Genomic DNA, 141,634 nt, shown 5'->3' on the forward strand with positions numbered 1-141,634 from the left:
TATAGAAAAATCTTATCTTCCTTTCAGGCTGGCCAGCCATAATGTCAGCACCCAGATGCCTCTGACAGAGTTATCGCCCATCAGCTGCGGCAAAAACCGCTCAGTGCTTGGGTGACACCTACGAAAAGCCAATAACCCCAACAGGAAAATTTTGTCCCGCTGTCCATTTTGAAGATAAAGGGACACGGAGCCGCCCCCGGCCGCTCTTTGAGGCTTTATCAGGACGGCAGAACATCACTTCGCAGCGGGTTTGGGTTTCACATCCCCGTGCCCTCGGGCAGACGCGGACTGAAGAACCCGCGGGGACAGCGAGCCCAGACCCCGGCGGGGTCAGGTCCCAAAGCGTCCCTGGATGTGACACTCAGCCCTGCCGCTGTTGAAAAGAAGAAAGCTCGAAGCTTTCATGTGGTTCTATATATACGCGGGTCTATCTATAGGCGCTGGTGTGCGCTGATGCCCGCGGAGCCGCTCTCCCCGCCTGCCCTCTGGGCGCTTATCGCCGGCCCCGAGGGACACACGCGGCTTTATCTCCGGGCCAGGCTCAGAGCAGCCGAGTGGCATTTTCCTTTCATGCCGCCCCCGACACCCAGAGAGGGGCAGAGCCTGCCCGGCACAGCCCCGGCCCCGCACGATAAGCGGGATGCGGGAGCCGGCTCTGATGTGGCAGCAGGGGACAAAGGCCGGCAGCGACAGCACCTGATCGGCCTCACGTTGAGAGGGTAAAAAATGAAAGGAAACCCGAGTGGAAACGGTGTGAGGCACGGCAAGGTGTCACGGGTCACTGTCCCCCAGGGTCACTGCCAGCCCCGTGGGGCAGGAACAACCAGGGCAGAGCCCCGGGGCGGTGTCGGGACGACCTTCACCAGATTTGCTTCTCAACTGGAGTCACAGAATACTCAGGGTTGGAAGGGACCCACAAGGATCATCAAGTCCAACTCTTGAGTAAACGGCCCGGTCATCAGCAGCGGGCTCTGACCAGCTGAGCCAGACAACTCCAGCACAATTATTTTTAGTGGCTTCGCAAGGCTGCAGGAGCCTCAGGAGTCGCTCAGCGTTTCAGTGCCCAAGGCAACGCTTGGAGGGGCTAACCCGAGTGGAGATCTCTGTGAGCACGTGAAGGGTCAGCGCCTAAACCCAATAAAGCTAATAAAGATCCCAATCCCTTCCTCAGACTGCAGCTCTCTATGTGGGAGAAGATCAAAACTTGAAGGCACAGGTACAGTGAGCCACCACCTCTCAAGCCATCACCCAAAATACCTGGCACAGTCTTCACCACAGGATCCTGTGAGAAAACCAAACCTCAATTCAGCAGAACTGTCATTCCCTCTCTGGTACAGAGTTCATATTACTTTATATAAGATAGCAGATAAAAATAAAGTGGTGTTTATTCAACAGCCTCAGCAAGCCCACAATCAGCTTTTTGATAGCAGCAGGATGATTTAAGTGCCTGGATGTGACATTTGATTATGGTACAAAGCACCTACAGCCTGTTTGGGGAACAATTCTCGCCTTTGTGGGGAAGGAAACGCAACAAACACTCAGTGACAGAAAGGGCTTTGCAGCAATCTGCAATCACCAAGACACCACACCTGGGGAAAAAAAACCTGCTTCAGATTCTCTTCTGCAAGAATCACGCCATTACAAACAGGGTGGTAAAGCCGACATTAAAGCTGGTTTCCATCGTCCCTTTTTCCAAAGCAGAGCCCCACGTATTTGCAGACAAGTATGCACATGTCCCCTGGATATTCTCAGCCCCCAAAGATTCCAGCCTGACTTGCCTGGCTTGCTCTGGGCCACTTGGCATGTGATAGCAGCCACGCACATTTGGCAGAGACATTTTTAGAAACCTCCAAGCTATGAATTCACCTTTCCATTTTGGTAAAGTCAGTTATGTGGAAAGCATTTCAAAAGCACGACTTCAAATACAAACTTCATTTCCCCTTGATTCTTGGAGGGAATAATTAGTATGACCCCCTTTATTTGTTTTGCCAGAGTTATCCTGCAATATTTCTGTATTTAATAACGCCACAATATAAAGTAATTATGAGTCAAAACAAGTCAGTCTCTCTCAGCACATTAACAGTGTATGTTCAATTGCCAATTCTCCTCAAGTCCACGTTTATTTCAGTCACTAAAAGGTGACTTTCCAAGGAAGCACAGACATGACTGAAAGCTCTGGAAGTGACCCTCATGCTGCAGATTTCAAGGTGTAATGAACACCTGGCAGGCACCTGCTCCTGCCCACAGGCTTCCCACCACAGCCACGTGGGAAAGGAGACCAGGATCAGATTCACAGCCACAGCCCCCCACCCCTGTGCTGGCAACACAACCAAACATCCAGCAGCACTGCCTGCCTCCTGACACTCCAAGGAGCAACTTCCAGGCATTTTCCCCCTTCTTCCACAGGTGCTCAGACAAAGCAAATCGCTCTCAGTGGGTTGGACTCCACAGCAGGACCTTACATTCATCACAAACCTCAAAGTTTTAAACCCTTAAATGTGCTGAGGCATCAGAGCTGCCCTAAGTGGCTCCAGCTGCACAGACAAACACCCACGGTCCCGGCAGTGGCTGCAGCCCCCTTTGCCTGCAGGACACAGTTAATGAGCCACCACTCAGCTAATGAGCTGGAGTTCATTAACCCACAGCTACTTGATTGCTGCCAGCTGTGTGTCTCAGCCCCACAACTCCACAGCAAGACTTCAGCTCCTCTTTAACCTCCTAATGGCGCCTTACTCCTTATTTTAGAGAAGCGCTGTCCTTCAAAGGAAAAATATTTCTAATGCAACAGTTTTGGGTCAATAAATCACACACCCCACTTGCAGGGAGGGCACCTGGTGCCCTTTGGGGAGTAACAGGACCACCCCTGTTTGCTTTCACTCGTGCATGAGCCCTCCAGCACAGCCCTGAACGCTCCTCCTGAGACCTGTTTCTTCCTTCCTTCTCAAACGCTTTGTACTCCTGCAGTCCCTGGTCTCAGAAGGGCTCCAACCCTTGGCCTCCAAGTCCTGGCCAAGACCAAAATCACAGAGGCTGTTCCCTTCTCACCATCCCTGATAGCTCTGCTACCCTGGGCAAGGCAGACACCTAAGAAAACACTACTTTTCAAAAAAGCCCCAGCACAATACCATTTTTTACCCTTCACAGCACAACCTTAGGCACACAGCAGCAAGGCCCCAAGACACAAAATCCTGAGCGAAAACATAAAACACAGAAAAACTGCTCAGGCACAATTCTCCACATTCCCTGGATCAGACAACAAAAAGCCACGCACAATCACTCCCTCTTCCCAAAGCGCTGCTCCTCATCACATATCCAAAAAAAAACCAACAAACTGAGTCCTACCTTCACTGGAGGAGCAGAGCCTGTGGCCAGGAGCAAGGCAGACACCAGAGTGAGCCTGGAGGGAGGGCATTTGAGCACCACCCAGGCAGCCCCAGCTGGGCACTGTCAGGGCTGATTGGGGCAATCCCACCGTGCCAGCAGGGACCAGGGCATCACCACCAGCTGTGCTCTGCTCCAGGGTGGCTGCTGAGACACCTCTTGAGGTGCTGCACCAAACCACCCTTCTCACCCCACAGAGAAACAACATTCATCTCACTGTCTCCACTGATTATTTCCTATGGCCCCTCAGGAGCCTGGATGATTCCTGGCTGCCTATGAAAATAAATTATTCAAGTACCAAGTGCTGCCGAGCAATCTGTTGCATCCTGGAATTTCTCTTCTTCCCCTCTCCCAAAAAATCCAGTAGTCCTTGCTATTTTTTTCCCTAATTCCTTTGTCTCTAATTGTCTCTCTGTAAATTGACAGTTTATTTACAAAGATTAGGTTTTTGAAGATGAGTAATTTCTCTTATTCAAACCCTGCACGCGCACATTGTCAGTTTATTTAGTTCTTGGTGCAATTCTGTATCTCAGGAAAGGCTGTGAGGAAGAACTGCCCTGAAAGACAAGGAATGAACAATATGGAAAACCAAATCCACTCTGTCCAATGTGCCTGTTCCAGGGTCACAAAACAGGAGTAAACCCCTCCAACTCCCAAATGCATACCTTGGCAGTAATTTTGCAAAGATACAGCATGAAGTGAAATTATATATAAAGAAAAGGAGGGAAAAGGCTTTTGATTTTAACAGACTGCCAATCTAATTCTCTTATTTATTGTGTGAATTCATCGTAACAAACGGGGTTCCCATTTTTGCTTTGCTCAGAGCCCTCCCAAGGCCAAAGGGACAGAGCCAGGCTGTGTTATACTCCCAAAAAAACATTGCATAAGCAACCACTGCTGCAAAAGAAAAAGCAGAATTTTTACACTGAAAGGCTCTTTCAAGCCATCAGATTTTGTTTTTAAACAAAACTCTGTTGACATGAGTATACAATAAATATTTTATTAATGGAATGTGTGAGTTTTTCTCTTCCATCCTTCCTCTTACTCTCAGCACCTTACACACAGATGGCAGAGCAGCTTCCAGTCCAAGCCAAGGACAAAACTTACTTCAAGGCAAAAATCAGTGAGAGGTTGAAAGTTCAGACTGGCACCTTGTAGTTCCCTGTCCCTCAAGTGTTTGATTCCCTAAACCTGCAAGCAAATTGGCATTTCTTTTTCCACAGCATGATCCATCAATCTCTACTGAGGCAGCTCACAAGCTCCATGGGGACAGCACAAATTCTTGCCTCCTCTGATGCTCCTCCAGCTATTGCAACATCCCTTTTATTATTTCATTTAAAAGCCCCACCGTTATCAACCATCTCTTTCTGATTATTTCTTTTAATAGTTCGGTGATTGCTGGAGTTTTACAAAAATGGGAAGAGTCTCTTTTTGAGGATGTAGAGCACTGTGGCCAGGAAGAGGGCAAGGGCCAGGAAGATGAGCAGTTTGTCTGTCAGCTCCCGGCGGTTGTACTTGGTGATCAGCTTCCTCCCCAGCTGGATGGTCCCAGACATGGACTTGAATTCCTCATTTGCTTCCAGGATGGTTCGGGAAGAATTGGCTGAAATTAAAGAGGAACAGAAAAAAAAAAAAGTCAATAAGCAGGTTGTGCTTCAAAAATACACAGCAAAGTGCGTGAGAGTGAGATTTGGTAACGGTGCCTGAGGGATCTTTCTGGGTCAGGCTGACTTGTGGGTGACAGACACAGAGTTCTCACAGCTCAGGGGTGCTGAAGTGCTGAGGAAAAGTGCAAAGTGAAATAAGAGCACTGAAAAGCTTAGAGATCCTACTAAAGCTCTGGAATTTTGAATTTTTGGGTTAGCAGGTCAAATCTAATTCAGGTTTTTCAGTCAGTGTTGCTGGAAGCAGAGTGAAATAGGAACGGTGCTAGAGAGAGAAATCACCAGCAGTAGGACAGGAAAATATTTGAATAGATTAATTGCACCACTGGAAGTGTTCCCCCAAGCCCCAGCAGTAAATCAGTCTGATTCAAGTGGGCTTGCAGAATCATTCAGCTACAACAGTTTTAATAGTAATTTTTGACACATGGCAATTTTTTGCCTAATAAAAATGAGAAGGGTCAACTAGAAGCATGTGAGAAAACAAACACATGCCCCAAACTTCTCAGCCTTGCTCCTTTCAAATTGCTAAATGAAAGCAAAAGCCATGGAATCCCCCTTTTTCCTGCTTTACAGAAAGCACAGCCTGTAGGACAGTGCATCACCCCACACTGCCCTGCTTGCTCACAGAAAGGTCAGGTCCAGCATTGTCTGGTTCACAAAAACAGAGTAGAAATAGGTCTGCAATGTTTTTGCAAAACACTTTGTCCCATCCCATCCCATTTCAAGAGGCTTTTTGATCCAAGTGAAAACAGACAACTTGTTTCCCAGAGTTAATGACAAAGCAGAACTTCCCTGCTCCACGGCCTCAAACACTCACTGCATCCCAGGAAATGCTCAGGGAAACAGGAATTCCCACTACTAACTCAGAATTTGCAGCTGGGATTTGTAAACGACCTTTGGTAGTTCTCCCCTTGATGGATTCCAAGTGCTGTTCATTCAGAAACAGGGTGAAGAAGTGCCTGCCAAACTGTCCTTTTAATGGAGAAGGAACATGCTACTCCTTCAGCAACAAACTGTGCCCAGCTGCCAACCTCAGATGGGGCAGAAGGCAAGGAGGGCAAACTTGTGTTATTTATCCTTGTCTTTAAAGTTCCCTCCTGCCCAAAAGCACAACTAGGAAGAGGCCCAGGCAGCAACTTCTAAATGCTCCATGAATCACCAGTTCTGACAGGTCACTTGATTTATTGTTTAAGGAGTCAAAGCCAAGGAACTGGGTGAAATCTTGGTTTCACAGTCCCTGATGCACTGCTGACAGAGCAAGTGACCTCGGGTTCAAGGCACTTGATCTCAGTGTCTCGGCCATGCCAGCTGGAGCCTGGCTGGAAGCAGCCTTCCAGACACTCCTTCCCCTGTGCAGGGACTTGTGTCCATGCTTTCGTTCCCTCTGTCATTCCCAAACCCATGCCAGGACAGTGGCACAGAGTAACACCAAACACACTCTGGGCACTGCGTGAGCTCACGTTGCTTTGACAAGAAACTAAACCTCATCCTGACCCCCTCTTCCTTCTCATGATCATGAAACAGAAACTCCATCAAACAGAAACCCCACACAAAGTACACTGCTATTTCCTGTTTATGTCCAGCTGGCCAGTCCTTTAATCATCATTGCAGCACATTCTCCGACTCTGCTCCTCTCCCCAGGCTGACAGAGCTGAACAAAAGTGCTTCCATCTCCCCATCCATGCCCAAATTCCAGCTGTACCTAAGGTCTGCACGGTCTCCTCGCTCTGCTGCACCTGCTGGGACATCATCCTGCTGATGCCCATCAGACTCTCTGTGATGTTACTTGCACTCTCTGCCAAACTTTCCTTTGTGGTCTTCCTGGAAAGAGAAAAAAATAGCAGGAAGGGGTTAAATTATTCTTTTGGATACTCTGGGAAAATGCTGCTGATAGGGAGATTAGAATAATACTTGGCACTAAACATCTCTGCAGTGTACAGAAGACACAACTGGTTTTTACTGCACGAGAAATTCGGATTATTTTCACTAAACAATAAAAAATAATCACTAAATACGGAAGTCCTGAGCCCAAGCAACAGTCCGGAATCTCACAGGGGCCTGCATTTCACCACTTGTACACCCAGGATTGTGTAAGTCCATGAGCTGCTGTGGGAGTACCAACACAAACCCATTTTATCATCTTGAGTATCCCAGCTGTTGCTTTCAATACACAGCCTGCACACACTCACATCCACTTCTGTATGTGCAAACAGCTTGGATAATGATGCAGTTCTTGTTCAGAAGCTATCTGGAATTAATGTAAAGGACAATATGTAAAGTTATGAAGGTTAATTTATCCCCTTTTCTGCTTAGACATGCCAATGCCAAGAAAACCTTAGATCATCACAATCCTTAACAGCCCAAATCTCCACAAAAGGAAAATGCACTCATAAAAGAAAAGCTACACTCGATATAATCACATAACTTAAAAATATTATGTCACTTCCATTAAAAATGAGTGAATATAGGAGACACTGCTTAAATCCCATGGTGCAGTGGGACAGTCCAATACCTTTGTCTTAAGACATCTCTTCCCTGCAGCAGCTGATCTTTCTCAGAGTTGTCAATAGCAATTTTGCAGGCCAGATTTGCCTTTCTCCAAGCTGCCTGGTTGCTGAAATCACAAGAGCAGAGTGCCATAATGTGATGGAAACACCTTGCAAGCACAATTTTCACAAAGCAACCACCACTGTAACTGGGCACCCCAATAACATGCAAGGAACCTCAGAATCCAAGAAATATTTGGGCTGGAAAATATTTCCAAGATCATCAAGTTCAAGTTGTGCCCCATCCCCACCTTGTCCCCAGCTCAGAGCACTCAGTGTCATCTCCAGGGATGGGGATCCAAAGCTCCCTGGGCAGTTCCAATCCCTGAGCACCCTTTCCATGCAGAAATTCCTGCTGCTGTCCACCCTGAGCTCCCCTGGCCCAGCCTGAGGCCGTTCCCTCTGCTCCTGTCCCTGTTCCCTGGAGCAGATCCCAAATCCCCCCGGCTGTCCCCTCCTGTCAGGGAGTTGTGCAGAGCCACAAGGTCCCCCCTGATTCCCCTTTTCTCCAGGCTGAGCCCCTTCCCAGCTCCCTCAGCCCCTCACTTTGTCTGTATTTCTACACACAACAACAACAACATTCTCCCCCAACATTCCTGCTCCTCAGTGTAGCATTTATGAAGTAAGGGAAGAAGAAAACTGTGCCAGCTGTCAAACAACACACTCCTAAGCCACCTCCTTTGAGCTCAAGTGCTCAAAGGGTACAGACTGGAGTTAGGAAGTCAGGGCAGGAGAAGGGAGCTGTACCCTTTCTGCCCCTGACCTCTTGGTCTGAGGCAAAACTCGTGTCAGCGTCAGTACTTCCAAACCAGACTCAGAGACGCTGCACCAAAATCAGCCCATCTCTGCTTACAGAGAATTTGTGAACAGCACCGGCTGCCAGACCCACCTGAGCATTTGCTTCTTGTGGTTCTCCACCTCCCGCAGCAAGGCTTGTTTTTCCGACTCCTTGTCCTGCTCCTTGGCCATCTGCTCCAGCTCCTTCGGCGGAGAGCACAAACACCAGAACCTCAGCGACCACCCGCGACCCGCACAGCCCAGCCCCGGCCGGGCAGCGGGTTCGGAGCACGTTTATCTGATAAACCCCCGGTCCAGGGCTGCGACTCACCAAACCACAGCCGGCACCTCCAAACCCAAGGCCAGGATATCGCAAAACGCGCTCAGAACACCCCAAACCCCGGCAGGAACCCAAAGCTCTGGGCCGGCTCCCCGCAAAGCACAGCCGGGACCCTAAACCACAGCCGGTGGGGCCGGAGAACAGCTCGGTGCCCTCAGCAGCCCCCTCACCTGGATGCGGCCGCGGAGCTGTCGGAACTTCTCCTTCACGGCGCCATTGAGCTCCGTGAGGGCGCTGAGCGGCCCGGGGCAGTCCCGGATGTCCTGGAACACAACGGCGCGATCAGCTCGGGCCCGGCTCTCCCCGCGGCCGTGCCGGGGTGTCTCGGGGTTGGTGGCGATACCTGCACGGCCGCTTTGATCTCCAGGTCGAACTTGACGATCTCCTGGTGGCAAACCCGCAGCGGCACGGCCGCGGCCGCCGCCATCTTGGCCGGGCAGGGCCGGGCCGGGCCGGGCCGGGGCGCGCGCGGGCGCCCCCTGCGGGCGGCGGGCGGGGACCTGGTTCTGGTTCCGGCTTTGGTTCTGGTTCTGGTTCCGGCTTTGGGTCCGGTTCTGGCTTCGGTTCTGGTTCTGGCTTTGGGTCCGGTTCTGGCTTCGGTTCTGGTTCTGGCTCTGGGTCCGGTTCTGGCTTCGGTTCTGGTTCTGGCTCTGGCTTTGGTTCTGGTTCTGGCTCTGAGGGGAAGGTGAGGGATCCACAGGCACTGCCGTGAACGAATGACAGAATTCCGCGATCGCCGAGGTTAAAAAGCACCTCCGGAACCCATCGAGGCTGAGCTGTGCCCAATCCCCACCTTGTCCCCACCCAGAGCTCTCAGTGTCACCCCCAGGAATTCCTTGGGCACTCCAGGGATGGGGATCCAAAGCTCCCTGGGCAGTTCCAATCCCTGAGCACCCTTTCCATGCAGAAATTCCTGCTGCTGTCCACCCTGAGCTCCCCTGCCCAGCCTGAGGCCGTTCCCTCTTGCCATGGATGCCCCTGGCTGTCCCCTCCTGTCAGGGAGCTGTGCAGAGCCCCAAGGTTTCCCTGGAGAAGCTCCAGGTTTACATCCAAAACCTCCTTGGGTTTCTGGACAGGCCAGGCTGACACTGGCCATGAGCAGGCTGGGGGAACATGAGGTCGCTTTTGTGCCCCCAAAATGAGAAGCAGGGCAATGACCATTTGCTTTTCCCACAAATTCCGCCCCCCGTGCTGTGTCCTTCCCCTGCTGCCCTGGGACCCTTCGGACAAAGGAGCTGCAGACATTTCCATAGGTTCTCCAGGCACTAATCCAGGTTCTCCAGATGGTCCCACAGCAACCCAGCAGTGCTGCCAGGCAGCTCTGGGCATGAGGAGTAAAAAATCAGGTATTTCCTTACCTTGCTGTCATCTCTTCCAAAGGAAAGTTCCTGGAAATACCAGACCAGGGAATTAGTTCAAGGCAGCAGATGCCATTCATTATCATTCCACACACACAGTGATTCGAGACAATATTTCCTCCACAATTTTTATTTTAAATTACAAAGGATGTTGCATACATTGATGAATTTGTATCTGAATAGAAGTGCTAGGGATCAAGGGTGACAAGAGTAAACAAAGTCAATAGTTTAATTGTGCCTCTTTTCAAAAAAATAAAACTGCACAACTATTAACCAACATTTAACATTGCAACTCTTAACAGATCATGCTTTGAACAAGGTAAATTTATTTTCTAACAGAGACAAGACTTTCAGTAAGTTTTTCTGAGCTCCAGTTGGAAGTTGATTACAGAATATCAAGGACAGCATTACAATCATGACCCCAAGCAAAGGTGGAACAGGATGCCATGTTTTGTTTAAAATGCCTTTTTTTTTTTTTTTTTTTTTTTTTGCATCTGTATGTGCCATCAGCCTTAAGAATTCACCCAACCACAAATACTGAGCAGGAAGTTTTCCTTGGATATATAAGATTCTGGGATGATAGATGATTCCAACCAGAATGTATGAATACCCATAATTATAGGAGAGATTAAAATTAAGTTTTCTGACTAGGCTCTGTTTCCTAATCAGAAGATTTTGATAGGGTGGGATGTGCTTTTCCCAATACCAAATCCAATCCAAAAGTTTTCCTTCCAGGAGTTAGTTAAGTCACCCAAATTTGACTTTAAAAGATACCCAACTACAAAATATTTTTTTCAACTCCAAAAAAAACTCTGAACGATGACATTATCTAAAAAGTTTGGAATTTTTTTATGGGGGAAACAAAATATTGCAAGCGTGGCTTAAAAGAGCTCTGGTTCCACTTTTAGCTCCAGAGCTCGTTAGAAAGACAATAAATGCAGAGTCAGTATTTGCTCCTGTGGAAGTTCATGGATGTCTAAGAGGCTGAGGATTATATTCAGAGTGCAAAGACACCTTCTAGAAGCACTGGAGGGAAAACATGGCATATTGTGAAATGCAAGTTGTAGAAAGACAGAGATTTTTGTTTGCTGCAAAGAAGATACAGCCTGAAAGTGCCATCTTTGATTAATGACATTGAAAAATCCCAATTTACATTGGGAGATATTCAAGAGTGGTGTTTTCTCAACAGACTAATGCCCTTAATACAGTTACAAGAAGGATCAGTCACTGAGGCAGCAACTGTTTGAAATGTACTTCACACGATCCCTGGGGTAAACAAAATAAACCTCAGCTGTGTGCAAGGCTGTGTCAACAAGCCAAGACCACAACTAGCAGCACACTCCACTAGGTGATTCCAACTGAAGCCTCCAAAAGAAATTCAAATCATGATTAGATGCACTCTTGAAACTCAGGTCTCAAGGCCAAATACAGATCCTGACATTCACGGTCCAGAACTGGGTTGTGCCTCAGCAGAATTTCAGGAAGACAAGCAAGCACATTTGAGGAACAGAACTGCATTTGCTTTTTCTGCTGGAGGCAGATTGGATACAACCCTTGGAAATTCTCCTGATAAAACCTTTTAGAGCTTTTTTTTTAAAAAAAAATAGCTATGTTTAAATGATTTATGGAAAAGCACATCCAGTCATTATAGTTGTGAATAAGCTGTTTCATTAATGAAGGCAAATATTAGTTAAATATCGGGGAGGGTGTCTTTTAAAAATAAATTTTAAACTGACACCTCTATATTTCTAAAGTGTCTGTTTGCTTTTAGCTTAGTTAAAAGACCCTTCATCCATTTTAGGTTGCTTTTTTTTGTTTGTTTTCTTTAAAAAAAAAAACAAACAAAAAAACAAACAGCTTTTCCCTGGCCCTTTTAGTATGGGAAAAAAATCATTCTGTAAATTAGGAACTGAACACAGCTGAGCCTGACTCTCACATCAGCTTTACAGCAATGCAACTTTATTAAATCACAATGATTTCAACTGGTATGGTAAGAAAATCCAGCCCATCCACACGTAAACATAGCTTTAGTAATAAGTCTCTCTCATCCCAAAAAACAAGAAGTACTCACCAAGTATCAGTAAATGTGTTCAATAAACCATAAAAGGAAGCGTTAGCAAAAGGGGTTTGGGGTTTAAAAACACCCTTCAGGAGCACCCCCACGTTTTGCAAGGCCATTCAAAAACTGGTCTTCCATAAAATACAAAAGGACTACTGAGAGAAACTGAAATCAGCCCTATCCACGCTCGCTCCAGCACGCTTTCATCAGCTCTGATTCCATCTCAGGAGCTTTGACGAGTTCAGAGGGAATGAAAAACATTTAGTTCTAGATGTACAAGTAAGGCACAATATAAAGCCACATCATCATCTGTCATGAAGGGAGGGGGAAGGACGAGGGTCATACATGGTACAGCAGAACAAGCAGCCCATCGATTCCAAGTGTGGCACCTACGTTCAGACTGACGAGATCTCGACAAGAGCAGTTATGACAGCATGCTTTTAATATGGAAACAAATCCTAGAGAATCCAGTGTATCAGAAAAAGGAAGAGCTTCTGGTTGTATTAAATCAAAAAAAAAATAGATCATTGTTTTTGGATATAGGATTAAAAGTGAATATTCACAATGCCTACACTCAAAAACAAACAAAAAAAACCCAGGACTTCGTTAAGATCCACATACTATGTATGAACACTGAAAATCTTTAGAAAATGGTCTTCTCTAAAGATCACCCCAAAACGCATGCCACAATTGCCAAAGAACAGAACATGTACATTTGTTGGTTTTTATACCCTTATAAGATTTTTGTTTGTGATAAGTATACACTAAATGTATATATTTTAATGACACTAGAGGAAGCAGATTGTTACTGGCATTAAAGTACAACCATTTCTAGACGGTTTAAATGCCACAGAGTCCCCTGGTTAAAATGTAAAGCTGCACAGCTTGCCTATGTCACCTTTATGATAAAGTTAAACCAGCAAAAGGTCTTATCTTTACTCTACATTTTACTGCCAGGTTTTATTTATCTCAAGTATCGCTGCAGCATTCTGACCAGCCCAGAGTTAGCAGCAAGTGGCAGGAATCATATAAAACGCAATTTCTTTTTTTTTCCTTTTTCCTCTTTTTTTTTTTTTTAAACAAAGTGCTTTTCTAAGATATACATACATATAAATAGTTACAAAATAAAGTGTCAACATTAAAAAGCTCAACTATTTCAAAGCTTTAACTTAAAATAATACATAGGAAACACTGAAATGCGAGGGTATGGAACTCACTAAAGATTTAAAGTCTACTTTGAAATGCGAGACCAAAATCATAGTCTGGTTTTCAGACAAAAATAAAAAGCTATAAAGTTGTGTGTTGCCCGGGATTCCCAGGCAGAAAATTAAAAAAAAAAAAAAAGGGGGGGGAGGGGTTTGCTTTTAAATACCTTGTCAGTTGAATTTGTCACAGAAGTTTTTACCTGATTTCAAACTGCTCTCTCTCAACGTTCAGAGATGCTGCCTCGCCTGCAGGGTTTGGATGGAGCACAGGGACAAGCTCTGTGTGCCAGCCCTGCTCAGGCACAGCTCGCACCTCACAGGACACATTCTCTGTCGGGGTTTTTGGGGTCCAGGGCAGCTCCACAAGAACAAGAGGAATACACCAGACCCACCGTGGAAAGCAGCAGTCAATTCTCACCTCACCCGAACAACAACAACAACACAAAGCCTCAAAGGAAAACACCCACATTCCACTCTGATTTTGCAAGCCTTAAGTGGATTTACAAAGTTTTGCCTAAATTGCCCTGGGTATTTGTTCAGTCTCCTGCAGGAAAGACTTTCTGTACAGCTCAGTAGTGGTATTTTGGCCTCCTCCTCCCTTTTGAGTCTTCCAAAATATTTAGGTACAAAGGAAGCTGTGAGCGTGGCAGGGCCACCACCTTCACGGGCCACTCTTCCTGCACTGTTACCAATTCAGCGTTTTTTTCCTCTTATAGTACAAGCTTGGATATAAAAATAATCTACTTATAAACAAAAAGGAATCACAGTACAAACAAACTTAGACAAACTGGAAACGAAGTGGAGAAATTCCCCAAAGGGAGTGGGGAAAAAAAAGCCTTCATGGACTTTTGCATTTTTTTTTTTTTTCAGCAGCTACATTTGAAAATATTTGGTATTTCTATTTTCAGTAAACAGTGTTTTGTCATCTTTAAATAGGGAGAGAAAGAACAGGGAGGAAAAGGAGGGGGGGGTCCATGAAACCAGAGAATGATCTTGCCTTGAGATAAAGGACTTTCTCATCAAAGGCTAAAGCTTTTAATCTGTACGTTAACACTGACTACAAAGCCAACTCTTATTAGCAGAAGAGCAAATAAGAACTTTGTGTTAATATTCTTCAATCATAGAAACTACTGAATTAACAAGAATAAGTCACATATAAGTCTGAAGAAGCTAGTTTCGAAATACCTGTACAAAAATATAAAAGTCTATAAATTTTTTTTTTGTTTTGTTTGAAGCCTGTGTTGATCCTTGGAAACATCACATGCATAATAATACATCAACTGGAAAAGTGGCAACTAAGGAATTAGATATTTGTAGCTCTTTTTTTTTTTTTTCCTCTTTACATATATACACGTTACAATAAAAATAATTTTATTTTGGTTGTTTGGTGGAAGTATACTACAACAAGCTAAATATTTTTCTTTTTAAATTCTCAAAGTCGAAAACTATTTTACCAATAGCTTACTAAAATCCAAATATATTAAAATCTCCTACAGTAAGTGCAGAGAAAAAAGATTTAAAGACTCCAAGACGGCCACCAACTTATCTACCATGGAAGCGAACTACAAGAACAGCAAAATAATATTGTTATGTATGAATGCTCCTTCTGTAGATAATTGGACCCAAACAAAAAAATTCACAGTTCAGTAAGATCCCTAACCCTGACCTTTTAATTTTTTTTCTTTTTTTTTTTTCTTTTGTTTTTACATTCAGTACAGTATCATATAAGCTGTGCAAAACTTTACTTAGACTGGCAGTTTGCCATATCAGTTGCATTTGTCTTTGGTACAAAAATAAACAATCGCATTAATGTGCAAGTATTTGTTTTCTTCCGGCCAAAGTACCGAAATTGAGTTTTCTAGAGCCATCTTTTATACAATACATAGACTCTGTGGCATATATCTACATTTTCAACATATTCCTATATACATTCAAAAATTTTTAAGAGCTGGAACAAATACATTAAAACCTAAAATCTCACCATCTATACAGCTCGCTTTTGCCCCTCAGGGTTTTCTTGATACAAAACTTTACCAGCTTATACTGATAGCTCTCCCCACAAAATACAAGGCACAAAGAATATACTTTTTTTTTTCTCTTGCTTGCACAGACATTTAAATACTCTATTAAGCTCAGAAAATTAAAGTTTTATATGGCACACTAGCTCTAATGCTGCGTGTGCTATGTACAAGTTAATGGTTGCAAAGAAAGCTTACTGGATTTTTTTAAGAACAAGAAAAGAAAATCCAATTATTTTAAAATAAAAAAGAACAAAAAATTCCCTACATTGACGGCTTCACCAAAAAAATGCTTCCTCTTACTTCACTTGGACCATAAACCTGTCACAACGTCTGGCAAATGCTAAAAATTTTCACTAGCAAACCCATGCTTTTGCTTCTAAAACACAAGTGATATATTCTGGTCCTAGATCATTTGAAAGAGAACTCTCATTTCTGCCCTTGAGCTTAAAGCAGCTTTAAAACAATCTGGTTTATGGTCCAAAAAATGCTCTGCAGCATTTTCTACCACGCCGTGATTTGTTTTCCTACACTGTTACTTGAAACCAATGGAACCTACAGGTGAGTGTTTACAGAATGCTAAGCTGACATGCAGACCAGAATTGCCATTTACAACGAGGAACTGGACAGCACGGGTGGAACCTGGGCCAGGAGCAGCTCCAGTCCCATCCTAAACCTTGGCCGTGGGTATCCGCAGCCCCACGAGGCCGCCCGTGGGGTCTCCCTCTGCTGTCTTCTCCAGCACCTGGTTCACAAACTCTGATGTCTGTCCAGCCACTGGGAGTCCTGAAAGGGAGGGAAGAGAAGCTGCTCTCAGGTCACTGCTCACTACACATTCCTACAGGGGATGCTTTGGTTGGGACAACTGGAATCAGGAAAGGGTTCGTTCTTGATTTCAGAAATGGTTTGTGAGTGAATGCTGTGAGACCAGAGAGATGGAGCAGCTCTGCTGGGAGAACTGGGATTGTTCAGCCTGGAGAGGAGAAGCTTTGGGGTGACCTCATTGTGCCCTTCCAGTCTGAATAAGACAACAAGATGGAGAGAGAATTTTTACAAGACCTGGAGTGACAGGACAAGGGGGGATGGCTTCCCACTACTAGAGGGAAGGGTTAGATGGGATTTTTGAAAGGAATTGTTCCCTGTGAGGGTGGGCAGGCCCTGGCAAAGGATGCCCAGAGCAGCTGTGGCTGCCCCTGGATCCCTGGAAGTGTCCATGACCAGGTTGGATGGGGCTGGAGCAGCCTGGGACAGTGGAAGGTGTCTCTGGTGGAATGAGAGAGCTTTGGGATTCCTTCCAAATTCAGGGCATTTATGATTCTCTATCTTCATAACCAGTTAAATACACAAAGTTCAGTGCTTACCAAGAGTGTCTTTAATAAGTATGTTCAACTTTTGTTCCATGTTGAGTCCTCTGTCATCTTTAGGTACCTGCACCCGATTAACTATTTCTTGTTTAATGGAGTTGATGACAAAGAGCAAATTATCTGCAAAGAGAAAAAAAAAAAGGGACTAGCTTTACATCACATTCCCCTGGAAGGGATTCACAATTATCCACACAAAGCTATCTGTGCCAAAGGTGTCACATCACACTTAAGTAATAGTTTACACCAAATATGACCAATATTTTCAATAGTATTTACAGCACATGCATACATTTACATAAGTTACATCTGCAAAATAGCTCAACATTGCAGGTAACCCAATTCCCATTCACTTTATTCAATGGGCTGGGTTTGTACCAACAGAATTGCTGGGTTTGTACCAACTCTTTGTGAGCCAGGTTACATCATGGTGCAAAACACAGACTTGCCCAAACAAAAGAAAAAATACCATGTCAAGAGTTGTATTTACCATATTCTGTGTTGAGACCCCAGAGTTTTACTTTATTGGCTTCATACTGGGCTTTCTTTTTTAGTCTACAAGCCCTATGGCAAGAAGAAGGGAAGAATTAGAACATACCAGAAATTCCAGAGCAGTAAGAGCCACATGAACTCATCCACAAACCCTTCCCAGAGCTGTGATGCACAAACTCATCCATCCTCACTCACCTTCACTGAAAACACTCTGCTACCTGCATTCGCTCTCATTTGACACTTGTGGAATTTATCCCTGTCCCAGTTGGTTGCCCCACAGCTAAGGAAGCCAATTCCAGTGGAAACACAGCCTCATCTAGGGGACAGACAAACCACAGCTCCCAAGGTGCCAGCTGCTCTGCTTTTTGATAAACTGGTAATTCCCATTTGATAAACTGCAACTCTCACTGCAGGAGCTGCCATGTGAAGCAGGATTTCTTCAGGCAAAAATTATTTAGATGTTTATCATTCACTTGCAGCAATCCAAATTTTCTCATCCCTGCAGCTTTACCCAACACATACCTGGAAGCCAACTTGTTCTTTTCTTTTCTTGACCTGGGTCTGGCAGTTAAGGGAAGTTCACTGACAGGTGTCAGGTCACTGATCACCTTATTCAGCTTCCTCAGCTCGTTACCAATCTGGAGGAGTTTTCTGGGGTTGGGAGTCAGGTCTTCTACATCAGTCCTCCGTGACTTCTTTGCTGCGTATTTTCCTGTTTTAAATGTGCAGAAAAATGGGTAGGGAAGTGACCAATACATACACAAACCTCTGAGAATACACTCTAAAATAGGCATTTTTTGGGTGCAGTAGAAGTTCCTTTGTTCATTGCAGGAGAATGGGCCGGAATCAGGTGATGCCCATGGCCTCTCACAATAGAAAGAGCATTTCCACACAAAGAGCTCTGTACAATTCATATTCTATCCAGATCAGATAAGAGCAAGTACTGCTGGCCAGCCCACTGGATGTGACAGAGAGCATACACACAACTCTGCTGAAAAATGTACGAAACAAGTTCAAACCCTGGTGTTTTGCTCCAGCTGTAAACTTGTTAACTCATATTCAGCCAAAATAGCATCCTGCACACTCCAGTGGATTAAATTCCTAAATAATCTTATTGCTAAAGTTCTGTACTAAGAAAGAGTGCTGAGGCCTGGAGCTGAAACAATGTTCAGTGATGCTGAGATGAAATGCTCCACATAAAGGCAGTTATCCCCTTTTATTATTTGTATCTGAAGCTCTTTAAGGCCTGATTTTGCACTTAAAGGCCAAGTGTCTGGTGGGATGGAGTTCTCAAGGCATGTTTGGTTATTGTTTGTGTAATAGCAAATATAAAATAATGGAATCCCAGAATGGTTTGGGTTGGAAGGGACCTTAAACTCATCTTTTTCTCCCCCTTGGCATGGGCAAGGACATCTTCCAGGATGCTCAGAGCTCCATCATGAGGAAAAGCAGTGATAAGGACTTTAGATACTGAAATTTCACTACAGGATAAAGAAGCTTTTAAAAACTAAGGAGATTTAAAGAAAAAAAACAAACGCTTTCTTCTCTGAATAAACCTACAGGTAACAGCAGCAACACCAACAACAAAACCTTTTGATTTAAGAGAAGGCCAACTGCCATGTTAAAAGCAGTAATTTTCAACTCTAAGGGAATATTAATCTTACAACCAGGGAAGTTGATTTAATTTGCTCCTTCAAAGCCAAAGTCAAATGGAGGAGCCTAAAAGAGGTTCTGTGACAAGAAAACAAAAATATCCCTTAGAGTGGTTTGTTTTGGGTGATGTTTGTGGTACAGTAATTGCTCACTGGGAATAAATCACAGTTATTAGAGCAACTGGTTGAAGTTTCTAAGAGGGCATCTTAAGGAAATAGTTTCTTCCCAGAGGAGTAACTGCTTCACTGTGCTGCATTCACAGGGGGAAAACAAGGAGGGAGGAGCAGAGAGAGACAGCTGTGCCTTAGTGCTTGTCCTAAGTTGATACCACAGTTCCCTGAACTTGGCACCCCAGAGCCCTGCCAGCCTCCTGCTAACACAGGCAGCACTGACAGGAGCAGCCAGGAGCAGCAAACCTCAGTCAAGCCACCCATCCAATATTTACAGTATCACACTGAGAAAGCTTTGAACTCTCGGGGTTTCCACTGAGAGCCCCTGCAAGTCACAATTCTCAATTCATCCACACTCCTGTGCAAGAAACCACACTGAAAGTCCCTACTGTGTGTTCACTGTGCCTCCCTGGGCACTGTAGAGTAACTGAGTAACAGACTTAGAGTGCTTGAATTTTCATGGCCAAAACACAACTTCTCAGCACTTGCAAGGAGGGGACTTTGACTGCTGAAGGTGTCACAAGGAGAAGACAGTCACTGGTGAGCAGGATGAGGATTTCTTACCATGGTGGAGCCCATTCTTCTGGTACATGTTGCTGGGCAGGGTGTCCCGGTTCCACTCAGATGGCCTCAGCATCCTCTCCTGCTGGGACGGCGTCAGCTGCTCGCTGTACTCCCAAAAATATCTTCTCTTGCCTCTTTTCCGAGAGGATATGGCAGTCATTTCTTTTAAATCCTCCACAGAATCGTTCTCATACCCTAAAAAGGATGCAGGGTGATGTTTAGGATGTTTATAGGCTGGTGACAGAATTGTTGTAGCCCTTCAGCAGCGGACTGAGGATTCAAGTTAAGAACAAAACCACAGACAGATCTGTTTCGCATTATCTAACAGACTTGGTTTCCAGCATCACTGCTCCTGGGTACTGGCCTCAAATTCAGGATAGACACTGAGCCACTGATGGGGCTTCATTAGTTGAAAAAACCCAAATTATTTATGCATTTAAAGCCAATTTTTGTTCTTTAACCCCCCCTAAGCTGTAGTGCCCCACAATCCCAGCAGTGCCAAGTACAGACAGATATTGGACCACGTTCTCCCATCCTGACAATTTTCTCCATTAATTGGCAGGAACACAATCCTAACTCACCTCCACATTTGACAAAAGCATGGAAAGAGAAGCAGGCAATAAAGATGGACTAGCGAAAGACAATAAAGAAAAAAATTATTCAATTATAGGACATTCTGAGTTGGAAGAGACCCACAGGATCGAGTCCAACTCCTGCTGCTCCTTGAGTCCAAAGACCTGCAGGAAAAAATCCAAGCACTGATTCCTCTTGGCTAGAGAAAGAGGCTCTGTTATCAGGACAGTGACCAAAGGAGACAATCTAGGATGAAGGCATCTGGACCCACTGCTCAACCTCTTCTTCCTCTTCAGTGGGATAAAAAGAAACAATCCTCAGTAAAGCTGTACAATATTTTAGAGGTGAATTATAATGCACTTGATACCATGAACTGCTCATGAAGGACCTCAAAATTGTGACGCCATTATCCACATCACAGACATATTTTACCATAACTATGTAAACACAAACCACAGGTTTTCAAACCCCAGATATACTTCAGAAAATAAAGATAAGCTACACTAAAGTTAAATAAACAATCTCAAACCACTGCATGGCCTTTTGTGCTAAAATGCTAAATAACAGTCTATATTACTTATAAAAGGAGCATTTCTAAACATCACATATTCTGATGGAGCTAAAGGAAAAGCCACCATGCATGGAGTGCAGGCTTAGCAAGCCTTGACCCCATATGCTTCAGCTCTGCTTCATCTTCCACCAGCAAAAAGAACACTTTCTTCTTTTTAAAACAGTCCACTCAATTAGTCTGTTTGCACTTGAAAAACCAGTTGAAAGAGGAAAAACAAACTTTCTTGCTTTGGTCTGACTCTAACATTATAACCCAAAGCATGAACAGAAGTCAGGTATGCAGAAGGATGAAATCCATCCTGAAGTTCTGCTTCTCATCACTTCATCAACTCATTTGCTTGGATTCTCTGGTTTATTGGAAAGGCAGGATTTTAAAGGCACACCAAACAATGAAACATGCTTCATAAAACATTTGTGTTGTAAAGCCAAAATTATTGACACTTCACATTAAATACAGTTTCAATTACCATAAATATTTGTAACTGTATCTCCGTTTTACTCAAATGCTGTTTGATAAGTATCAAAATACATTCAAAAAGTCCACTGACTTTCCACCTAAAAAAAATAGCTATGTAACTCATTATACAGAAATATATAAATTGAGCCCATGACAACACAGAATTAATCCAACCAATGAAAACAAATCTCTGTAAGAGCTGAAGTGTACAAATGTACAACAAGGTTAAAATCAGGACTTCCTGTTTGCTTGTTCAAACTGTAATTAAGTTAGCAACTTCAATTACATTGACTTAATACATCCTGCCTTGCAAGCCCAACACTGACCTGCTACCATTATAAAGTTACATAAAAGAATCCAGTGCAGTGCCCTAACCTAACACACAAACTTGTTTAGCTGCTGTGCACTGTATTTATTCCTCCTCTTGGCAAAGATCACACAGCAGGGCAGGCTTCTAAGGAATCTGAAAGGGTTCTTGTATTGAACTCTGAAGCCTTTCACAAACCTCTCCTAAAAGTCATTCTTCACATCCCTCCCTGTGGCTTCAGGTTTAAATTCACCAGGGCTAAACGAAGCAGAACAGAGAACAGCGTGCACGTGACTTCTGCATCTCACCAGGTGAAACCCAAAAATAGTCCCATGAAACAAACCCGGAGAACTCCTCCTCTTCACCTCCTCACCACTTCACCACAGAGGCTTCTGGCAAATCATTTCCAGAGGTTTTCCCCCAGCTGATGGTCCAGGTGCTCAGACTGATCTAATGCAGCTTCTTAAAACAATCTCTGTCTCTCTAGGAGCACTTTTTCACTCATTTCTTCTCCAGTGCTACTGACAACTGAATAAATTGCTGCATTTCTGGAATCTCCTGACTACTTGATGGCAGGAAGAGTCATTCAGAAGTCTTTCTACTAAATGAGATAGGAAAAATACACTCAGTAATAACAAAACCACCATGTTTAAATGCTAGAGAAGGCCTGGGCTGGTAATTCCCATAATAAACTACTTTTTTTTGCAATTGAAAAATTGCTAAATCTGTGTCATGGTGATAATAAAAACACCATTGTCCGTACTCACCTGAGAGCCAGTCACATTTTTAGCTATTTCTCCTTCACTATATCTAAGTATTTCCTCAGATAACACTTGAAGAAAGCATTTCATTCACTCTAAAAGCATATGATAAGAATAACCAAAAGCAAATCATGTATAAAGAAACATTAGAGGTCCAGCAATAACTCAAAGATTTTTGTCCTTTCAGTAAATTACATCCTCACTCAAAATACCAACTGATTTTGCTTTCAGAGCTGTGGAAGATTAAACCTTCCTGTGCTGTTCCTATTTTTAGATACTTTACCTATAGTATTTGCCTTCAAAGGTAAAAAAGCAACACTGAGTACAAGACCGACACAATTAGAACACCTGCAGATGTTATTTTCTAAAACAGACAAAATATACGATAAAATTTTTAATATCGCCGCATTTGAAGTGAGTGGTTGTAGGCTTCATTCATGGAAGGTTTTAGCAAGCTTGGATAAGCCCAGATCCTCAGCTACTGCTGCAGAATGTGGATTGTTGGTCAGTAAAATAGTTAATTAAGTTAATTAATTCCACCCACAGCATTTAACACAACCTCTCTTTTTCATGAATCCCAGGATCCCAATACAACACAACCCCCATGGGCTGCAGAGCTGGAACAGAAAGCAGAGGGAGTTCACTCCAGAAGGGAGGAAGAGGCTTCAAAATGTTAATAAAAATGTGTTGTGTGCATGTGAAAGAAAGCATAAAGGGCAGAATGCTTAATGAGTTTAATGCCAACGCAGGAAATCTAATTAGAAAATAATTTCATCTGAGAGTTCATTATGACAAACACTGACAAGCTTTAGGGAAGCTGCTGTTCTCAACAAGGAAAAATTACAGCTGCATTATCCCCCTCTAAGTTGCATACTGCCAAATCTCTGAATACTTTAATTCTTATACTCTTCTATAGGGCATTTTTAAGATGTGAGTATTGTAATACTTTCTGAAATGAAGTTAATACTTGGTTACAATCTGCATCCTGTGCAGATTTTATTTTTCTACAAGGTTACTGTTCTGTTACCTTCTAGGTGAAGGTTAGTTTTTGTTCCTGCTGTTAGAACCCCACTTCTACAGGCAGAAGAGAGGAATTCAGTATCCTCTGAAGTCCCACTAAGTGTTACTGCTGAAAACCATCAATAAATTATTCTATTAATTTCAGTCATACTTTGGATTCTGTAGAAAAATTCCACCTGAAAGTAGGGCTTAAGTGATTATGAAATTATTTCACTCTGGATGTGATTTCATCCTGACAGATCCAACTCTGTATAAGTTCACAGCTACAAGAAATGCTAGAAAACTCTGCACATCCTACCAGAGAGCTACAAGAAAAAAAAAAAAGAAGGTCACACTTGTAGGCAGCTGCTTTGACCTCAGGCTACAGCTGGGCTTCCTGTATTCTCTATTATTATTTTTGTTGCACGACCACAGTTTTTCATGAAACAGGGCAACAGAGTCTGCATACTTTGAATAAACTGCATTTTACAGAGCACTTAGAAAATGTGGGAGGAGAGCTCACAACTTAAGATCAGTGCTGCTCATCTGTAACTACCAGGAGTTGAAATGCTTTCCTTCCCACCCAGAGGAGAAATCCATGAACTCCACGTTACCAAACCCCACCATGCTGGTACCTGGTTCTGAGAAGGTATCGCTGATGTCATCGTCCTTGTCGTCCTCGTAATCTTCTTCCTCATCGTCGTTTTCAGACAGCTCGTGCTCACTGCCAAATCCTTCATCGTGGTCCTCATCTTCAATGTCATCCTCATCCTCCTCTTCTTCCTCGGGCTCTGCTTTGGCTGACTGTTCACCCAAAGTGTCTGTTACAAAAAGAGAATAATTGTGCTCTTCTTTCTTCTGCGAGGAGTCCGACACGGACGTGCTGGCGGAAAGGCTGCTCTCCCCCACAGCCAGCCCTGGGCTCTCCTGAGGAGGGCTGAGCAGCAGCTCTTGAGTCTCTTTAAAAGGCAAACCAGGAGTCGTACTGTGACCATGGGGGGACTCGAGTCCTTTTCTCTCTTGTCTCTTTGCCACAGCCCCACAGTAGCACGTGTTTTCCTTGGCCGCGTCGGCGTGCGCCTGGCTCAGCACAGGCCTGCTCTGCGGCAAGGGGTTGATCTTTACTTTTGCCTTTTTAACATAGTCTTTACATTCAACGTGAACGTTCACCTTTTCACTGCTGCACACGTTGGTCTTGGCCACGATCTGAGTGCTGGAAGCAGGCTGGCTGCCAGCCTTGCTGGCCTTCGGGGCACAGTCCGACAGCGCGGCCTCGGCCTGCACGTTCTTGGAGGAGCAGACCGGCGCCGCGGCTCTGCTCGCCATCTTTTTGCCAGGTAACAAAGGGTTTAAAGGGTTTTGTTTTACACTAAAGAGCAAATCGGGGTAATAGAGTGAATCTGAGACAGGCTGGGAGTCCTCGCTGTTCAGCTGAGCCAGTGTGGGTGTTTTGCTTATCACTTCTTCATCCTGGTACGGGCTTGAAAAGTCATCAAGGCCCAGGTAATCCACCTCTTTTGTCCCCCAGATGTCACAGCTGGTTAATTTAGTGTACTTAGTTAGGTCTTCACAGTAGGTATCCCACTGCTCCCACTTGGAGGTGAAAGCAGCTTCCTTGTCCAGGATGTCCGTAAAAGACTCCAGGTTCTCAAGGTCTTTGCAGTCCTCCATGAAAAGCAAGTTATCCCTGGAGCTTTGCTGATAGTCCATTTCTCTGTCCTGTGCACCGTAAGATAAGTTAAAAGTTAATAAAAAAAGTATCCATCATCTTTTTCCTTTACTTAATCTGGTAAGGAAAACTCAATCCCAGTGAAGTATGAAAGAGTGGTGACATAGGAAGAGACCTCAACTTTCAACTAAAAGCTTCTTTTGAAGCCAGAATGAAGTTCAGCTCCTGAACTGCTCTTCCTATAAAACTGTATTTTCTTGCTATTGCAAATCCATCTGCTCATCAAGAATTAAACCAGTACCAATATCCATGTATTTAAAACATGAAAGCCAACACAGGCATCTGTACAATCTAGGTCAATCTTTGCTGTGTGTTTAACAGAACATGTCTGAATTTACCAGTTCCTGGAAACCTCATTCTAACACGACCAATGAATGACCACTAGTGAACTTCTTCCTTTGATGCAGGGAGAAAATAAAAAAGGGAATGCTCATATAAGTAGCTTGTGAGTTAACTTTTATTTTCCTTCCCCTACATTCACAGTTTGGGTGAAGGAGAACATAGCAGGGGAAACTGTTCCCTGTGAGGGTGGTGATGCCCTGGCACAGAAGTGTCCAAGGCCAGGCTGGACAGGGCTAGGAGCATCCTGGGCTAGTGGAAGGTGGATTTGAGCCTGTCCCAGTGGCCAGTGTGAAAAAGTGCCTGCTGAGGAAGCATCACATTTGCTGGACAAGCAGTCCAGCTCTTCCCTAATCAGCAGCTAGCAATAATGAATAATTTTCCATTATTCTTGAACCAACAACCCTTTATTCCTACAGGAGCTGGTGTGTCAGTCAAGGAGATGAAATTCTGGGCACACACAGGTGACCTACCAGTTCATACATGAAGTCTGGATCTGAGCTGCTCGCCAGGACATCCGTGCTCATCAGAGTCTGCTCTGAAAACAGGTGGCTCCGAAAGGCATCCCCAAAAGGAGGGTCCATTCCACTCACACTGGGCTACAACATGGATAGACATTTCAAACATGATGTAAAAAAAAGCACATCTTCACCTTCAACAAACAGAAAGGATTATTTCCTCCTAGTCTCCAAAGGCTTTTACTACCACAGATAAGCACATAATTCCCCAGAGCCAGAGAATACTTCAAGAGCAGCTGACATCAAGCAGGAGCAAAGGACACATTTTTATCCACCACAGAGCTGCAAGAGCATTCACTGCACCTTCATTCTTCCCTGTTGGTTTGAAAGTCTTATGTTTGCCAAGTTTTGGGATATGCTGGCATTTGTAGAGGATGAGGGCCAGTCCTGGCAAGATCTGGGAGTCCCTCTAAAACAAATAATTTTGTACTACAGCAGTGTTGATTGTGTTTAGAGCCATCAGAACTCATAAAACTTCCATATGAAATTGTAAGGAAAGCAGAATTTATGACAACTAAATCAAGACTGTTACCCCTCTCTCAAGAACGAAGTGAAATTTGGCCAAAAAAAAGCATTAAGCAGGATGGCTGGGCATGCAGGGAATGGGAAGCAAGGCCTTCTGCTACATTTAATTCCAGGCCTCAATTTCTCTTCTAGACACTCTCACCCTGAGGGCTGGGAAGGGAGAAACACTGTGCTGCTGAAAGTCATTCAGTGTGCCGAGTGTGAATCACTGCAGCAATAAAAGGCTGCTCTGCTCTCCAGGCACCCTCCCTCACCAAGAGACAACGTGGCTGAAGCTTGAGCAAACACAGGAGCAGGAGCAGCACCACAGCTTCCACCACAGACACTATGCAGGGACCTACAAAATATACATCCTTTAATTTCTTACACATCTTCCCTCCCAGTGCTGGACAAATTTGTTCTTAAACAGAGGCAAAATTATTTACAGAAGTGAATAAAATCCTAGCAGACTTACCTGAGGCATTTCCAAGCCCAGATTCCCCAAATCCAATTCCAAACTTCTTGTTTTATTCACTTGTAGATTCCTTTCCAGCTTTACTTCAGTCTCAGGGAGTTTACACTACCCATGCAATGATTTTTTTCCTTAGGATAACTTCAGTTCACCCTGATGGAGCTTTTCTATTTGTTGACTTCTGTGCAGAATAAACACAGCAAACCCCCAAGGAGGTGAGTAATCCTTCACCAACAAGGTGAATGCTTAAAAAACAACCAAAGACAAGAATTTCCCCTGAAAATCAAAATCCTCATGCTGGAATGTATAGAAATTTTCTTCCCCTGCTATCTTTCACTGGATGAAAAGCCACAGATGCTACAGAACAGAGCTGCTGCAAAACCATTTTTGGCCAAGCTATATTTTGTTGCCTTTTTTCCCTCTCTGTTGAGACCAGCAGCTCTACAGACGCACCTGAAGAAAAAACCCTGCCAAATTTGGAACAATAATCAGCACACTGCTGGGTATTCAACAGACACACAACCTTTATGACTAATGTAACAGAGCAAATAAACTCTAAAAATGTCTCAGGCAAAAGTCTCAAAATACAAATTTCAGAAGAGGCAGAAATGCTGTTTCAGTGGTATCTCCTCCTTTTCTTCAGGGATGAATCCATCCAGCATCAGATAAGATTACATCAATCACTCACACAGCAACATCTAGTGGTAGAGGATCACAGAAACCATCCAGCAGCAGAGCAGGAGAGACAGATCTCCCCAAGAGAACAAATTAAAAACTGCCAAACACACAGCTGTCTAATAAAATATCTTGTCTATTAATTCAAGTAAGGCATATGTTGAAATTGGACCAATTTATCTACAGGTAATTTTACCAGTTTAATAGCTTCTATAGATCTGCTCTACTTCAGATGTTTGTCTAATGACTCTTCTGAGCTTAATCCAGCATTTTGAACAGTGTAAGGAAAACCCTCACTCAGCATTGCTCCTAAATCAGGCTTTGGTGCAATCTGCTCAGGCTGTGTTTATTCTCCTCTTTTGAAAAACAAATAGTAAACTCTGAGTGTTCTCCCACAGCTCAGAACCCACCCCCAGCAGCACATGACAGCATCCCCGTGACTATTCCCACTTTCAGATGGTATCTCAGCTAGTTTGTCCTCTTTAGCATATGGACCATCAGACTGTGGTAAAAACAGACACTATGCAAAGAAGTCTTTACTTATCAAAGCAGCCTGCTTTGCAAAGAGCAGCTGGAATATAAAGAACAACAGTTACAGGTCCAGTTACACAGGAGCTCTCAGTTGAACCCTCGCTACCCTTGCCACAGTGGCCATTCCTCACAGGGCCCTGTGATGAACGAGCCAGTTCCTTGTGAGAAAAGCTCCTTTCTGCTCCAAAACCTCCAGGGAACCCTTTACTTATTTAAAGTGAAGTTTGTGCCTCAGCAAGCCCCATCTCCCTTCAGCCAGCAAAGGGCACAGCACAGCAGGACTGGTCCTTCCCAGGTAGGGACGTGGCACCAATGACTGAGTCATTGTCAGCCTCACCTGGGCTAGCAGAAAGGGCCTGTTCTTTAAAACAAACACAGGATGTTCTCAGACACAAAGAGAGAGGCAAGGTCATGATCCTAAATACCCAAACACTTTCTTTCCACAGGCTGGTTGATGCCTTTTTCACCAGATTAATACTTTGACATCATCATCAGACTGCATTCACAAGGAGACTGCCAGAGTTCTCCAGGATACAAAGGGGGAAGAAAGGAAACATTTGCTGCTTCTTCACTGGTTATTCTTTGTTGTGGTTTTTTGTTAGAGCATGGGCCTCAAGCTGCTCCACACACAGCCAGCAAAGGGGGGGTGAAGCTTCATCTCTACTGACACTGATTTCAGTAACAACCACCCAACACTTCCAGGTGCCAGCTTTTGGATCACTTCCAAATCCTCAAAACAAACATTAAAGGCTCAAAATACTTCAACCATCTCCAAGACTGGAGTGATAAACTTCTTGCACTGTTTAAGGATGCCAGTGCATGTCCTCTCAGCTCAAAGTAGTGTATCAGCTAACCCAATTATTCCCGTAATTCTCTTTATATTTAATTCTTGGCATTTTATAATCTTCATATTTAAATGTGACTTGAATCCCAGTAGGATCTAGTCAACTATTCCACAACACAGGATTTTTCTTAGTAGCTCTGTGGAGGGGGAAAACACAGTGAGACCATGAAAAGAAAGACACTGCCGCAGGGAGCTGCACAATCCAGATATCCTTCATGCTCCCGACAAAGCAGCCCTACTTCCAACTGCTTTCCAAATTTCTCAGAAAGATCAAGGTCATCATTAAAAGCCTCCTGCTGTTTGTACTTAACTACCAGTGTTTCTCCATGAACTGGAGAATAAAGATGTATGGCACAAGTCAATGACACATACGGAAGCACAGGTGTAAAATCAGAACTTGCTGTGAAAGAAAGTGATTTGTAGACTGCAGTTAAAGTGCCATTTTTACAGAGTTCATCATTACTGGCACTTTCAGCCCAAGACTGAGTTAGAAAAGAATAGTCCAGCTGTTGTGTTATCCATAATGAATGCAGCTCTGAATGAACTAAAAGAGCTGTGGCAGAGCTCAAGTACAGCAGCACTAAGAATTACTGAAGATAAATATAGCAGGAATTTCTGCTTCAGGACAATTTCCATTAATGCCTTCCATCAGCCCTTCCCAAATGCCCAGAGCAGGTGGAACACAGAGCCCGAAGCAGCGGGCAGGGTGCCGGCTCCTCGGGCAACAGCCTGCAGGGAAATCAGATTAAGGTGATTAAGGAGCCAGGCCCGGAGCTGGTTCTGTGTCTGCAGGTCTGGAGTCACATCAGTGCCCAGCTCCGTTCCTGAGAGAAGGCTCCTTCCTTCTCTGGGACCTGAAGAAGGGCAGGACACCTGAGGGGAGCCTACAACACACTTGGAGAGGGACTCTCTACAAGGGATGGAGTGACAGGACGAGGGAGCGGCTTCAAACTGACACAGAGGAGGGTTAGGTGGGATATTGGGAAGGAATTCCTCCTTCTGAGAGTGGTGATGCCCTGGCACAGGTTGCTCAGAAAAGCTGTGGCTGCCCCTGGATCCCTGAAAGTGCTCCAGGCCAGGTTGGATGGGGCTTGGAGCATCCTGGCATAGTGGAAGGTGTCACTGCCCATGGTAGGGAGTTAAAATGAAATAATCTTTAAGGTCCTGTCTAGCCTGAACCATTCAATGATTCTGTGATCTCAGGAACTGCAATGCCCTTCTAACATTTCAGAATCTGGGCTACTGAGGGAGGCATGGGCATGTACATTGCTTAAAATCCCATCAGTCATCAACAAGGAACCAAAGCCTGTTCTGTAGAGTTAACACCTAATTAATCTAACAACAAATCCTAAATAAAAATTATCCCTTTTATTTAGTATTTACTTTCTGAAGAGGAACAGTGTTTCCAAGATACCCAGGAAGACTGAATTTCACATATGGGAGCAGCAGGTGCATTACCTGGGATTATTGGTCTAACCCAGCCCACAACAGGAGCTAAACTCCAAATATGCAGCATTTAGGAGACACAGTGCAGCTCCTGTGCACATGCTGCCTCTTGGGCCACTAAAAGACCCTCCTACCACAACACAGCACCTCCAAAGAAGCCCCTAGAAGAGAAAACCCAACAATCAGCTTGTAGCTTAGCACCTCTGAAAGTCTTCCTCTGTCACCTGTGTGAATCATTTGTACCATGGCTCTAAGGAAAGTTGCTATTTCTGGCCCCGTTCAGCTGTGTGTTTTGTACCACTGGAAAGGCACACGGAGCGTGGCTGTGCTGTTTTGTTGGCTGCACAGTGCTTATTATCCCAGCAGCTAAATGCCTGCTGTAAGTGCATTACAGGAACAATCACACTTTCATGATGGTGACTGCATCACACAGCACAGCTTGTCAAAGTCACAATTTTGATGCATGTATTAAAAAATAGCTCCCAAGAGCCTGCCAGTACTAAACCTAAAAGCTCAGGCTAAAACATTCATGGCTAACTCTGAATTTCAGAGAAAGCACAAAAACTACGCCACGTGCTTGGAAAGAACCATTATGTACCACGCACCGTTTGCTGTATCTGGACATTTTATGAAATACTGGAGTTAGAGATGCAAGAAGTTCTCCTTCACATCTCTTAAGAACGTATTTTCCTTCCACAGTTTGTGCCAACTTGTTTTCTGTTACAGAACACCCTCTGCTCAGGGCAGTCCTCAAGCTGAGAACGTGCAGACTGCCTGGGGTGGAGTCCATCCCTGGACTGTCCAGGGAATGTCTGGACACGGCACTCCAGGTTCTTCTGGTTGAGAAGGTGGCAATCACTCACAGGTTGGACTCAATGGCTTTGGAGGACTTTTCCAACATCAATGAACATGTACGTTTCTTACTTTTGTTTCTGAAAAATGGGTATTTTTTCTGTCTACACGATTCTTCAGATAATCCAGACTTTAAAAAATTCTTTTACTTTTCTCCCCCACCACAAAGGCACTAAGTTTATTAGCCCTATTATTATTTTATAGCAGTGAGCAAAGACACACTTTTTAAATGTCTTCCTGTATTTCCACCCACTGCAGTCTCATTCTTGGACTCACAAAAGCAGCCAAGTCCCTCTATCTTGTTGGTGAAGGATTTCTATTAAAATGCCAGCATAAGCATCAGAGGCATTATGCTCTTCGATTTTTCTGTCCTGAAGAGAAAACAACACCTGCTTAAAACCCCCAGACCTCGAGTCTGATGGAGCATTGCCACTTAAAAGAACTAAAGACACAAAACTGTTTCACTTCTTCTAAGCCTCTTCCCTTCAGGAGAAGGAAACTCTTACTTCACCGTCTCTGTTCCTGTTCCTCTACTGACCATCCCTTCCCCCTCCAGCGTTATTTTTCCAATCCTACTTGCCCACAGCAGACAGACTTCAAGACCTGGAAGTGATACCTCTATAAAGAGAAGCTCTGGTCTGCAATCACACACACACCACCTCTGGCAACAGAGCCCAGGAGGCTCCAGAAGAACACAGAACTCATGGACCCCCCCATGCCAATGCAAATTCCCAGCTCTGGGGGTGCTGCAGCTGTGCCAGCAAACAAGCAGATCCCAGAAACTGATGGAATCACAGAGTCAGAGAATGGTTTGGGCTGGAAGGAAGCTGAAAGATCATCTGGTTCCACTCCCTTGCCATAGACAGGGACACCTTCCACTGTCCCAGGTGGCTCCAAGCCCCATCCAAACTGGCCTTAGACACTGCCAGGGATCCAGGGACCTCCCCACCCTCACGGGGAACAATTCCTTCCCAAAATCCCACCCAACCCTGCTCTGTCAGCTGAAGCCATTCCCAGTACCCTGTCACTCCATTCCTTGTAGAGTCTCACTCCATCTTTCCTGCAGCTCCTTCAGGCACTGAGGCCACAACTGTGTCACCCCACAGCTTCTCCTCTCCAGGCTGAGCAATCCCAGCAGAGCTGCTCCATCCTCTCCTCATCCTGGTGCCTCCTCTGAGCTCTCTCCAGCAGCTCCAGGTCCTTGCTGTGCTGGACCCAGGGCTGGGGCAGCTCTGCAGGTGGGCTCTCACCTGAGCAGGGCACAGGGGCACAATCCCAACCCCTTTCCTGCTGCCCACTGGGGATCAGCCCAGGGCATGGGGGGCTCCTGGGGGCCAAGGCAGGTCCAGCTGTTGGCCACCAGCACCCTCAGATTCTTCTCCCAGGGCTGCTCCATCTGTGCATCCCCAGCCTGTGTTTACATCCCAAGCTGCATTGATATTGATCATCGTGCAAGAGGCAAAAGCAAAAAAAAGTGATTACTTTTTAATCTAACAAACATTGTCCATCAAGATATTTTGTAACAACTATGCCCAGATTGATATATTCCTACTAGAAGCACTTTTCTGTACGTTCTGGAACGACTGAGATTTTATTCTTATTTTAGTGCTAAGAGTGGGATGTGCAGCATGTTAAACTTATTAGAACTATATTAACAGACTTTAATTAATTTTAAAAAATGGTTACATTTAATATATTCATAGCATAAACCTTTATTAAAATAACACTGCAGAGTTAGGAGAGTTGTTTGCACATGAAAATTGGGAGTAAAACTAACATGTTTTTGTTTTTTTTTTAAGCTGTAGATTTCCCCTGAAGAAGAACAGGGTAAAAGCAAAGGCAAAAAACAAAAGCAAAACTAAACAACAATTGAGCTTCCAATCTCCAACAATATTCTACATGGATATTCTACAGGATGGCTGTTCCTACATTTTTTTCTGGCAGAGTCTTTCAGACTAAGAGAAAAATTAATTCTGTAGTTTCCAGGAAAAAACAAAAATGCAACACAAGTCTTATGATGAAAGGAATGGTACAGTCTGGTCTGTTCTTCATACTGTGAAATTACAATTGTTATACTCTTGTTAGAAATGGGGCATCTGTACCAAATACTTCAAAGCCAGCAGCAAATCTGAAAAATGCATCAGTCAAAATTGTCCAAAAAGTAAAAGTGGCTTAAGAGTTTAAAACCAGAAGGATTATAAAAATCAGGGAAATTATTATAGCAAGGTCTAAACCTTAAATTTCCAATTTTCACAAAAGTTTTGGTTTAACTGTCATGCCAATGCCAACTCTCAAGCACTTCTTATGCAGTGCCAAATCTCCTTATCAAGGTATGATGTTAAAATATTCAATTAAACTTCCCAAATCACAGAGCATGGACATGCAGGCCATGGAATCTAAACCTGTGTGTTCCCTTATTTATCCCACTCTATTTAGTGGGACAAAAACTTCTGTCTGTTCCAAATTAATTCCTGCTAATGCTGACTTCTATCTCTGTCCTTCACAAGGCTGTTTGCCTCCCTCATTATTTAAAAACCACCTGAGGATGCTCAGGGGGGAACTGTTGCCTCTGCTGCAGATTGCTCTTATCAGGGAATACTCCCATCAAACACAGAAAAAATCCTTGTTGGCTTTGGTGATCAAATGGCTATGGACATGTTTGAGGTCTCTGAGCTGCTGTTATTTATGCATTTCAAAAGGAATCTCGCTGAGATTACTTTAGCAGGAAAGGTTTCTTGCAGAACTATCACATCCAGAGAAGCTGAAGTTTCCCCTGGATCCCTGGAAGTATTGAAATCCAGGCTGGATGGGGCTTGGAGCACCCTGGGATAGTGGATGATGTCCCTGCCCATGGCAAGGGGTTGAAATTAAATAAACTTTTAGCTCCCTTCCAACATAAACCATTCTGGGATTCTACGATTTATTTTCCATAGAAACTCTGACTTCTTATTTAAGCAGCCAACAACAAAAATCGACCACGTTTCTAAAGCACCTATGTATGCCCCTCTGCAATTTTTACTAGGAAAACATATTCAACAATAATTATAATTAACCTTCCCCACAAGGATGCTTGAAAGCGACCTTAGAGACCTTTAAAAGACAATCTTTATAACGTTTACAAGCGTTTAAAAGGCAATACGAGAATCTGATTCTGTTCTGCCTGTTAGGTGGAGCATGATTTCGACAAGTTACCCTTCGAGTGGCAGCAACAGAAAGATCACGATCACTTTGAGTGAGAATCGCGCATTTCAGGCGGCAGCGCTGAGCGCTCCAAGCCTGTTGCACGGGCTGCACAAACACCGTGTGCCTTACAGCCAGCGTGACAGCAGAATTGTCTCGGATAGCGGAATTAATTGTCTCGGATAGCGGATCCCACCCAGAGATGCCCTGAGAAATGCCGTGGGCTGAGGGGCTGGCAGGGACCAGGGGAAGGCACGGCAGCGACACCGCGGGGGGAAAATAACGCCCAGGGTGGGGACCCTGGGGACAAAAGGTAAATAATAAAGATTGGGTTTGAGTCCTCGGTGACACGACGGGCTTTCATCAAGGTGTTCCCGGTCAGGAACCTGAGTGAGCTTAGGGAAAACACAGAGAAGTGTTCCACACCCGTGTGGGGACACGCTGAGATCCGCGGGCGGCTCTTGAGGCGGCCCCGGGGAACTCGCCCATGTTTTATAACCCAAATGTGCGGGGACGGACCAGGAGCAGTACACGGGAACGCTCCCCATCCTCCCCTCAGAGCGGGGAAACGGGACCCCCCGTGCGCGGGCACCGCCCCGGGCCGCTCCCGACGCCTAGGTGGGACAGCCCCCCCCCGAGACAGAGAGCTGCGGAGGGACGGGGACCGAGGGTGGCCCCCGCGGCCACGGCCTCGCGCGGTGCCCGCGTCCCCCGCGATGTCCCTCGGCCCGGCCCTGACCCACTAACACACCTCCGGCCAACATGGCCGCCCCGCCGCCCGGCGCAGCCTACCCCGGCCGCCGCCGCCCCGCCCTCCGCGCCCGCTTACTGGCTGGCCTCTCCGCCGCGCGCGCTCCCATTGGCCGCCGCGCCCGCCGCTCACCCGCCCAGCGGCCCTTTCAAGCTAGGGTGAGGCGACATGTAAACAAACCCCCTCCGGCCGCGGCCCCGCGACCCCCGCGCCGCGCCCGCCGCTCCGGGCACTCCTCCGACCGCCCCCGGCCCCGCCGCGCCGGACGCAACGCACAGGGACCCGTGTCCCGCGGTGGGGAGCGGCTCCCGCCCGGCGACCCCCGCCGGGACTGCGGACAGCCGGAGCGCACCCGCGCTGCCCGAGAGAAGCCCCTTCCCGGGGCCCCGGTTCGCAGCGAACAGCCTTCCCCCCTGCTCTGTCATTACATAAACGCCGCGCCGGAGCGGGGACGGTTCCGTCCCGCCCTGCCCCGCACTCGCAGAGCGGGGATCCCTCTCCGCCACCTCTGCTCCGCAGCCTTCGGAGCGGAGCCGCCCGTCGGCACCGAGACCCTGCACGCCCACGGGTCTCTCCCGGCCGTCCCGGGCACTCAAACAGGTCTCGATCGGAGGAGGTGACTACGAGCCCAAAAGGCAGAGGAGTACAGGACCTGCCGAACCCTTCTCCCCCTTTCCGGGCAGCCCCTTCGCCCGCACGCCCAGAGCGGCCGGGCTCCCCCGGCAGGACGGCGCTTTCCTCTCCCCGGCGCTCGCTGCGAGACTCGCTTTCCTTGTAAAGGCACGGGCCGCTCCTGCCGGGCGGAGGCTGGCGGGGACAACGCCGACAACTCTCCGCCCAGCCCACTCTCCGTCCCTTCAGCCCCTTTTCCTCGCCCCCACGTCGGCCCAGAGCCCCGCTCCGGGAGCGGACACCCCCTGCGCACCACTGCTCTCCGGCGGCCCCGGCAGCCACACCCCCCCGGCGGGCGAGCGGAGGGGCGGCTGGCACCATCCCCGTCCCGCTGTCCTCGGCAGCCGAGCAGACACCTCCGTCCCTCTCATCCCTCCCTCCCTCCCTTCCTGCAGCCCCCTAGCCCGGCGACACCGCCTCCTCCCGCCGAACCACCCGGGGCCCCCGACCCCCGGCCCTCCCGGTGCCCCCCGGAGCCCCGCGGCCCCTCCCGAGCCCCTCACTCACGGCGTTCAGCGGGGGCCGCAGCCCCGCGCGGCCCGGCCCGGCCCCTCCATGCGGCCCCGGGTTTGTTTGTTTATGTCCCTTCCTGACGGGTTCCCGGAAATCGCGTGACTCGACCCTCACGTGGCCCGAGGGGGCGGGCGCGCGCGGGGGGCGGGGGGAAAGGGGTTGCGCCAGCCAATGGCGGGGGGCCGGCTCTGTCACGTGACGGCGGAGCGGCGCGCGGGGGGTATTTAAGGCGGGGAGGCGGGTGCCCGCGGGCAGAGCTGAGGCTGCTCCGGGCTCGCGGCCGACGCCCCGATCCTGCTGCTCTGCGATCTCCTCCGTGCACTTACCCCCCTTCGCCCCTCCATCTCCGACCTGCAGCTCTGTATTTTTCCTGCCGCACAACCGCCTTTCACAGTGACAGGTAGCTGGCCTGGACTTCTTTAGACACAACTGGAGAAATCACTACTAATAGATGTAATAAAAAATAGATCCACCCCTTCTTATCTTGCTATTTGTAAAGAATGGCTTCTGTTCTTTAAAGAAATTTTTTCATTTCACCCTATTTATTCTATTTTTGCCCCAGAGAGTCCATGACATTTAATTCCGGGAACAAGGGAGCACCCACCCACCTCTGATAACTCAGCCCTTCACAGGAGTAAAATGCTTCTGTGATTTCCACTACAGGAAAAGTAAACTTCTATAAAGTCTCCAGAACAATTTCTTGTGATGGACAGAGATGCAGCTATTTGCATTTCCTAAACAATATGAACAAAAGCAGTTACAAGCATTTTAAATGATCCTGACCTGAACTCTTGCTCTACGCATTGCCCGAGTCTATGACTTAAAAAGTCTTCACTGCACAAACTATGGAGTCAGTTTCCCCAACCCTCTTCATTTTTTACCCGGATATCTTTCAACACAGGCACAGGTTTTCCATTTCAAACACAAACTTCTTTTATACTTGAACATTCTGCCTTCTCCTCTGCTGTCAGAAAAGAGGGATGCATGATAAAAATTCTGATACCTGCATTGTATGTTAAAAAAAAAACAGTGGCTGAATCACTCTGTTCTCATTTCCTACAGTCATGCAAAAAAATAAAGAAATTACCCCAAGCACTGTTAATTCTTGGTACACACAGAGCAGACCATTCTCCAACCACCATGCAACATCCAGCAGAACAGACACAAAACTATTCTTCCAGCTTTTTCAGTCATGCTACCACCTGGCACCTGCTTCAGAGGAAATATTAACCACTCTGGAAAAGGAGAATGTCTTTCTGGGAAGCACCTAGGTGAAAATTGCTCTATGGCTTCTTTGTCCTGGCTTGGAATAGCCCTTTTCATTAAATTCAGCACCAGTGAGACACCCCATGGGAATTCTGTTTTACTTCTCTCTTCTAGAGCAAGTGATAGCTTAGAACCTGAAATAAAAAGCTTGTTAAAGACAGGGCTAACACAATAAACAGCACTGAGAGTCACTGAGTGTTTTCTTTTGGGATATTTTACTTTAGGCTAAATATCACAAACAGATCAACATATTTTAAAATCTCAAATCTGCCACTGATACCTTGAAGTATTTCTCTCCCTCTCCTCATACAATGTCAACGTATTTTACTCTCCACACACTTCAAAAATCAAACAACAACCTTAAGGTTTAATATGATCACTTGGTTTCAATTTTCCTAGGAATTATTTGGTACAGACTGTGTAACGTGATGCTGTACAACATATTGCATGGTAAAACACAGCTCTTAGAAGGTAACGTGACAAAAAAAGATCCACTATTCCAGCCTCAACAGTTGCTATGCTTATTTGTAATAATGGGCACATTCTTCCTTCTTTTGCAATGCACACTGTCCAGTTTTGGATCACTGCAAGCTACATGTCAGAAACTTGGAATTTCCTGTGTAGCAATGAGTGCTGTCCCACCGAACATGTTAATGGTGCTACCCAAGAGGGAAAAGCAAATAAAATATTAACCATTCCATTATGTCCTTGTGCATAACAGTAAAGGGAGTAACTGTGATTTATCTGGCCACGAGGTAAGGAAGCATTCAGGAAGCAGAATTTATATCCTTTGAAGCTGTTGCTCAGCCAACAGCTGACCAGATCCATCCCCAGTCCCACGGACTCAGCTGATGCTGAGGAACCTCAGGAACCTCTTGCCTACGTTGCCATGTGCTTTCCCAGGTCTGCAATTCCACATGCAAGGGTGAGGTCAGTACAAAACAACTGCAATGTTTGCTGTTCAATTCAAGCCATTTGCTCCTATCAATACCCAGGGATTAAATCAGCCTCCTGTCAAAATCACTCTGAAGGTTTCATCCAAATTAACCACGTTGCCTTTGCTACTCTGAGTACTCCTCACACAATGAGAAGTTCCTGGAAAAAAGGCTCTCAAGCCACGCTTTCACTTAGTCCTGCACCTTTCAGCAATCTTAGATTGCAAATTTAATCCTATTATAGATCTACCCCAGAGGTCTCCATACAGGCAACAATCCCCCATTTATTCCTACTATTTAACTTCATTATAATTTATCCACATCATCTAAATATCCTCAGCTCTACTCCAAGTATCCAATTAAAACCACAGAAAAGTAACAGTTAAACATGGCACAAGAACATTTTGTATCAAGCAGAGGATTAGGTTTATTTCCAGGCATGAGAAATTTAAGGCCAGTTTCTCAAGAATACAATTCATTAGAAAAAAAACAACAAAAAAAATTGCCATCAGCACGTGGTACCACTGTTTCTCCTCTCCTCACACAGTTTATTGCACACATTTTTGTCCAGTGCAAGCAGAACAGGGGTGAACAGCACAGTGACAGACAAGCTAAGACCTGCAAATAAAAAGTGTTATTACAGATAAAATGTGATTCCATGACCCGTAAAAATAGAAATTTTCATCACATCTGGAGTTAACAGTCAAAAATTGACAGCACCAAAGAGGAGTATAAATTGCATTAGGCAGTCTGCTAAATGGAACAGTAGGAAAAACCACAGAATTTTGAAGAGGCCACTTGAAGAACATTAGAAAAGTTAAGGCATTACTGCAGGCTTCATATCCAGCCAGCTATGGAAAAGGCACCTTTGGGTCAGTGGAGTTTTTCATCTCTTCTTCACCTGCAAAGCAAGAGGCAACTTCATTATTCCCTTCCATGGAGACAATTTGTTAATTGAAGGCTTGGCTGTTAACCACAGCAATTTCCATTCCACAGATGCACTTAGCAGTGGTCAAGAACTGGAGATCATTCATCTGTGTGGATGTTTGCTTGGCAGTTTCGTTTCTGAAGTTACTGCAAGCAGTTTTAGTTACATTATAAGCCGGTAGAACAACTGCTTGCCTCGAATGTTTTCACTGCTGCAACAGCACCCAGTGAGCTGGATGACAGCCCTTCTCCACTTGCACAAAGAGAGCTCCTGCTCTGAGAACACAGACTGTGAATTCACCAAGCTGAGGAGAAAAAGGCAGTGTTGGATCACAGCTTGGAAAAGTCCACGGTGGATTTACCACGGCTACAGAGCTCTGTGTGCTCTTACACACTGCCATCCAAGCCATTAACCTGGTGATGTATCAGATGAATTGCTATAAAATCACTCCTTGGATGGGAGGGAGACTGCCTGAAAACACAGAGCAAACCTTGTGGAATTTGGCACAGATCAATCAAGCCAGCATGTGCAGAGTTGCTCAGCGGAACATGAGGAGCTCACTGGAGCATTTTCAGGCTGCTCAGTTGGTAAAGTAAAACAGGTTTGCTTTAATCATCCTTATTTTTCAGGATCTTTCCACTTTGGGAGTTAGCACTTCATTCCCTTTGCATTTTCCATACTAATCCACCCAAACCTCAACTGAAAGGAACAGGAGGCAGAAAGGAGTATAGTACATGTCCCCTGAATGCTGGAAAAGCTCATCTCAAAATCCAGAAATAACTGGTTGCTACACTGAAGGGAATCCAAGCAGTGTCAGAGAGATAGCCCAGCTCTTATCAGATGGAATCTCACTCACAGCTCCTGACCAGGCACAAACTCCACAGGAGCAAGGACAGGACATGGAGCACCTCAGCCCTGCAATAGCACTCAAACTAAAGTGTGTGACCTGTGACAGCACTTTTCAAGCAACAAAGAAAAATATTTGAGGATTATTATATGCTTCTACTTTTCTAAACTCATCTTCTTCAGAAACAACCTTAATTTTATTCCAAAATCAAGCCAATAAAATCAGATGAAAGGTTGAAACAAATTCCTTCATGTAACACAACAGCACTGCGCTATGCAGGGCTGAAATGCTCCATTAATACATTTTAAAATGGCAGCTCCTCAGAAACTCTACAGTCATCTCCAAACACAAAAGTTCCCTCTCTTCCTTGGTACAAGTTTAATTCCACTTCTCTGGAAAATCCTTCACTGAAATGGAGGGAAAGGCCTGATTCTGTTAGCAGGAGTCCAGACGTTGTGTCTCACCTCCTGCCTGTCCTTGCTGGTTTCCACTGTGAAGCCAAATTTTTATGTCCAGATAAGTCCAATTTCAGATCCCAGGCAACTGAATCATCCTGTGGGATTCAGGGATCTTTGTGCCCATTACCAAAACACACTGTTCTCTGTTTTAGCTAACTAATTATATGTTAGCACCCAAGCAGTGAAAATGCTCCTAGGAAATTCTGCTTGACTGACTTAGCTAATTACAGGCCTTGAATTGAAGCAGGGCCAAGTCTACCTTTAGCTTCTGCTTGGTACTTAAAAGGAGCTGCAGACACACACAGGCCCAGTCTGACAACATCTCAGTTCACAGGAAACCTTCTCTGAAACTGGGGAGCAAATGTCCAGGACACTTCACAGAAAGCATTTAACAGAGCTATAGCATCAACTGTCACTGCCTGCTGCACTGAACTGAGACTGTACTGGACAAGGACAAAAAAAAAAAGTGTTTAATTATTCAGTTACCAGCTTAAAAACTCTAATCACGGCTGCTTGTTTCCACATTTCCTTCATTTGAATCTTCAATTCCAAATGCTGCCCTCCTGAAGAAGCCCAACAGCATTAAGGTACTTTTAGTACAACACTTCATTTTTGCTGGCCCTGTCAAAAATCCAAGGGGCTGCAAGAATCACATTCCAGCAGCAGTGCCCAGATAGCAACCACCAGCTCACCTGGGATTAAAGCTGCACACAGGCTGTCATTAAAAACAAAATAAACCTTCAAGCTGTGAGCTCAGGAGATAAAGAACATTCTAATGGCAGCTCCCAGTCCAACTTCCCAGATGAATGAGGGCAACGCTGTGTTGCCTTGGAAATCAGGACAGGTCTTAGATGAAATGGTAGCAGGCTTGAGGAGAGGTTTAACAATTGGTAAAGATTAGGAAATCCACTTATGTTAGCTATTAAAAATCACCCCAGTCCAATTATATATTTTTTTAGAAGTAATGTTTTGTTCTCCTTACAAACCCCTGAACACAGCACCACACAACAGAACAGGAAGAAAAATAACTGTCAATAATTCAGATCAAGCTTTTCACGTATCCAATCAAGACTAACACCCAAAATGTTTCATTGCAGCCTACAGAAACACAGATTTCTCCCACAAAGAGCTACAGCAGTTAGAGCACACTGCTCACATTATTATTCAGTGTCTCCTGAAGCTTTAACACCCCAAATATATCAATAAATCTGATCGTACTCACCTGTCAATGAACTGCAGCACAGCACAGACATCCTTAAGGCCAGTGATATCTAAGATACCAGATTGTTTCATTGCTTAACTGCGGCCCAAAGAGAGGGTTGAGTTGAGCCAGAATTGCAATCAGCCAACTGCAAGACAACCCCCCAACCCAACAGAGACACATCAGCCAAATGACAGCTTGTGACAATGGAAAAGTTGTCCAAACGTGAGAGCTATCAGAGAAGAAAAGGGTATTTCAGGAAGGTCTAGGTTCAAATAAAAATTCTACTCAAGTTCATACACAAGGACCAGCCACCAGCAATGAAGTTGGGCCCCAAATCAATCTGCAACTGAAACAGATTGTCCTGTTCACCTGAAAGCAACACAAAACCACCTGACAGCATTGCCCTCACACCTCTCTTTTGACAGGAAAATGTTTTGGGACACATGAAACTCAAGTATTTGGGGGCTCAGAAGATGGAAACATAAAAGAGGCAGACCTTTTTTCAGTGCCTTTGAGGCATCCCTTAAACAACAACCTCTGAGAAACATCCTCTCTCTCATTTGCTTCTCAGTGCATGACAACCTGCCCTTGCAGACATGGCCTATTTTTCAAAGACTGAACAAAAGTGAATTTAAACCTGGCACAGAGGTCAAGAAACAGGGACTTGAAGCAAAAGGGTACAAAACACAAAAAAAAAGACCAAAAAACAACCCCAATATGACACAAACCCCAGATCATCAGCACAGCAGCCTTGTCACTGGAGAAGAGCATGAACTAACACTGCAGAAGCCATGGCCAGAACTGAGAACAAGAGGAATGTAGTTTGTGGAAAATATCCAGGAAAGCTAAACGGAAATAAATATTCCACTGTTAAAAGATATATTTGCTTTGTAAATGTTACAAGACTCAGAAAAAGCAATGGATGCTTCCATGGATTTAAATCTATGTTAAATACTAACTATATAAACACATTTAGTGAACACACTGGCTCATCTGTCTGCTATTTCTAGAATGCTTTGTAAGGAGGAGAAAAAGCAGAGCAGCTTTGTAATGGGAGCTGCCACAAATGTATCAGAGTGCTTAGGCAGTCATGGAAAATTCCACACAAACCTTGATGCTCTGACCAGCAAACCAAGTGCAGGTCGGCTGCGAAACGCCTGCAACAGCCACGGGTAAAAGATGTGGGTCAGACTTAAAGAAAACACATCAATCCTCTTCAGATTTACCAATATTTCTTTGCCGTGCCCCTTTCAGTTTTGCACGGGGTAGAATTCCAGCTAAAACAAGGAGCTGAGCCTGCAGCAGTCCATCAGTCAGACAAGCCTTGGAACACGTAGCAGGCTCTACAAAGGAATTAAAACATCAGCAAGACACCACTGAGAGCAGCCAAAAACCTTTAGGGTGACACGTTTCTACTTTGCTGTCCAAAGCAGTGACAACAATGTATTTTGAGATCATGGTGTTAAATCTACTTAAGAGAAAAACAAATTAGCTCTTCAAATTATCACGGAATTTCTTTGTGAGGGTTAATTTTTCAGATCCAACAGACAGATCCAAAGAGCACTGTGCCATCTGCCTCCAGCATCCTGAAGTAACACAAGTGGGAGGAGGGTAGAACACTAAAAGCCTGTTAAAGCACATTATTCCTTTTGTCACGGCAGAGCAGGAAGGAACTCCATGCAGGAATCTCTCACCTCTCAGCATGGCTGTGAATTAAACGAGCCGGGAGCACTTTCAGAACCTCAACCTATGTAACCAGGCTTTGGGAAAAGCCTGGTGGAGGTTTCAAAAGGCATTTGTTGGGCCCGTGCTGGATAGCCGAGCTCTGAGCCAGGGTGGCATTAGGGCAGCAGCACATTCCTCCTCCCTGCTCTTCCAGGGCTGAGGAATTGAAAGCAGCCATGAGGCTGCAACTGCCTCGCATTCAAGGTAAGTCATGGAAAAGCTTTTCCCGTGTTTTGCTTAAGTGATGCTGCTTTATACAATAATCCAGCGTGACAACACACAACAAAATGCAGCATTCAGAGGAAAACAAACCTCTGGATCCAAGATGCAATGATCCAGAGCTGCTAAAAGCAGGTATGGCATTCGAGCCACCCACAGGTCCTTAAATTCTACCAGATCCTACTTAGAACAGTTAATTATTCAGCTCAGACAAGGAAATTAAAGTCCCTTCTGCTGTACCAGAGAGATTTTTTAAAAGGTCTTCCCACCACAACTGCCATCTGTCTGTGCTCGTGTTACAAATTAAGGTCCTGCTATCTCTGTTTAAATGTCAATTTGGGCATCCATATTTTAATCCTGTTAGAATCAGTAGCAAATAATACAATTTTCCAAGCACCCTGTCCTCCATCAGGACATGATGACACTGTTCAGGAACTGCTTTGTGCACAGCAAAATAGATTTAGACCCTGGCAGTACCTCATGATATGGTATAACCTCTAATTTCTGCAGCAGTAACTCCTTAGGCTTCGCCTTAGATTTTATGAGGTTCCTGGGAATGGTTTATTCTTCAAAAGGCTGCTGGGTACAGGATCTGTACACAAATTAGATGCAAATATCTTCCACAAAACAACCAAATGAATCCCATGTAATCAATATGGTTATTCAAAATTACCACTGTTAAATCTAAATACAGAAGAAATGGCTTTAAGTTGAAATGTGACTGACTTTGAACTCAGTTCAGTGAAAATCAATTTGTCAGTCAGGCTGTGTTTAATGAAGACAGGAAATTGTTTGGTTGGTTTTTTTTTCTATTTTCAACTGGAAAGGAAACTCCAAGAGTATAAAAGCAGGTCTAGCAGAGAGTAAGCAGCTGTACATAGGAGCACAGAACAGCACCAGCCACCTGCTAAGGACACACAAATATTTGGGACAGCAGAAATTATTTTAATCCTAACATATCCAGTGAAGAACCCTCAGAAACAATTCTTTGAGCTTCCTTCAAAACTGGTGTGAAACAGTAATCTCTTCTTTAATCACCCAAAGTTAAGGTCTTAAATGTTTTCAATGCTTCCTCCCCCAGAAGGAAAAGATACCAAAAAAAATAAACTTCCATACGTTTGAATAAAACAGAGGGAAAAAGGTTGGACAAGATCCTTTCAGGCCCTTTCCAACCAGGGCTGTTCTACAATTTTATACAGAATAAATGAGCAAATAAAAAAATAAAGACTGCGTGATGAGGCAAGTTCTTGGAAGATGAGGACAAAAATCTGCTTTTTGTTGCACTCTGGCAACAAAAATGCAATTTATGTGGTTGGGTACAACTACTGAGGGTTGAAAACATCCTAAGATTTTGCTGCTTTTTTTTTTCCCAAAGTATAATTGAAGAAAGCCAAAGGAAATTCAGAAAACAAGTTAGAGCCCATTAGAGCAAACAAAATTACCAAAGAACCCCTGGACATGCAAGAACAAATTATAAAACATGTTAATGACAGTAGGCTTTATAATAGGTCTGTTTAGATAAAATAATCAATTAAACCTGTAAGTCAAATACCACTGTACATTTGAAGAGCTCACAGAACTTAGCTAAAAGTTAAGAAATTCTACAACAAACACATTTCACATCACAATCCAGGGGATGCTGCAGATGACAAAAGGTCTCTGCTTCAAGGAAAACTCTCCTTCAAATAATAAAGACACCAAACCCTTTGCCTCAAGGGTTTTAGAAGAGTGGGATATTATTTCTGTAGGGAAAAAAAAAAGAGAACTTTAAATTTAAACAAAACCAAAACAAAGCTCAACCCTCTTCTTAATTAAAAACTACCCAACTCACTGTAACATAAATGCAGCAACCCAGTAAAAATCACCAAAAAAGTTGTCCTTTCTTAGCCAAACATTTGGGACCTGTTATGAGACTGGGCTGCTACAAACTTCATGTGCAGGGCAAGGAGACCTTCACAGCACTGAGATGCTCAAATTTCAATCCCAAATTCAAGCTGCCTGCATGAATTCTCCAATTTCTATATCCACTCAGCAAAACTTAAATGTAAAAACTTCTGTGGATACAAAACAGACCCAAGTTTGCTGGACTTTTACAGTTAAGGAAGAATGAATTCTTATGAGTTCACATATCAAATACTCTGACTAGAAATAAACTTTCTATGGTATAAACTGCTATTAACCCTTAATATCACACTATTAACCTAAACCAAAGCTGTGTAAGTTGTACCACAGTCGAACCCAACAGGCCTCTCCTACAACATGCATTTCCCTAAATATTCATATTAAATTCCTTTGAATAGCATAAATAATGCCTAAATAGTTTCAGAAAGTTCAACTACTACTCGGGTTTGAATGGAACTCCAAGTAATAATTTTTATAACAAGTTAACCCTTAAGATCAAACCAGACTTTTACCATTTTACTCTCTATAACAATTTTTTTCAAAGTTATTTCTGCACAAGAGTTGCTTTTTTACAAGATCAGTCTCTACAGTTTTTTAAAAAGAGAGAGAAAAACACAAGCAAGCTTTGTCTTGCAGCTTCCAGCTACAGCTGGCTTAAATCTTGATTAAAAAAACATTATATGAAAAGCTCTCAACAAGTCACTTTGTTATTGCTACCAAATCTCCTACAGAAAGGAGGCAGCCTCAAAATACACTGTGCATTTAAACAGAAATGCTCTTAATATATCAAAGTCTCACTAAAAAAACCACCATACAGCAGCTTTCCCACCCACTACTCAACCAGATTTTAAGAATATACTCAAGGAATCTAAAAGCAAAACTGTTCAGTGGGTTTGAATTACTATTACCTCAGAATTAAATACAGAGTGGAAAGGAAAAAGGGAAAAAAAAAAAAAAACCCTAAGAATCAGGAAAATCCTAGAATTGACCATACTCATACTTTGAGCAAATGAGGCAGTGAACTGGTGAGGAGGAATAGCAAATCCATGCAGAGGACAGCTCACAGTTATGTGTCACAGGACAATAAGAGGAATTCAAGTTCCTTTTAATTCACTATTTTCCAATTGGAAAATCTCTTCAGCACACTGAAGGTCTTCAGGACTCAGAATTCCAAGAGCTGTCAAACAATGGGTCTAAATCTCTATGACACATTCAAAAAACCTGTTCCGAGGCTATAAAAAAGGAACTTGTGATGATAACAGGACTGGGCCTTGCTTAAGAGGCAGGACATTATTTGTACTTACAACAGGTAGCAGCAAACAGCACAGGTCACCAGCATAGTGTTGATAACCCTGCCAAGAAGAAGGAAAAATGTGATCAGGTGTGGTGTTGTGACTGACCACAAGATCCACAGGGAAAAACCCCACAGCAAACAAGGACAAGTTTAACTTTGATCATATGAAAGATGACTCAACGTGAATGCTCTGGATTCTTCCAGCTGAGTAAACTGCAGAGAGCCAGATCTGCAGGACTGACACAGCTCTGCCCAACAGTTTACAGCTGGATTTAACAAAATCACTGTGAACAGCAGCAAAATCTGATGCAGTGTCCTTCACATTAGTGAACCACTGAGGATGGATGTACACCATAAACGCTTTCTCCATTTGTGGAATTCTAGTCAAAGAAAATTGTAGTGTCAAATTGTCACTTTTAATTTCATATCATCAATGAGGGGTTTACAAATCAAATACAAAATAAAACCTCAAAGCTGTAGAATAAAATTCTCCTTTCTTGGTGAAATGCAACTGTGTCAGAAACCACTGGAAAGCTGAAAAGAAGGAAGAACCAAGCTCTTGAAATTGATATTTCCATCTCTGTACTTCCTCCCCCAGCTGAGTAACAAAACCTCATGGTAGGTCAGTAACTTCTGTTGGTGAGGCACAGAATTCCACACTTTGATGCCTGGAAGCCATTTTTCCAAGGTATTTCTGAGGACAGGCACGTTTCCAGGTATAAAACACACATCAGGTTTGAAAGTGAGGCAGGAAATATCAGAGACTGAAGAATATTAAGGACTTAGATAAAGAACTGAGAGACAAGACAGTTGGTACCTGTAGAGTAGAGGGAGTGTCAGAGAGAGGAAGAGAGATTAAGAAGCCATTATCTCCTAGAGAAAAGAGAAAGACAAAAACTAGTCTGCTTTTTAATCTGAGCAGCCACAAGCACTGCAGGCAAAGCCCCAGCTTGGAAGCCCTGTTGTCCTCAGCTACAAGGGCACCAGCACACGTTTAACCCAGAACTGCAACCCACTACTGCAGCCCTTCCAGTCTCACCCAGCGTGAAACCAGAGGACGGTGGAGTAAGTTAGGAAAGGTCAAGTAAGGAAAGAAAGAGGAAGTTGTTGCTCAAACACCGCCTGATAATGAACCACCTTGACACAGAACGTTCTGTCTGCAGAGGTTTCACAGAATGGTTTAGGCTGGAAAAGGCCTTAAACCTCATCTCGTTCCACCTCTTGCCCTGGGCAGGGACACCTTCCACCGTCCCAGGCTGCTCCAAGCCGCGTCCAACCCGGCCTTGGACACTGCCAGGCATCCAGGGGCAGCCACAGCTGCTGTGGGCGCCCTGTGCCAGGGCCTCAGGGGAAACCCAAACCCGTGAGGGGCCCCAGGGGCGGCTGCTCCGCTACACCTCAGCCGAGCCCAGGCCCGTCCGCGCCGCGCCGGGAGCCCGCGGGGCTGCGGCGGCCCCGGGCCCGGGCAACACCGGGGCGCCTCAGAGCGCCGGGGCCGCCTCCGCCGGGGCCTCCCCCCACACCCGCGGGGGACGGAAGGCAAAGTGCTCGGTACCCGCCGCTACCCCAGTCACTCACCCGCGGTTCGGCCCTTTGGGTACGAGCCAGGGCAGGACGCCGCCGACCACCCCCCAGAACACGCTCATGACGATGATGGGCACCGCCAGGCCGCCGTACGCCATGGCCGCGCTCTGAGGGGCGCGGGGGCGGTGCCTCCCTCTACGCCGCGGCCGGCGCCAGCCAATCAGAGAGCGCTACGTCACTGAGCCGGCGGGAGCGCGCGGGGCGAGAGCGCGCGGTGCCATGGGATCGGGACTGGAACGGGATCGGGACCGGAACGGGAGCGGGGCCGGAACGGGAGCGGGGCCGCCCTGGGATCGCTGGCCCTGTCCAGCTCTCATCCTCATCCCCATCCCAAAAAGGCTGCCTGCCGGGTAAGAGGACATGGAGCTCCCCGGGGAAGTGAGGATTCGGGACACGATCCCACGGAGCAGTTCCGCACCTGGAAAAGTCCCGGTAATGAACAAACCTCATGGAATTCCTCAAACACCCACCTAAGGTGAAGAAATTTCATAGTAAGCAGCCCGAGCTGGAGGGACAAAACCTCTGAGCCTTCATGAGAGAAACACATTCCCAGTCCATCTAACACAGCTTCACTGTCAGGCCCATGAATGGCTTCTAAAATGCAATTTTCCTTGATTGCCAGTATCCTCTTTTTCAGATTCCACTGTTCTTCAGGCAGATTGATTTCTTTCTCTTCGTACCAGCAATCAGAGGGCCATTCACTGAGACAGTAAAGTCATTTAACTGCTGCAGCAGCTCTCAGTTATGGAGGTATGAAGTGCCAGGAAAGATCTCTGACAGAAAAATTCATCCAAAACAGCACCACCACCAACACTGAGACTGCTTCACCCCATCCCTTCCCAAACCAGTCAGCTCTGCCTCGTGAGTACCACTCTATCCCCAAGCTCTGCCATAAGACCTGAATTAATTATATATTCAGTGCACAGAATTAACATGTTAATATGAAAAAAATGGAGGTATCTAATGAAGAGACAAAAAAACAATGACTATTAAATGTTTCAGGGTTGCACTGCTCTTTCAGGTTAGTTGAAACATTACAGGGAAAAAAACCTGTTTTTCTTAACAGCACAAATCAGTACAATTTTATGTATTTTTTACAAAGCCAAAATATAAAGGATATGTAAATGCTGAGCAGGACACGTCAAGATTTTTGAAAGAAGACACACAACAGGTTGAATTTTAGCAGTTTTTTAATGGTGTCAATCAGGAAAACATCTATTCTTGCATCTTCTCGATCGTCTCCTCCTTGTACTTGCCCTTCTCCTTGCCAACCTGGCGGGACTTGGCTTTACGCTCCAAGATTTTCTTGCGGTCCTTGTCCAGCTTTAGCCTGGTGATCACCACCTGGAGAGAGCACAAGGAATTCAGGGTCCCTGTGCAGAGGAAAAGGGCAGCAAGCAATACCAAATCCACCTGAGACACGGCACAGAGCTGATGACACCACCAGAAAAGCAGCACTCAAAGCTGGCTGTGGACACTTCCAGGTTTGAAACACCACAGCTTCTCCAGGCACCCTTTGCCTCACCACCCTCCCAAGGAAGAATTTATCCAACAATTCCTGTTCCTGCCTCCTTAAACTGGCAGAGAAATTGCTGTGTTGGTATTACTGAAAGCATGACTTGGAAAACAGAAGTAACAATCAAATCCTAGAAATCCCATATAAGCACACTTTCTCCTTAATTCCTTGTGCATTTAGGTCTCTCTTAATTGTAATTCCTACCTCTTTGCCCAGGAGAAGTACAAACTGTTCACACAGCCAACTGAAAGTCTGTAACAAACATTGCTCTGCTCTCTTTGCATTAATAACCAGAATCTTTATGCAAAGCTTTATTGAGGTCCAGTTCCCAATTAATGAAAATTTTCACAGAGTGAAGAACCAGCAGAAAATTCTGTTTCTCTCACTGCTGTTCAGCAGACAGATACGTGCACTGGCTCCACCACAGTGTCACGTTGTCTGTCAGATGTTGTAGCTGCAAACAAGTCGTGATGTTTTGGAATAATTCTGCCCTCTCTCTGCTGAATACACCAAGCATTTACACCACAAAACCTGTTACAACTGGATTTTTTTCCACCAACACTTCCATCTTTGTGCCCACATGGCAAGGCTGAAGCAAACCGGATTCATCTGCTTCAAGCCAGGTTTTGGCAGTTCTTGTGTTTAGTTTGAAATACTTCCTGTTATGATCTAAATGGGCTTTGCCTTGTTTTCACCAGCTCTAAACACCTCAGGCTAAACCCGGATTCAGAAGTATTCATGCCACAATTGCCAGCAAGAACAATCACAATTCTGAGCATTTATTTAAGCCTCTCCAACATCCATCCTCTTCACCCAGTGCAAGTGCCACATAGCAAAGATGAAGGATTGCTTTAAGTGATCCATTTTGTGCTTTGAAAACATCAATCACTTCAAAGAAGTATTTCAACAAGATTCCAAAACCTCTAGCTGCTTTCTACTCCTAGAAACAGTGAAGAGTTCTTGGTTTCAACTCACATCTCTGCTCATAACACCCTAACGTTTCCTTGTGGTAGCATCTCCATTCCTTATGCACAGAATGGTTTGGGTTAGAGGGAACCTAAAGATCATCTTGTTCTGGGCAAGGAAAGCTTTAACTTTCCCAAGTGGCTCCAAGCCCTGTCCAACCTTGCCTTGGGCGTGTCCAGGGATCCAGGGGCAGCCACAGCTTCCAGGGCATCCCTACTCTCCCAGGGAACAAGTTCTTCCCAATATCCAATCTAACCCTGCTCTCTGTCAGCTGAAGCCATTCCCAATATCCTGTCACTCCATTCCTTGTAGAGTCTCACTCCATCTTTCCTGCAGCTCCTTCAGGCACTGAGGCCACAACTGTGTCACCCCAAAGCTTCTCCTCTCCAGGCTGAGCAATCCCAGCTCTCCCAGCAGAGCTGCTCCATCCTCTGCTCATCCTGGTGCCTCCTCTGGGCTCTCTCCAGCAGCTCCAGATCCTTGCTGTGCTGGACCCAGGGCTGGGGCAGCTCTGCAGGTGGGCTCTCACCTGAGCAGGGCACAGGGGCACAATCCCAACCCCTTTCCTGCTGCCCACTGGGGATCAGCCCAGGGCATGGGGGGCTCCTGGGGGCCAAGGCAGGTCCAGCTCTTGGCCACCAGCACCCTCAGATTCTTCTCCCAGGGCTGCTCTTGCCCTGACCCAGGTGCATTCCCACCACCTGGTAACAAATTCTACCCAATCCCAGAGTGCCCATGTGCCCTCCAGCTCTGCTGGCAGGTGCCAGCCCCCAGGTTCCCCAGTACCTTGCTGGGGTGGATGCCCACGTGCACGGTGGTGCCATTGGCCTTCTCCCGCTGCACACGCTCGATGTAGATCACGTATTTCTTCCTGTACACCTGCACCACCTTCCCAATCTGCTGCCCCTTGTAGTGTCCTCGGACCACCTGCACAGAACCAACACACTGAGCTGCACTCCCAAACCACCCCTGGAACAGCCACCCCGTCTTACAAACCATGAGTGAATTCCCCAGGATGAAACCCCAGCTCTGCTCCTTGCACGCACAAACCGCAAAGCCATGAGTGACCAGACAATTCTGCATTACTAACATGGAACATACAATGGATCAGGATTGTGTTTCTCTCCCATTTTCCCTGCAGTAAACCCTAATGAGGGAGCTCTGAAGCTTTGCAGCCAGGTTTCAATTTTTAATAGTTTTTACCCCAATTTTTCACTTATCATTGTGTTTTATATAAAATGCCATTTAGGTTGGACTAATTTCTAGTCTAATCTTTCAAATACCACAGGTTGCAAACAGTCTATAAAAAGAAATTATTATTTACTTTGTCCTTTACTGTTGGAAGTTCTTAGCACAATGATCAACGTACATAGCTGAAGTGCAGCAGAACTGCCAGCACTCTTGTGTTCCTGGTGTCATCCCTGTCACCCAAGTGAATTTTAGAAACACTTGACAGCCCATGTCATGACTTGATTAACTTGTATTATTTCTGCCATGCTGAGGGCAAAGCTCCAGCACCAACATGAGTTAGTCTCGTCCTTCCCGTTTGCACAGGCTGCACATGACCACAGCACCCCAGAATCAGCTACCTTGGAAAACACTTCCAAGATCTTCAAACCCAAATTATGACCCATCCCCACCTTGTCCCCAGCCCAGAGCACTGAGTGCCACATCCAGTCATTCCTTAGACACCTCCAGCGATGGACACTCCAAACCTCTCAGGGTAGTTCCAATGCCTTTCCATGGAGAAATTCCTCCTGAGAAGTGCACAGAGAGAGGCTGAGGTGTGCCAGAGCAGGGCAGTACCTGGACCTCGTCGTCCTTGCGGATGGGCATGGAGCGCACGTTGTACTTCTGCCGCAGCTCCTTGGACAGGGGCGAGGACATGATTTTCCTGCGGATGTGGGAGGGGGCATTGAAGTGCCGTTTGCGGTTCTTGCTTCGGTCCGAGGTCACAAAGGGGTTGAACTTCATTTTGGCTGCACAAAAAAACAACAGTTGGAGGAGAGGTGCTCACAGCACACACACTACACTTCATCACCCGTGCTCACAGAGTCTCCCACGGCATAAAAAAGCCATTTCAACTGTTTTTAATCCCTCCACTGATCAACAGACGCTGATATCCCAGGCTCCAAGTAAGGCTGAAGCCTCTTCCCTGACTGGCAGTGACTGACACAGGTGCACATCAGACCATTCTTTCAATTTAAAGCGCCCCGTTCTCAGCACTCAGGACACCTGGATCCTGCCCTGCAATCACGCCACCGCTCTTATTTATATCAATTTATAAAAATGTGTATTTTGGGCTCGCAGAGAGAAGTCGCACTGCTCCAGCACTTCCAATAAGGCTCCTCACCAAAACCTACATGTAACACAACTGCAAATCCACGATACTTCTGGTCTCTCCCAAATTATAGCAACTGTGCTACAGGACTGTCTGTCATGGCATCATGAACCGGGACAGCAAAGAATAAATTAAACCAAGGATGAATTAAATTAAAGGCTGGTTTTGCTCAAGTGCACACACCGGCACCTCCCACGCGGGCTGGGCTGCGTTAACTCAATAACGCTTTAGGAAAGCACAGACTGACGGAGGCCGAGCTGCCCCCGCGGCCCGAGCTCTCCCCGTCCCGCAGCTCCGGGAGGGCCCCCGACCACCCGAGCCCACTCCCGCTCCCTGCCGCTGCCCCGCGGAGGCCCTGCCGGCCGGAGATGGCCCCGGATGGCCCCGATGGCCCCGGATGGCGACTGCCCGAGCCTCACCCGCTGCCGCCGCCGCGCCGCCCGCCCGGAAGAGGAGGAACGAGCGCTTCCGCTTCCGCTTCCGCCTGCGCCGCCACTTCCGCCAGAGCCGCGCCCCCTGGCGGCCGGAGGGCACAGCTGCAGCGGGGACAGAGCCGGGATAGAGCGGGGATAGACCCGGGACAGAGCGGGGACAGAGCCAGGATAGAGCGGGGATAGAGCCGGGACAGAGCGGGGACAGAGCCGGGATAGAGCGGGGATAGAGCCGGGACAGAGCGGGGACAGAGCCAGGATAGAGCGGGGATAGAGCCGGGACAGAGCGGGGACAGAGCCGGGATAGAGCGGGGATAGAGCCGGGACAGAGCGGGGATAGAGCCGGGACAGAGCGGGGACAGAGCCGGGATAGAACGGGGATAGACCCGGGATAGAGCGGGGATAGACCCGGGATAGAGCGGGGATAGAGCGGGGACAGACCCGGGGACAAAGCGGGGATACACCCGGGACAGAGCGGGGACATACCTGGGAGACACCTTGTATAGACCTGGGCCACACCTGGGCCACACCTGGTTATCATCCCTGGCGCCCACCTGAGCATCACACGCTGGTACCAACCTGGTACCGAGCTGGCACCATCTCCTGGTACCCATTTGGGCATCACCCCCAACAGACCCGCTCCCCACCTGGGCACTGTCCCCAGCACCCACCTGGGCACCCTCCTTTCGGTCAGTCCTCCCCTGCTACTCACCAGCAGCTACTTCACGAATGAGGGTGAGAACTGGTCCCTCAGCCCCAAGGGACACCAGTGACACCAGTTCCAACAGTCCCATGTTCCTCAGCCCAAAGGGACACCCACCAGTGACACCACTCCCATGTCCCTGCTCCTGTGTCTCTGTCACCTGCATCCCTGTCCCCATAAACCAGATCACCTGCACAAACCACTTCCCTTTCAGGTAGATGTGGCCCTAGTACATATTTTCAGGACACAGATTAATTTATTTTCAATGAAAATTGGTAGAAAATAACCAATTAATTGGCTGAGACACAGTTTGGTTAGGTTTGGATTGGTTTTTTTATAAAGATAGGCTGGAAAAGTTTGGGACTGAGTTGCAGCAGGCTGGGATTTGGACAGACACCTTCCCCAGAGCCTTTATTTGTCATTTAAAGAGTAAGGGACTTTCAGTACCACCCCATCACTTGTGGAAAAGTGAGTTCCAATCATTGGAACAGGCAGGATCTCTTCCTGCACAAAGATCTTGTTCAGCCCACACCAACATAAAGGGAATTTTTTCTTAAGATGGTGCAGATATCTTGAGCCCAAACTCACTGTGGTGTAACCCCTTACTTCTCAAACTTTAATAATTGCATCAGACATTTATTTCTAAACAGTTACCTGGCAAGGCTAAGTGGACATTAAAGGAGGAGGGGGATAAAAATTGGGTTATTTCATACACCAAGGAGCACAATGAAAGCCAAACCCAGCAAATCCCAAGCACAGTCCACTCACCTTTCCTTAAAAAAAAGGGAGGGTGGGACACTTGGTGCTGTACAAAACCGAGCACTGAATGTCCAGACATGACTCAGGGCTGATTACAAAAGAGCCTCGTGCTAACTTTCACCACAGTGACCTGGCTCCCAGTGATTTCACTGTGTGATAACGCTCAGCTCACTGAAATAATAATAATTAAAAACCAAAGGAATTTAGATTGATTTTGCAACAGGAGCGCAACAAGAAGCCAATCGAAACACGTAAGAGTTTTATTTTTAATTATGGAACTAAAAAGGCTAATAGTTTATTAACATAAAGTTGCAAATTAAAAAGACAAATGCCAGAACTCCTTAACAGTCTCCACTGTAGAAATATAAAAGACTTGTGCTTTAAACATTGCTGTACCAGACACAGCAGGGCTGCTCCTCCTCCCTGCCCCTCTCTCCCACGTTCTGAGGACAAACCCCTCACTGACATCCCTAAACTGCAAATTCAAACAAGTCTTGTAAAGCAGAGACTCATCACAGCCATTCCCAGCCCCGACAGCCCGCGTGTCACACAGAGAAAGAACATGAAATGAGAAATATTCAGCAACTGGTGGCAGACAGGGCCACCTACATTGCAGATCTCATTTTTACAGCGCACATAAATGCAAGTGTTTGAGAGATCAGATCAAATATTCACAGATGCATCTCTCCTGGATGTTTGTACCCCATTTCCATTTCATTTTCTTTTAAAAATGTTCTTCAGCAGTCCAGATACTGCCTAGAATACACCTAATAACTTTCCCTACAGCTAGAAGTTTTGAACTCCACCATTGCAAAGCATTCTATGCCTCAAGTTCTCAATGCAGGGGTGGAGTCTGGAGTTACAGGGAATAATTTAAATTGGGAGTTTCAGATATTTCCTCGGGGATGTCTTTCTTGGAAACCCAAATACTTCTATCAAAACACTGACTTGAAATGGCAAAGTCAGAACTGGGGGATTCCTTCTGACCTGACTCAAAATTCTTTTGTTTGCAAGGACATTTAAAAGCACAATTTAGCTCGTTTTGCCTGCAGAAAATTAAGATTAAAAGTGAAATCTCATGGGTGCAGAGGCAGTAACTGCCTTGCTTTCACATGTGGGGAGATGAAGAGCAGATTCTTCTGCAAACACACGAAGCAATTCCATGGTGTGACCCGAGCCAGCCATGCCTGAAGGTCAAAAGGGCAAGCTCACCACAACTTCCAACAGCCACAGAAGGTGGCCTTGGCTTGGCAGCACCCAAAGGCTTAGACCTGGTTTAGAGAACCAAGGTACAGATTGTTCCTCCTGCCAGAACTTGAGTACAATTTGGTTTCCACATCTTAAAAAAAAAAACAAAAACAAAAACAAGCAAAAAAAAAAAAAACCAAAACAAACAAAAAAAAACCAAAAAAAACCCAAAAACAAACAAACAAAAAACAAAACACAAAAAACCCCCAAAACTAAACTAAAAGAAAAATCCAGTGATTTATTACCTTATTACATGGGATATTTTGGCAGAGACAGCAGGCACACTGCAGTGTGATATCTCCCAAAAAAAACCCCAAACAAACCAATTTCACTGGTCTGGACTGCACAGGAGGCAGTTTAATGCAGACAGGGAATGGGCAGAAGGATGGGAATAACACACCAAGAATCTGCAACCACCTCTGTTTGTGTCAAAAACATTGTTCTAGAAGAGACATTCCAGAAAATGAACTGTACTGCAAAGATCTCTCCTTGCTCAGCTCAGAAGGATGCACTAAATAAATCTCAGCATAAGGAAGATGCTAAAATATAAAAAAATCTCATGGTTGTAATCCACTGTTCTCAAACTGTCAGCAAATACTCACCAAATCCAAAAGGAAAAATTAGGACATTTTAGCTGTGAGTTTCAGCTGGTCACAGTGGATTAGAGGAAATCCTTCAGCCAGCAGGAGAAGCAATTGCCATGGAAATTCCCACATCCAGAGGGTTCCACTCGCAGGACACGGACACACACCCCAGATGAACACAAGCATCTGATTTTCAAGTTCATTTTTGTAAAAATGCTGTCCCAAGTCACTACAGGGAAGAGCATGGCAGGGGGACAGCAGTTGGCTGCTGCTTTTTGGTGGGTGGATAAAACTAGCTACACTTACCCTGCTTCCAAAAAAATGGGACAACTTCAACAGACAATCAGGAATTCTTTTGAAATGCATCTGACTCTAACAATAACACTGAATATTCAACAATTCGTATCATCACAGCATAAAGTTTGGATATTTTGCCTCCAGGAAAAGGCAATGAGTATCATCCAAGAGAAACCCTGCAACCATATTAGAATTTACAGCACTGATTTTGAGATTTTTATGTTTGCTTTTTTTTTTTTTTTAATCTATCCTGAAAGACTTAAAATTTGTGTATCCTCAGCTCAGGCATTCACAAGGCATGTGGAGACTGTTGCTACTCAAGGAACATTGATGAGGCTCTGGAAAATGCACTGGGGGCATTTGGTCTCATTTTTGAGACCTCATGCCCACCACGACATGCAAGACACCCCTGGCAGGAGTTTTCCCCTCACACCTCCGTTTTTTGGAGGCTCCAGAAAGCAAGGCTTGAAGGAAGGGACAGGGAAGCTCAGGTACCATTGTAAGGGATCAAACAAAACTCCCAGCAAGGGTCAGCCTGTGGGAATGCTGCCCTGTGTACCTGTGGGAGAGCAGTGTCAGTCCAGGGCTCAAAAAAGATGCCTTGACTGAGTTTTGAAGGAAAAGGGAGGCACCTTAAATCCTGAAAAGTCAGAATTCCTGTGTTTGACAGGTGTATTGAATATACACACACAAAGCAAGAGAGGAAGCTGTGCTCATCCACCCAAAAGGCTGCACCGTTTTTCTGAGCACAGAGAATATAAAACCTCTTTTCAAAAAAACAACAACAACAATAAAGCAGAAGTGCAGAATTCAAACTTTTGGGTGGTCTGTGTTTAGAAACAGAAGAAATAAAAGCTAATGCTGTAAAGACAACTATTCCCTTTCAAAGCAAAGGCCACATAAAACTGTGTTGCTCAGTTTGGTTTTTACTTCATGCCACCTGTAAACACAAGACTGGATATTCAGTTAGTGGGAAGAAATTAAACCACTTTTACATCCAGAGTAAAAGAAATGCCCTCCACTGCTGGGATCACAGACTACCCAGGTAAAGGTAGCTGGGGAAGGCTTCCTCTTCTCCTTTTTTCACTTCTTTAGAAAGGTTGTATCTGAACAACTGAGCTTTCAATAGAAGCACAAAACATTTCTTGACATGTTATTTCTGCCCTCTGTCTCTTAGGTTTGCTGTGGGGACTAACACTTCCCATTCCTCACCAACAGATACATCACCTTTTTTGGCACCATGGGTGGAATTTCTTCCTCATGTGTAGTTTTTGCCCTATACAAAAGTCGATTGTCTGATCATGCAAATCCTACAGAACTCCAAAAAGTGCCACAAGACAGTTCAGCTCTTTGCCATCTACTCCCTAGCTTGTACACTGCCATAGGAACCTCCCAGAGCACAGACTGCCAGCCTTACTTAGATCTCATATGGCATTTCAACCTCTCTTTCTGGGGGGAGGGAATCGAAATCCACACCCTGATTCTACTGATTTTTCCCTCTCAGAGCTCTGAAATGCATGGAGATTTCTTTGATTTGCTGAAGATGTCTTCACTGAACAGCCTGATTAGAGAAAAACATACTGATTCAATCAAATAGAAAATAAAGACAAAAACAGGTAGTGGTAGATTTCTCAATCTTTGCTCCTGTCCTTGGAGTCAAGGGTAGTTTCACTGCTACTGCATTTTGCCCAGCTGGATCTTCTTCCAGGCCTCTGATGCTGTGAAAATGCAGGAGTCCAGGATCCCAGCTACAGTAAATGTTCCTCCAATGATGGCACATATCTGGAATTACACAGAGAGGAAACACGTTTGTCACCAGTGAGGGAAACTTTTACACAGCTTAAACTGGAGGAGGGATCCTGCTGCTGGGGGATTTTCTGGAAGCACAGTAAGAATTGGGTAAAAGCACTGGGGATGGAATTACATGATGATCATTCACAAAAACCATTCCCTACAGTGGAATAAATTAGTGCTGAACTCCTCACAGCCTGAGCCCATCACAAATCCCAGCTCCCACAGCTTCCACTGCTCCTTTCTGGGCTAAACTCCACCTAACTCAGCTTTCTGAGTTAGTTTCTGTTTTTTTGCTCACATCTTCCTACTACTGTTTTCTGTTATAAACACCACAGTCTAGTAGTCTTTTCCCCATTTCACAAGATAATCACCTACAAACGGGCAAAAGACACTGAAAGAGCACGTGAAGGGCAGTGACTAACAGAGAAACCCAGCTCCCAGTGACACCACAGCTCTGCCTAACACTTTCCATGACAAGGGCTGCTGACAGCAGCCAACTTAACTCTTTGTGGGACAGAGTTTTCCACACAAGATGTGGACCTTGGGTCAAATTAAAACACATAATTACTTCTAAGAACAGGGTTAGGGAAAAAAAATTAATCTCCTGATTAGCCTACTTCACTTCTCAAGTGCTACAAAAACACAGGAATATTCTGTGTACTCTGTCAAACCAGAGTCCTTGTGGAAACAGAATCACAGAATTGTTTAGGCTGTAGAAGACCAACAATACAAAGCATTTCCCTGCTACAATGACACACTGCGTTGGGATTACTCTCTCCTTCAGCTCCTAGCTTGTAACAAATCCCCTTTTTCCCAGGCAGGCCCTTGTCAGGAGATAAGCTCCATATCTTGTTCCCCTTCTCACAACCTGGTGTTGTTATTCTCAGAGCCACCTCATCCTACACAGCGTAAAAACCCAAATTAAAAGAGCATCACAGTTACGAAGTAAAAAATGTGGGAGTTAGGAAATTAGAACTGTGTAATGAGATCATGGCTGGTAACATTTTTAGGGGACATTGTGGTGTATCACATTGCCTGCTGGCACCCTGGGACTTTCTACTCCTCCTGTGGTGTTTGATTTCTGCCTCCCCACCAGGTGATTTGCATGACGCCAGTCTTGAGCACAACCCAAATGTTTTTTGTATCAAAAACAGTGTGGCAGCAGGAGCAGGGCACTGAGTGTCCCCTGTGCTGGCACTGCTGAGGTCACACTGGGAGTGCTGTGTCCAGTTCTGGGACCCTCAATTCAGGAAGGACATGGAGGGGCTGGAGTGTGTCCAGAGAAGGGAACGGAGCTGGGAAGGGGCTGGAGCCCCAGGAGGGGCTGAGGGAGCTGGGAAGGGGCTCAGCCTGGAGAAAAGGGGGATCAGGGGGGACCTTGTGGCTCTGCACAACTCCCTGACAGGAGGGGACAGCCGGGGGGATTTGGGATCTGCTCCAGGGAACAGGGACAGGAGCAGAGGGAACGGCCTCAGGCTGGGCAGGGGAGCTCAGGGTGGACAGCAGCAGGAATTTCTGCATGGAAAGGGTGCTCAGGGATTGGAACTGCCCAGGGAGCTTTGGATCCCCATCCCTGGAGTGCCCAAGGAATTCCTGGGGGTGACACTGAGAGCTCTGGGTTGGGGACAAGGTGGGGATGGGGCACAGCTGGGACTCCGTGGCCCTGTAGGTCTTTTCCAACCTAAATAATTCTATGATAAACGTTATAAACCTGCAACCCAGCTAGCCCAGAAGGAAACTGGTGCCACACTCACACACCCTGCCACGTCTCTTCTCCCACACAGCACCCCATGGGCAAATTCAGAGACAAAAAAATAATGTAAGAGCAGCAGCAGCAGTGCTGAGGGGAAGGAACAAACAGCTCATGAATGGTGGGCGAAGGCAGTGAGAACCACAGCTCCTTTCCCTGGGTATTTATAACCAAGAGATGAACAATTAGTGAGCTCAGTGAAACAGGGAACTGCAGGAAACGTGGCTTTTGCAGGACACTCAGCATTCCAGCAGATCAAGGCTGCTAAAATCAGAGCACCAGCCTGAGACAAAGTCAGGATTTTTAGGGGACAAAAAGCTCTAGCTCCTGCCTCTGTGGTCCCCTCCCTGCTGTCCTTCAGGGCATGACACAGGGTAAGCTCCCAGGGGAAATGCCCACCATGGAGCTGGGTTATTTCAGCTCAGAGCAGCTCAGCTGACAGGAGATGTCACACCACAAACACAAACCTCATCCAACAGCCAGATCCTGCATCACACAGCAGGAAAATCTGACTTCAGCAGCACAAGGGGCTGGGGAATAGAAAAAAAAATATAAATTCATCTGCAGAGCTCTGTAGTGCTGAGTGGGGATGAGTCACACACACCTGGCACTGGCTTGGGGCCTCCTGCACACACAGCTTTGAGTCCTGGTGACAAAAAAATGAGCTTGGAGTCCCTTGTGACCAGTGCTGGGCTCTAGGTCAGCACAGGAGCTGCACCACGGTGTTCCTTTATCATCTAATACGTATGGGGAGCAGGCATCAGACACTTCTTTAGATTTAATTATAAATTATTGGGAATTATCTGTGTTTAGCTCCATGAGGTCTGTTTGATTCAGGCTCAGCTGTGAAAGGATGAATGCAAAGAGACACAGAAGTGGGATAATCCCAGTGAGAGTCCTCTGGGCATGAGGAATGCATCTGGAACAGAAGGTGGTCACAGGAGACTCATGCCTAAAGGAAAACACAAGTGGATACACAGGAGGAGGCAAGGTTGCAAGCAAGGGTGACAAAAAGGTGTTAGATATATGACTGTGCTCCTCTGGGATATCTTAAAGTCTGAAAATTACATTTGAAGTCAGAGGGGACCAGTAGGACTCTCAGGCAATTCCTAAGGTAAGCTGCAGAATCCCACCAAGAGATTTTCAGCACATCTTGCAGAACAGCATCTTGCTTTAAAAATGCTACAGAACTGAATCTGTGACATCTGCCAGTACCAGCTCCTATGGCTGAAATCACTCCGCCTGCAACCACTCTGCTCCAGTTCCCACCCTCCATTATTTCCAGTTTAATGTTTTTTTCACACCTAAAGGGCAGATGAGTCCTCTCATACCAGGACAAAATACTTATTTGGATTTTGAATGCTTCAGCAGAACTTTGGCTGCTTTTCCGCCTGCTCTCCCCTCCCAGCCCCTACACTGATCTCATGATAAAACCTTCTTTCAGCTTGGCCACTTACAAGAACTCACGAATTTTCAGCAGTGAAACTTTTCCCCTTGCTCCATAACCTCAACCAGGAGGTCCTGAATGGCTTCTCTTTATCAGGGATGAGTTGATTTTAAGCAGTGCAGTTTGACAGCCAAAACCCCCTGTGTTTAACACTCTGCCAAGTGTCTGTGGCTAACTCCAGGATCCCTGGCAAACTCAAGGAACAGTGGCAGTGGCACCACTGACCCACAAGTAATACAAAATCCTTTTTAGTACTGAACTTTTCTGAACACGACATGTAAAGAAGAAAAACCAACAACAACAACAAAAAAAAAAAAAACCCAACCAAAAAAAACCAAACCAAGCAAACAAAAAACCTAAAAAGAAACTTATGCTAAATCCTTTGCTGCTCTTGGCTGTTCTGAAGTTTTGGAGTGACAAGGAGCATCAGACAACCTTGGCAGCAGCAGCAGGAGATGCCTTTGGCTCTCTGCTGAACAGCCAACACCCCTGTCCCATGGGATCACCTCTCAGTGTGTCCTTCCCTCCAACACTGACCCCCCTAAATCCTCTCTGAAGTCCCCGGGATCACCCCCCAACCCAGGACTAATTTAAATTTACTGAAAGCCACAGAGGAGCCCAAGTAAGCAGTGAAGGAGCCCCTGTCCAGAGCCTGTCTTGTGGTTTTTAAACTGAACAGCTGCTGGCAGAACAAGCTGATGCCTTCCACAGCCAGGCAGTGACTCCACACACCCCAGCCCAATCCCTGCTGGCCCTCAGCCCAGTGCTGGTCATCACTAACTGGTCTCCAGAGCAACTGTGATGCAAAAGGCCAAGCTGGAGACACAGGAAGGGGCTAAAGAACAGATCGTGTCATCCAAACAGGGCAGGGCTGGAGGTGTTGTGATCCTCTGCAGTGCTGCTCCCCCTCTCCCAGGCTGCTCAGTGCCACCTGCAGGGCTGTGAAGCTGTGATGCAGAGCCAGGGCTGCCCTCCTGTACAGTAATCCTGGCCCAAAGGAGGTCCAGAGCAGCTCACCAGGGCCACGTGGCCCAGACTGAGAGCCAGGATCTCGCTGCAGCAAGGCTCTGCTTCCACACCTGAGTGTGTCTGACACACCTGTGTGACATCCTGGCACAGCCCCTGCCAGCACCAGCACCATCCTCATCCTCCAGAGGAAGGACATTCAGCTGGAATAGCCCCCAGTGAGCTGCCTGGGACCACAGCCATTCACAAGACCAAACAAAGCAGCCAAAATTAACTGCAAAACTCTCCTTAAGCATCCCAACAGCCAGAAAGTGCCTGGATAACTGTAAAGCCAGACCAGGGCAAAACTCATCCTGGGGCCAGTGACTGGACACTCAGACTTAGTCCAGTGAGGAATATGGTGTGTGGAGAGGACTGTTGTTTTGGGGAAGAGGAGAAACTGAAATTCTTATTTAATGAAAATTAATCAACCTTTAAATCTACTCAGAAATAGAAGTGGAACCAATGTTCTGTTTTTGGATTCTCAGTAGGAAACACACATTTCAGTTTTTGAGGTTATGAGATAAAAACCCAAAAATGTCACTGTGGCAACCACGGAGGAAACTCTCTCCTGTGGTCCCTTGTATCAACTCAGAAGCAGGGTATCATTAAAAAAGATGGTTTTTTATAGGCATATAATGGCAGATCAGCAGTGAACCAATGCTGATAACAAAATTAAAGAATAATCCCAGCTATCAAATCGTTTCCCATGGAAACACCTCCACACTTTCACCCCCAACAAGATGTGTAAGAAACCCCTGGGAGCATAATTTTAGGGAAAGAAGCAGAGGCAGAATGAGATGTCAAGTCATGAAATGCTGATGTTTGACCTTTTTCCGGATTACGTTTCGAAGCCAAGCAGATGTGCTAAGAAGAGAAACTCTTTCACCACAACATTTTGGTTTTATTTCAAGCCCCCTTATCTGGTTATTTGTGTATTCCAGAGATCACTGTCTAAAGTTCAGTGAAGGGAACTTGCTGTTTATCAGAAGTTGCAAAATCAAAATCTTGAAGTGCAACTCTGCCACACTGTTTTTGTGACTTCCAATTAAAACAGGCAAAAAGTTTAAAAACCAGAATTTGAGGTCTTCACTCCAGCCAATTTATCAACTGCTTCACATTCCACCATGCCTCACTGGCACAGCTCACTGCAGCTTCAATTTTAAGCCAGCTCCCTGAAGACATTTGTTTTTTTGTTTTTTTTTTTTTTAAGTTCTGGAAGATCTTTAAATAGCTCTTTGCATAATGAGTAGTTTGGCCAGCACAGCTCTGTTCTGGATGCTGAGATCAGGACTGCAGGATACTCTTTGGACAGATCCAAACGTAGCTCGTCAGGAAAACACCTCTGGAATTTGATAATGCAGCTCTTCTCTACTTCTACCCAGGAGTAAATGCCTGGAATTGGCATTCCCATATTAAGCCAAGGAGCAGCACTGAGTAAAACTCAGAGTTTAAAAAAAAAAAAAAATCTAGTGCCTTGTAGGAGAGGAGACAAGTGGCTGCTGGTAAAATCTCCACTGCCAGTTTTCTTCCTATTTACTGTAAAAATCACCCAAATACCAGCAGATAGCAAGGACAGGCAACTCTGTGTCATCTACCAGGTCTTCCTTCACATGAACAGAAGAAAATCCTCTAGGTGAGAACAAGATGACTTTGGGGTGGAAAAGAGTGGGCAGGCCCTGGCACAGGGTGCCCAGAGCAGCTGTGACTGCCCCTGGATCCCTGGCAGTGCCCAAGGCCAGGCTGGACACTGGGGCTTGGAGCAGCCTGGGATGGGATGAGGTTTAAGGTTCTTTCCAACCCAAACCTTTCCAGATTCTCTGTATATTTATCTCATCATTAATGAGCAGTTTACTGCAGTTTTCCTGCTCACCACATCAGCTTCACTTCCAAGCTTCTGACATGGTGCAATAGAGCCCATCCTGCCCACACAGAGCCTGGCACTTCTGGAATAGGTTCATTTTCCTTCTATTTGTGCCCAGCTGTTAAATCAAGCTGTCAGAGCACTGGACTCACCAATCACCTCACACTTCAGCTCCTCCCCAGTGATGTGCTGCTTTATCTCCACCACGTCACAACACTCTGAGGCACAAACTCAATTCCTCTGGACAAGAAAGGCTCAGGAGAGACACGAAAGGCAGGCAGAGGAAGGGAGAAGGATTGCTTTGGGTCACTCACCGATGTGATAAACCTGTACAAAGGCTGTCTCCTCTCTGTGTACTTCACTGTGATGGGGCTCAGGTCGTAGCGGAACCAGATCGCCGGGATGATGCGGCCAGTGTGGCTGTAGGCTACATATTCCTGGGGGGAAAAGGGGAAAATGGCACAAAAGGAGAGCAAGCTCATCCCAGAGAGTGTCTGCAATAAAACTGTCTCCATGGGTTTGGCCCTCACACCACTGTTTTGTACCAGTGACCAGATGGAAAGAAGCAAACAGTGAATTCCTGTGTGACTGCTCACCTCCCATCCTTATCAAAGAGCAAAACCATCTCTTTCCAGCCTGATAATGGAAGAGCTGGGGACAGAGTGATGGTGATTACTCCCACCTTCAGACAGAGTTACAGGACTAAACAGGAAGGCTGTCACTGATTCTCCATCTGCTCTATTTAAATACAAACAGTTGCAGGTGAAGTTTTGGTTCTGTAAATCACACGTATGTCTATCTTGTATATAAATCATTCACCAAACAAAGGGAATTTGTTTGTAAGAGCCTGAAAATCCCTCCTTGTCCTTGCATTCCTCTGTCAGGCCCCCTCCCCACTGGGATCAGCAATGGGAATGCTTTGTCCTCTTAGTATGAATCATCTGGAACAGTGTTCAAACCACACTGAAAACTCCTGCTGAAAGCCAGGATGAAACTGCATAGAGAGAAATATTGGCAAAGGTTTAAAAAATATTGGCAAAGGTTCAAAAACATATCCCAGGCTCGTTTGGGAGAGACATCTTCCAGATTTCCAGTGACAATCTCCCTTAATCCATTTGTTTCCTAACAGGTCCAGTGCTACCCAGGGCCACAGGACAGCACCAAGCAGGACACACTGCCCAGTGCCAACACCAACATCAGCTTAGTAACTAAAGTCACATCTTCTTGAGGTAATGTTTTCAGTTTTCATGGATCAAGACATTCACAGGGTGAATAAAAATCCAAGGAAAGCAGGCTGGGGACCCAGCAGTCCAAGGAGAGCCCAGAGTGGCACAGGCTGCCTCTCCACCCAGCTGCTCTTCCCTCCTCAGCCCTGTGACAAGCTGCCAGCTCAGATCTCCTCTCCTGGTTCAATTCTTCTTCACAAAGAGGCAAACACAGCCTCAAATACTTCAGAAAGATGACAAAATAACAAGCAACAGGACACTCACGAGCATGACACCAAAAAAAAAAAAAGAAAAAAAAAATAATTTTGCTCTCTGTGTGCTAGTGGAACAGCATTCTCTTCAATCATCTTATATAAATCCCAAATTTCCTGATTTTTAGGTGATTCATCCCATGATGACAAGAGAAGCAGAAGTCCTCAGTCATGTAATTTTCAGGGTTTTTACTGGAGTTCTGCAGCTCACTTTGGGACAGTGGTTATGTGGGAAGTGAGGAAACAGAGGAGCTAAGAGAGGAGACAGAGTTTACCCTTCAGACTCTCCTCACACCAGCCAGACTGTTCCAGTGGCTTCCCATTTCCCTTTCCCACTGCTCAGTGTGGGAGTAAAGGACTGAAGCACCACGAGAAGAAAGCACAGAGGCAGCAGCACTTCTCAGCACCTCGGTTTTGACAGAACTGACCTCATTCTTTCCTTCCTCTCCCCTTCTCCCCACCAGCAATCCTGCCCTAATGAGTCAGACCTGGCTGAACGCCTCAATTCGCAGCCAAGCTCACACAAGTGTCAAAAGCTCCTGCTGTCTATTTTCCAAATTGCTTTCAGAACTCCTGTCACAGGAGTCTTATCAGAACAGCAGTTGTGACATTAAGCAGAACAAAAACACTGTAATCTGAACACAGGGAGATGTCCAAATCCCTGGGACACACCACACAAGCAAGCCCAAAAGTCACTTGTTAGGAACATTAATCTGAGAACTAGCCCAGGAGAGTGTGTGCTTAATTATCATTTAGGGCAAACTAGAAGTAACTGGATATTGCAAACAGAATTTGGAATTTCATTTAACACCTGAATGGCAAATAATTTTCAACTGGAAGATGCTTTCTACCTTACAAAGTAAATAGGGTCTTTTATTTTTTCCCTTAAAAAAGGCAATACATTGAATTATTAAAATGCTGGATGTGGCACTCAGTGCTCTGGGCTGGCAATTGGTCACTGGTAGGATTTGGTGATCTTGGGTCTTTTCCAAACTAATGGATTCTGTGATAATTCACTATCATAAAGCAGGGACTGTGAAATACTCAACCAGCACATATTTGCTGCTACAGTTCAACGGCTTAATGTCTGAATTCAACACTTGTAAAAAGCTAAAAACTCTGCTGATTGATTTGTCTCATACATCTATCACAACTGTTTTGTTACTGAAACCAGGTGTAAGTGATGTTTTGTGTGCCCAGCTGGAATACAGCTCCCATTCAGATGCATCTTGACAGGCACAACAGGAGTTCCTGCAGCCTGTAAACACCTCCCACACAATTTACAGAAACCCACATCAGCTAAACTGACAGGTGAGAACACCAGGAGGAAAAACACCTTTGTCAGAAACTAAAGCAACACCTGCTTTGATAAAACCTCACAATCCCAACCCTGGCAAATGCCAGCTGTGCAGAGCTTCAGTTCCTCCTTCTCCCAGCAGAGGCTACTGCTCACCTACAAACCCACAGGGCACAGAGAGGAGCAGGAGGGCAAGGAATGGTGGCTGCACATCCCCTGGGATGCAGAGAGGAGAAGCAGCTGCTCCTTTACCTTGTTTGCCACCGTGTACTGGTAGGAGTATCTCTGCTTGCCACTCATGTCCTCGTACACCGTGGGCACAATCTTCAGGATGTAGTCGTGAGAGGCGAGGGCTGTGCTCAGGGAAGGAAAGGGAAGGACAAGTTAGTACTGACAGCAAGCAGCCAGCCCACAGAACAATTCAAAAAAGGCACACAAAAGGGTGTCACCCTCCTCCTTATCTCAGTGACAAACTCCACATCCCGCAGTTCTGCCCTTTGTTCAGAACTCTGTCAGGTACTTGGGTGACACCAGAAGCCACCCACCACTTCTGTAGGACCACAACCCACCCAAGGTTTGGGTTACTCCAACCTTCCCAACTGCTTACAACTATAAATGGTAACACTTTCATCATCACCACAAACAGCCTGGTTCAATCAGGAACTGGCTGAGGTTAGGGCTGCAGCCCACTGAGATCATTTTGACAAAAAAACCTGAGGTATCACAACTGTGTACTTCCATTTCTTTCCTGCTTTCTCAACTTCCTTCTCTTACAGCTGTTTAACTTTTTTTTAAATTATTATTATTTAAATGTCTCAGTCTAGGTTTTTGTGTCTGTTTAAACAGTTCTAAAACAGAATTCTAAACGACATTTCTGCAGGATCCTGTAACTAAGTGTAACATAATGACATTTGGCTCCTGGAGGTAAAAAAAAATAATTCCCAAGCCACAACTGTATAGCTTCAGGAAGACCCACTGAAATTTTGTTCCAAGAAATGGACAGGACTGATGTCCTGCAGGAGCCTGAACATCTGAGGGACAACTCTCTACACTGAACTGTAGCATTGATTTTTCCTTTTTGTGCTGGTCTTAAAGAAGGGCCATGAAAATGTCCCTCGTGCCATCCACAGAGTAGAAATTTAAAGGTAATCTGCAACACAAATACAAGGAAAAGTTCTGGTGGAAGTAACAGCAGCAAAGGGACACTACAGGAACAGGATATGGATAAAAAAAATCCCTAAGGACTGCAAAGACCTTTTGGGCTAAGCCTTTTCTGTAGCACTGGAGGAAATGGAAATGTCAGCCAGCAGTAATGCCTGGATCATTTTAGCTAAAGGGGTAAATGAAAGACTTCTGGACACAACAGTGCTTCAGGAATGGCCCTGCTCTCCCTCCTGCAGAGGGTGGCTGAGAGCTGCAATCCCCAGGAATACCCACGGTTTGAGCTGAGCTTGTCTGCTCCCTCCAAGGCATTGAATGCTCCGTGAACGTTATGGACCTGGAAAGCAAAAAGGAAGATGAAGAAACTCTGCTCTGACTTGATTCTCTTGACCTTTGCTTCCCTACCCTGTAACCAGAGGATCAGCCTGATTCAACCTTTCCAAAATAAAAAAAAAAAAGCCTCAACCCAGTAAAAGATGACCCCAAATATCTTTCAGTGGCCATCATTGCAGTGGTTGCTTCCAAGTGAAAAAGCTGATTTCACAACATCTTACAAGATGAAACTCCAAAACCACTCCAAAGCTGAAGGAATTGCAGATGGAAGAGGCCAGTTGTGAAATTTTCACCATGAGGTATTTCCTAAGAGCTTTGCAGAGTTAACTGTGAAATTAATTTGTCAGGCTGAAAGGGAAATAAACGGGAGTCACACTGGGGTTAAAACTCAGGAGTTCTCCTCTAAAGGTGGCTCATGTCATCAGCCCTGGAGAAGGGAAGGACAAATCCCAAAACTGACATCCCTTCAACTCTTCCTGCAGCTGATTTCAGACCTGTGAGTATCTGTTTGCTCAGAACAACAGGATTTCCATGCCTTGCACACGCTGTGACCTGGAGTCTGATCTCCACCAACACAACAACCCACATGTGAACTCTCCAGGCAGGGAAAAGCCCATGGCAGCAGCTGTAGGTCAGAGGTTGTGCTGCTCACAAGGTACAAGGAAAGGACAAAGAACTCCACAACCCAGAAATTCCTGACCTTAAGTCAGGCAGCAGGAAAGAAGAGTTTGGAAGGAGGATCTGGCTGTGGGTGGGACAGTTTCACCTCAGCCACAGGGCAATGCCATCTCTTTCCAGACCCTCTCAACAACTGACAGCACGTGGATGGCTCTGTCTCATCCCAGGGGACATTTCCCTATTCCCAACCCTACAGCATGGATGATGGAGGAAGCAGCAAGTGAACCAGTTTTGCTCAGCAGAAAGGAAACTCTGGAGAGACAAAACCATCAGCAAGTTCAACTGGAAGGTGCTGGGAACAGGAGCAGAGCAAGAGCAGCAGCTGATCCTGCTGCAGGGCTCTCTGCTCTGCTGGAATTTCACACAACCACGATCATTCCCAATCTACATCTGCAGGCTGTGCTCATTCTCTACTCACTGTAAAAGGCATAAGAAGAAAAAGAAGCCCCTGGAGTGGGCTACAGTATTATGTTCCTTTCCTGATACAGCTAAGAAGTCTCTTATAGAATATCTGGGCCAGAGACTTTAAGATTTTGAGACTTCCCCTTCAAACTTTTGGTAGATTTTTCTCCTTGTGTAGACAAAACCAAAATTCAAACCAGTGTGTTTCTACCTCCAGCTGTCAGGTAACCCAATAAAGAGAGAGATGTAGAAATAGGAGATGCTGCATTTTTAATGACAATCTCTGCTAAGTTCTACATTATGGTGTTGAATAATCCTGGTTTTAACCTTGTCAGGAGAGCTGTCTGCCCCCGATAGTAAGAAGGCATCATCTCCTGCTTTCCTCATCTCTCTCCTTACTGGCTTACCTGACATACAGGGACTCACTGCATGAGTTTTAATTCCGCAGATTTTAATTCTGATCTCATCTGAACAAGGGGAAAAATCTACAGGAAGTCTGCCACTATTGTGCATGAAGTACTGATGAAGACTCAAAGCTCATTCAGTGCCAGATGATATTTAAATCTCTGCTTCAAAGAGGCTGGTTTTTCTGGAGAACACAGCCTCAGTGGATCACGGTGGCAGAGTCAGTAACAACCCACAAAGAACAAACTCCCAGCACAAGTGAATGAGAAGCTCCTCATCTTCTTTAAGAAATATAAGCTTCTATTACATCAAAGCAGGTGGAGACAACCTGAAATATTCAAATGTGCACCAAGACAGATTTCAAGCTCTGCACACTTGCTGGCTCTCACTGCTTGCTGAGCCATGGCAGCACCTGTTTGGTGAACACATCCTTCTTTAATTTGTGCTCCTGAAGTGCAGTTTGCCTGCAGCACCAGCAGCACCCTGAGCACTCAGACATTGAGCAGTCACCCTGAACTCTGAAAATACTCAGCTGAGCTTGTCCAAATCAGGAGCCAGCTCCACATTTGCTAGACAGGTTTCTCACCACAAGAACTGAAGACACTTGCTGCTTGTCTCCCCAGGCTCCTCCTTCATGCTGATTCACACTCCAGCTGCCTTGCTCCAGGATTCCATGGTAAAACAATGGGAATGTTCCCTCAGCGCTCCCGTTTCCCACGCAGGCTGCACAACTCCCTATTACCACTCACCTAGTATTTTTCATAATCTCAGTGTGCTTTACAGACACTAAGCCAAGCTTATTTATACGCTAATATTTCCTGGTTCCCACACAAGATAATTCCTAAAAGAAGCCGGGAGCAGAATCAGAGGACTACAAAGCAACGCTTAGACTTGTTAGCATGAAAAAGGGTTTTGGAAGTGGGTGTACAAGGAGCAGACTAATGAGACAGTCTGTGCTGAGCAGAGAAGATTACAGAGAGACTTTGGGTAAGCAATGTTTAGGGTGAGTCTCAAGCTGGGTGTGCACATGTGGAACTCCCACCTGTGAGGCCAGCTCCTTGGAAGTAGGCTAGAGAAGTGCTGTAATCTGTCCTTATTGAGAAATCAGGTAATGTTACATAACGTGCAGCACCTGGTGAAACTCTATCCACTGGGCAAGTGCATGCATTCAGCTTCTTGCCAAGAGGGAATTGGCAGTGCTAAGTCTAACTTGTGTTTCACAGAACAGATTTGACTAATAGGTGTCTGCTGTACAAGTACAGTGAGGTGAATTAAAAAGAGATTGACTGCTGCTGTGGTAAACACAGTAGAGAGCACACATCTTCCCTGAGTGCATCACTGCTCCTCCACAAAGGCAGAAAGGTTTGTTTGCTGTGTTCATCTAAAAACAGGACTTTGCTGAGCCACAAATCCTCAGGAAGACATCCATGGAGTTTTGGGGGAACAAGAAAACCAAAACAGCACAGTTATTCTGTGACACTGCTCCTGCTCAAACTGGTGGCAGCTGTGAGCTCTTCCAGACTTGAGCTTACACTGCAGGGACACACAGGCCTTCCATAAAACCATAGTGTCTAATATTAAACCACTCTCACTGCATTCCCCTACAGCCAGGGAATTTTCAGGACTCACCTGTAACTTGTCCCCAAATGAGAGCTTGTGGATGACGTGAGTCATGTCGGGGTTCTGGGGCTGTGCCGTCGCGCTGTGCGTCGACACGTGGAAGTTACCAGGGACCTAAAATTAGCCAAGACAGGGAAGACAGCATTTCACATTTTTATCCCGCAAGGCATTGCTAGGCTCTGTGATGTGACATGGGAATGAATGCCTGGATCCATCCAGGAAGATGGAAGAATCTGTGATACCTTCCTGCACCTGATCAACACCACCACACTCAAGTGCTGCAGCCCTGGAGTCTGGCACCCCCACACTGCTGATGTTCCTGACCAGGACATGGTCAGTGGGTCACTCCCAGCTCCAGGGATTCCCAGCACTTAAGGCTATGTCCTTCATCCCTATAGAAGTAAAAATCCCATCTCTCTTGCTCAATGTCTTACTCCCACTTCTGGCATTTGCAAAGGGGCCCACTGCTGCAGAGCAGCCCAGGAAGCTGGAGATGTACTTCTCTTCTGGTACCAGTCATGAGCAACCTTACCTTTGAGATTGTGTGCAAGAATGAGTTCTATATAAAGAGAGAATCCACCACCAAACCCACGTGGGCACCCAACCTAGATCTTCCCCTTCTCCACCAGGCAGAGGCCAGCAGAAGCCCTTTCTTTTAATTTTTTTAATTGAGGGAAATACAAAGAACTGAAAAACACAAGTTTCACCTAAAGGCTCAGTTCCAAGACAGAAAATGAGCCCTGGTGTCACTCTGGCAGGACCACTCTGCATGCACACACTTTTCAGGTCACTCATCCTGAACTCTTTCAGCAGATACAGCTCAATCACTGTCATGGATGGAAAGAATATTTTCCTATTGAGAAAAGGCTGTGAAATGAAGCAACACTGGATCAATCTGACACGGCCCAAGGCAGGAGTGGGAGGGTGGTTATACAAGTGGTGCCCAGTGTGCTCTCTGCAGAGACACCACACCAGCAGGGCCGTGAGAGGCCACATGCCCGTTCCATGTGCTTTCAGGAAAGCTGATTTAATGACTTGAGGAGCAGCAGCGCACTCCTGGGAACACTTTCAGGTGTGGACACCAGCTGTGTCATAAACAAGCTCAGCAAACAGGGCGTCAGGCCCTGCAGCAAGCAGCACACACCATCATCTCACTGTCACCTCGTCCTCCCTCGCAGCTGTGACAGAAACACCCAAGTGCAAGCCTTGCTCAAATTCCCAAGCCTGGCTGGGTCCCACTCCAGCTCCCAGCTCAGCCTGTCCAATTCCTGCCAAGGAACTGCAGACTTCCAGGTCACACACAAGAGATTCAGGTTTCCAGAGCCAGAAGCTCAGGGTCAGCTCCCCTCCCTGTGACAGCTGTCCCAGCCACTAAACGAGACACAAATTAGCAGTGGAGGAAGCTCCTCACTGCCACACTCTGCAGCTCCTTTCGGAGCTGCTTTGGTGAGCAGGACTCACCACATCCAGCAGACAAACCCCCAGGTATCTCAGCTCTGTGCTCTGGGAATTGTCCGGACAAGAGTGACCTTTCCAGAAGCCCTTTCCCAGTTTTGTGGACTATCAGCTGCCAGCAATCCTGGTGGCTTGGAGATGAGGAAAAAGTCCTCTTTTAAAATCCCTACTCCTTTCCATGCCACAGAATCAGCAAGAGGTTCTGACTGTTATTTTTAGCTGTGTTTTAACATGACCTGGGAGGAAAAGAAGGAAGTAGGATTTTGTAGCCTGTGGTACACCAAGAGGAGTGAATAAAGGGTGTGCCCTTCTTAGGACATCAGCGGGTCCCACCAGTGCCTCCCCCACCCCAGCAAGTCATCTCCAGCATTACATAGCAAGATTATTCAATCTTGAACACACCCATCCCAAAGAGGAGCCTCCTCCAGGCCTGGATTTTCATTCCTGGAGACAGAAGCAGAGCATCCCCACCAAGCATGCGCTGGGCCTCGTGCTGTATTCCAAACATCCCAGCACAGAGCCCTGGCACCCTCCAGTAGGGAACATTCCTGTCATTCTGCAGCTCTCAGAACAAAGGAGAGCTGGGATGCAGCCATTGCCAAAGACCTCTCCACAGTGAGTCACGTTTTGGAGGTGCAGAAGTCCTGAGGAGTAAACACAGAAGCCCTTTGGCATCTGTAAGGTTTTCACACATCCCCTGAACGCTGGGCTGCTGCACAGAGCTGCTCTCTCTGTTCAGCAATTCTGTCTCCATTACCTGCTTTGGAGAGTGAATAAAAGCCCTGGTTTAACACATTCCCTGTGGGGCTGGCCATGCAGGCTCCTCTCCCCACACTGACTTCAATTTCTGTCTGATCAGGGTCATAAACACACAGAATGGCAGGAGAGACACAGATCTCCAAATTTTCACTTCTACCAATGGATCCTGCCAGCATTTCCCCAGCCAGCACACCCTCACCCACTGTCACTGCCACTCACCTTGTTGATGCTGAAATGACCCTCAAATCTGCAGCCATCCCCATTATTGAGAGGGATCTTCATTGAGTTGTCAATGTGACCCACTTCGTGCCTTCCCATTTCATCCTGGATGTCCAGTCCGACCACTGCAGGGGTGGGAGGAAGAAGACAAAAAAAAAAAATCAAACCAAATAAGTAACAGAAGGTTGCATAGGAAAAGCATGTATTGCTTTTACTTGAAAAAAAAATCCACACCTTTATTCCTGACTGACTAAACTGAGCTATAATGTCCTTTGTCAAAAATAGTTTTATGCCAAAAAAACTTTATAACCGAACTTTGTATTTGACACAAATACACCTCCCATGTCCTGCCAGCTGCCTGCAAATCCCAATCACACAAACAGAAAAACTTCAAGCAGACAAGGCAGGTGACCTGGGAAGAGCCAACAACCAGCTGGTGCATTCAGAGCTCCAAAGAGAACTTGGGAGGTTTCTTGCTCCCAGACACAAAAAGGCTGACATAAAAAAAAAAAAAAAATAAAGGAAATGAGATTTAGAAAAAAGCCAGTGAGGGAGATCAGCCACCAACACATCATCCAAGAAACCAGGTGCCCTAGCCTGGAACAGAAAGCAATGGGATACTGGCAGAGGCTGCAGCTATTTGATTTCCATCCTGTTACAGAAGAAGGGCCACTGTAGCAGTCTGGGCCCATTGCAAGTATTACTTAAAGCACAAAGAAAAGCTGCTAAGTAAAAGGGGTACTCACATTCACAGTGCAGGTTTGGCAAACTGATGTTCAGGTTCACTTCTATTTTCCCTCCACTGTCTTTGTCTGGGTCATCCACGTAGAGCTCATTTACTCTGGAGGGCAAAAAAACAGGTGGGTTCAGGCCCAGGGAAAACCCAAAAACCCGCATGGGGAGGGGGAAAAGGAGACTGGAAAGAGGAGGTTTGATTGTGTGATGGCTACAACAGAGTTACAGAGAGCAGGGAAAGCTCTCCAGGAAGGAATGGGGGCAAAAATCACAGTTTAATTTGACTTCTTGCTTGGCAAGTGCAGGAGGCTTTACATGAGTTCTGCACCAGCACAAAACAAAATTTCTGCTCTGTGCTTCCTTCTCCACCCTGATTTTTCAGGGGTGCCACAAAACAAGCCCCTAATGCTGAAGAAGTTGCAGGTTATTGATCCAACCCTCCCTTCCCCTGGGCTGCTACTCCTTTTAGGCAGGAGGGGAGCATGTGTTTTTCCATTTGTTCCATAAATAGTTCAAGAGAAAGGCTGCTCTCAACTACCCCCCAGGAAATCTTATTTGTGTCTCTAATTGCCTTTTGTTATTGCCACCCAGCTGACACAGCAGCAGCAAGAGAAGGAAGGCAGCAGTACATATTTGTATTCTTCTCCTTAATATCACATTTCAATCTATGAATGGTAACCAAAAGCGGTGACTAAAATTGAGGAGAAGAGGATTTGAGCCAGGAACAGATGGGAAGAAACATCCTGGACAGCAGGATCTCACACACTCTACAGCAGTCTCCCAAAGAGAAATGTTGTCTCACAGCACCCACAGTGCTGGCACACATCTCACAGGAGACAAAACACAGATAGAGAGGCAGAGGAATGCAAGAGTATAAATATTTATTGTTGGCACATCCAATCTATCTGAAAATAAACCAAAACAACCCCAGTGCTGAATTTGCTGAATAGTCCTGGAGAATCCACTCTGGGGAGACTCACCCCATTGAACTGAGAGGATGCTGAGATTACCTAGAAGCTTTTTTCCCTATCCAACAAATGAGATTTGACAATCTATCTTCCAGCTGGGCAGATTAGAAAGCTATGGGAACTTAGATTCAAGCAAATTACACAAAATAAAACAAGTAAGTGCTCTGTAGCATTTTTATTTCACATTCAAAGTGCATTAAACTCTTTGAGAAGCCCCACATGCTAACAGTCACACCAGACTAAAGCAGCTACAAGACAGATTCAAAGTGATTTTGCTCTGGTAATACATCTCTGGGCCACGATGAACTGTTTGCCCTGTGGATGCAGAAGAAACAAAACCTTCACACTGAGAAACACACATGCTGCCAGGTTTTTTGGAGGCAATTACTCACAGGTCAGTGGAGTTTACAGACACTCATTTAAAACCAGCACAGCATTTGTCTTCGGCTTCACAGCCCTACCTTTCTCTGGTTTTAATTGGCTTGACAAGTTGCTTGCAATCATTACTCAACCTATTTTTCAAGTGATTAATAAAAATGACACAGAGGGAGGGGAAAGATTGCTCATCAGTGACCTAGTTAGCAGTTTTTTGGCTGAGCCCTGTCCTCCTGGGTGGAATGCATTCTCTCCTCTACGTGTTCATTACTGACAGATTGGGCAGCCACTGGATTAAGTCATATATCCAAATAGGGCCAGGAGGAACAGCTCCAGCCAGGACGGGCATTCATCCCCCCAGAGCAAGGCACCTCTCAGTGCTCCCATCCACTTCCCAGTTCCAGCCAGCCCATTTCATAACCCCTGGCTCCTTCCCAGAGCTGTGCCAGCCACAGCAGAGCACAGTTAGGTCCAGCAGCTCTGCTGAACATCCCAGCTCTCTGGAGAAAAGCCCCAGCACGGTCAGTGTTTGTATTTGCTGATTTCTGTCAGGAAAATTAAAAACACCAGAGGTTTATGTCCAAAAAGGAGACAGAAGAGTCTTTTTTACTTTATTCGAATAAAGGGAGAGGCCAGGGGGCATTCCCCTGGGATCTCTCAAACTTTTGGAGGATGCAGCTTTTTTACCCTAATTTCCCTCTCTCTTGCCCCATTGGCTGAGGTACTTGAGAGGTACAGACTTCCCAGAACACCTGATGCCTAAGATTCCCCTCTAAGGTATAACCCTCCCTTTTAATTTTTAATTCTTATAGAATTCATAATTTTTCCCCATTGCTCGTTTCATCTTGCAACATCCAAATTCACTTATCAGCAAACCTACAGTTTGTTTGTAAAGCCAAATATCTTTTTCCATTCATCAGCGAGCGGAATCCATCCCATTGTTTATCTTTCAGCATTAGTCTTACCTACCAGCAGATCCACACCTTGTTTGTAAAGACACATCTGACATTCCTCTCCTTTCTAACCCCGAACCTGTCAGAAATCATGTGGCTCCAGCAGCGAAGGCACAGGAGAGAGCAAGAAAAAATTTCCTGTGCACTGGGAGCCTGTGGAAGCTCAGCCATAGGAAGGTGAGTGCTGAGGTCACTTGGCTGCTCACTGGATCACTGAGGCACAGAGAAGTAGGGCAGCATGTCCAGGTCACACATCCCATTAGCTGCAGATAAAGGAAACTGGTTTCCTGTCCCGCTGTCCGGTCACTGGACCAGTGGCTCCCAACCTGTCCCTTGGGCAAGGCTCATGGCCACTTCCTCCTCCTCCCCTTCACCCAGTAGACCCCCCTGCCCCCTCCTACTCACGTTCCACATTTCATAACCCAATCTATCACTCCACAGACATCAGACAGCCCGTGACAGTGGATCTTTCCTTTCCTTTCCTCTCCTCTCCTTTCCTTCCCCCTCATTTCAACCTTTCATGGTGCATCCATCCAGCTGGATCCTGCTTCTCCCTCCCAGATCCAGCCACTGCCTCCTCATGGCACCATCAGCACTTGCTGAGGCCCCAAACTGACAAATCCAGCTCCAAAGTGCATTCTTTGTGTGTCACTGATGCTCCCTCTCACTGTGGGGAACCAAGGGTACAATGACAACACACCACAGGCTGCACTTGTTGGGGCAAACCTCACAAGAAATGTTTTCAACAAACTGGATATTACTCTCCTCAAATATTTGGAGTATTGGAGTTCTGGAAATCTCACAGGTAATGCAAATTTCCAGGGTCAAGGCTATGCCTTCCAGTGAGCCACTGGAACCAGGTTTGGGTGGCAAAGGTGGCACTCACACGTCCCTTGTTATCCCCCACCCCAGGGCCAAAAAGCCAAATTGCACACAGCCTTCCTACTATTTAATCAGACTCTCCTGGGATGTCAGGAAAAGCACTATTTACCCCTTCCCTGAAGAAGTAAGGTCTCTCTGGTGGAAGAAAAGCAGTTGACTCTAATTTATAGCTGTCTGTCCTGGAATACAAAGTGTCCCAGGAGTAAATCTGGGATGGTCACAAGGGAAATAAAACCTGAGGCCAGACAGAGAGAGGCAGTGATATTGATCCTGTTGTGACTCCAAAGGCAGGGTGTACCTTCCCCAAACATGCAGGAGTTGGTGTTTTCCTGGCTGCTACTAAGGAGTATTTGAATTAAAGCAGCACAGTAAAAGAGGGTGAGGGTGCAGAGCTCTGAAAGTACAACGAGTGCATCACGACAGGTGAGAGCTGGAGCCTCCCACCACTGACCCAAGGAACTGGAGGGAAGTTTCTCCGTGATCCAGACATCAGGAATCTGCCTCACTTCTAGAAAGAACCACTTGGAAATACTTCACATTCCTGAGTGATGCTGCTGGGCTGCTTACCCTGCTTGCTTACAAACTTCCAGCGTTCCACGCAAAAAGCTGGAGGGGCCCTTTGGCCAGATCATGGCAATGGCACGTGAGAGCCAAGGAGAGGGGGCCACAGCAGCCAGAGGGCACGCCATGGCTTCAGGGTTTTATCCAAAGAAAGTCAGACCTGCTCCCTGTGCTTTAGGTCTCAGATTTATGACACAACAGCTTTGTTTCCCCAGAAACAAAACTTCCCCAGTAACTTATTTCCACCCAGCAGCTCTGGCCACTAACTTCAGTTCAACAGCTGAAGAGCCTGCAGCCCTTTGGATCCGAGGGTGGGCACTGCATCCACCTTCCAGAGCTTCACACACTGCATGGGTGCTCTCTAAACCCATCTGTCTTGTCCCATGTCCTTCTTGTCCGAAGTCCCTGCTTCAGGTTTTAGCCTTTTTTCTCCCCCATTTACAGTAAACAATCAGCCAGCCTCCTCCTCAGTCATGAGCCACAGAGAAAATACAGCCACTTACTGCAGAAAGCTGCACTTTACCTTGTCCTCCAACTCCCAGGAGGCACCCTCTGATCTCCAGGACCCCATGCCTAAGAGGGAAAATAATTCTTTCTTGAGGAAGCCCAAAGCTTCTCAAAAGACTTTCTCAGGTGAGCCCTCTTGGCTCCACTTGCCCTTTCAGCTCTACTCAACCACCTTCCAGAAACACAACCCTCTAATGCTGACATTCCTGCACCACCACATTTCCCGTGGTGCCAGACCAGAAAACACTAGACAAAGACTAGAAAAATCTTCTTTTCAAACTGTGTGAAGAAACAACGAGCAGATCAGCAAACTCTCTACTGCGTCGCGTGTCTGCTGCTCTTGAGATTTGTCATCTTCTGCATCCCAATCACCTCTTCAGTGTGAAGATCCTTGTCCCAGATCAACTGTGGAGCACAGCAAGCGCGCTGCCCTACAAAGGGAGGAATTACAGCTCTCCAGGAGACAGGAAGAAAGGAGAAGGGTTCGAAAGACGTCAATGTAGACTTGAGTCAGGAATTGCAAATGACATCATGCCACGACCTTCCGCTTCCTGCAAGCCCACACAGGGCACAGCAACCCCACACAAACGTCCAATACCTCGTGTTAGGTAATCCCCACGTTGCCACGCAAACATCAATTAAGCTTCTTACCTGCCCACCTCTCTCAGGGCTGCTAGGATTACATCCTTCTGCAGAAAGTGTCTGTCTCAAGGTCAGTCCCTGGCAGGAGCAGGATTACAGCTCCCATTCCCCTTTGCCTGCAAAGATGTGCTGCTTGTGCTGTTGGCTCCAGCATTTCCTCTGCCCCAGCTGGATGAGGCAGCAGGGTTGGAGGTGCATCTACAGCTCAGTGTCAGGACACAGGAATTGTGGCATCTCTTGGCTTGTGCTCCCAAATTAGGGTTTGCAGCAGAAGAAACCTCTGTTGCAGCGGGATCACACTCTGCTGGCTGGTACCATTCCCATGGGCTGAGAGCCACAAAACACACTCCACACACTCTGGAGAGCCATGGGACAAAAGCCTCTGAAGTCAGGTCTGGTGACAATCCTGCTGCTCTGCAGGATCAGTCCTAGGAATGCAAATGAAGCCAGTGTGGACAAGGAACACTGCTCCCTGAAACTCCTGGAGTTTTGCTTCCTCCCACACTCCTGACAGCCTTCTTGGGGATATCCTGTTTCAGGCCAGGAATTGGGCTTTGATCATCCTAGCGGGTCCCTTCCAGCTCAGGATACTCCGTGATTCCATGATTCATGGTTTGTGCTTTCATAAAAAGGCAGTAATTTTACTGCAGATATTCTGCTGAAGTAATTAATTGCCTCACAGGGGGGCTCAGCTTTCCAATTAGTAAACTTGTCACTTGAGATAAGTTTTTGTCTGTTATTACATTAAAAAAAATAATGAAAAAGCAAAGACTGCCAGGAACAGTCTGTTGCTTCCTACAGTGTGCTGTGGCAGATAAATTGGTGTTGAGCAGCAATATTCATCCCACAAGCACAACATTCATACCCTCCTACCCCTTCCCCTGGCTGCCAATGCAAGGCAGACCAGATTAGTTAATTACATCTTTAATCCTTAATGATGGAATACTTGGAAAACTATTATTGATCTTACAGGACATAATTCATGACCTAATTAGGATGATAAAACTGTGAGATTATCATCTTGCCAGCTAGTAACGTCTAGCATTGAGCTGAGTTAATTAGAAAAGAGGTGATTTCTATGCTTCTGATTTGCAACACAGCACCAGAGGAATGAGGAGGCTCCCAAAGGCAGGACAAGCCATTTTCAGCCCTCAGACTACTCGTAACTCAACCAACTGTTGATCTTGCCCAGGAAAAACCAGAAACATTTAACCCTTTATCTTAATTTCTTCAGCCATTTGAGTCAATTGGCTCAGTGGGGCAAGAGTGTTTCATGCTGTTTATCTTTCAGAGGTTCAAATGTGGAGCACAGTCCTCCTTTTCTTTATCTTTCACAGAATTGTGGAGATCAATCAAGGTTCTTGGTATGGAATCACTTAGGGTGAAAAAAACCTCCAAGGTCATCGAGTCCAACCTGTGACCCATCCCCACTTTGTCACCCAGCCCAGAGCACTGAGTGCCACCTCCAGGTGTTCCTTGGACACCTCCAGGGATGGGGACATTCCAATGCCTGAAGTTTGGACTAAGTCTTCAGTCACTTTCAGCCTGGATAATAAAAACCTTAAAAATCAAGCAGATCCTTGACATCCAGACTTAAACTTGCCCCCCCCCCCCCCCGCCTTAATGGCAATGATGGGTTGTGACTGAGAAAAGAAAAAAGCTCTTTCCCCTCACCAGCCCTTCACTGTGCTTTTCCTGGGAAGGATGCAGCCCCACCTAAGTGCCAAGCTTGGATTTCCTTCATGGCTGCTCACAGGCCTTTTAGGGTCACACGATAAATCTGGAAGATGAGCAACTTGGGAGTTTTCTACCCTCCTCAGGGCTGGTCTCTCCAGGAAACCCGTCAGCAGCAGAATAGGATGTGCCTTTAGAGTGTGTTACCTCTTCCATTAGCTTCCTGCAGTGCCTGGCTTTGACTTCCTAACTGGAGTCAGCTCCTGTGCACAGACTCATTAGAAATGCCCACACGAGTTATGACACAGCTGCTGTCCTCCCCACACAGGTAATGGTTGGCTTTAGGGCTATGACTGTGATCCTCGAGATGAGGCTGTCATTTCTTGGCTCTCTGCCACCCAGACAAGCCTTCAGCAGCTGAGACTGTAAATGCTACGACAATGGGCTGGTCAAGGAAAAACAGCTTTGAAGTTGGGCAAGAGCAGCCAAACCGAGACTTCGAGTAATACCAGGCACTGGGGCTGCTGCATCCATGTGAACGTGGAAGAAAGTCCAGCAGTGAGTGTTTGGGGTCAGTGTGGTGCAGAGCAAACCTTCTTTTCTCATGTCGCAGCACGAGCTCAACAAACCACACCAACCTCTTGGTTTAAATGCAGCCACGGAGGGAAGCTCCCAGAGCTGGGAGTCAGACAGGGAATCCTGTGGGCACCACTGAGGTTGCCCTGAAGGAGCTGTCCCTGCCCACACCCCACAGATTGCTCGGTGTAACAGGGCTCTGAGGGAAGCAGGAGTGCTCAGCAGAGAACCTGCCACGTCTCTGATGTAAAACACCAAGCCAAGTGCTCACCTTGTCATCAGAATTGTGCAGCTCTCCCCACTCAGCTTGGCTCTGTCAAGTGCTTTAAGGGAAACACGACACAAAAGGAGAAAGAGTGATACAGTCTCACAGCACAGCTGGCAGTGACAAAGCAAGAAAGTTCATCCCATGTAACTGCACACCTGTAATCATTCAGGTCCTGGCTGGCATTGGGAAACTTCAGTCTGGGTGAGGTGTCTGTTGTTGGAGACTCTTAATACTTAAAAGAAAACCTTGAAGCTTGCAGTAAAAGTTGATGAGAACTGAACAGTTCGCACATAAGGAATCTTCCACATATTTTAAGTATTGGGATCATGGGCAAACAAGGCTCAAAAGCCTTTTTGAGACAGTATTTCCCCTGTTATTTGCTATTACCCAGTTTAATGGCAGCACAGAGCTCTCACAAGTTCCAGACCACGCAGAGTTCCCAATTCTTACTCCCAATAATGAGGCTCTGCTGCCTCACAATGCACTGCCAGTAATACCTGACAGAAAGAGAACCACAAGAGGCTCTCAACAACTCGTACTGGGTTTCTCAGAAGAGAAACCACTGAGTAAGAAATGGAAAATAAAAGTTTACTCCCGCTTTCAAAGTCACTGAACTGGGAAGGGCTTGAAGCAACTTTCTGAAGTATTTCCACTCTTCTGGGAGAGCCTTTTCACAAATGCTGGGGGTGAATGTTCCCAGCAAGAGTCTGATGACTTGTAACTCATCAGAAGGAGGTTTTCCTACTCTTTTGTGTGAGCTTTTGTGCTGGATGGTCCATGACGAATCAGGTTCCTGCAGTCATTTGTCCCAGACTCTTGCATGACATCCTCTCTCAAATTTTACTGCTTTATTGTCTGCAAACACCTCCTCCCCACGCAGCCCCTGCTGGGAAAAAAACACTTCACCCACCTCTCTGAGGTTTGAATAAGGAACTTGCCAGCTGAGCATGCTTACAGCACCTCCCAATATTTTGGTGGAAAATGCATCATCTTCTTAAGGAAAAAGCAAGAAGACACCTCAAAGAACTATGCAATTCTGCTGCTCAAAAAGGAATTTCTAGTCAGGAAACTGTCACTACATAAAGATGTACACTCAAATAACTGGGTCAAAACTAGGTAAATATTACTAAATCCTCCTGTAAAGCATTAACTGGAAGAAAAAAAAAAAAGAAAACCAGGCAAGAGAATGCGATCTAAGAGGAGAGCAAGAAAAGCAGTGCTTTACTTGAAGCAGTCTGTTTTTTAAAACAAGAAACCCAAGGAATCTCAGCCCTGTGAAGTGGCTGATAAGGTGACCCCGGATTTCACAAGCAAACACACGGAACTGAAGTCAAAGAAACAGTGAGCAAGCAAGAAACCTGAGATACCATCTCTGAAGTAAATGTGCAATAGGCACAGAAAATGATCTCAAGCTTGATTACACTCCTGCCTTCAGTTAAACATTAGTCAACATTAACGTTATTCCTGAAATTATATTCTTGATCTATGACAGAGCTGCACAAAAACAATGGAAGAGCCTCTTGGTTATCAAAACAGCCAATCTAACCAAGGTTTTAGAGCCTTTTTGCTCAGCACTGACATCTGTTGCTTTCAGGACCATCATGTGAGCCTGACAAAAGTTCCACCCTTCCCAGCTATCCAGGAACTGTGCCTCACAGTGAGCTCACTGCCACATCAGCAGGGTGATGGAGAAGGTTTCCTAGAGCCCAAAACAAAGGTAGATGTGTTGAGAGTTACTAAAAGTTTACTTTGAGGCAGGAAGAACTGAGAACAGGGGAAAGAAAATCTGATTAACTCGGTGTTAACATGTGCATCATGCTTGTTCAATGAACAATTTTTATAAGTAGAAATTATTTCCATTTTTCTCAAAGCTGTCACCACCTGGGGCAAAACATCCTCAGGCAGAAAACCTGTGAAAAAGGTTTCCTAGTAAGGCTCAACAAAAAAAAAAAAAAAAAAAAAAAAAAAAAAAAAAAAAAAAAAAAAAAAAAAAAATTCACACATTAATAAAGCTACCTGTATGACTCAGAAATGCAGCTCTGACATTATAAAAAACCCCCAATTATTGATATTAAACTAGTAATTCTTATTTTATGCAATCCATTTCTCTGTGCTGCTAATTATGCAATCCAGCATGCAGCTAATAAAGGATCAAGCAAGTCTGGAACAGCTTCCTCTATCAAAAATAGTTCAGAACCAAGTTTGCCTATTAATTTTAGCAAATTAAAAAGCTGAATGGATGTCTGAGAATTTGGACTCAACCTAAAGGAATCCCAAACCCATTAGGCAACTAAGTGACCTAGTGAAATTACAGGAATATTTTTCTCAGATAACAGTAAAGCTGTAAAGATTTGCATCCACACAAACAAGGGAAAATATGACTTTTACTTACATTTCAGTGGCTATGAATCCAGTGAGCTCAGACAGGAAGAGAAACAATATGAAGAGACAGCAGCAAACAGAGACTGGAACAGAGGCAAGGAGAGGAAAAGGTTAGGTTTGTATGTCTAACCACACAAAAACTGTTTTCACACAACCATATCATTCCCCCCATGGATATCCACCCATACACAACTGAGAATTAACAATCTTTAGAATCCATGACCCAGAGAACCCACCAGAGCAGTGATTTCAATGCCAGGCCAATATCCAAACATCCTGAGGGATATCTTCCATTTTTTGGGGCACTTTTTCTGCCATGATTTCCATCTCCCCACAGCTCCTGCATGCCTCTTCTTGACACGGCTCCTCAACAACATCACTTCTCTGGAGCCTTGGCTCCCAATTTTATCACTATTAAAACCTCCAGAAGGCAGAAAGAACCTTGCTTTGAAAGCACACTGTCGAAGCTGTATTCTTCTTTTTCCAGGGTTGGGACTGAATGTGTCAGATGGTGTTTCTTGTTCAGACTCAGATGTTTATTATTTCTTATCTATTCCACAGTCTCACAAACCCTGAGTTCTACAGCACTTCAAGCTAACAAGCTTAAAATGGAGTCCTGTCTCTCTCTCTACAAAGCCCTTTAAGGGTAAACTGCCCAATTATGAAATGTCACATAATTATTTTTACTTTTAACTCAATAACCAATGGCTCACAATGCAGACTTTTCTGTCTAATCACACAATATCACCCAAACCCATGAAGAAGAAGGTGAAAAAGGACAAAGCCTCTGCCTTAAAACCTCCATCTTGCTTTCTATATATTACTATATTTTAAGCCTTAAACCCTTAAGCTTTCCACCATGTGATATTACACACTTCTACTCAAACTACTCACCAATAATTCTAGTTCTATCATTTAATTTTGGAAGCCTTTTCCATGGCCTCAGGTCAAATGCAGTGTTTTCCTGGGGGGTCAGTGCCTGGCAGAACAGAAAGTCTAAAATTCTCAGTGACCAGGGCTCCAACACACACAGTGCCCTAACATGGTTTTTTTGGGGATGAGGAGACATTTTGGCACTTTGCCAGGTTCCAAAGCTCTGTGTAAGGCACCTCACAGACTGCTGGGACAGCAGAGACACGGCAACACTGGAATTGTGCAGCCACTGCCTGACTTCTCTCATTTCTCCATTTGCTGGCATATTGGCTTTGCAGAGAGGGAAAATCCCCACTGAAGGAATTGTGAGGTACTCAGAAAAGAAGTCCCACATCTTTCCTAAGAATTCCAATCTGGAATTGCATGTAAGGAACCCAAGATAACTGGAATGTTACTGTTTACTCCTCACCAGGAAACTATTCAAAGCACTGAGCATTCAAGCAGCAGTGACAGTCACCCACACAGGAGGGGCTGGAAGGAAGCACAGCTGGAAATCCTATGGATCAGGGATGACTGGAGCAGACAAGGATGTGCCAGCTCAAGGAGACAGGGCTGCAGTATTGTCCCTGTGTTCAATACAATACCCAAATTCGCCATGAATCACTCACAGAAGGGCAAAGCAGGAACTGACAGGCTCTTCCAGGGCTGTGACAGCCAGAGCACAAGCCCAGCACAGCCCCTCCATCCCAGCACAGCTCTCTGTGAAATGACCACTTCACCACTAATCAGGGTTGAGAAATACATATTAAAAAAAAAACAATAAAAAAATCCTGTTCCTCAACCTTATTCCACGTGACCTGTACAGCCTGACTGCCCATTCCTTTGGGAAGCTCAAGTAACAACAGGCTGGGAACAATTTTATCACACAACAACCCTGGTCCAAACTCCCTTGGTAAAGAATGTGAGAGGCAAGGGAAGGAAGAGGTGCTGAGGGCAAGTACTGAGACAGAGCCTTGAGTGACCTAAAGCCTTGTGCCTCATTCTTCCAGCTCTTAGGAAAGAGAAATGCGTTGTTTCCCCTTCCTCATCAGAATAATTCCAACTGTGGATTTATTTATTGACCCTTCCTAAAGTGCAAAAGACTAACAGAGATGCCAAAAAATCCACGAGCTAGGATGACGAAAGAGAGCTGAAAAAGTCCTGAAGACAAGTAGGAAAACAGGAAGCAAGAAGGGGTATTAATTCCTAAAGAGAAACCTCAGATGGCCACGGAGTTGCTCCCAAGTCTTGGCTGTCAGGACACAGGAGGTCACCAGGGCTGGGACCCAGCTGAGCCCCTGGCACGGGCACCACAGGCTGGGGAAGGAGAAAGGTCTGCTTAAAATTCTTGTGACAACATCCACACCAACACAGGAGCCCAAAAAAAAGAAAGCAAGGCAGGAGATGAGCAGGTCCAGTGTTTGTCCTGCTGATCACTGACAGAGACAGGAGATCTCTGATCTCTGGCAGCCACAGGGGAGAGTGTTTGACGTAGACAACCCTTTTTTCTTTAATTGCTTCCCATATTCCTTGCTGCTTTTTGTAATCCCATAAAGGCTTTCCACAGCATCAGCCAGACCTCTCTGCTCTCAAGCACTCCTAGGAAAGCCTGCTACTAACTCTCTTAACTAAACTCTTTCCCAGAGCTTCCTCTCTCTTCCAGTTTTTAAACTTCCTTCTCTGCCACTTAGATCATCAAAATACCTTCTTTTCCACTACTTGCTCCCTCAAGTCCATCTTCAGTTCCGCTCTTGCAGTGAAGGTTTATGACAATACTTACTGAACACAGCACAGTAAAATTCCACTAACCTGTATCTAAAAAACCCTGCAAGAATGCCATGAAGTGCCTGGCAGGAGCTGACTTTCAAAGCTCCTCAATGCTTTTCCCAGTCTTCAAACCACAGTCAGTTCTGAAGCTGTAAAACAGATTACTGAGGGTGGACATGAGAGGGGGATACAAAATCAGCCTGAAGGAGGTGAGTGGAGAACAACCACTCACTATCTCTTCCAGTATGGGAACAACAGGGAAAGGGGAGTTTAAAAACAAGAGAAGGTTTTCCTCTACTCAGCTAGATTCTGAAGATTTTTGACTATGGATGCTGGGGATGCTTAAGGAATAAAACCTGCTAGATTACAAAAAGGAATCATACAAAAAGGAAAATCCACTGAGGGATACTAAACCCAAAGGAACCAACTGCAGCTTAGGAAGCTCAGGAGCCAAGTGAGCAAAGCCTGGTGAAGTGTTTAACCTGCCCCTCCTGCTCCTTCTCAGGCATCTGCTGCAGGACACTCTGGGAAAGAGGACACTGGACACTTGCACTGCCTGCTAAACTCTTCCTATACACACACATTTCCAGAGCAGGGGGAGTTTTTGGCATGAGACTCATGTGACAGCAGTATCAGTTGCTCTCTCCAGAGGCATCAACTTCCTCAGCTGCAGAACAGGAGCTCCTCTCTCAGCGTGGAGCTGCAGGCACAGCCCACGTTCCCAGCACAGGAATTTATGCACGGGGTGCTTCAGCTGCTTCTTTCACACTGAAGGCTTTTACTTGCTTCCATGCAAATGTGCAGTCCTACCACCCACATTTGACAAGTGCATTATATTTGGAAAAGTAGATTAAAGGCTGGGATCAGGCAGAATCAAACAATTCATGCATAAAGCTTCGCTTAACTGCAAGAGCAAGGTGACGTTCCCACAGAGCTCCTACAACATCTGAGACAGGTATTTTAAAGCTCTAATATGATAACATGATCAATATATCAAAGGTTGCTGGTGTAGACACACTGCTGCTGGCTAATCTGCAATCCCAGAAGGATGGGAAACTCTGCCAAGGTTTTTTATTCCTGCACTAACCTTTTTGTACTTGTCCCTTCTACTGCATACCCAGTCTACGTACATTCCTGGCTCTGCCTCCCCACCCCACGAGAAATGAGAGAAAGGCAAAGTGTTTAACACACCACACAGACTGAGAACGTGGAGCCATGTCTATATTAAGGCATAAAATTAATAGTATTTATTATTCAGTGGAGCAAACTGTTACGAAGCACGAGGAGCGGGTCCTGTTACAGGCGCCATGTGAATCATAACTTCGATATTTCCTGATGTGTATTTAAAACTCCAGCCCCCAAACAGCACCCAGAGTATTTCTGGATAACATTTCCATGTGTGCATACAACATGTGCATGCAAACTATGCATCCACACGGATGGCTGGGGAGCAGGATGGGATGGTGACAGCAGCTGCCCTGGGCTGCAGGCTCCTCTCCAGAGCCCCACTGCTCCTGTCCAGCCAGATGCCAATTGTCAGGCAGCCAGGGGTGCTGCTGCTGCTGCCTCTGTACCCAAACACGGCCAGGTTGTCACCACGCCTGTCACAGTGGCACCACAGACACGTTACACACGATGGGAGGATCTGCAAAAACAGGGACAACAGCACGACAGGGATGCTGCCTGAAGAAGGGATTTTTATGGAGGAAAAAGAATGAGTAACTTCTACACACTTCCCAAAAAAAGTCCACAGCAGTGGCTGTGCTGCTTTGGACAAACCTCGCTCCAAGTAAATGCCAATGGACTGCTCTTGGTTCCTTCATTCCTTAAAAAAATTGCTTGTGGCTGAGTGTTTGCCACACAGATCTGAAGTATCTTCCATGCAGCTTTCACTGTGAATTTGGGAATTTAAAAGCCATACCTAATAAAGCCTCAATAACACTCCAGTTGGTTTGTGAACTTGCTCATGTTTGGGATCACCTACTCTTCTCCCTCAAAATCCCCCAACACTTACTCTCCCTCAGCTGCTTCTTCCCTAAAAGCCCTGGTGTCAGGAGCAGAGCTGCTCTTTTCCATCTCTTTTCTTCTGTAACCTGATCTGTGCCTTCTTCCCTAATAAACCTCAAACTTTTTTTTTTTTTAAATAGACCTTTTTACAATCCAAAATCCACTGCTGAAACCCTGCAGTAAGTCCAGTCCTATTCCAGAAAGCTTTCAGCACCAGAAGTGATACTGAACTAAGGTTTCAGCAGAAATCATACGGAAAAGACCTAAATTAATAGTTGGATATTATAGACTATTTTATATCTGCTCTGTAAAACTTGAAGGATTTTAAAAAAGCCAAAATAAAGTTGCAGTCATAGTAATTTTCCACATGATTACTAAAGCCCAAAAGATTTTTTGAGAGGCAGAACCTTCCCCTGCACTCAAGCCCTCAGTGTTAACACAAGCTGACTTCCCTAAAGCATTTTATCAGCAGGTCATGCAACCTTCCCAGGCTTCCAACTGGCCTGGCAATGGGCTGGTCTCATCCACGGCCTCTTACAACACCTAAGATTAGTGGCTTTCAAATTACAAGCCTGGTCAGACAGAAAAGCCCATTAGAAGAGCTGCTCCCAAGATCCTCACAGGCAAAGCCACCAGTTTGTTGGCTGCCTGTGTGGTTCAGAAGCTTCTATCAGGCTGCCTAAGAACACTCTGAGAAAAAGAAGGAGAACCAGTTAGAGAAGAAAATCAAAGCCTGAGAAGCTGTAAATAACAATAGAGAGAAATAAGTCAGCTAATAATTGTAAGTAAGAGTCACAACTTTCAAGCCTTCCCACAACAGACTTATCACTGGAGCTGTTTACTGCAGATCTGAAAGCCTAAAGTCGATGGCCTTTGATGGGCTTTTTTTTTGCTTCTAAAATACTCTTCTGCAGGTGATTCATAACAAGACAAATTCTCAAAGGGAGCCCAGTGGCAGTGTGGGAACTCTTAGTTTCCAAAACAGAAGAGAAGGCAGGATCACTCACAAGTTCAAAGTGTTCTTTCAAAACACTAGATCTCATCCACCTCTGAATTCCCAAACAGTTTGAGTCAAGCTCTTTGCTCACAACTTCAGCAAACCCAAATGGGAGTTGGGATACAAGTAATTCAGTGGCCAGGAGAACTCAGGGGACAAGGACTCTCAGAGTAAATATTTAGGGAAATGTGTTATCTTCACAGAAGTACAGGATAGTTGGAGCTGGCAGGGACCTCTCTGGAGATCATCCCATCCAACTCCCCTGCTCTGAGCAGGCCGCTCAGGGCCAGCTCTGGTTGTTTGGAGCATCCCCAAGGACAGAGACTCCACACCAGCCTGTTCTTGGACCATGCTCACAGCAAGGAGCTCCTTCAGCTCACAGTGAGCTTCCCTTTGTGTCCTGATTCACCGGCACGGACTCCTGGCGTGCTGTCACCAAGGGATGTGACATCAGCCACGTCAGCAATGACATACAGGACTACTGACCCATCTACCAGCATGGCTGGATGGGGCACAGCTCCCTGATCAAAGCAAGTCCTGCTCAGTGGGACAGGAAAGCTGCACCAGGAGGGTAATGACAGGTCTGGCAGCATCAGCCTGATCAATGTTTACCAAGCCCTCTGCCCAGCCAGTTTGCTGCACATAATTGTGTGAAATGGCATTACTCAGCCTCCAGCCTCCCTCAGGAGCAGGAAGGAAGGAAAAGGGGCCCAAGGCAAGAGATGTGTATCAGCCAAAGTCTGTGTATTGATACTTGGGAGTGAGAGTGGATCTCTATCACTGCTTGCAACTGGAGGCTCTTTAGGGCCCCTTCCAACCCAAACCATTCCACAATTCTGAATTCACACAAGCTGTTCCACTGTTTGATGGGCAGAACAAGCTGTCTCAGCAACAAAGGACACCTTCCCAATGTTTAACATCCCTTACAAAAAAATCCCTGCAGACAGAGAGGCCAAACAATCTTTAATTTTAGACCAGGGCTATGCAAGGACATCAAAAAGAAGTTACTTACTAATGGCCCCTGTGTAGGTTGGCTGTGTAAGGTCTTTTGGCACCTTCCTGTAGATGTCAAACCTGGAAGAGGAAAAGCACCAGCCATAAAACAGGTGGAACATTTCAATACATTTCATGCCCCCACAGGGATGAACGACACTGAAGTTTTTTTCCATCCAGCTTTCCAACATTTTTTTTAGTAGGCAGGAGGATATGGGAAGGAAAAAAGAAACAACAAAAAAACCCTTTTATTTTGTACAATTATGTAACTGTGCTCTGTCTTGGCTCCCATTTCCAAAGCACTTCCCTCCACCTCCCTGTTGTGGATCTGTGCAATCTGATCTGTGAGAGCAGCCAGGCAACAAGTTATGCTGGACAAGTTTATAGACCACTGTGAAAAAGAAAAGGATACTCTACAGACTCCTGAATAAAGATATGTGGCAAAAAAAAGAAACAGTGAAACACAACCTATATTGCCCCTTGTCATTTGTATCCTGCAAAGCCAAAAATAGACAACTCCCTAAGTCAGAAATCCAGGTGTTGAGACAAAAAAAAAAAAAAATATCCCTTGGACATTGGATACAACAACAGAAATTAACCCAACAGGTTTGTTCCTCCCCCAGCAAAATCCAGTTTAATATTAGACTGTTGTTTTGATTCAGTCATACCTTTTAATATCCATAGGGCTCAGCTTTGCTATTTTAGACTGCCCATGGTTAAACTCTCCCTGCCCTCATATGTTAGCTGTATTATTTCCTACCACCTTGTGTTCCTGCACGCCCAACCCCAATGTAGCTCTGACATCAGTTTTTCCATCACTCAATAAAAATTAATTAATGTATTAAAAACACCCACCCACCCACCCTAAAGAAGGAAGTGACTGGTTCTCCCTTAAAATAGACTTTTTTGGATATGCCACAAGTGGATGAGAGCTGATGCTTTTTCCAGCCCTGGAGAGGGCTTCCAAATTCCCAGTCTACACTGCACCAAGATCAAACATCCCTGTGTTTATTCAGTAGCTCCTATTACATCAAATATTTTACTGGAAGTTTAAAAATTAGATCATTGTCCTTTTCTTTAGTCTTCAACTGCTGAGATAACTCTGAGGGATCACAAGAACAAAACAGCCTTTGCCTTGCACGAGACCAGGACACTGTGCATCACTCAGGAGTTGAAGCTGGAGGAAGGAAGGGAAGAGAGGGAATGGAGAGCAGGGAGAAAGATATTTCAGCTGCCCAGCTCAAGTCCTGAATTAGCTGAGCCATCACTTAACAGCCCAAGAACCCTCTGTGAGACACCTGGCAGCACTGCTGCACAGGAGCTGTGTTTTCATGACCCCTTCTCACTGCTGTCTCCTGAACACACCAGCAACATTCCCCAACCAAACAATCCATGTATGGTTTTCCAGCTGCCCTGGGAACATCTGGAAAGTGCTGTTTGCATTCTTTCCACATCCAGGGAAGCATCAGGATGGTGAGAGAACCCAAAGTAGCTGATGACATCATGGTCTCACGGGCAGAGGAAGCTGCTGCTCTCCCAGCCCATTAAACGCTGAAAGCTGGCGTCGTCTGGCCAAAGTCACAATAATAGATCAACAAGGCTAAAAAAGCTGAGAGAGAAACAGAGAGACACAAAGCACGTGAACACCAGGAGCTGCTGAGTGTGAGCCAACGCTCAGAAATAGGAAACAGCTCCAGGCTGGATTCAGTAAAAACTGCAGCGTGTGGATACTATAAAAGGAAGTTTGTTCTCACCATCAGAAATATTTACTAGTATTGAAATGATGGCCCATCACAGCATTAAAAGAAAAAAAAAAAATCCAGCTTTTTAAACAACTCACTGCAAAGCTGATGTCATAGTAGGCAGAGTTCTCTCAGACTGTCATTTCATCATGTAAGTAACGCCCAACACCACCAAAAGTTAACTTTTCCAGGGCCTAAGTAAACTTGGATTAGGCAGAGACACTACAAAAAGTGCTCAATTTAGGTTTCATGGATGAAAGGAGAAGCTTGAAGGATGATTTCCAGAACCTGACCCAAGCAGAAGGGAAGGGAAGGTGTATTAAAGCTTGCACAAGGATGCTGAAATGACCACAACAATCAAAAAAGACAAGTTTGGGATAAGAGGCAAACACTGCCAGTTAGATTTTGCTCACTGATGTGTGATACCAGTAAACCCAAATGATCACCAGCCCAAAAGAAAAAAGACTGGACATGTGCAAGTCTTCTGGCAGAACAATCCTGGCTTGGGAAAGACACGTTCTGAGCTAGGAGGGGTCATAGTCTGGCAAAGGAACAACAGTCCTCAGGGTTCATTGATAGCATTTCCTCAGTCTGAGCCCTGTTAGTGAAAACAGCAGTGGGGTTTATGCACTCAGAGAAGGGCAAGGGGAAGCCCAAATGACATCAAAGTTTGAGGAGAATGATGGAGGTGGCATGGCCAAGACAAAGAGCCACCTTCTTCACTCTACTTAAACTCCAAGTTAGAAGAAGATATGAAACATAAAGGATTCAATAACAGCTTGAAAAGTATGTTTGTGAGACACCAGAGAGACCAAATGCTAGCAGTGAGGACAGAAGTCCAAAGAAGGCTTCATTAATCAGATATAATCATAAAAATAAGTAAATCAAACAAACAAACCAATCTGTGAAGCTGACAAGAGTTATTGTAACAGGAAACCCTAAGCCCCAAGAGAGGAGAGATTTGTAGCAGCTCCTATCAGACCTAAGGGTTAAAAATCTGCCTTCCCAAGAAAAACCTTTCTCCTTTTGCCATACTGGCTCCTTGCCTACCTCCCAGAACTGAAATCAATCCCAGGAGAGCACTTACACTGTCTTGGGAAGAGCAAAGGATGAGGATTAGACACCAGAGATGATTTGTAATGCAGGAGGGAGGAGGCAGTGGAGCTGTGTGCATGGCAAAGGGGAACAGGTTTTACTTGCCCTCAGGTCAGACGTTCCTGCAAGCACCAGCAGTAAAAATTCCAACGAGCCTCCAGGTTCCTGAGGCATTGGTCACTTGGAGGAGTATTTGTACCCTGGGAACAGAGAGGAACTTTGTGCTCTGTTGCAAGAGCTCCGTGCTGTACTCAAAGCAGTGGAAGGTATTAGTAATGCTGCAAGGAGCCTGGATGTGCAGAGGGGCTGCCAGGGCACAGACACTCTGTGCCACCCTGGGCATCCACTGGCACAGTCTGGGAGTCATCTTCCATGACCAGGAGAAACCAGGGTGAAAATTTACAGCTGCTCAGTGAACTCCCTTAACCTGCAGCTCACTCTGCTTTAGGAAGGGAGGCATCACTTCACACTCCCAGAGCAGGCACATGTGCATTTTCCACTGCTCGTTGTTTATATTTAGCTTTTGGCAAGTTTCTTCCTCCCTTCAGAAAGGGCAAGACTTGTAAGGCAAAGTTGTATCTTTGAGCTGATCAATTCAGATCCTTTCAGAGTGGAAACAACAAACTTGCTGCTAGGAAAGTTCTTCCTCCAGGTCATACGTGTTCTCATAAAGGGAAGGCTGGGCTTTGCAATTCCAGAATATGAGGCTAAAGATAGAATTAGGCTGTCATCAGTATAACAAAGGAATTTCCTGACACATCCATAGTGTCTTTTCTTTCAATGGAGAGCAGGGTTGCAAACAAAGAAATAAAAAAGGCCGTTTGGCAATGTCAGAGGTTTGCAGGAACCAACATTCATAACTACCACGAGGGAATGCTACAATACTTTTTTATCAATCCAGGAGTTGAAAGGACAGGGCAAACAAAACTTTCTCACCTTCCTGGTGGGAATGTCAGCAAACTGGTAAAATAGCATCCCAGAGATGAGCAGGGGTCATTCCTGACTGGGTTCCAACAGAGAATTCACAAACCTTTGTGTGACTGAGGCAGGTCTGCAGGACTGCAGCTCTCTGATGGACAGGAGTGCCACAGCCCTCCTGGGAAGAGAGAGGCGACATCTGGGTGGTGACCTCAAAGGAGCCAAGCAAAAGGGTGAAAAAAAGATTTCAAGTGCCAGTAAGTGTCAGAAGGGTTTCAAAAGCTGTACCTGCACTAAGATGGGCTGCTGCTACTCAGATATTTTTTTTCAGACAGAAGTACATCAAAGAATCACACAATGGTTTGGGTTGGAAGGGATTTTGAAGAGCAGCTCATTCCCTGCTCATCTCTGGGGTGCTGCTTCACCAGTGTGCTGACATTCCCACCAGGAAGGTGAGAAAGTTTTTTTACCATGTCCTTGCAACCCTTGGATAGATAAAAAAGCCCAGGTGGCTCCAAGCCCTGTCCAGCCTGACCTTGGACACCTCCAAGGATCCAGGGGCAGCCAGAGCTTCTCTGGGCACCTTCTCACCACCATCACAGGGAAGATTTTTTTCCCAATATCCAATCTAACCCTGCTCTGTCAGCTGAAGCCATTCCCAGTACCCTGTCACTCCATTCCTTGTAGAGTCTCACTCCATCTTTCCTGCAGCTCCTTCAGGCACTGAGGCCACAACTGTGTCAGCCCAAAGCTTCTCCTCTCCAGGCTGAGCAATCCCAGCTCTCCCAGCAGAGCTGCTCCATCCTCTGCTCATCCTGGTGCCTCCTCTGGGCTCTCTCCAGCAGCTCCAGGTCCTTGCTGTGCTGGACCCAGGGCTGGGGCAGCTCTGCAGGTGGGCTCTCACCTGAGCTGTGACTGCAGTGCTGGATGAGTGGACCCAAACACTGCAGTTTTTTTCTAGAGGTGAAGCTTCACCTGAACAGAGGATGAGCTCAGTCTTTCAGCAGAAGCTGCCACAGGCAGAGCTGTCTGCCAGGGATTTATGTACACTTCAACAGTTTCAAGTTTGGACCCGAAATACTTCAGGAAATGAAGTAATAAATACATTATTTCACTGAAGATTTCCACACCTCCAAACAGAAGAATCCTCTCTGATATCTCTGGAATCTGAAAAGAGAGTTTCTAATGAGTCTGTAAGGTGCTGTTAAGTTTTTCATGAACCAGAAGCAAAGAATGAAGTTTTTCATGAACAAGAAACAGAGACAATTAAAAAAAGCCAACAATTTTAAGTAGAAATAACCAGACAATGGCTAAATTTGAATGTCCTGGAGCAAAGGTAAACTCTGATACCCAAAGGAGTTAATATCAGAGGAGGAAAAACAGTAATTTCTCCTTCAGTTTCCAGCATTCCCTCATCCCTCCCTGGCACAGTGACAGGAGGGATGCACTGGCCTTGGCACCCAGGGCTGAATTTCTCCCAGAATTGCTGATGCCCTGTGTGGAGTCCCTGGAAAGACCCAGCAGAAGCTCTGGGGTGAGCAGCAGTGGAATATTTTCATGTACCATTCTGCAAGGTCTGGTTTTACTGATTTACCTGAGGGATCAGGAAAAGGCTATTTTGGAGCTCTTGGACTGTATTTTGGATTCCATTAAATCAAGCAGAACTGTAACACATTCTCATGTGGCATTTGGTCACAGAACAGAATTCAGGCACTGTAAATCAGCAGCAAAAAGATTAATTTTTGTCCCTTTCCAGAAATTAATGCTCACAGACAGGGGAAAAAGGGTTTTGTTCTTCAGGCAGATGATGTTTTACCCCAGGAGAAACAAACATCTAAACACCAGTCTTCTTTTTGAAGCATACTGGCTCTGTTGTAGGAACTTCAGCAATTCCTGAAAGTTGGAGGCTGTGAGCATTCATTACAAAAAATTACATTTTTTATGTCAAATACGATTAAAAAAAAATATATATATGTATATAAACCAAATCAGTATCATGGCTGGCATTGACTTTTAGCAGGTTAGTGGTGGTGTAAATACACCATTGTCATCTTGGCTCAGCAGAAAGGGTCCCTGGCTGTGATTCACCCAGAAGAATGTGGGTGTTGAAGTAACACTTGATTCTCCACCTCCCATGTTCACCAACTTAGAGAAGTGGCATCTATTTTTCAGCAGATACCACATTTTGAGCTGAGGTCACTAATTCCTGGTGACATTACTCACTCTCAGTGTGGAGTGAACAACTACCTTAATTTTATTACACATCAGTAGCTCTGAGATCTTTTTGAATAAATGAGACAGCCTGTTGCTGCTGAACCAATTTGTTTCACTGACAAAAAACTACAAGTGACTCCCAGGGACAACACATTTTCCAGCAGGAACAGAATTTCACTATGAAGTTAATCAAACACCTGGCAATTCTACAGCAGAAACTAAACTACACAAAGGGGGAATTATCAAATACAGAGAGAAAAAGTCAACTTTGAGGGTGTGGAGTCTCCCTTGCTGGGGATATTCCAGAACTGTCTGGATGTAAAAGGCTGGACCAGTGACCCACTGCGATCCCTTCCCACCTGACCCATCCTGGGAGTCTGAGATCCTGAAAAAAAGAGGTTTAGGGTCAGTAGAAATGCCATCCCTGATGGTTTCCTTCTAGGTAAGAAACAAGATTTCCCTGAGAAAGAGATAGGCTGCAGGTTGAGAAAGAGAAAGGCAATACAACCATGTCACAAAGACATGGGGTGAATAAATAAAGAATAATAAAATAAAGAATAATACACCTTTCCAGGCTGAGATGGCTTCCTGCATCAACAAAAACCCTCACTCAAGGGGCTCCAGTTGAAAGGACAGCACAGAGAAGCAAAGAAATATCAACCCTTGTCTTCAGCCCTTCAGTGGGAGGCTGATTTGGGGCACAGCACTCAGATTTCTGTGGAGATCCCTCTTCTCACACAGAATTTATGTGTCTGCAGTGCAATTATTTCACTCCCAAGGCAGATGCCTAAGGCAGAAGGCAGGAATAAGTCTGTTTTTTCACATCCCCTTTAAAATCATGGTCACACCAAAACCACTCTAATTTTTTGCTCTAAACCTTGCAGAGCAGCTAACGCTGCATTTTTAGGCAGAGACTAAGTTGGCCTTTGAGGAACTATTTCATGCCAGAACTGGGAATAAATACAAGCAGGTTAAGGCAGTTAACCAAACCTTGTTTACCCTTCTTGTTTGCTGGTAATGCCCCTCCCCATTCATCAGCAAGGAGCTGCAAACTGGAGATAAATTCTAGTGAAATATCTAGAATATTTCTGCTGCTGGTTTTCCCCATTTGTCAAGTCCTCCTTGCAAAGGGGATCAGAGCATGGCTGCAAACCTCAAATCTCAAGAAGCCAAGAAGGCATGAGGTCACTGTTTCTCCAATTCCTGACTAAACAAAGAGCTTGCCTGTTCTTTACAAAGTCTACTCATTACTTACTCACCAGCAAACCCAGTTACAACATGGAAGAGAGAATTTCTCCTGTTACACACTGTACTTGTCGTGTTCAAGAAATGACACACAGGCAGCCCATGCAGACATTAAGTTTTAAAAAAGTCAGTCTTGAAAAAAACAAGAAAAGAAAAGGTGCTTTTTGACAAAAGAAGATAAAGCACTCTATTTGTTACATTGGTTTTCTCCTTCAGAAAAACTGCTGCACTGTGCATTTCTGGGAACATTCATTCAAAACAACAATCCCAGATGGCTTTTGATGAAAACAACATCAAAAAAATTACAGCACTGTGGAAGATACACGGAGAGCAAGGCAGGTGCCAAACACAGTCAAGCCCATGCCAGCATCCATTTGGTTTTTGATAAGAGTCACTTTGAGGCAGGTCTGTCTGATAACAGGCTTGAAAACATCCACTGCCTCTTCTTTGAGAGCATCTGTCATTTAGACATCCTAAACAAATTCATTTTTAGGCCACATCCCTCAGAATTATACAGGCTCTCTAATTACTTCATGTAGATATCAGTGAATCCAGCCAACTACAATTTCTATTTGAGTGCCTTTAAAGAGACGAATCATCCTCAGCTCTGAGGATTAGTTTTCCCTGGAGACAAGGACATAACCTTGGGATCTGTCACTGACACACTTCTCTTCTTCCTCTCACCATTTCCTATCTGGCTCCCTGAATCTTTTTGTCGTTTGCATGCCAGAGAGCAGAGATGGTTAGTTCCATCCTCTTTATTTGGGTTCCCCACAGGACCTACAGACCTGGTGCAGGGACAACCAGCTCTTCCCACAAAGTTTGTATAACTGGGTCTATTTTGAAGCTTGATTTCACGACTGAAGAGCTGCAGTGGCAATTCAGGAAACCAAGGCAGGTGTGAAGTAAGAAGAGCATGAGCAACCTCAGCCCCACTTCAGGAAACACATCTGAGTGCATGTGAAATGAGCTGGAACAATGGCTCTGAAGAGTCTGCCCCCATCCCACCACACAGCTTTGTTTCCTCATATTCCTGCTGCTCCCACCTCTGGAAGACCCTTTCCTAGAGGAAGAGTTTATGGATTATGATTCATTCCATAGCTGCTACTATTAAGGCTCTTAGCAGAGATACCAATTACAGCTGAGAACCCACTTTGCATAAAACACTTCATCATTTTTTAGGAGGACATGGGAAGCAGAGAGAAACTTAGTCATGGTAAATATAACTTGGATTAAGTCCATCTGACATTCAAAGATGACTGTGCACAAAGAGACTCCATTTTCTCTCTCCAGGAACACTTCAGAGGAGGTTGGTGTGACAAAGGGGAGATCAGAGTTTAACCACCCTGTCACAGAAGCTTCCCTTCTCCCCTTCCCCAAACCAATGCAGCTGGGAGGCAGAAGGGGAGGAAAATACCCAGGGCATATTGGTTGTTTTCCGTGTGAATTCAAGGTATGAAAAGGAAGCTCTGCCTGCTGTCAGAGCAGGATCACTCAGGCTGGAGACACAAATGGAAACGCCCTGGCTTTAATCCCCAGTGGTATTTCTAGAGAAACCTTCCCAGCAGAGGCATGCTGCTCAGTGACAAGGACATTTCTGTCTGTCTGCTCTGCTGACTTCTCTGGCAGCTTCTCTGGACATCTCAGCAAAGACGAGAATTAGAGATCACCAAGAGAAAAAAACCTGGGGTCTGTGATCAGCCACTGCAACACCCAGGGATGACATTCCCATCTCCCCAGTATCCAAAACGGACATAAATGAAGGAAATAAATAGTTTAATGAAGTAAACCATATTCTCAGGCTACAGCTTCTAGATCAGGAATGGATGCTCCTGGAGCAGATCCAGCAGAGGCTGCAGAGCTAAGGAAGGGCCTGGAGCATCTCAGGAAAGGCTGAACACAGTCCAGAAGAGTCTGGACACTCTGCTGTGCCCTGTGCTCTGGGATGGCCCAGCTGGAGCAGGGAGGTGGCACCAGTGACCCTCTGTGGTCCCTTGCAGCCTGATCCATCCTGGGAAACTGCTGCCTCCACTCCAGACTCCATCTCTTGAGACAGACCAAAAAAAAAAAAAAAAAAAAAAAAAAAGGGCTAGAAAAAAATAAGAGAAACTAAGATAGCATTGAGAATACTCCAGGGTTACTGAAAAAAAAAGTAGATTTTTAATTAAAAATCCAATCACTTAGCTAAGAGCTTCCAAGTTGTTTAAGAGGCAGCAACTGCTCCTCCCTTTCCTTGGGTCAGTGCTCCCAAAGAATGACTTTGGGACAATTCATCCCAGATTTGTCAGCAAAGCTGCTGGGCACCAGGAGCCCAAGCACACCAGCTGAGGAGCACAAGCCATCAGGTGGCTTTGAACATCTTCAGAGGCCACTGAGCTCTAAATAAAACCAAGCAGCTTTAGACACAGTCTCACTCCACCAAAGGCAGGCAGGTACTTCTATCAGAACACGCTTTTCTGGCTTCATTCCCTCCTACAAAGCACATCAGACACTCGTGGTAAGATCTTGAAAAAAAGCAAAGCTGTTACTTCTGTAGAATGGATAAATCCAAAGCCACCAATTTAGCTTTCAATGTGACAGCTCAAGCTGAGGGAAATACAGAGGTAGAACAAACAGCACAGCTGTGTCAGGTTTGCACACACGGCGCTCCTTTGATTAGCAAAATACCATCTACTTCAAAAATAAAAATAAAATCCCAGACGCCTGTCTGAAGTAGTTTGGGGGAGTTTTACTGCTCACAGTTCTTCAAAGCATCCCTAGAACTCCTGTGCCCAGGACCAGAGATAAAAATATTAACCTCTTTACTTGTTAAATTGTTCTTATTCAGCAGTTTAACAGCTGGGGTGTGCAGAGATGACCTGAAAGATCAGTTATCCCATTCCACGTGCCTAAGGACAGAATACGTGAAGTAAAACAGTAAAGATGGTCCTGGAGAACACCTGGGATCTGGGACACAGCTCCCCTCTCCTTAGTGACCCTGAGAGGGGCTGGGCATCACCAGACTGCTGCTGAGGAGAGGAATAAAAAGAAGGCAGGGCAAGGGACACAGGGTGCTCAGAAATGCCCTGGGCTGGATTAAGTTCCCCAGGTGCTTGAGAGCTGCTACAGGAAAAAAAAAAAAAAAAAAAAAATCAGACCTGGTTTGACCAGCATTTTGGAGCAAGTCTGTGAACTAGGAAAGGATGGGCTTTCATTGGGGAAGCATCATGAAAAGCCTGGCCTTTAAAAGCAAAGCCTCTCTTACTTGACACTAAAAAAGTGGTGAGTTCCAATGCCTTCTGCATTTTCAATTCCTGTGGTCTTTGCTGTACCTGTGGTCTTTGCTGTACCTGTCCAATTCTGCACCACAAACCTAGCAAATAAACAGTAAATTCATTCTGAAACAGGTGAAGAAGTAGAGCTGCCTTATTCTTACACCTTACTCTACATGCATATAGAAATTTTTCTATTTTCATTAAGAAGTATCAGTTCAAGATTTAATTCTGAAATCCTTTCTTCAGCTGTTTTTCTTCCCACCCAAAGACAAATGCATGTTCTGACAACTCTGCAAGAACACTTGCACTCCTACAACCCAGCAGGGACAATAAAATCAATCACTCTTGTCCCAGTTCAACCAAGTAGGTGAAATCTGTTTAAATGAATGGGAAAACAATGGTAGGAAGTCAGCAGCAGGGGCAGAAAATAGGAACTACTGATTTTGAGCCCTTCATTCTGCTAATTCTTTGTTTAGATGACGTTTCTATGTTTCCTGTCTGCTGGCAGTTGAGAACATGATGTGCAGAGAGCAGCTCAGGACAGCTCTGGCAGAGCCAGGCTGAGATCCCTCGGATGGGATGAGCAGTGGGAGCCAACAGACCTGAGTTTGTTGTGACTCACTGTGCAATTCCTGTTCCACTCAATTCAACTTTCCTTCTTCAGCTCCCTCATTCTGCACAGCAGCACCTGGCAACATCTGCCCACCTCTCCTCCAGCATGTGGGAACCTACAGATGGGAAAACTGCAAATATCTGAAGCTAAACTAGCAAAGTTCTACCTGAAGGAATGGTTGGGGTTGTGTTGGGGGGATTTTAGGCTGGATATTAGGGAAAGGTTCTTACCCCACAGGGTCGTGGGGCACTGACCAAAGCTGTCCAGGAGAGTTTGGAGCTCCCAGGGATGCATGGGATGGGATTGTTGGGATGCCTGTGCAGGGCCAGGAGTTGGATCATTGACCCTTGTGGGTCTCTTCCACTCAAGATATTCTGTGATTCTCTGATTCTTTGAAGGTCTGTACAAGGAAAGCAGCAGGAAGGTGGCTTTAGGAAAACAAACTGGATGTGCTCTGCAAGAGCCCAGCTTGGTTCAGTACCGGGGCTGTGCCTGGAGAGCAGTTTGAGACCAGTCTTGGTGGTTTTGTGAATTAGGACACAAACTTGGAAGCATGTACAAAGAAAGATAAGTGATCCTGCTAATCGCAGTTTCACACAGAAAATAAACACTGAATACACAAACACCAAAGCCTGGCCTGGAGTGTGAGCTGGAGATGCAAATACACACTCGAAGCCGGACCAAGAAGCCGATACTTGTAAATACCAAGCAGTTATTAGCACATTTTATAGGATTAACACCCTCTTAACAGCAGATAACACACACACCATTAAGCAATCAGCCAGTCCTCATTTACACACAATGGGACATTAACACACGCTGCAGAACCTCAGCTTCACCGGACTGACTCTCACGGCTTCAGATTTACATCGGCAACTGTTTAATCCTCAATTACTTTGAGCAAGCTCTGATATGAGAAGGACCAGACAGGGAGGTGGAGGGGCTGATGGAGTTTTAAACCAGTTTATCAAGCAGGTGAAGACTGCAATGTTTCAAATGCTGTATGAGTGGCTTCTCACTCACAACATCACACCAGTTTTCAAAGCAAACAGGATTTTTTTTTTCTGACCTGCTGACTCTCCACACTTCCAAACTCAGGAGTGAAATGTAGGAATAGGCTTCCTTGCCAGCCAGCTCCTCCCTCTTAATTCCAGTTCCAAGAACATAATGAAACTAACAGAGGAAGTGTCTGAAACAAGGAGGAGTACTGAGAACAAGAAAACAAGGTTAGGCCAGGAGCGCTGTCATTAATTATATAATCCAGCCTTTGGGTAACTGGACATTTAGGGAAAGGGGCTGAGAGAACCTGGGAGGCACCAGCTTAAGCACATTATGTCATCTGGCCTGCTGGTTACCTAGCAGGTACAGGATCTGCATAGGGACAGGAAAACAAACCCATTTATTTCTAGGACAAAACACTTTCAATCCTCACAGCAGCTGCTGGAAAAAATAATATAAAAAAAAAAAAGGCATGAAAATTCATACATTCTGCTCCTGCTTAGATTGATTCCTTTCCAAGGAGCCAGTTCTCATTTATTTCTTCCCTTCTGCCTGCTCTGTGGCTCTACTGTGCTGTCCTGTAGAACACCTTTTTGTCAACCATGTGCCAAATGTTGAGGTTTTATTCTTCCAGTGCATATCAAGCTTGTTCTCTCAGGAGTACACGCAGCAATTGTATTGGTGCAATATGCCAAAAGTGCAACTATTTTAGGTGACACTGAAGGATGGAACACAGGAAATGGTACATCACTTTTCTTTTTCCTTCAAAATAAAATGTTAGGCTCAAACACATTCCAAAGGCAGTTAGGAGGAGGAGGAGGAGGAAAGCATAATCTCAGATACTCAAAGGTGGAGTCTTGCCAGCAAGCATTTTATTTCCTTTTAGGCAGTGAAGCAGGTGTCAAAATAAAGGATGGAAGAGAAACGTATTTTTAATAAAGCGAGCAAATTACACTGTGCTTCATCAAAACAGGAGAAAAGTGTCACGATGAAAAAATGTTCAAGTAAGGGGACTGGTATTTAAAGGGATCCAGCCCTTTGCTGGACTGTAAGAACCATTGAACTCCTGAGTGGGAGCAGCATTTTCTGGAGAACAGAGAGAACGGGGAAGAGCATCAAACATATATGGCTGCTCCCCAAACTAAGCAGATTGCTCAGATATTTGAATGCCATAAGATGACTGTAACCCTTCCTGGCCCCCAGCCTTCAGCTCTTCAGAGATTCTTGTTCCTGCAGCTCCCCAGCACATCCCAACCCTTCCTGATCCCCTTGGTCCTGAACATTTCGCCTTCTCCCAATGGGACAGCTCAGGATTCTCAACCTCCTGCCACATTCCCTTCCCACAAACAAACAAAACCTGCAGCAGACATTGAGCAAAATTCAAAGCTCGACTGTGATTTCCAAGGATTTACCTGCACACAACCACTGAGAGCTATGGAAAAAAAAGAGCTGTACCACAGTCTTTCCCACAGCTTCCAGGAATCACAGAACACCACGGCTCTGCTGCTGCCTTGCACTGCTGAACGCTTTGAAACAACATCTGGGAAGAACTGTTTTAGCATCAGAAATGTGCAGGTTTTTATTTGGGGGAGCTGCTTTCTGGTGTAAGTCCCAGCTGCACTTGCTCAGCACAAAAAAATCAGAGATCGGTACAAAAGAGCAGGAAGAAATAGAACATCTGGGGAATTAAAAAAAAAAAAAATGGGGGGGAGAGAGGGATATGTGAAGAAAACAACTCCATATTCATAAGGCTTCCCTCAAAAGCACACAGGTTAATCCATACCTACTACAGAGAGAGATTTCTCCATATCAGTAAGAGAAACTCCTATCCCATACAAGGGATTAAAATATATTGTATTTTTCCAGAATATCAGTAACTCTGCAGTGACCAACTCGGGTTTTCCCATTTCAATTCCAATCCAAGAAGACAAGAATCTCTGTACAAGCTTCTACAACTCAGTCCTGGTTTTTATTTGCATGTAGGTGTATTACTACAAGCAAGTACAACTCTTCTGTATCACCAGGCTTCCAAGTCAAGTTCCTGGTTTGACACAATTTCCAAGAAGTATCTGTATGGATGCCCACTAAAAAACATAACTAATACAGATTCAAGGGCTGCAACTTGCAGGTTTACCACTGTTTTTTGGTCCAGATATAACCTGTTATAATGAAGCAGCCACATTCAGATTTCAGAGCAGTTTCATTTAGAATGACCCAGAAACCAAGCAAGGCTTGAAGACTTCACCTTCATCAGAAAACAAAGTTGCATTTCCATTATTGATGTTTTAGGGGGTGCACATTGGTCTACAGAGAGGGACAACTTGGAAGCCAGGTGATCTGCTTTAGGATATAACTGTCAAATAAACACTAAGGAATCATAAACTCCTGAAATCCTGTCAGCAGTAAGACAGGCCTGCACATTTTAACACAGCATTTTGAAGGCTCTTCTATTACATGCCAATCTTTCTGGCTTCTCTGAATTAAACTAAATGCATCTCAATTTGAAAGATCCTTCAAAAAATAAACAAGCAGGAAAGCAAACATCCAAACACACAATTCAAACAGTGAGTTGCACTGGCCAACTACATCTTGTGTGTGGTTATTATGGAAATACTCAGACATTTCACTACAAAGATTTACTACTAAAATACTCAGGCATTTCAGTATAAGGAAGATTTTGTAGATTGTGGCAGGGCTGTGGTTAAATTTAAGTTTTCCATTTCAAGAGCAGCTGGCTCTGCGCAGGAATACCTAGACATCACTTCAGGGCTTGTGCTTGGACAGAAGACAAGAAAAACAGATGATTCTCCACTTCTTCGTTCACTGCAAGACTATTCTTTCCTCACCACCTCCACCATTTGGACTACATTCCTAAAAAATACACCAGCACACTTCAAAATACAAGCTCAACAAGGTCCACAGTTCCCAGTCCAGGCTGGTGGCATTGCTTCAGCTCTGTTTACAGTGTGATTCAGTCATTTTCACAGCAATGAACCATGATGGCATGAAGGAAGCATCTGTGTCACCCAGCACTGAACAAAGGAGGACAGTTAAAGTTGAGAAGAAACAATGCAAAAATTTCCTACAAAGCCAAACCTTACTATTTCCCTACTTACTCAGGGAAAAAATAAAATCTCCACTCCGATGGTATTTTGAGAGAAATTATGCACTAGGGAGACTTAGAAAGAAATATTTACATACATGCACACCATGCATAATCAGTTATTTGTGGCACAAACATCAATAGACTCTGTCTGTACAGCTCTGCTTGCCCATCTGACTGCTGTGACTGCAGAATAATTTCTCAGGTGCCCTCAAAGGGCTATTGTCGAGCCAAAGTTAGTCATGGCACTGCCTGGCACCCAAACCCACGTTGGTCATTACGTAAAGTGGCAGCAATACCACTTGGAAGGGTTGTTTACCAGTGGCATTGCACAATGTGAACTGGAACAGGCTCGCCAGACGTGGCTGCAGGTGGGGATGGAAATGCAGTTACTGCTGAAATGAGCTCAGTTTGTCAGAGCACGGTGCTCAATATGACAGATTTGTGAGGCTGGACTCGATGATCCTCGTGGGTCCCTTCCAACAGAGAATATTCTGTGATTCTGTAATTCCATAAATCTGTAACTACCAAAATCAGAGCTGTGCTACAGCCCCTAGACATTAATTTAGGAAGCAATGGCTACCAGCTCAATCACATACAGGAACTAATATTTTGGACAAACTCATTCCAACCTTCCTTCTCTTAGCTAAGGGAGTGTGTTTGAGTTTAAATTAGACCAAGAGTGATGAGGAATAGACAGGCTGATGCTCACACTTGTGACCTGGCACAGTTGTGAAATCGATTCCTGACCAGATTAATGACCACAAACCAGATTTTAGGTGATTTTGAGTTTACGGAGAAAAATCTTTTCCAAACTAAGCACCCCTTGGACACCTTCCCATTCATTTGTGAGCTTAAGGCAAATAACTTGGTTTGAGTCTCCAGGCTTCAGAAAAGAAAGAACAAAACTGTCTTTCATGGTCCCCCCCATTTTTCTTTTGGTCAGGAATTGATTTCACAACTGTGCCAGCTCACATGTCTGAGCATCAGTTTGTCTATTCACCATCAAAACTCCTAGGTCTAATTTTAAACCAAACATACTCCCTTTGCTAAGAGCAGAAAGGTTGGAGTGTGTCAGCTTTGGTTAAGACTGAAAAATTTAATTTTAAAAAAAACCTTCAGGAACTAAAGCAAAGACCCGCCTGTGTCCCAAAACAATAAAAGTGATCTATAGGTCTGAATCAGCACACCCACACTAAAATATCATTTATCACAGACATGCCAAAGAACAGCTGACAGAGGGGGCCTGTCATACTGTGCAGATGGAATAAGAGTTTTTGCCTTCCACTCTACATCAGCATTTAAATCTAAATCCTTTCTAAGCCTGGCTCCTTTCCCATGACCTCCAAAATCCGGGTACAGCACATTGTTACTTCAAACAGGTTATCACACCGTGAAAAAAAAAAAAAAAAACAACCAAACCCCAAAACCAAACAAGGAACAATTAAAAAACCCTAATAAAAACATCACAATGATTAACTGCGGGAAATAAATTCTGAATTTCTCAGTTATAAAAATAAAGATTCACAGATATTTGCCACTCAATACCAAACACCTGGCCAGGGCACAACTGTGAATTACCCAGAATTAGAACATAAACTTGATTTCAGAGTGGTCTATTTTAGTTTTCCTCAATGTAACCAACTAAAGTGGCCAAGATGGTTCAGAAGTTTCAGTCCCTTACACACCCACCAGTGACTCTCCCATGCAAACAGGCAGGTGCACAGAAAAGCCACCAGAGTCAAGAGAACTTGCAGCAATGCTCCTCTCCACCACGTCCACCTCCATTGCAAGGAAGCCACTTCATTTTTGCATCTGTAATTCTCATTTTTATTTGTGTAACTCTCAACCCCGGAGCAGTCTGAAGCCCCAGCACCAGCTCAGCCTCCTGCTAACCAGATCACACATCTGGGAATTCTGGCTGCCTCACAACCACCACTCAAGATGACCCCAGCTTAGAGTTTAACCTAATTATTATTTGAACCACCCCCAAAAGCTGCAAGTGTGCAGGGGACACGGGATCTTAAAGGCTCCAAGGGGAAATACCTCTTCAGCTCCAGTGAAAAAATCCTCAATCAAACACACACAAAGCTGCTTCGCTGACACAAGTCCTAAAAACCAGGAGATGGGCAAGAAGAGAAAAATCTGTCTCTCTCTTTCAGCCAAATGGGTGTTAAAAAAATAGGAAAGAACCAGGCCTTCTGGAAATACAAACTGATTTAGTAGTTCTGTAGGAGGGCTGGTGCCTTGTGACAGGCACTGAACAGACCTGTACTGAAGGCTCCAATCTGGAAGCTGAAAACTTGGTTCTGTACCAACATCACAGCAGGACTGGGGGGATTAGTCTGAATGAAATGCTTTGAAAAATGAAAAGCTTTAGGTAAACACTGAGTATTATTAAAACCTTAAAGATACTCGAGACAGAATAATTATTATTCATGTGAGATTACTGTAAAAATATTGGTTTATTTATGAATTAAATGCAGTTTGTATTAGGAAAGGGAACCACTGATTAAGCCAAGGAAACAGAAGTCCCACAGAAAAGAAAAATTGTACAAAGAAGTACAGGTAACAAACCAAGCTACTTCTACGTGAGACTGACTGATGGAGACAAATTCCAAAGAAAGTCTTTTAAGCAATTTCAGTTTTTCAATCTAGCTAAGTTTAAGACAGAGCAAAGAGATTAAGTCCCACAGAAGTAAATTATTTCATTGACTTTTAGTTGGTGAAGAACAGGGACATTTTTGGTCCTGAGCTGTTTTAATTACTTGTCATTTGTGTCTCCATCAGCTCCAGATGAGGTTTGGGGAACCTATTCCTCTTAGAGCTGCTCTGTGTGCAAACAGAGCTCAAAGCCTAAACTTCAGCTGGTCTGCAATTCCCCTCTATACACCTGGTGCCAGCTTTCAACATCCTGACCCCCTAAAATACCAAAAATAAAGCTCTATGAATGGGAAGGATGCAAAAACAAAACCTTGCCTTTCCCAAACGTCCTTGGCAGAGCAGCTAAGGACAGAATTCCTTCGGATGCAATGTGAAATTTGTGGCCTCCAGAAGAGCACACCACCTTTCTACATGGAATTTTGGACTCTAGAAGATATGCAGGGGCATTTCTAAAAGTTTCTTAACAATCCAAACCTCTAGCCAGACACAGGCACGGAAAAGACAGGGTACCAAACTGTACCTGCCAAAGAGAACATCCAGCTGAAATCTGAGAGATAAACCTTGCTATTTACACGGTGAAAATGTCATTTCCTCATTCAGAAACTTACTCAAGGTGGTGACCTTGTTTCTCCAAGAGCTTTGTATTGCATGTTCTAGAGTTCTCAGGAAGTACCTGTATATTTTTTTAACCTGTGCATCACACTTTACTTCCACAACAGTAAAATTTTCCAGCCTCAGCAGATTTTGTTCCACTGCCTGCACTATGAACAAAACCCACAACAGCTAAAAAGGGCTCTAACCTTTGCAAACCTCTGGGTCCTGAACTCTGTTCATGCTTCTAAAACAGGAAAGTGGTTTGCTGCACGTGACAACAGCTCCTCTGAACTTTAAATATGAAATTCTTGTTATCAATGGCAGCTTTTGAAAAAATCATCCTTGCAGAAAAGCTGAAGTTCAGTGAGCTTACATTATTTGAGGAAGAGCTTTGAAGTGTCTATTTCTAATCCTCTGCTCTGAATGACAAAGAAGTTATTTGCAACTGTGAATCTTTAAAATACAGATCTGAACTGATGTCTCTGTTTTTGTACCTCATTAACACAAACCCTTTTTACTGAATATCTTCGTTCCATTCCAAAGTGAAGCACTAGTGCTGTCTCTTAAGATGATTATGCTCTTGGTGAGCCAGTGTTTCCACATGCACATTCTGAGACCCAACAGAAATTACATTTTCAAAGACATCAGAAATAACATTTTCTTTATCTGCCATTGCAAAGTGACAGCCACAGCCCAGGATCTCTTATTGTTCAAGTATTTTATGAGTCTGAAAATGGATGGCAATAGGATTTGCAGCTGGCAGAACGCCTCAAAGAAGATTTTTTCTATCAAATTTTACACGAAAGCAGAAACGAGGCTCTGGGCCCCGGATCCCACATGATCCAGCAGATGCTGTTTCCAGCTTCAGCAAGTTTTCATTCAGAAGCAACTGCCTCCATGTTCAACAATGCCCCATGGATCACACAAGATCCTGTTAGCCTGTATAAATGAGAGGCCTGGTTTAGAATTACAGTAAAAATACAATGCACAACTTTTTGTTTGGGAGAGCTAAAGCACTGCACTATCACCATTTCCCATCTCAAGGGGGTGCATGTAGAGGGGGTCAATGATGATCCTGCATGGAAAAGGACTGTAGTTAACTGCACACTCCCCAAAATGTGTGTATTTTTTTATTGTAGTATCTACGTTGTAGTAAAATCCGGATGAGAAAAGTCATCTGTGCATCTTCCCCTTGGCATCTCTGAACTTGGAAAGGTGCAAATGGTTGGTTTAAGAACAGCTCAAAAAAAGAAAATGAACCCACAGTTACTAGTATGGCTCTAGTGAAGTCAGAGGGGTCTTTTTCATTTCTGCTTTGCTACCTGACACGGCCTAGGGGATGCAGGAGCTGCACAGAAAGATCAAATCCTACAACTTGCACCTGCTCAAAATGGCAAAACCAAAGTGGAGGCATCGCTGCTGGTTCCCAGCCATCAGACACGTGGCACAGCTTTGGCACATGAAACCTGGCTGCAAAGAGTGACCCCTTAAAGATGCTCTGGGAACTCCACCCTAAGCAGTGACACCCCAGAGCCACTGTGGGAGCCCCACTGTGGTCTCCTAAAGCTGCAGTGGGAACCCCACTGTAAGGAACGATGACCTAAAGCTGCAACAGCAGCTGCACCATGACCTTCTTTCTAAAGGTGTAGCAGGAGCCCCACCACAAAAAGTGATCCCCTCACAAAGAGTGAGACCCCAGGCACCTGCAGGAGGAGTAGCAGCCCAGCACCTCCACCCCAACACCCGCATCCATCACCCCCAAAAATCCTGCTGCTCCCTCCATCCTGCCCAGGTAACCCAAAGAGCACACACCCCCTTTGGCTTGCTGGAACCCATTATGGAGCTGGGCATCGTTCCTCTGTGCACACTGCGTCCATCCATCCATCCATCCATCCATCCATCCATCCATCATCCATCCATTATCCACTCATCCATCCATTATCCACCCATCCATCATCCATCCATCCATCCATCCATCCATCCATCCATCCATCCATCCATCCATCCATTATCCACTCTCCATCCATCCATCATCCATCCATCCTCCCACCCACCCGCCCGCCCATCCCACGCGTGCCCGCGGGCGGGGAGCAGCGCGGGCCGGCGGCTCCCGCTCCCCGCGGGTCGGGCGGGTTTTGTCGCGACTCTCGGCGACACTCACCTCCTGAAGTCAAAGGGCATGGTGGTGGCGGTGGTGGCGGTGGTGGCGGCGGGCGGGCTGCGGGCCCCCCCCGGCCCCGGCTGTGGCCTCGCTGCCGGCGGCTGCAGGGCCAGGAAGTGACGGCCCCGGCCCCGGCCCCGGCGCCGCGCAGCCCCAGCCCATTGGGCGGCCGGGCCGGCCGGGGCTTCCGCCGCCGGGTTACGGGAGAGGCACCGCGCTCGGGGATCCGGGATCCGGGTGAGGGATCGGGGTGAGGGATGCGGGGTGCGGGCGACCCCACAGCCCGCGGGGCTCCCGCTCTTTGCGGGCTCCGCTCGCTGCCCCCCGCGCTCCCCTCAGCCCCGCGGGTCTCGGGGCGCTCGCTGGCGGCAGGGAATGGCTATGGTTGGAAGAGAGATCTGGGTTTATCGAGGCCAAGCTGTGTGCCGTTCCCACCTTGTCCCCAGCTCAGAGCACTCAAGTGTCACCTCCAGGAATTCCTTGGGCGCTCCAGGGATGGGGATCCAAAGCTCCCTGGGCAGTTCCAATCCCTGAGCACCCTTTCCATGCAGAAATTCCTGCTGCTGTCCACCCTGAGCTCCCCTGGCCCAGCCTGAGGCCGTTCCCTCTGCTCCTGTCCCTGTTCTCTGGGGCAGATCCCAAATCCCCCCGGCTGTCCCCTCCTGTCAGGGAGTTGTGCAGAGCCACAAGGTCCTCCCTGATCCCCCTTTTCTCCAGGCTGAGCCCCTTCCCAGCTCCCTCAGCCCCTCCTGGGGCTCCAGCCCGGAGTGTGGAGGTGTTCCAGGATTTGTCCGGCTTTTTGCGCTCTCAGCATCCCAGTGACACCAGTGTGTGTCAGTGGCTGCAGCACGGGCTGTGTCTGCACACAGAGCCAGGGGAAATCTCACACCTCCGAGTGCCTGCAAAAGAAGGAAAAGCACACACTACTTCATCCCTGTGCACCCTTTAAGTTTAGCTTAGACTTTAGGAAGAAAGCCTTCCCTGGGAGGGTGGGGAGCGCTGGCACAGGGTGCCCAGAGCAGCTGTGGCTGCCCCTGGATCCCTGGAAGTGCCCGAGGTTGGATGGAGCTCTGAGCAGCCTGGGACAGTGGAAGGTGTCCCTGCCATGACAAGGGTGGCACTGGATGATGTTTAAGCTCCCTTCCAACCCAAACCATTCCATGATTCTCTGATAGGCTCCTTTAGGGCCAGCACATCTCCTTCACCTGCTCTTGGAATTATTTTATTTTTTTGAAGTTTTACTGGAGACAAGGGCTTAAAGTTAGAAAAAGCTCCCCATTTGTTAGATGAGGCATTTCCCCAGTCTTTCCATTTTGCCTGTGTGCCTTTTTCTGGCTGCGTCCCTGTCAGGTTCAGTGCAGTGCACGAAGCTAATCCCAACCTGCTCCATGCACCATCCCCATAATTCTGTCACCAGCTAACAGCATCCCTCAGGGATGTTTTGTTGCAGGCAGTGTGACTGCTGCTGTGTTCAGAATCGCTGTCACATGCAGTGCAGGTTAGACCTCACTGCAGGAACAAAATACAACTATTCTTGCCTTTAAATCTAAAAGCAGGGCAAGAGAAAGAGCAAAATGACAGCAGTCTAAGTATATAATATACTGCATTTCTAATTTATTCTGTACCTTTCTTCCTTCTGTTGTCATCATTTCTTTACTTAGAGATGCACATATTTCCATTTTTTTCCTTTCACACAGAAACTAGGCCCATCGCCGGTTTAAAAAAATAAAAAAAGGAAATCCAGATTGAAACAAGCAGGGGAGAAGTCCTAAAGAATCAGAACTGTTAATCGATACCATTTTCATTCAAGGAAGGAGATAATTCATGCTGGGAATATTAAAAACTAAACTGGAGGAATCCCAAGTGTGAGGTAACACAGCATTATCCCCCAGAAGCCCCTAGGGAATAGACAAAAATACCTAATTGTTTTGTTGTTGTTTTTTTTCCATCTCAGACACCTAAATTATCCAACTGCACTGTGCGAGCATATTCAGCAGATTGCTAACAGATCAGCCACGAGATCCTGCTGCACTTTGCATTGTGCTCCAAAACTGAGCAACGCAGTGAAATTAATGAGACAATTCTCATCTCTCATGAGGTCAAGTGATTGCACAGGCATAGCCAGGGGGGACGATCGTAGTGGAAAAAACCAAAACAAACAGTGCCCGTCGAGATGGTTACACAACCAAGTGCTCCTGGCAAGGCCCCCACATCATTAGCTGTTATTAACTGTCTTGTGCAGAAGCATCAGCTCTCTCAGGAGCCAAGAGAGTGCTGAAGGGTTTACAAAAGCTCTTCACTTGTACAGTACATAAATCTGAAGGTGGCCTTGAAGAGTTCTCCTGCAGGCTCGAGTCTGAAGAACGCAGCGCAGCCAGAGCTCATTTTGTGGGGAGTTTTATTTTCCACTAAAAGGTCAAACTGGAGAAAGCAATGGGCTCAGAGCAGCTTTGCATTGGGTCCAGCTCGCTCACATCCTTGCCAAGGGAAGAAGTAGTTAATGCCCTGAGATAAGACCCTCGTCACAATATTGTTTAATTACATAAGGCTTCTATTGAGCTGGAGATAAGAACGGGAATTTGTCCCCGGTCCAGCTGGGTGTGGCAGCTGAGCTCATGGTGTGTGTTAGAATGGGAACCAAAAAGCAAGGGGTTTATTTGAGGTGGTTGTCCCACCATTGGAACTGGAATGAGCAAACTGATACTGACAGCTGATGGAAAAGTCAACTCTCTTTTCCATGGGAGCAATAAAACAACCTCTTTTTCTTTTATAACAATAGACTTAAAAGTATAATTTCAGATTGTATTGGGAATGTTCATTGAGCCAAACTGCTACTCTGAAACCAGTAAACCAATATTTTCAGACCTCTTTAACAACCAAGAAACCAAAGCAGGAAGATGAATTGACTCACCTAAGACTACAGAGTAAGATCAGCTTCAGTGCTAAATTAGCAAACAAATCCCTTCAGTCCTAATTCATGTTCTTGATTCTTCTTGCAAAAAAAAAAAAAGAGCATTTTCCTCATTCCAGATCACCTTCTTGCAAATCAGATCACAGATGAGTCTGTCTGAATGCCTGACAAATGCCTCACAGCAACAAAACTGGTACCTCCTTCCTATGAAAAAAAAAAACTAGTGGCTAAAATGTGCTTTATTTGAATCATCTTCTTGGTTATTTATTTAATAAATTTGTTTATGCAGGTAAAATGATTCATGTCCAGGTTTCTGGGTTATTCTTCATCTCTAGCTGATGTGCTATTTTAAAGTTTTGACTTCACATTAATAAAGTTGATTTATAGAGTTGATGCTAATCCTTGATAATTCAGTTTTGAGAAGACTGAGGGGAGATCTCCTGGAACTTCCTCCCAAGGGGCAGCTCAGATCTCTGCTCCCTGTGCCAGGAACAGCACCCAGGGAAGGGTTGAGCTGTGTCAGGGAGAGTTAGGATGGATTTTGGGAAAGGTTCTTCCCCCCAGAGGGTGCTGGGCATCCCCAGGGAATGCCAGAGCTCCAGGAGCATTTGGACATCACTCCAGGGTGGGATTTTGGGTCTGTACAGGGCCAGGAGCTGGAATTGGACCATTCCTTCCAACTTGGCATATTCCACAATTCTATGAATTTTACTTATCTCAATTTTGTAATCTCAAGGTTTTCTCTTTCCCAGAGAAGTGTAACCTCAGTCTTTACCTGTTCAGCACGGCTTAGGGTGATCTAATATCCTGTAACACTCATAGATACGATTTCCTTTTTTGTTCCCTTTGTGATTCCTTACACACAGCTGAGTTTTATTTTGCCTCTGGCTCCTGCCACATCTCTTGCACTGGGGATCTTGCTCTAGGAGCTGTGACTGGGTCATGAGCAGCATTGTTTGCCAAAGGTAAAGCTGGGTACACACACTCATCCTTTGGGTCAATTAGCTCTGTTCATCAATGGGGAATGCAATGTGACACTTAGGAAGGTGCAGTGCTTATTCACTTATGCCCCTTCTGCTGCAGAGGAGTGTAAAAACAGAACCAAAAGCTGACCCGTGGCTTTTGTTTGGGATGTTGTGTGGCAGGACCCACCCCAGGCCATTTCCCCCGGTGCTTTTATTCACATTTTGGTGTGGCGGGGTGGGCTGGGAATCGGAGTGAGCACATTGCTCTGCAGGGCGTGTGTCCCCGATTATGTGTTGTGTTTCTGCAGGGTGTGTCCTGGAGCCCTGAGCACGACTGCCGTTCAGGAAAAGGAAAAAACATTGCAGAGAATGAAGAAAAAAAGGTTATAAAGCATTTTCAAAATATAAATAACAGCGTGTGAGGAAATCTTGCTGAAGGAACAGGATGCGTGTGGAGGTGAAGAATTCAAATACAAGTGCTGTGCTAAGTATAATCAGTAATGAAAGTTCAGCCCTTCCTCTTAGGATTTGGGTAAGCTACGTGTTGGCAGTACTTCCCAAATTCCAGGGAACAAAAAGCAAGCTTTAAATGTTGTCTTAAAGTCCTGTTGCAGTGCAGTTTGTTTATCATTACCACATATGTAATGCTGTCCATCTATTTTTGCGAGATTTGACTTCAAATACAAAGTAGAATAAACGACTATCTGCTGAATTTACTGTGGAAGTTCCTTCTTTATTGAATAGCTAAGCTTTTTCCTTAAGAAGACATAACAAACTCTCTTCTTCCTGCTCAATAGGCAGAAGGAATAATCTGATTATTTTTCAGTCACAGAGATGGGTACAGCTGGTGTGTATGAGTGTGGGGAAGGGGGTTTGTGCAGCACATGGCCTCTCCTTTGTCCTGGGACAGTGGGCAAATACTAAGGGGAATCTGCCACTCTTAAAGCCCCTAGAAAATGTACCTTGCTTTTAATACAAACTGCCTGATTCCAAGCCTGTTTTCCTGGCACATTTTGGGTGTCAGGAATTTACTATGGGAAAGTTGCAGCGAGCAGAATTTTTTTTTTTTTTTTTAATTTCTTTTTCCACTGTGGAAATGAACGCCACAAGGAAGTTGCAGCCCCTGTCCCAGGCTTACCTCATGCTTTGTAGAGCACACCTGTAGTGGTGAGTGTTCAGTGGAGTTCAGGAGGCTGCAAACACCTAACCAAAGGTCATGGCCAAAGGGAGATGCGAGTTAACAGTTAACTAGGGTGAAATCCTGGATAGAGGACTTTGAACATTAAGAGGGTCAGATCTCAAGGAGATTTGGGATTAGCAGCAGAGGAGAGTTGAGGATTAGAACCTGTTTCTCAAATACGCAATGCTCTCCAGTGAGTTAAATGCCTGAAATTCCCTTCACACTGGAGAGGAATAGTTCAGGACCAGGACTCGAAGGACTCGAGTGCCCATAGCATTTACACTGCTGGTGAGATTCCTACATCAGCCAGTGGGAAATACTCAGGAGAAGGGGACCTCTGAATACCTCCCTGTGAAACTCACACAGAGCCACGAAGTGTTTGCTTCTGGGCTTAGGTAACACATTTGGCATCGACATCTAAATTAGTGTTGTCAGTGAAAATATGCCTGGGAGATGAGCTTTAAATACTTCTTTAAATACTCACCCAGTGCTGGAGAGCCCTTCCATGGAAGATGGGTCTGGGCCTTTGAACACAGAGTGCTGTGAGAAACTTGGGGCAGGAAGGCAAGGGCAAAAAATGTGCTCTGCCCAGCCTCTGAAGGGTGAGCCACTGTGTAAGCAAGCAGAAGTGCAGAATTTCTGGTGTGGAATTAGGGCTTGTACCTCGGGAACACCAACTGAGCTTGGATACTAGAGAAGGGGTCCCTGACTCACTGATGTTAAATACCTATAAGCACTCCTGAGAGCTCCCTTCTGCTGGCTACATCACGCCTGGAAAATTGGGTTTTGAAAGTCATCCTGACAAAAGCCCCACCTGATTTCTGGACGAGGAGGCAAGGAGGGAACGGAGCCCACCCAGAGCAGGGGGGCACGAAAAGGCACCAGACCTCGTGGCGCCTCTGGAAGCATTCCCCAGGAGCTGTGGGCACTTAGAGCATCTGACGTAGCCGAGGAGGGCAGGCAGAGCTTGCCTGGGTTGCTCTCACCAGCACGGGCGCCAGCAGTCTGCACAAGTTGCACTTTGGTGCCTGAGTGCTGTTTTGGATCTCTCCCAGAGCTGCTGCACGGGCAGGCTCTCCGTGGACACTCGGCAGGGATGGGGATGCTGTGCCTGCATCCACAATGACATCTCTGAATGGGTGCCTTCTTCCCAGGCATGAGCTGTGGAAGCCAGCTCAGGTACCCAAGTGCAAGGTGTGTGTTGAGCTCTCCCAGTACATGGAAAGCAGCTTTTTACAACATAGTATGGGAGTATTCAGCAGCACCGGGCCATCACAAAGGCCCTCAGGCAGCAAAGAAGTGAATCCAAACAACTTGACAAGGAGGAATTTCTCAAACAGGGCTCTGGAAGTTTCCTTGGAAGAATTGCCAAGTCCTGCTACTGCAGCTTAGCAGGTTCTCTCCCATCCTCTGACCCTCTGGAGCCAGCCCTGTGCGTGAGATGTTGAGCTGCATTTCCCTGACTTGCTTTTGGCATGTCCTCTGTGCTGCCTTATCAGCGTTCTCCGTGATTTCCTCTAGATATTGTGGAGCTGAGTAAGCCCAATGGGACATTAGTGACAAGAAATACATACCTTTTTAAAAATATTTTTCATAGTAAAGATATGGATTTTTAATTCCTGCCTCTGCTGCAAATGAGACTTGTGTTTTCCTTGCTCTCACTCAGTCTCTTGGCACTGCTGTGGTGGTCAGTGGATTGGGGAGGTTTTGTCAGTGCTAAAGAATCTGTTGCAGAAATCAGGGCTTGGCCAAAAAAAAAAAATTATAAAGATGTTTTATTAACCCTCTAATGAATTAAGGCAGAAATCATTGTCTCTGGCCTTGGTTCATCTGCAGGGACACCTCCCACTGTCCCAGGCTGCTCCAAGCCCCAATGTCCAACCTGGCCTTGGGCACTGCCGGGGATCCAGAGGCAGCCACAGCTGCTCTGGGCACCCAGTACCAGCCCTGCCCACCCTCACAGGGAGAAATTCCTTCCCAATATCCCATCTAAACCTGCTCTCTTTCACTTTGAAGCCATTCCCCCTTGTCACTCCATGCCCTCACAAACAGTATCTGTCCTCAGATGTGGAGTGGGGTTAGTTTTGGTGATCAATTACAGATGCCTTGTGATCCAGTCCAGCATCCATCCTTGGGGCCAGCTCCAGCAATCACCACTTGGCCAAACAGAGACTCCAAACTGCTGTATCAAGGTGTTGGCTTGAGATGGGGGTGAGGAGAGTGCTCGAAGACACAGAGCATTCAAGGGAACGTGGAAAGATATCAATAAGCGGAGAGAGAAACTGCTGGGGAAGGCAATGCCCAGCAGAAGGGAACTGGGAACAAATAGACCACACATGCAGGCAGGCCTGTGAAGGAATTTGGAGGTGAGGATAAATTTAGCTTGAGGCAGAAGCTAAGAGGAGATGTACTTGGGGGAGCTGGATGGTCAGAAATGAAGTGAAAGGTTCCTTTCAAATGACGGCGTGCAAAATCAGAAATCACAATACCAAAGCAACGGATAAACTCTTCCAGAAAACTCCTCCAGCCTTTAGAGGAAGGCAGGCCCAGAAGTCTCCAGACTTCTCCTTGGCCAAAGAACACTCCTTTCACCCTGTCTCTGCTGAGACCACTTCATGGTTTCTTGCTCAAGCTTCTCGCAGGAGAAAGAACCAAATCCTGTCCTCCTCACGGTGTGATGATAAGCCTGCAGTGGAGTTAGGCAGGATTTATTTTAATTGGACTTTTTCACTTTTTTCCTGGCACTTTAAAGTTTATGAACGGAAAGGATCAGTCTGACTCAGAGACTGGGCTACTTCCAAACATTAATCTTAGCTGCCATATGCTAATGCAGCTTGGCTCTGGTGTGTTCTATGGTGTAAATATGTCTGCACCTTTCATCTCTGGTGTCAGAGGCCACTCAAGGGAACATGTCAGACTTTTGGACAGATTGTGATTGCCTGACATGCAATCTGCCAGCATTGGATGAGGTTCTGGGAGGAAGAAAGTCTAGAAAACATCCATATCGTGTTCTCTTGAAGTTCCTGTTTTATCTTTCTGCAATATTGGTTGCCAAAGTTATGATGCCCAGGGAAATTCTTTGGCCTGTGCTGGCTCTGGAATCTGCACACAGATTTTGGTTATTCCAGTTCTGAGCTGTAGGCAATAAACCTTGGAATATTGGGTTGGGTTCAGTGGTACAGTATTTAGCCCCTTCTGTTTTGGTTGGCTTCGTAGTGTGGATATAACAAACATGTAAAAATGACTGTCCTGCTCATCATGACTTTTCCAGCACTGAAACATGATTCTCTCATCCTTTGTGTTTCACTTTCTTCCATTCTTCATCCCAAATGTTTCCATTCTACTGATTTCAAATTTCATTCACTTTTTGAGGGCGTACACTGAAAGTGTTTGGTATTTCTCTGTCCTTTCCTCATCTTCTTACTCACACACTCACTCACTCTCTTCCCTGAAATCATCGTGGGAACAACCATATTAAAACAAAACAAAACAAAACAAAACCCAAAAAAAAAAAAAAAAAAACCACAAAAGCAACAAACCATAAAACAAAGAGAACTTTCCAGTTCTACTTATTCCAATGGAATTTCCCTGATGTCCTTTTTTCCATATCAGTGGATGTTTTGTTTTGCTGGTGACAGTGGTGTGAACAGCATGAGGAAGAAAACTTTGTTACAGAGCAGTCACTGAAGCCAACATTAGCCTAATGAAACTGATTCTCCTTGATTCCCTCTCAAGCCTATGTGCAGGAGAAGGTCTCCTCCAGAGGTAAGTCAGAGCAGAAATCTCATTCCATGCAGGATATAGGCTGTCCACAGAGATTAACTTAAACCAGAAATTTAAAAGCTTAAAGAGGTTGAAATCCACTCTTGTTTAGGGGAGTCAGAGCAGACAAATACCCAATCCCAAAGTTGTAGGCTTGTTACTGACATGGAGAAGAATGTTCTCAGTTGAGTAACCACTGGTTTATGGTGCAGGACAACATCCCTCAGCCCTCTTCCGATTTTCTAAGCAGTCCTGAGCAGGGAGCCCTGTGGTCCTGGTTGATGGATGGGAAATGATGTAAATCGTGATGTTAATTCACACAAGACCTTTCTCCAGGAGCACAGAGATTTGATGGACACCAAACTACAGCCAGCAAAGCCTTGCAGATGAGGTGTAGAGGGTGAAGCAGGAGAAACTCAGCTTTCCCACGCTGCAGAGAAATTTCCTGGGTGTCTTTTACATTTTGTTATTTCCCCACTCTCTGCAAGAGCCTGGACGTTGGGGACATGGGAGTGACGGAGGACGCAGCGCGTCCCCTCGCCATCGGGAGCCTCGTCACAGTGACAAGGCAGAGATGAGTCATGGCTGGAGCTGCTTCATGTAAATGAGGAACCTCTGGTGTTCCCCTGGTGCCCGTGGGGCCACGTAAAGTTCACGTAAGTGGCGTGTTCCCATGTCCCCACCGAGGCAGGGCAGGGAAATGGGGTAAGGTGGCTGTGGTTCCCCCAGAGAGGGCAATAATTGGCCAAAACTGGTGCTGAAGCTGAAAGTGAACCCCTGGAAGGGAAAGTTCCTTCCCAGAAGCAGCGCCTGGAGAAAATTTTCTGTTGCCTTTTGCTGTTAATTGCAAAAGTGATTGAGCCACTGATGGTAAATGCTGGGGGGAAGTAAAGAATTTCAGCAGAGAGTTCTCTCGCTGTGAAATCACTCAGGTTTAGTAAGATTTATGGGTCATCTGTAACACAGCTGAGAATCTGATTCAGGAATAAATGAGGAAAGGTCCTGCTGCTGAGTGGCACGATGCTGCAGTCCCTGTCCTGGTGGTCTTGTGTGGGCAGCACATCCCAGGCAGGAGCACCAAGGGGGAGGAGTGGAAGTGTGAAAAAGCAGCGCAGCGAAATCGTGTCTGTCCAAAGCCACAGAAAATATTATTTCAGGTGGAGGGCCAAACTCTCTGACTCACCCCCTCAAAAAGCACGTTGAAATTTACTGAAGACAATGGAATTAATCTAGTGTAGAAGTAATGTGAGGGAGAATGGCAGCCTCCAAAAACGCTGGTCCGAGGGTGCTGTGATTCATGTGGACACTGCCCTGCTGCAGGTGACTCCAGGCAGCCAAGAGATGTGAAAAGACTGACAAGCCTGAAAGACTTTCTCTTGCATTAATTGTGTTCCTTCACATCAGAAGGAAGATTTAATTGACTCCAGTGGGAGTTTTGCTTGAGTAGGGATTTAGGAGCTGAAGTGAGAGATGAAAAATAAAATGTACCTTGCTAGTGCAGTGCTCACAAAAGTGACTCCCTTCATTTCCTCTAAGAGAGATGCAAAAGACTTCCTTTAAATAATTTCAGAACCCATATCACTTTTTTTGGTCAGTGTTCAACGTGTTTCCTCTTATAAATTATTTTCTTTATCTGAAGATACTATCTGTCTCACTCTACAAAAGTTTTCTCATGCCTTACAGTCATCCAAATTTGATAATGCTCAGTACATTTAATTACCTCTTTTTCATTTTTTTTTTCCCTTAGCTGGTTCAGACACCTACCTCTTTTAACCCTACCCTTGTTAGCATTGCAGCCACAGCACCCATGTGTGCTTTGACTTCCAGACAGGCCTGCAGTAAATTTCCCAGGCAGGTGATGGATTGATGCAACTCTCATTCCTCACTGAATTTAAAGGTCAGTCTTATAATGCTGAGAGGTCCTCCATGAGCTAAGTCCTTCATGTGTTTTTGCTCTTTTCATTACCTGTTCCCCACTCTGTCCCACAGTGTAATGGCTGATAATTGAGCTCTTTTCAATGGTGTGGCTCCTGCTCCATTGAAGGCAGGAGTTTTTTCTCAGCAGAAAGCTGACTCATAAGGATGCTGCCTTCTATCCTTAGGAAAAGTGAGTCACTAATGGATTTTTCATTATACATTCAAGTACCATGGACTGAAATTTTGTTCTACCAGTCTCGTCTTGAGGTAGTATTTGGAAGCCTTTTTGATTTGGTATTTTAGTTATAACTCAGCGAGGCTCTTGAGATACAAAAGATGCTGCACATGGAGCTGGTTTGAATTATATGCTGTAAGTATTCCCATTTACCTCAGCAGTGCCGTGGTTTCAGTCTGTGCTGTGTCCTTCCTTAGCTAAAATGCCATAAAACCCTTTTACACCTGCATCAAGTTCAGCATCTGTTTTCAACAGACATAAAGAGTTGAGAGTTGGTTTTCAAAGCTGAGAAAGCTGAGGCATAACTGAAATAATATGAATCCCATTGCCTCTATTGCATTAATAGAAATAGTCCATTTTTTCAGGCAGTAATAATTTGGTTTTCCATCAGAGAAGCAGTGAATATTCACCACTTCACAATGGCCCACAACAGAAAGTTAAATATTATTGTTTCTATTTAATAAATAAAGGAATTAAATTTAGGGGAGATTAAGTTGTGATAGGGAGGCAATGGGATTATTGTGGATGGAACCCAGGAGCCCTATATGGGTTTTCTCCCAAAAGTAACAATATTTTGCATCAAAGACTTTGCTGCATTTACAGTCACTGCTGTTTAATTTTGAGTGGTGTCCATGTGAAGGAGATCTGGGAAAATCTGTGTAGATTTGCCATTCACCCGTTTTTGCCTGTCCACGTTGCATTCTGTTAAACTCCCTTTGCAGAGGGTTTTAAGGGGGAAGTCTGAACCTCTCTGCTGCTGGCTGCAGCTGTTATTTAAAGCTGTGTTATGTGTGATGAGGATGCAGAAGGGATGCTGTTGGGTGGCAGCTTTGTTCTCCATCGCGCAGAAGTGGCTGTGCTGCAACGACAAGTTTGTAAATCACAGGTAGTTCCGTTCTCACACCACCCAATAACCTCACAATCTCTCTGTCAGCTTCCTGAGGGCCTTGGGAAGCTATAATCTGCGATAAAAATGGGAGTTGGAATGTTACGTGGATATCAAAGCTGAAAAGTTGGGGCTGGATGACCTTTTCATTTTGGGCAAGTGCACTCATTTCCTTTGCGCTGCTTCGCTGTTTCCTCCTGGAGCTCGGCATAATAGGAAATCCTCCAGGATTGTTCTCCTTAATCAGTGGCTCCATTGTGCCGGCTTCTGTTCCTTTCAGGAGCAGTTTTCCTCGTGGAGCATCACTCTGTGCTCTCAGGCATCAGTGCCCCACAAACTCAGGCAGATTTCAGCCGAGAGCACACCAGGGGCAGTGTGCTAAATTCAGTGAGCTGTCAGAGTAAAGAAACAGCCCTCTGATTTTCAGTTCAGAAAAAAAAAAAAAACTCACATAAAAAACCCTCACTGGATTTTACAGTGACATTTCCCAGTGCTTGTGACTAGGCTTAGATGAATAATGAAAATGAGTGGTTCGTAAATTTAGATTTCACTTCATTTCCATACGTGGGGGTATGTCATTTGTTGTCATGTCCCTGCTAGTATTTGCATAGTCATCTGGCAATTATAAAGCAGGCATATGAATCTTTAGGACAAATAACTTCACCAGAAATACATTCTGGAATGCCTGGTAATTATGACTAGCACATCACTTTTCATTTTCTTTTTCATTCCTCTTTGTCATGCAGTCAAGAATTTCCACGCTGTGGCTGTACAGCCCAAACTGCAGATGGTGCAGCATTTGTATGCACACATCTTTCTCAAAATTAGGCAAGTATTTAGAAATAAAAGATGCACTGGCAATCGCCTAAAACTGTTTGGGAAATAAAAGTAAGGCTGAAGTTGCCAAAAAAGATTATTTGTGTTGTTAACCTCAGCTTTGTAAAGCACAACATAAACAAAAACAGTGGCAGGTCAGTTCTCAGGAAAAGCTGAGGCTTCACCAAGCCTTATCTTCTGTTTCCTGTTGCAGCACGGAGGTGTTGACATCATGTTCCTGCACATGCAACATGCAAAAACAAAAAAAAAAAAGCTCAGGGTTCATCATTCTGGTTTTGGCACAAATAATAAAACAACTTTTGCTCGTTGCTACTGATTTTCTGGTGTCCTGTTTCCTCCACTGGAGTCGGTGTCTGAGGGGAGCAGGTGTTTCACAGCACACCCAGTTTTTTTGGCCTCTTATGGCTTGCAATAAAAACCAGCAGTGTTCAGGGGGCTTTGGGCACTGCGTGACCCATTCCTTAGGCACAAAGTTCCATGGGAAGGGCTCGTGTGCCAGCACGGTTGACAAAAACAGTGTAAGCCCCAGGACAGCCCTTCATGCATTTCCACTGGAGTCAAATCTCCAGGGAAATGAGGTTAGGGATGGTGATGATGATGATAATAGCAAATAATGCACGCTCCCCTCGGATCTTGGCTGCCTGTCAAGACAGACTTCCTGATGAGAAGATGCATCTGTCTGTCTCCAGCCCCTTCAAGGTATCTGCAAGGCACCTTTTTTTTTTTTTTTTTTTTTTTTTGCAATTACAAAGGACTGCAGATGAGGACATGCCCCATAAGAAGCAATCCAGCAGCATTTGTCCCAGACTTCTGTCTCTCATTTCCATAATCACTCTCATCTCAACTCCTCAGACATTAGCAAGCCAAATGTCAGAACAGCTCTGTCAAGTGCTGGCACTGGTGGCAGTGGCAGCCCAGGACCCTCCAGGTTTTTCCTTTTGCTGCTTGTGCTGTGCCTTGTTTGATGAGATGAGGGGGGCACAGGGAAGAGATGGGGGTCAGGGAGTGGATCTGTTTGCTTCCACTCTGCCAGAGCACTTTGCCAAGGGCTTCTTCATGGAGTTTACAGAAATCACCTGCCCCAGCCATGCTCCACTGGGGAGGGGGCTCTGTGCCAGCTGCTGAACATGACAGAAGCAAACCCACGGTGACATTGGTGGCTTTCCTGTTGCTGGCAGTGCCACGGAGAAGAGAGGAAGGGCAGCCCCGTGGGGAGCACTGGGTTGGTTGACAAAGGTCTGGGCTCACCCCAGAACACTCTCCTGTCCAGTCCTTCAGCTTCCCCTGGCTCTGTTCCTCCCAGGAAAACGGGACCAGCTGTGCTCCCCTTCCTCCTGGGTGCTGTACAGGTCATTCTGCTTTCTAAGAGAGCAAACCCCATCCCAGTTCCTCTCTAAGACAACAAATCCCATCCCAGTTCCTCTCTAAGCGAGCAAACCCCATCCCAGTTCCTTTCTAAGAGATCAAACCCCATCCCAGTTCCTTTCTAAGACAACAAATCCCATCCCAGTTCCTTTCTAAGAGAGCAAACCCCATCCCAGTTCCTTTCTAAGACAACAAATCCCATCCCAGTTCCTTTCTAAGAGAGCAAACCCCATCCCAGTTCCTTTCTAAGACAACAAATCCCATCCCAGTTCCTTTCGAAGAGATCAAACCTCATCCCAGTTCCTTTCTAAGACAACAAACCCCATCCCAGTTCCCTTCTAAGAGAACAAATCCCATCCCAGTTCCCTTCTAGGACAAATCCCATCCCAGTGCACTGGCTTTTCCACAGGAACCCCTCCTTTGCCACTGCAGGCAGCACCAAATGGAATTCCAGAAAATGATTATGCAAGATAAACAGGCTTTGGCAATAGCAGGAGAGTCCTCCCCCCAACAGGTGGACTTTGTGTGAGAGCAACCAAACTCTGCACCTCTCAGGGCACACAGGTAGCACTCAAAAATATCTTTTCTGCCAAAGTCCAAATGGAAGTTGGTATTTGCCATGGTTTGGGATCACAGTAACCTTCTGCACACTCCTATCTAATCCTGTACTCACTCAAGGTTGGGCTAAATGTTTGTTTGTTTTGGTTATTCTTGACATATTTGATAATGAGGAGCCAAATGCTGCTTGGCCCATCCTCTCTCTCTCTTGGGCTGGTTTATTGCTGCTGATTCTCATCATTTTATCCTTGGTCTCGTGACATGCAGCCACTCAGGTTTAGTCACATCTACCATTCTGTGTCACCTATTTAAATTATGTACAAAGGAAAATAATCTTTGTTCAAGGTATTTGCTCTCAATTCTTTTTTCAAGAGCTGCTGATTATCAGTGTTGTAAAATGAGATGATGTTTCATGTCATTATTGCTAGAAAGTGACTCTAGATTCATTCTCATTAATTATTTTGTCCCAGATACACTAAATGAGCAGGATTTGTCCCTCTGGTCTCTTCTAGAAAAGTTTCTCAAGCGCACAGAGCACGAGCAGAGCAACAAGCATGAAACCTGTAGATCACTCTCAACTGAAATTTGAAATTTTAGAGGAGCTTTGCTACATATTTCCTGTTGATAGCCCCTGAAAACCTGGATGATCTCATCCTTAGATTGCACGGAGCTGTCAGATAGAAACAGAAAGTTGTCTCCCAGGATGTCACAGTGAAAGTGGCAGCTCCCCAAGCCCAAGAGATGCTCAGGGCTGTGAGAATGAGGGGTGGTCCCCGTTGTGCCTTCAGGATATTTGAGAGAGGAAGGGGAAAGGAGTGATCCTGGCACCTCCAAGGAAGCCCCAGTGGGAAATTTCCTGGCAGACAGAGCAGCTTTAGGACTGCACTGGGTACATCTGTCACTTCACCTCCCTTCCTACTGCATGGTGCTGTAATGGCCAGGTAAACTCACTCATGCCAGAGGATTTTCTTTCTCAGCCTTTGAAAACAAAGTTAAATATAACCATTCTTCTCCTACAGACAGAGAAACTGAGGCACGGAGGATCTGAAGGAAGGTTGGGCTGCACATCACAGGCAGTAAATCCCAGGTGTCCTGATTTCCTCTCATCCAGATGAATCCCTAGGACTCACCATCTCCTGTAATAAAGCTTAGCTCAGAGACTTACTCCAAAATGTAATTGATATGCAAAGTGCTTTGATCCCCTTTGATGGAAGATTCTGTGTAATTTGCTATCATATTTTAAATTAATACCTCTAACTGTTCTCCAGCAGTAAAACTAAATACAGATAATTCATTTTCTATTTTTGGGGAAAAGAGTGAGTCTTTTACTCCAGGAGTTTTAGGTTACAGTCATTTTCAAGAGGAGGGCTGTGAGGTTGCTGCTGCTGTTGAAACACTTTAAAAAGTGAGGATTAACAAACATACAGTGTGTTCTGGGATCCTGGCTCTGGAGGGGTGAGTTCCCCCCCCGAGGATGACTAACAGCAGGATGTGGGACATAATTTGCATGTTCTCTGCCTCTGCTGCAATCATTTGTGTATTGGATACTTGAATTATACATTACACAGAAGGTTGCCCACTTGCCAAGCTGACAGCCTTGCTGAGCAGAGCACAGCCCTGGACAGGGGGCTGATGTTATTTCAAGAAATGCTCAGTGCTGGGCTAAAATAATAAATAAATAAATAAATAAATAAATAAATAAATAAATAAATAAATAAATGTGTATGAGAGGGGAATTTGTCACTTCAGGGATTGTTTACTCATTCTGACCAAGCTCCTGCTAACTCTGACTTTCACCTTTTCTGCATCTGCTTCTGTTCTTTTCCTGAGGTGAGTTTGATGCTGCTGGGAGGTGACAGAAGCCATCCCTACACGCTCCAGTGCTCCCTCTCCCAGGAGATCCAGCCCAGGCAGGGGCAGATTCCCCCTGCTCTGCCTGCTGAGGCTGCCTCTGATATTTCACAGAAACCCCAGGTGAGAAGGAACCACCGTGGGTCACCTGGCTCCAGCAGGGCCATCCCAGGGCACAGGATTGCATCCAGAAAATTCTGGAATATCCCCAGTGAGGGAGACTCCATCCCCTCTCTGCTTTCTGTTCAGGGCTGGGTGCTGCACAGGAAAAAAAAGTTCTTCCTCATCAGTTTCTATTCATTGCTTTTTGTCCCTGTTTCCAAAGGAGACAAGAGAATTTCCAGCTCTCATTGCAGCCTGCTTGAACGGTTCTTCACTGACAGAAAGACATCAGGGGTGTTTTTTCTACTCTTTTGCTCAGAAAAAAAACCCAAACCCCAAAAACTCTAATAAACACCCACAGAATCATTTTTGTAGATCTCCTGTCCAGGCCAGACCTCACAGCATCTCCCACTGCAGTCAGCCTCTCTGAGAAATCACCCTTCACAAACTGAAATCCCATTAGAGAAGCAGTGATAACACTTTTCCCCTTCAAAATATTACTTTTTTTTCTGGCAGTACTGACCGCAAGAAAACAGATGAAAAAAAGGAAGTGATTCAAAGCTAAGTGACAGAGTGCACTCATCTATCATCTGATCAGCTTTCTTTTGGTGGTCACACTACCTTGCTGTGCCCAGGCTTGAAACTTAAGGTCTATGTCCTCCCAAATTCTGCTTCCCATGCAAAAAATATTTTTAGTAACAGGTTCCAGTAGGCCCTGTGCCTTTCCTCTGGATTTGGATTGGTCACAACTGGACAACCCATGGCAGTGGGGACTATTTTATCAACTGCATTTTTCCAAAACCTGTTTTTTCAATTTGGGTCCATCAGAAAGATGTGAACAATTTTTCTTTGGTATTTTCACAGAGAGCTCAAATCTTTTGGTTGAGAATTGTTCATTCACATTTCCCCTTCCCTTCTTTTCTCTTCCACTAAACCCATGGTTTCAAAATCTGCATTGAAGCAGCAGAAGTCCATTGAGAAGCTCGGATCCATTCCCTGTGGATTGATATTTCCCTCTCCCCCGTGCTCTGCTGGATGACAGTCAGAGCTTTCAGTACAAAACGTGTTAGGATGGGTAATGCAAGAGCTTCTTATTTTACTGAAGTCCCCAGTGCCTCCAGGGCAGGTGGATTTCTGGGGAGCTGGCCTCATAAACCCTGTCAGCAGAAATCAGAACCTCTCCTCTTGCCGTGGAACTGCAGTTGCCTGCTCTCCTTCTCCCTGAGCCAGGCTCCTGCCTGATGGAACTCAGCGTTTTCCCATTCATTCCAACCAGCTATTTCCAAACAGATTCCCAAGAAAACCATGGGCACTCCTGACCTGCCCCAGGTGCAGTGCTTGGCATGGAACGTGCTGCTGCCAGTGGCCCTCTGGCCCCCACAGCGACTCCATCCAATATTCCAGTGGATTCCAGGGAAGCTGCACTCATTTACTCCAGGCAAGAGCCTGGCTCAGGGCACCAATTCAGATATTTTGTCACTTTATAAACAAAAGTCATCGTTTTTCGGCGTAATGTGCCATCCTCCTGTTTCTAAGTAAAAGATACATCGCCAAACCCTCAGGGGGAAGGGCTGTGTGAGTAATAGCAATGGCAGAGTCTGCATCCCAACCAGCTTGCCAAACAATATTCCAAGAAAATACTCCTAAGTTACAGCAGTTGCGTAAGGGTGATTATTATTTTTGAAGCCCAGAAAACCAAGTCCAGTTGCTAAAAAAGCAAACACATATTTTTAGCCTTGCTGGTCTCTTGATCTCAGACTAATGAGAACCATCTGCACTGGGCCTGGCTGACGTTCCTGGTAAATAACCTTTCACTGCAACATTCCAGATGTTTCAGAGGCTTCTCTGTGGAGCAGCGTTTGTCTCCCTGCCTGTCAGTCTCCCTTTCTCCCTTTCCTGTCCATGTTTACTTCAGGAATATGTATTCCTTTAGTAAAAAGTGGGGTTTTTTGCTAAAAATAGATGCTCAGGATTTTTTTGGCTAATCTTCGTTGGGGTTCTCTGCTTGCCGGCAGAGAATTAAAGCTCCTGGTCCTCAGTGCCAGTGCTGAAAGATCAAATTGGAGATTCGAGAAAGGAGCTACAAGATCTAGACTGAAAAACAAACCAGAAATCAGCTGGAGATGGGATTTGTACCTCATCTTGATCCCTCTGAGGATTCCAGCTATTGAACAGACACGTTTCTTTTGGTATTGAGAAATTCAAACGTGACAAACTTTTACAGACACACAAATGTACTTTTTTTTTTTTTCCTCAACAAGATATCTCACTAGAAAACCTTTGCAGCTCATTATGTAAAGGAGTCCTGTGGTTTGCTTTGCTGCCTCTGCTGTGATATATCCTGGTGCTGGATGTTTCTTAGGCAAAGAAATCATCCCCAGACACGTGGGTCGCTTTTTGTCCCAGCCAAGCTGAGCTGAGCCAGGCTGATGGAAGGGAAATAAGAGGATTTAAAACCATCCTTTGACCCTTCTGTTATCTCCACCTGGAGCCTGCCTGAAACCTGATGTGTTACAGCTTCATTAATGCTGTAACTTGGGCTGGGGTTCACTTAGACAAGAGAAGCTCTGGTGTCAAAGCTCCTCCTCGGGTCTGTGAGCTGCTCATCCACTCACAGTGTGCTGCTCAGGAGTCATGAATCCTTCCTCAGCAGTAATTACCCTGGAAAATGCACTCTCCAGTGGGTAATTCCTTTCTTTTCGAAGCCTCATGTCACTGCTTCGGTGTAAAAGCTCTGGAAGGTACAGGAGAGTTTGTCTGGCTTTTTCTGAAGGGTTTGGGGCTGTGAGGCTCCTCAGTGCTCTGCTTTAAGTGGGGCATTGTGATGGCAATTGCAGCAAACGCTGATTTTCCGAGGTTCTGTGGGCTGGGACACGCAGCAGAGCCCAGCGCAGGGTTTTAGCAAGCGCTCCTTTGTTCTTTTGTTGCCTGTTATCAAATTTATTTCATAACAAAGGTTTCCTGGGCTTGGGGGTTTTGTGTGTGTTAATACTGGTAATATGATTTAAATATTCTGATGATTCATTTTCACTCCAGAGAGCTGAATCAGCCATGTAGAACATAACTTGCTTCTCCCAAACCGTTACCTTTTTCATCCTTTCTCGTCATTTCTATAAGGGTGTGATTCATGTTCCTCTTGTATTTACCATTTGAGAATGTGCCTCACTCCTTCAGCTATTTTCACTTCTTGTTCCTCTTTTTCAATTAAAAAAAAATAATGAAGAAGAAACAAAAGTGGTTGCTGATTGATAAGGCACATCCCACTGGTGAACCTGGCAGGTGAGCTAAACCTGAGTTGGACAGACAGGAAAAAAAGAGGGAAAAACTGTCTTGAATTATTAAATTGATCAGAGGCCAAATGGAGAAGTTCAGCCCCTGGCTCACATTTCCCACATTTTTGAAATCCTGTGTGTTCAAGTCAGGGGCTCTGTTCAAATAAATGTGCTCAAACATATCCAGTATAATGATTTCCTTTTTTGAGTGTTTAACAGAAGTCCCTTATTTATTCAGTTATTCAATTCAAGTTTGTTTTTTCTCCAGCCTGTTTATGGTTGTGACTGGCTCAACCCATTAACTGGGGGATGGCAGTGTTAATTATTGATTGACCTGATTGCACGAGAGCATTCTCAGAGATGGTTGTAAGATATATAAAAACATAAGGAAATAACTGTGCCAGGCCTTGGGAAAACACTTGGATTCTTGTCCTCAATTTCCATGTGAGACACTGTGCTTCTCAGTGGTGAGATCAGTTTGAAATTCAGAGAGCATCTCTTGCCTTCCTTCTGACACTGCCAGCCTCACCAGACCCAGGGCCCTCCTCCAGGTGAGGCTGGGACCATCTAGGTGAGGTTAGCACTATCCTGGTGAGGCTGGGACTGTCCAGGTGAGGCTGGGAGCATCTAGGTGAGGCTGGGACTATCCAGGTGAAGCTGAGATCATCCAGGTGAGGTTAGGACTATCCAGGTGAGGCTGGGATAATCCAGGTGAGGTTAGCACTATCCAGGTGAGGTTAGGACCATCCAGCTGAGGCTGGGACCATCCAGGTGAGGCTGGGACCATTGAGGTGAAGCTGGGACTATACAGGTGAGGTTAGGACCATCCATCTGAGGCTAGGACCATCCAGGTGAGGCTGGGACTATTGAGGTGAAGCTGGGACCATACAGGTGAGGTTAGGACCATCCAGCTGAGGCTGGGATGATCCAGGTGAGGCTGGGACCATCATGGGGCTCTCTGGCTGCTCGTGCCCTCCAGGAGATGCCACACTCAAATGGAAGTCTCCCCCAGTTTGCAACCATTTCCATTTTAGGGCTCCCCTCATCCTTCTATGGGTGGCTTTTTTGGGATTTTAATGTGAATGGAGTTCTTTACACCACAGCAGCTGTACAAAACACTGTCTCAGAAGTGTATTCATGTGAGCATCCCTTGGGCTGGGCCTCTCTCTAAATAGAGCTCTGGATTTTGAGCAGCGGCCGAGGTGAAATCACAGCTGGAGACAGGGTCCAAGAGCCACAGGGCATCTGTCCACACACGTGGTCACCCTTCAGGAGAAACATCCCATGTTTGGGCAAATTCATTTGAGCCAATGCTGCTGTGTGACCTCACTCCTCATCCATCCCCACCAAGAAACAGTTTGTCCAACACTTCGGAGGACAGCAGGAAACTGGACTCACCTGGAGGTTTCACAGCAAGGCCATGACATCAGCTCAGCCCTGAGTTTTATCAAGTGGCCCCTGAGCAAGGTAGGAGCGTCGGGAGTGGTCATGGCAAAGCATTTCAGGGACAAAGAAATGGATCATCAGATCCCTCTCCTGGATCTCACAGCCTGTCCCCCTCGAGTGGCGGAGGTGACTCACCTCACCCCGTGTGCTCTCCTGGAAACAGCACCCTGAGCCAAAGTTTGGCTTTTTCCACAGCCTGGAGGTTTTCATATCCCAAACAGCCAACTGTTCTTCTCCCCTATGAGTAATGCTGTGTTTTCACTGACCGCTGTTACACACACATCACCTCCCTCCATCACATGAGGGAATCGTGTCATTTTGCAAACATTGTCACAAACTGCAGGGCACAGAATGAATAAGCAGTTCTGTATTTACCAGCACAGAGAGGGGTGGGGGATATTTTTTAACAGTTATGGTTCAAACACCACGGTTGGTTATAAACACCTTGGAAGTTCAGGTTAAGAAAGCACAGAAAAAGGAATGAGGGTAACAAAGGGACTCAGCTGGAATATGTGCAGTGTAATATCCACTGGAATTTCTTTGTGCCTTGCTTTCCTCACAAGTTTCTTTATTTCTTGACATGCTCACATGAAGGGTCACTCTTGGGTCCCCACATTGAGTTACTCCATAGTCCAGGAATGCAGGAATCGTGTTTTTTGATAACAGAAACCTCACTTTCTTTCGGACAGTTTCCAGTTGCTTTTGCTGTTACATGTTCCCTTTCTGTCCCCTCAGCAAATAACCCCTTTTAACGCCATTAGATGTGGGACAAATTTAGACCCAGAGGATGGCAGAAGTGGCACAGATGAGCAGTGGAAGTACAGCAGGAGGATTTCCCTTGATTCCGGCACTTAGCGCAGGACTTCAGGAGGAGACAGAAATGCCTTTCCATCAGCTCTGCAGCTTTCAGCCCTCTATTATCCCAAGCTTTAGCCGCCTAAAGTTCTTTGTGAGTTAGGAGAAGTTGTTATGTGTGAAGATGAAATTCTTTCTCACAGCAGCTGGTCACACTGGCTTCACAGACCCTTCCCTGGTGGGAAGAGATGGAACCACAACGAGTGGAGAACAGATCTGTGGTGGCTCCAGGACAGGGAAAAGATGCCAAACTCCAGCTCTATCCCTTCCAGTTCTGTTCTGTCCTAATGGGCAGAGTAATCCCAGGATCAACATCATCCTCTCGTGTGCCACGTCTGTTTATGACGCCTCCACCCCACTGGAAGGAAAAAAAGATCAGAAGAACAACCTGCAAATGGCAATGCCTCAGCATCTCTTATCTCAGTCCTTATGAGAGTGGATGTTCTGGGAATCTGAAGCTCTTACAGAGTCACTGCGCCCACAAAACGCTGACATCACCTGACAGGCAATGAACCCGGGGCTCGTGTTCCTGGGGAGGAGAACACTCTCCTCTCCCTGCTCCTCAGTGCGAGCTACGTCATTTGTTTTTTATTCAAATTCAGCCTCCTCCCACGGAAGCCTTGCCTTGCCCTACCAGCCATCGGGAGATGTTATTGAGAAAATACCCGCCCCAGCAATAGGAAGAATAATTTCCCATAAGTATATTTTATTGTGTATCTAATGCCTTTCATCTTGAAGTAGGAGAACTTTACAAATACAGCGATTTTATTGAATAAATACCCTTATGCCTAGTGCAAGGCATGATTCATAGCAGATTAATAGAGGCAATTAAATGTAAGATTAAATTGCCTAAACTGTTTGCCCTACTAAGCTGATCCCAGAGCTGTGAAGTGTATCAGTGCCACTAATTCCCAGAGATTTTCCTTTGCAGGCAGGTGTTTAACGATTTTGAATATCAAATCCGAGGTATCCCAGGCTGGCTCTGTAATGTCTGTAATCATGTTAAAACGAAGCACTAGGCAACTCGGCCCGAGGCAGCTCGGTGAGTCACTGCAGGAGAAAGCAGAACTTGGGACTTGCAGGAGCTGCTCAGGCAGAGGGAAGACTTGCAGAATTGGGATGGGGCACTGCCCACACTGCAAATTTCAGTGACAAGCATTTGGTGGGTTCAGGGTCACAGGAGACTTGCAGAATTGGGATGGGGCACTGCCCACACTGCAAATTTCAGTGACAAGCATTTGGTGGGTTCAGGGTCACAGGAGACTTGCAGAATTGGGATGGGGCACTGCCCACACTGCAAATTTCAGTGACAAGCATTTGGTGGGTACAGGGTCACACCGGGCTGGCTGCTGGCAGAGCTGGTGGCAAAGCCCGGCTGCAGCTCTGGGATACTCGTGGTTTGGAGGGTTTTAGAGCTGCCTGCAGTGTCAGGAAGAAATGGGAGCTCACAGCATCTCGTGGTGAGGAGCCTGGGGTCCAGGCAGTGCCCACTCTGTGCAGGACTGGCACCCACTGCTGCTGTGCCAGCCCCAGAGCAGCTGGAGCTGACATTTCCTCAGGCAGGGATGGGAGAAGGGGTTTTCCATATTCCTCAAAGCCCATCAAAATCCAGATGTGTCCCTGGCTGAAATACCTGAGCTCCTACATCAGCTCTTTTCACTCGTGGCCCACAGAAATAAATGTACCAGGTCTTCCAGCCAGTCATTCTCCAGGAGGGACACCTCAACCCAGAGCTGGGTTTTGTGCTGTTAGGAATTATCCTCCTGCCACTCTATTCCCCCTTCTCTGAGAGAAAGGATTTGAGGCAGTCTGAGCTCAGCCAAACCCTGGCCAAAGGGTTAAATCTTTGGATTTAAATGCATAAAAAATAATGTTTTCATTGTAGCGTGAGTCATCAGTAATTCTATATTGTTAGCGTTCTGTTCATTGTGACCTTTCATCTCCAAATCCTTTTTTTTGTTTGCCTTTCTTTCTCTTTCTCTTTCTCTCTCTCTTTCCTTCCCTCCTTGCTTGCTTCCTTCTTTTTAATTTTCTCTCTCCCTATATATCTTTCTTCTCTTTTTTGTTCTGTTTCTTATGAATCTGTGCCTCTGTAAAATCTGTCCAAATATTTACAAAAGGAAATGCTGGGTTGTGAAACTGAATTCAGAGAAAATGTTACACATGCTGAAGAAATGCATCCAGCACGGTTTCCAAATGTTCCCACATACATTTTTGTCCTGTGTCTCAAGTGTTGGGGCTTGATACTTCATATCTTTATTCAGGCAAAACTTGCACTGAAAAGGCAGAAAGATCCAGGCTGGGTTCTGTTCCAGTGGTGCTGTAATTCTGGAGTGGTTCCATTTGATTTTGGCTATGGGTGACTGGTTAAAAAGCCTGAATAACCAGTGTGACTGGGTAACTGGTTTGTGAAATGGGCTTGTTCCAGGCCAGGGGTTATCATCACTTGTCACCAAGCTGGGACAAACTGGCATCCGTGTCAAGCAGAGCAGAAGTTCTCTGCAGCTCTGTCATCTCTCAAAAAAATAAAAGAAGAAAATAATAATAAAAAAAATCAGCCAGGCTGTACTGCGAAACCCCTGGTCCCTGGAGGAGCCAGAACAGGTCTCAGGTTCTGCTGAGACAAAAAAAAAAAAAAAAAAAAAAAACAAAAAAAAAAAACAAAAACAAACACAAAAAACCCAAACAAAACAAAGAAAACCACACCATGATGAAAGTGCCATGAAGTCATTTTCCCAAGAAGTCGAGAAGTCCTTAATGCTCACACTCATGTCCTCATGTCCTCATGTCCTCATGTCCTCGGACATGTTTTGGCAGAGGAACAGGGAGCTGTTTAAGCCCCGGGGATAAAGGCAGTGGGTCCCATCTGCTCACAGAAAAGCGTCACCTCCAGCCCCACGCTCCCTGCTCGTGTTTCTATTCTCACCCTCACAAAGGCATCGCGGCCCCAGCGCAAACAGGGATTGTTTTGGAGGAAGGGGTTAATTTTGTATTTCCTGGCTTTTTGTTAGGGCAGGAAAACGAATCCTTTAGCAAGTCGTTCAAGTCGTTATGAGCTGCTAAAAGCCACTTCGGGCATGTTTTGTATTCTGCTTTCTTGCATTTTTATGGCAGGTTTATTTAAGAAAAGAAAACAAAAATAAAGCAAGGAAATACCCAGCCCGGGATTGTGAGTGATTAAGTACACACTGCCACATGTGATTAATTTTTTTCTTCCTGATTTACACAGGGTATAAACAAGACCAGATTCAAAAGTCTCACAGTTACATAAGTGCATCGAAAAGCAATTATCATTGTTGTGGAGGTAAATTCCCGTTGTGCAAAGGGGTGTCATCCCTGCACTGGCTGAGAGCAGCCAAGGGACCTGGCTCATATTCAGGATTTGTGTGGAGCTGGTTAACATCGCGATGAGAAAAGTGGATGTCATGGAGAGCACGTTGTTCCTTGGCTGGGCAGGTGGCAGCCTTGGAAATCTCTTTAAACTCGGAAAAAATTGAAGATGCAGGACTCGGGGGGAAAAAAAATATATCTGTCTTTTAGATTTGTGGGACACTGATAAGGGTTTAGGACAAGGAGAGAAAATCCTGTCAGCGGCACAGGGATGCCTGTGAGCCAGGCAGGGGGTGGAATAAATGTTTTTTCCCCCCCTCCTTCAGCCCGAACCGTTCTGTGATTTCATTATTCAAAGGATGTCCCCAGTTCCTAATCCCATAGGGATTCTCCACTGTGGCTGGACAGAGTCCTTGCCTCTCCCGTGCTTCTGCCAGGAGATGCCTTAAATCACCCCACATCACACATCACATCCAACGGAGAAAAGTGAAGCGATTCCTGGGTACAAACCCACAGAAAGCTCCTGTTTGAGGTCCATTTCCTGCAGGAAAAATGATGAATACAGCCCTGTCTTGTGGCCATCTGCCGTTCTGGCTGGTGCTGCGAGGAGTTGGCAAGGAATCCATCACGGAGAATTCCTGCTGTTCATCTCCTTAGAGCAATCTGGGCAGGCTGGCGTTGGACACATGAAGTGCCAGGTCACCAGAGCTTGGTGTCACAGTGATATCACATCTTTTGAGGTGCTGGCTGGGAGCACATCCAGGGAGGACGGCTGGGTCTGCTGCCACCAGGGGTGAAGTCCCTGTGGTGGGACAGGTGCCACCTGCCCAGCTGTGGGTCCTGCAGGGTCCCTCTGCCAGTGGTTGCTGGTGTGATGGACAGGAGTCATTTCCCAGCACCCAAGTGTGTCATTGTTCCTCCAGCAATCTGCTTCCAGCCCACCGCTAGAAGAACAACAATAAATAAATGGAATGAAAAGTGCAATCCTATGTTTATTTTAAAGGAATGTGTTGAAATAACAGATTCGCTTTGAGGCTGCAGTTCTGGCAGAAAAACCCACTGCTCAGCAGAGCAGAGACAATCCTGTGGGTGAGCCAGAGCTGGCACTCGCCCACCCGTGCCCTTGTCCATGTCCCTTCTCCTGGACCCTCTTGGGAACCTGGAAAACCTTGGAGATCTCAGTTCGACACGGAGCCCAGCTGGCCTGAGGTGGTCAAAGCTTGGGGAGACAGAAAATGTGAGGAGTGATGGGTGGGAGCCTGGTGGGGCAGGAGGGGAGAGAGGAGCCCTGGAGGGAGGGGTGGGTGAGGGCAGAGATCTCCAAAAGCTGGAGGGGGGAAGTGAAAACACAAAACTGCAGGATGGGGCGAGGAAGGAGCAGCAGAGCACTGAGAGGGAAGAGGAATTGAGGGGGGAAAGGGCTGGGGTGGGACGAGGTGCTGGCCAGAGAGAGGCCAGGAGGGCTGGGGACACACGGAGGGGACACGTGGAGGGGACAGAGGGAGGGGACACACAGTGGGGACACATGGAAGGGACACAGAAGGGACACGTGGAGGGGACACCCAGAAAGGACACACAATGGGGACAAATGTAAGGGACACAGAAGGGACACGTGGAGGGGACACCCAGAAAGGACACACAGTGGGGACACACAGAAGGGACACACAACGGGGACACACTGAAAGGACACACAGAAGGAACACACGGTGGGGACACAGAAGGGACACAGAAAGGACACACAGTGGGGACACACGGAGGGGACACACGGAGCAGAGCAGGGGAAGTGGCAGCAGCGCTGACTGGAAGCCCTGAGTAAGAAACACGCGAGTGGCTCGGTGGAAGCCAGTCATCCACAGAAAAAAAACCAAAAAACCAAAAAGAAAAAGAAAACTTTTGGGAAGTGATGATGCACCGAAGAGGGGGAAAAAAAGAGACCTCCCACCAGTGCCCTGCCAGTTACTGGGCAGCCCCGACCCCTGGGGGAGTTCTCAGCGGGCAAAACCAAATTTTGCATGGGTCTGCTACGTTTTTTTCCATATCCATGAAACACGATGGGAACGACTCTCAAATATGTGTTTACATTATAAATATATACAGAAATATATGCGTGCACATATTTATTTATGCGTGGGTTTGTCTGTGCATGTAAATACGCCTATGCATGAATACAAATATAAGTATGTGTATGCTCGTTCTTTTATAAGTATATTTTAGGAGAATAATCACACCCTGGATTATTCCAGGAGGCAGCAGGCAGTGCTGGGGGTGGAAGGATAAAGCCAGCTCGGAGACGTGGAGCAGAGGACAGGGACAGCTGGCAGGGAGGGGACCCAGCCCGGGTGCTCCGGTGTGCCTGGGTGGGTGTGCAAACACACAAGCGTTCCGTTTGGAAAACAGCCCGGAGATAATTGAGTACAACCCTTAAAGCCCGCTTTAAACCCTGAGTTAAACCCCCTTTGGAGTCCCCTAAGCTGGGGCCCTGCGCACCGCAGAGCCAGGGTGCCTATAGATACATGTTATATATTTATATATGTGATATTTCAGAGAGCCACACACGAGTTTGGGTCGGAAGGAACTTTAAACCCACGGGGCATGGGGGGTTTTTATTCCGAATTTTTCATCAACCACATATATATATATATATTTATATACACCCCCATGCAGATATATATATACATATTTATAAATACATGCAGATATACACACACATATTTATAAATATATAGACACATATACACATAGATACATAGAGGCACCTATACATATCTATATATATGAATACACATATAGATGTGTATATATATATTTATACATTTCTTAATATTAGAAAGTATTTTTATATATGTATATAACTTTATAGATATTTATATGTCTTTAAATATCATAGGTGTAGTATGCTTATATATTCAAATATTTATATATTTAGGTATTTAAATATTTATATGTTTATACGTTTATATATTTTATATATGTATATATATTTATGTATTTATATATTTATATTGGGGTTGATTATATGTTTTCATAGATACTTTTATATATTATTTATATATTTATATATTTATATATTTAAATATATATATATTTATATATTTCTAGATATTTATATATATTTTTATATATTTTTATATTTTATATATTTTATATATTTATATATTTATATATTTATATATTTATATTGAGGGATATTTATAAATATTTATATGT

At 45.6% G+C, this 141,634-nt stretch overlaps 5 protein-coding genes and 1 long non-coding RNA gene across 11 annotated transcripts; 1 reads left to right on the plus strand and 5 right to left on the minus strand.

The window, feature by feature from the left end:
• Positions 1-4,279: 4,279 nt before the first annotated feature.
• On the minus strand, positions 4,280-9,174 carry BNIP1 (BCL2 interacting protein 1). Of its 2 annotated transcripts, XM_062502017.1 has the most exons (6): positions 9,052-9,174; positions 8,879-8,971; positions 8,481-8,572; positions 7,558-7,659; positions 6,748-6,866; positions 4,280-4,984 (listed from the first exon to the last, which is right to left on the minus strand). In XM_062502017.1, exons 1-6 carry the CDS (start codon positions 9,133-9,135, stop codon positions 4,788-4,790), a joined length of 687 nt encoding a protein of 228 aa, XP_062358001.1. In that variant the 5' UTR covers positions 9,136-9,174; the 3' UTR covers positions 4,280-4,787. The 2 variants fall into 2 exon arrangements, with proteins under 2 accessions (XP_062358001.1, XP_062358002.1); XM_062502018.1 differs by lacking the exon at positions 7,558-7,659.
• Positions 9,175-12,003: 2,829 nt separating this feature from the next.
• CREBRF (CREB3 regulatory factor) lies at positions 12,004-36,370 on the minus strand. Of its 3 annotated transcripts, none has more exons than XM_062502015.1 (9): positions 36,276-36,370; positions 26,821-26,998; positions 25,797-25,922; positions 23,891-24,974; positions 19,589-19,783; positions 17,724-17,913; positions 17,200-17,273; positions 16,710-16,832; positions 12,004-16,134 (listed from the first exon to the last, which is right to left on the minus strand). In XM_062502015.1, exons 2-9 carry the CDS (start codon positions 26,827-26,829, stop codon positions 16,019-16,021), a joined length of 1,917 nt encoding a protein of 638 aa, XP_062357999.1. In that variant the 5' UTR covers positions 26,830-26,998; positions 36,276-36,370; the 3' UTR covers positions 12,004-16,018. The 3 variants fall into 3 exon arrangements, with proteins under 3 accessions (XP_062357999.1, XP_062357998.1, XP_062358000.1); XM_062502014.1 differs by having other exon boundaries at positions 26,821-26,995; positions 36,276-36,345; XM_062502016.1 differs by lacking the exons at positions 12,004-16,134; positions 16,710-16,832; positions 17,200-17,273; positions 17,724-17,913; positions 19,589-19,783 and adding an exon at positions 19,792-22,096 and having other exon boundaries at positions 26,821-26,995; positions 36,276-36,345.
• A 1,895-nt stretch (positions 36,371-38,265) lies between these two features.
• ATP6V0E1 (ATPase H+ transporting V0 subunit e1) lies at positions 38,266-48,750 on the minus strand. The gene is made up of 4 exons (XM_062502584.1): positions 48,638-48,750; positions 47,070-47,117; positions 41,938-42,064; positions 38,266-39,383 (listed from the first exon to the last, which is right to left on the minus strand). Exons 1-3 carry the CDS (start codon positions 48,739-48,741, stop codon positions 41,971-41,973), a joined length of 246 nt encoding a protein of 81 aa, XP_062358568.1. The 5' UTR covers positions 48,742-48,750; the 3' UTR covers positions 38,266-39,383; positions 41,938-41,970.
• Positions 48,751-49,815: 1,065 nt separating this feature from the next.
• RPL26L1 (ribosomal protein L26 like 1) lies at positions 49,816-53,953 on the minus strand. Its single transcript, XM_062502583.1, has 4 exons — positions 53,886-53,953; positions 52,932-53,104; positions 51,912-52,052; positions 49,816-49,987 (listed from the first exon to the last, which is right to left on the minus strand). Exons 2-4 carry the CDS (start codon positions 53,097-53,099, stop codon positions 49,859-49,861), a joined length of 438 nt encoding a protein of 145 aa, XP_062358567.1. The 5' UTR covers positions 53,100-53,104; positions 53,886-53,953; the 3' UTR covers positions 49,816-49,858.
• Positions 53,954-55,601: 1,648 nt separating this feature from the next.
• On the minus strand, positions 55,602-112,978 carry ERGIC1 (endoplasmic reticulum-golgi intermediate compartment 1). Of its 3 annotated transcripts, none has more exons than XM_062501893.1 (10): positions 112,956-112,978; positions 92,373-92,434; positions 85,688-85,760; positions 75,901-75,995; positions 75,155-75,279; positions 72,731-72,835; positions 69,560-69,620; positions 68,375-68,475; positions 65,663-65,785; positions 55,602-59,270 (listed from the first exon to the last, which is right to left on the minus strand). In XM_062501893.1, the coding sequence occupies exons 1-10, from the start codon at positions 112,973-112,975 to the stop codon at positions 59,163-59,165; spliced, it is 873 nt and encodes a 290-aa protein (XP_062357877.1). In that variant the 5' UTR covers positions 112,976-112,978; the 3' UTR covers positions 55,602-59,162. The 3 variants fall into 3 exon arrangements, with proteins under 3 accessions (XP_062357877.1, XP_062357876.1, XP_062357875.1); XM_062501892.1 differs by lacking the exon at positions 112,956-112,978 and adding an exon at positions 93,700-94,297; XM_062501891.1 differs by lacking the exon at positions 112,956-112,978 and having other exon boundaries at positions 92,373-93,196.
• Positions 112,979-113,115: 137 nt separating this feature from the next.
• Positions 113,116-117,543, plus strand: LOC134049697 (uncharacterized). Its single transcript, XR_009933627.1, has 2 exons — positions 113,116-113,192; positions 114,653-117,543. It is a non-coding gene; the product is annotated as an uncharacterized LOC134049697 (long non-coding RNA).
• The last annotated feature ends 24,091 nt before the right edge of the window (positions 117,544-141,634 follow it).

Source organism: Cinclus cinclus, chromosome 14 (assembly GCF_963662255.1).
Source record: "Cinclus cinclus chromosome 14, bCinCin1.1, whole genome shotgun sequence".
Lineage (NCBI taxonomy): Eukaryota > Metazoa > Chordata > Aves > Passeriformes > Cinclidae > Cinclus > Cinclus cinclus.

Coding starts and splice junctions, on each gene's coding strand:
- ERGIC1 (XM_062501891.1), bottom strand. CDS start 92,544: ATGTTGGAAAGCTGGATGGAAAAAAACTTCAGTGTCGTTCATCCCTGT. Junction 69,621..72,730: donor CATTTGGGGACAAGTTACAG/GTGAGTCCTGAA, acceptor TTTGCTTTCCAG/GTCCATAACGTTCACGGAGC. Junction 65,786..68,374: donor AGTACACGGTGGCAAACAAG/GTAAAGGAGCAG, acceptor TTTTCCCCCCAG/GAATATGTAGCCTACAGCCA.
- RPL26L1 (XM_062502583.1), bottom strand. CDS start 53,099: ATGAAGTTCAACCCCTTTGTGACCTCGGACCGAAGCAAGAACCGCAAA. Junction 52,053..52,931: donor GCAAGGACGACGAGGTCCAG/GTACTGCCCTGC, acceptor GGTTCTGTGCAG/GTGGTCCGAGGACACTACAA. Junction 49,988..51,911: donor TGGGCATCCACCCCAGCAAG/GTACTGGGGAAC, acceptor TGCTCTCTCCAG/GTGGTGATCACCAGGCTAAA.
- ATP6V0E1 (XM_062502584.1), bottom strand. CDS start 48,741: ATGGCGTACGGCGGCCTGGCGGTGCCCATCATCGTCATGAGCGTGTTC. Junction 47,118..48,637: donor CCCAAAGGGCCGAACCGCGG/GTGAGTGACTGG, acceptor TCTTCTTGGCAG/GGTTATCAACACTATGCTGG. Junction 42,065..47,069: donor GCTGTTTGCTGCTACCTGTT/GTAAGTACAAAT, acceptor GTTGTCTTGCAG/TTGGCTGATTGCAATTCTGG.
- CREBRF (XM_062502015.1), bottom strand. Junction 17,914..19,588: donor GAAGAATGGGCTCCACCATG/GTAAGAAATCCT, acceptor CATTTAAAACAG/GAAAATACGCAGCAAAGAAG. Junction 17,274..17,723: donor AAGAACAAGTTGGCTTCCAG/GTATGTGTTGGG, acceptor TTCTTGCCATAG/GGCTTGTAGACTAAAAAAGA.
- BNIP1 (XM_062502017.1), bottom strand. CDS start 9,135: ATGGCGGCGGCCGCGGCCGTGCCGCTGCGGGTTTGCCACCAGGAGATC. Junction 8,972..9,051: donor AGATCAAAGCGGCCGTGCAG/GTATCGCCACCA, acceptor GTTGTGTTCCAG/GACATCCGGGACTGCCCCGG. Junction 6,867..7,557: donor AGAGATGTCTTAAGACAAAG/GTATTGGACTGT, acceptor TTCTCTTTCCAG/GAAGACCACAAAGGAAAGTT.